This window comes from Ixodes scapularis, unplaced genomic scaffold (assembly GCF_016920785.2).
Source record: "Ixodes scapularis isolate PalLabHiFi unplaced genomic scaffold, ASM1692078v2 PGA_scaffold5__190_contigs__length_132052651, whole genome shotgun sequence".
NCBI lineage: Eukaryota > Metazoa > Arthropoda > Arachnida > Ixodida > Ixodidae > Ixodes > Ixodes scapularis.
Genome location: NW_024609880.1, coordinates 46840760 through 46958195, shown reverse-complemented (window position 1 = coordinate 46958195; position 117436 = coordinate 46840760). Strand labels below are relative to the sequence as shown.

Here is a 117436-nt window from a genome sequence, read left to right as displayed (position 1 = left end):
GCAAACAGGAACGCAACGAGAACATTGGGGCGGAGCTTCAAACTAGAGAGATTCTTGTTTGAGGCTCCGCACCAACGTTCGGGTTCACACACGCGGCCAGCTAGAATTTGACGATACCCAATACGTGGCGATGACGTGGCCACTAACGTTAGTGGCCACGGATTTGCTGCGCAGCAGAAATCCCCGCATTCAACTTTTCTTTTTGCTCTCTTTCTTCTTTTCCTTGGGCGTTAGAACGAGCGAATAACTGAGAAAAGGCTAACTTCCAAAGAATTAAAGGAAAACAATATATAAAATAGGAATTTAAAGATTATGACGTAAAGTAAATTGAATTAACATATCTCAAGTTGTTTTCTCGAAGTCTTTCGCTACGGTCCTTGAAACCAAACACGGTGAAAACTACGGAAACGACCTTGTTGCGTTTGTGCCCCGTTTGCGTCGTTGGTTTCCCTGTTTCTGCACGATACGGATGGCATTACGGGATGAAAATATCATGTCAAGGTACACCGCGACATCGATCATCCTTTGTGAAGCCGCCGCGAACAGAAGCTGCAAATGAAATGTTCTCTTTGGCTGTGAAGGAGATTCCGAATGGATAGCGCGCTGACGACGACCGGTTGTGAACACACTGTGGATGATGCAAGAAAGTTTCTTCGGACAGTTTTAATATTGCTTTGCTCCCCTTGGTCCAGGCACGTAGCCAGGGGGGGGGGGGGGGGGGGAGGGCATGGGACCGGTCCCCCCCCCCCCCCGAAATCTTCCGTTTTGCTGGGACCTCCTCTCTTCCCTCTCCCTCATATAGCATTTTGTCATAGGCGCCCCCCCCCCCCCCCCCCCCCCCCCCCCCCCGAAACAAAATCCTGCCTTGCTCGCTTCAGTGTTACGACGGTAGTCCCCATAAGCCATGTTCTTTTCTTCCGTCGCCAACGAAGTAAACGCGCCACCGCTTAATCTCGGGCACACTTTTTCTCTTGATGTTTTATTTGCACAAAACACTGCAGTGCGCGTGACAATTCGACGCTCTTTGCCATGGAAACGTTCGTGAAACTAGAAAGCCTCTCTTTGCCGGCAACAGTCGCTTTTCGAGTTCGGGTTGTGATGAGAGAATGACGTAAGAACAAGAATGCATGGGATTATTTGCATTTTTTAAACTCGTCAACCCTACCCTTGGCGAAATCAACTCGAAAGAACATGGCCGCGATGCTCGTCGGTTCGACAGCGGCTCAAGATTGACTTATGATCTGTAACTTGACCGCCGCGCACGCGAATGCTTTTGTGATCTTGAATGAGTCCATTCGGCGGCAGAACCAGGTCGAAGAGCACGGTTAGCTTGCGTTCAGCGTCGCCTGGGCGAGATGCAAGTCTCGTCTTCTATTTGTGCAGGTGTTATCAAGCTTAAAAGTGTTGTTGTTGTGGCTCGTAACGGCGGTCTTGCTGAGATTATGAAGACGGTAAGAGACATTCAGTCTGCATTGCCGTGTGTCAAGATTCGAAACCTCAACCTTTGCACCAAGCGACCAACGCTTCCGCGAGCACGGAGGCAACAGCCCACGGTCTGAGAAAGAATTGTGTCGCCGCCACGACCGGCACAAACGACAAGTTCATTGATGTTTGTGTAGCACTGACTGCTGATTCATCGGACGACAAATGTGAATGATGCAAACCGCAATGTAAGTTTGCCAGCATTTTGGCAAAATTAACGCATTTCGTTGAAAATTTCGTGTGTGGAATGTGCTAACGCCGTGAAAGTTTGACGGGGACTGCATTGTGAACGCAGCCTTCACACAAGTGTTTTCAGAAGTGTGTGTTTTGTCTGCATGCATGTAAAGCTACTGTAACACTGCGTATATGGTGTCCCAAATGAAATAATTTTCGCTTATTTCGACAATGTTGACTATAGGGGAATTTGCGGCCCGATTTGGTGAGGGGGAAAACGGAAACCCCATAAGCCCCCCCCCCCCCCCCCCCCCCCCCCCAGACGCTCGTGCCGTTGTTCATGACGCCGCACAAAGAATACTAATTTGTGCCTCTAATACAGTGGTTCTCAAATGGGGGACCGCGGAGCCTTCAAATCCGGCAATAAAAGTCGTCTTTTTTCAGATACAGAAGGCCTTTTTTTTTTCAATTTTCGGGCGAGTTTCTTTGTGTGTACGTCAATAAGAGAAGTTTACTTCACACTAGCCCTTAGTTATATCCATTTTTATATTATTATTATATTTAACTAGCTATACCTATTCTCTCCCCTCACCACGAATGGGGTCCTCTATCAACTCCGCCTATCCACGAGGGGTCCGCGAGACATCGATGGTTGAAAACCACTGCTCCAATACATATATGGCTTGCGCTGAGCGCGAACCAATTCGCACCTTTTGCACCACCGGATTTGATTTCCTCAACAAGAATAAATCGCAATGACCACTTTGATATCGTGCGATGACAACGACGCTCCACTACCCTGCAGCATGGCGGCAGGCGCTGGTTGCCGCTGGGTACGACAGATGGCACTGTTTTCTCTGAGGGGTCTATTCGCGACTCCAGCAAAACGGACGCCGCCAAGCGGGAAAACCGGGAACCAGCCGGTCCAGGTCGCTCCGCGCCCCTCCGCGTCTCTGGTGGCTTTCGCGGAGGCGTGTTGTCGGCGCGGTGGCGAACAATGTAATTTGACGAAGGTCCGAATATTTCTTAAGTTTGCCTGAGTGATCATTAGTGTGGTGAAGCCTCAATAGATTGTTTTCTTCTATTACGTGTTTGAAAGCCCGTTTATTCCACAGCACACGGTCGCGTGGTTTCGATTTCTTGGGTGAGGAGGAATCACGGAAAAACTTTTTGATTTCTTGTCGGTCTCGAACCACATTCAAAGTGACGACTGCTTGGTAACTGATACTGGAGGGAACATCAATGTTGCTGTCAAGTGAATGGGAAGGTTCGATAGCTGCTTTTCTTGAGTTTGGTTATGTTCGGTTAGCTTCAAGTTTGAGCCACCCACGCCGGTCGGTGCGTTGGCTATTCATCTTGGCTGCTTTTCGCCGAAAAAGCCTCTGGACCACACTGAAGGAATTGGGATGATTTCGCAGTTACTTGATTCAGGAAAACTTGCTCGCTGCAAATGATGAATGAGGGAAATTGTCTGTTTTCAAAAGGTGGGAGACAAGTCTCGCAACGTTAGATGCTATCAGGGCATTTTGACCTATCGCGCCTCCAATATTTATATTACGAGGACGTCGAAGCCAGCAGCTATATACATCTACATTGGTCAGGTTGACCGGCCACAAAAAATACTAATTTTCTCCGTTCAGGATTCGAAGCAAAGTTCAATGCAGAGAGGTTCTGCGTGGATCTTCAATGAAGACTCTCTTCATTGTCTCCGTGCAGCCGGCTATAGAACCATTTGGCTAAATTTAAGTAGTATGTCTCCGACTGTCAAATATACTTTTATTCAGCAGCTCACCTGATAGCTAGTCAACTAAGCTCATAATTCAACCCGAAGAATATACTAATATAGCTTTAGTATAGTACGTAATATAATACATAACCCGCTCGTCAAAATGACATCTCGATTGCTACTAAAACCTGAACTGAAATACGAGTATCAGCTGCTTAGTGGGGCGCCCGCGGGTTAACATGGTTTTTGGCTCAAGAAGCGGTTGCTTAATTTTCGTAATTTTCCTGCAGCCTGTGTTGTTGGCCGAGCAGACGACTGGAGCTGTTTCGTAAACGCGGATACGCACAAAAGCTCGATTCCGCGGACAGATAAGTCGCATGGTCGAGGCATGCGAGTTAGCTGAAAAGTTACTCTCTGTGGAACAATTCTATAGTCATCGCCGCTTTTCTTAGATGATCAAAACTGATTAGTATATTACCGTCTCTCCGGAGGCCATAGTTTCGGTTTTCAACGAAACCTCCGAAACGAAAGTTTGACACGAAAAGAACAAAAAAACATCGGCAAAACAAAACTATGCTTTGCAAGTTTATCTGCACCGGCTACACTTAACCGTCTCAGTTCGAATACCTATAAAATTGGGTATTAAACAAAAGAAAATTTGTTAAATTGAATGCGCCACCTGTTCAGGCTGCCCGGCCGAGCCGCCGCGACCTGGACTCAGCCGCCATGTTTGTTTGGTGGTGGCGCCCCCTATAGGTCGCTGGAGTCGCGAATATCGCGTGGTGTTCCATTGACGTGTTGCATTATTTTGTCTCCATGCAAAATGCAGCGCTTCGAAATACACGAACTAGGCAACTTTGACATCTTTACCCAATATTTGTGAGTTGTTATCTGGCAGTGTCTTCAAGATATAGCATTGAACTATTTCTGATATGCTCTTCCCAAGAAGGCCTATCACCTACATAAAAATCATTGCACTAACTAATAACTGGACAAATTTACACTGCGGCAAACAGATCCCAGGGCCCAACTCGGTCCCAAGCAATAACAAAAGTTACAAGCACAAAAAGAAAAACGATACTGACATTTTTAGAAGCTTTTATTTCTACGCCACATAGTTTTATTGCTTCCAGAGTTTGTGAGCTCAGGCTGAACTCAAGCAAGATTTACCAATGAACCACTCTAATGGCGCATTCACACTGGAAGCGGATCCGCGTTCGCGAAGCGGTCGCGGATGCGGTTCGCGAGCGACCCCGTTCAGACACACCGAGAGGCGGTTCGCGGTTTCTCGGCGATCACACGTGATCTTTTCAGACTTGCGTTTGGCAACCCTGATTTACAATCCAAAATCCACTTTAATTCCACGATCCAAAGCCGAACTTTTGCCGTTTTGCCACTCTGTGAAGATTTTCCTCCGGGATGTTCGCACGCATCACGACTCAGGAGTTCAGGCAGCGAAAAAAAGAAGCATGGTCCTGCCAAACTCGCCTGTGATTCCATCGACTTCGCCCACAAGCAAAGCCCAGCTAGGCGCGCCTTGCTGACTCAGAACAGGATGCCCCCGACCTTTTCTTTGAAGTGGGCCCTCCCGCATGAATAGCTGACCTTGTTTTCGGGATAGAGGGCCAGTTTTTCCCCCCTCGTTGTTCGCTCTTATCATTTTCGAAGTTGTGAGCGGTGCGGTGGACCGTGGTGCGGAGGAATGTGTTCGCGTGGCTTCGTTGGTGGCGGACTCTCCTCTCGTCACTCTCTCGTCGATCGAGTCTACTGTTTGTTTGACATTAAGCTCAAATAAACGCCGTATGGATTACCTCTGCATTGTCTGGTACGTACACTTTATTCCTTGAGTAGGTTCCCTTTATTTATTTAATTAGTAGTAAACGTTACAGGTCGAGCTGGCGCAGGTACCCTGCCCCCTCCGCGGTAGTGCGTTGGCTACGCAATCAAGCTCACGACGTCTCTATCGGCCTTCGTGGTGGTCATGCACGGTGTCGAAAGCTTTCAATAGTTCACGCGACTATCTTAATGGGTAGAAAGGCTGACGTTTCGGTCGATCAGGGGCGGGTTCCGACGTTCTACAGGCAGAGATCAAGGTAGCGAGCTTGGGCTGTGGCACCCGGAATAAACAAACCCTTACCCGAACCAAATCACCGGTGCAAAGCCCGTTAAAATTACGAGTCAATTCTTTTCGCGGCGGATTCAAGTGACGGATGGGAACATCAAGTTTCTCCGTAGAGTTGTCGAAAGCTCAGACTACAGCGCTAGGACTACATCGCCTTGGACGCCTCACCAGCGACAGGTGTCATCTTGTTTCGAAAGTCACTGACGTCACGTCAGCGTCGCGTTGTGATTGGTTGCCGCTTTGCGGTTCGTCAAAGCGGTTGGGAGAAATCGGTCCCGAAGCGGTTGGCAAAAACGCGCTCCAACCGCTCGATCCTAGCCGCTTTGCGGTTGAGAACGCGCGGATCCGCTTCGCGAACGCGGATCCGCTTCCAGTGTGAACGCGCCATAAGCGATCCATTATTCGCAAACACAAAGCAGCGTAGTCTGTTACGATCTGTTCTACCTTAAAATGGACCGCAGCGGACTCTACAAGTCATCGGAGGTAAATCAGTTCTGAGTGTGTGACACGTGACATGCGCTGAGTGTGGGGACACGCGGAGCACGAGCCCAAATGAAGCGCTCGCAGCGCTGCATTGGCTGGAACGACTTGCAGCGTCCGGTGTGGTCCATCCCTGGGTATACAGAACATAATCTTGAACCAAAGCAGTATGTCTTACTTCCCGGATTACCCCGAAGACATCTCCAAGCAGCTCACAAAAGTGTCATTGTATATTGTCAGAATGTCGAACCGGACAAAACCATTATGGCGCATTCACACTGGAAGCGGATCCGCGTTCGCGAAGCGGTTGCGGATGCGGTTCGCGAACGACCCCGTTCAGACACACCGAGAGGCGGTTGGCGGTTTCTCGGCGATCACGCGTGATCTTTTGAGACCTGCGTTTGGCAACCCTGTTTTACAATCCAAAATCCAGTTTAATTCAAGATCCAAAGCCAAACCTTTGCTATTTTGGCACTCGGAATATTTTTCTCCGGGATGTTCGCACGCATTACGAGTTCAGGCAGCAAAAAAAAAGAAGCATGGACCCGCCAAACTCGCCTGTGATTTCCTCGACTTCGCTCACAAGCAAAGCCCAGCTAGGCGCGCCTGGCTGACTCAGAACAGGATGCCCCCGACCTTTTCTTCGAAGTGGACCCTTCCCGCATGAATAGCTGACCTTGTTTTCGGGATAGAGGGCCAGTTTTCCCCCTCGTTGTTGTTCGCTCTTATCATTTTCGAAGTTGTGAGCTGTGGGGCGGACCGTGGTGCGGGGGAATGTGTTCGGTGCTAGCCGGTCGTGGCTTCGCTGGTGGCGGACTCTCCCCTCGTCACTCGCTCGTCGATCGAGTCTACTGTTTGTTTGACATTAAGCTCAAATAAACGCCGTATGGATTACCTCTGCATTGCCTGGTACGTACACTTTATTCCTTGAGTAGGTTCCTTTATTTATTTTATTAGTAGTAAACGTTACAAGTCGAGCTAGCGCAGGTACCCTGCCCCGTCCGCGGTAGTGCGTTGGCTACGCAATCAAGCTCACGACGTCTCTATCGGCCTTCGTGGTGGTCATGCACGGTGTCGAAAGCTTTCAATAGTTCACGCGACTATCTTAGTGGGTAGAAAAGCTGACATTTCGGTCGATCAGGGGCGGGTTCCGACGTGCTACAGGCAGAGATTAAGAAGGCAGCGAGCTTGGGCTGCAGCACTCGGAATAATAAAAAAAACTCTTACCCGAACCAAATCACCGGTGCGAAGCCCGTTAAAATTACGAGTCAATTGTTTTCGCGGCGGAGTCAAGTGACGGACGTGAACATCAAGTTTCTCCGTTGATTTGTCGAAAGCTAAGACTACAGCGCTAGGGCTACAGCGCCTCGGACGCCTCGCCAGCGACAGGTGCCATCTTGTTTCGAAAGTCACTGACGTCACGTCAGCGTCGCGTTGTGATTGGTTGCCGCTTTGCGGTTCCTGAAAGCGGTTGGGAGAAATCGGTCCCGAAGCGGTTGCCAAAAACGCGCTCCAACCGCTCGATCCTAGCCGCTTTGCGGTTGAGAACGCGCGGATCCGCGTTCGCGAAGCGGTCGCGGATGCGGTTCGCGAGCGACCCCGTTCAGACTCACCGAGAGCCGGTTGGCGGTTTCTCGGCGATCACGCGTGATCTTTCGAGACTTGCGTTTGGCAACCCTGTTTTACAATCCAGAATCCACTTTAATTCAACATCCAAAGCCAAAGTTTGGCTATTTTGGCACTCAGAATATTTCTCTCCGGGATGTTCGCGCGCATCACGAGTTCAGGCAGCGAAAAGGGAAGCATGGACCCGCCAAACCCGCCTGTAATTCCCTCCACTTCGCCCACAAGCAAAGCCCAGCTAGGCGCGCCTTGCTGACTCAGAACAGGATGCCCCCGACCTTTTCTTCGAAGTGTGCCCTTCCCTCATGAATAAATAGCTGGCCTTGTTTTCGGGATAGAGGGCCAGTTTTCCCCCTCGCTGTTGTTCGCTCTTATCATTTTCGAAGTTGTGAGCGGTGGGGTGGACCGTGGTGCGGGGAAATGTGTTCAGTGCTAGCCGGTCGTGGCTTCGTTGGTGGCGGACTCTCCTCTCGTCACTCGCTCGTCGATCGAGTCTACTGTTCGTTTGACATTAAGCTCAAATAAACGCCGTATGGATTACCTCTGCATTGTCTGGTACGTATACACTTTATTCCTTGAGTAGGTTTCCTCTATTTATGTTATTAGTAGTAAACGTTACAGGTCGGGCTAGCGCAGGTACCCTGCCCCCTCCGCGGTAGTGCGTTGGCTACGCAATCAAGCTCACGACGTCTCTATCGGCCTTCGTGGTGGTCATGCACGGTGTCGAAAGCTTTCAATAGTTCACGCGACTATCCTATGGGTAGAAAAGCTGACATTTCGGTCGATCAGGGGCGGGTTCCGACGTTCTACAGCAGAGATTAACAAGGCAGCGAGCTTGGGCTGTGGCACCCGGAATAATCAACAAACTCTTACCCGAACCAAATCACTGGTGCGAAGCCTGTTAAAATTACCGAGTCAATTCTTTTCGCGGCGGATTCAAGTGACGGACGTGAACATCAAGTTTCTCCGTTGATTTGTCGAAAGCTAAGACTACAGCGTTAGGCTACAGCGCCTTGGGCGCCTCACCAGCGACAGGTGCCATCTTGTTTCGAAAGTCACTGACGTCACGTCAGCGTCGCGTTGTGATTGGTTGCCGCTTTGCGGTTCGTGAAAGCGGTTGGGAGAAATCGGTCCCGAAGCGGTTGGCAAAAACGCGCTCCAACCGCTCGATCCTAGCCGCTTTGCGGTTGAGAACGCGCGGATCCGCTTCGCGAATGCGGATCCGCTTCCAGTGTGAACGCGCCATTAGGGAGTTTTCGTAGACCGCGTTGCCCCCTCCGCAAAGCGTTCCGCAACGAAGAAGTTGCTTCTGCGCCTGCGCGCCGATAGCCTTGACTGTGAAGTTCCCGCTATCGTAGCGGATTGCGGAGGGCCTTGCGGGACGGCGAAAACGATCTACGAAAACTCCCTATTATCACGGAGTACCTTCCGCAAAGGACAAGGCGAGGCGTTAAGTGCTCGTTCAACCGTTGTGAGAGCTGCAGTCCTCCGAACACAGGATATAAAGCTACGACCCTCGTGAGCCAATCGGGGCATCGGAGCAAAGCACTTGACGATGTACCATTGAAACACGATCCACGCGATCCTCCCACGGAGAGCTGTCTCGTGCGTCGCTCCCTTGCTCTGATTGGCCAACGGGGATCGTAGCATTTCGCCGTTTACCAAGTTATGGTGAAACGGAGATACACTCAGTCCGTGTAGCTTTTCTATCTGATCGTTTTTTCTGTTCCACATATTTTTAAAGTCTAATGTCACGGTTTGAGCAGAGAACGTAACGTGGCTTTTCGAAGCTACTGGAGAATCCAGTGTATGTCTGTTATCTGATTCAACGGTCGTTTACTTACAAAAGCAAGCCGGGTCTTCCTGACAGAATAAAGTGCTCCTCGCCGACATTTACGATTCTGCCTCATTCCATGATTAGTTTAAGAAATAATCCAAATCCGAAAGCCCCGTCTCCATACCCCTGCCGCAAACCCCCGCGTTCTGTCACGCATCTTCAAGATCTCCGGCTTTGAAAATCAACGCCCGCTTAACAATTCTCCAAGCTTCTCCCCTTATCTTGCTATCAACGCGTTTCTTCCTACGCATTGTATAGACCATTCCATTTAGCGCTCTCTGGGTGGCACCATTTTGTTCGACCGCACATCTCCACACATCCGGGAAGTTCAGCAGGTTCGGCGGGGTAAAACGAGAGAGAGGGCACGCGCCCGACTCCGCTAGCAAACGACAAACCGGGAGCTTGCCGTTCTCCATCTTTGGGCTGTATCGGCGGGCTCTACCAAACATCGAACTCTCGCTCGTGGCTGCCGTTGTGAAGTGGTTCGCGTTCTTAGAATAGTTGTGGCTACTCCAAAATCAGCCTATAGCTCTCTGTTGTTCTATTTTGCTAAATGATCAACTGGCATATCTTTTTTTTCGTTACTTAAATAGCAGTTGAGTCAGCCGGCGGTACTACCCTCAACTACTGCGTGTATTGCGGCAGGAGAGCACGTTTTATTTATTATTTCAGACTTCCACTCATGGTCGCTAAAGGCCTACACCAGTACGAACTTTGTGTAGTAAAAAAGGTAAAGCAACCGGATTTACTTTTCGCCAAAGAGACCGGCCAATCTGACAGTTTTCCCTATTTTTTTTTTATTATTTGCACGCAGGTAACAGCGCAATTGGACCCTGTGAGTCTTTTTATCTAGCATAATATTACACGACAACTGGCATACCAAAATCTGCGCATCTGCGCTTGAAAGTTCCAAGATGACGCGATTATAAACAGAGTTTGCCCGCCAGCCAGACGATAGCTACAGCCCACTCGGCGGAGCGGACGACATACGGGGTGAGAGGGGGAGTGCATTTGTTTCTCTTTTACCCTCTCTGCTATGAACCTAATGGAACGGTCTATACATGATTAAGCCAGGGATAGAGTTGACAACGCGACCACCATTACTACTTTTGTGTCTTTGTTTATCGAATGCGCTCTCGTGGCCCGAAGTCGTTACAGAGCGGAAGGTAAATACACTGCCGAAATAGTCTGTACATTTGTAACAAATAATTACTAATAATAAACAGAAACAAAAGAGCAGGTCACGGGCCACCGCAAAAACGTCACTGATGGCATTTATAATCAAGTTAGGTCATTGATATTAGCAACCAACCAAATGAGGTGGTTTTATCCGTGGACTGAACAAGGTAGGTTAGATGAACTCGTATTTCAAATTAATGCTGGTGATTGGGTCCGGACACTTCATCGAACGCCGTCTCACCGAAGCCATTTCATCGAACGCCATTGAATCAAACTCCATTTCATCAAAGCCGTTTAATTGCATGCTTTAATATAGTATTTGGAGATCGTTTCTCGTTTTCGGAAATAGTTCCTTTTGCATCGAAGGACAACTATATTCTATGTCATATTTTCAATTAAATGTCAGGACCAAGAAAAGAACTGCTTTTCGCCGGCAATATAATGGTAGCCACATGACGACAAGCGCGCGTACACTATGCAGTGCTGACTACCCCGCGACAACCAGAAAGTTTCTAACTTAGTGACTTGGTGTGCGCCGCCTTTTTGTGTCACACTTGTGCTACTAAGCTTGTCTAAAGTAGGGAACATCCAAGCTCACAATTGTTTTAAAGATGTCGATTACGCACGAGAAAACCAGAAAGTTTTAGATGAGGCGATGAGAAGGATAAAGAAAAAGGTACAAATATTTTCAGACATTTCATTATGCACATAGATCGTTGCTCAGGCTCAAATCAATCACGATTTGCCCAAGGAGCTGTCTGGTTTTCGAAGCTTACTCCCAAGCCTCCCCGTTATTTACAGACTTAGGCTTGAAACATTGAACCCAAACACAAGAGAGAACGCAGTGGAGCCTCCTCTCCCCCCCCCCCCTCCCCCTCCCCCTCGACCGCCTCGATACCACGAGACATCGGAGGTGACTCAGTGCTGGGAAAAGTGACACGTGGCTTTCGGATTTGGTGCAGCGATGCGCGCCAAGGAGCGAGAAGTCATATGAAACCCTCACAGCAGTGCATCGGCTGGAACAGCTTGTAGCGTCCGGATGTCCTACTTCCATCAAGCCCCCACCTCAGCGACCCCCGACCTCAGCGACCCGAAGGAATTCCCCAAGCAGGCTCTAAAGCGACATTGTGCGTTTCGAAAACCTTGAACGGGCAATAACATTATCACAGAGTTCCTGGTATACTGAACAAAGAAGTAAGATAAGTCGAGCAGAAAGAGAAGATGACCTTTTTGTATGAAGTTCGGGCAAACAATAATCGTAAAATGAGAACAAAAGCGACTATTTGCGTCGCTTTGTGTTCAACGACCATGCACCAAAAACTCCGCACAACGAATATTTCGAGAACCGAAATGTCCTAGACCCTTCAGACTGCTAGATGAAGCCTAAAACAAACCATTGTACTATACATGGGCTGCACCTACGCCACAGAAGGACGTCGCACGCCGGTGTCGACCATAATGGTGGTTGAGACGACCGCGATTTGCAAGGGAGCTCGCGCGACAAAAAAGGAGCGGAAACTACACGGCCGGCCTCTACCGTACCCCGGCGATCGCGACATCGGTGTGCACTGCGACGGAGATGCTGTCCAGAAAAGAAGGCACGAATGGCAGAGCCGTCTCAGGGCATACGTCGATGATGCGGCCGCTGATTATTGAGTTTGCGGGGCGCATTTATTTGTTAGCGGTGTGTGACGCACTTTCATAACGTGTTTGTGAATGCTGTCAGCGCCAATACGGCATCGACGCTCTAAAGTTAGTGGCCCCAGTGATGGTTTTCCACTGCACCACAAGTTTGTGTGGTAGAAAGAAACAGTCTAGTGAGGTGCACCTTGTGTTGTTGAGCAGCGCTTCGCAAACTTGGAACTCAGAAAATGTGGTTATGGTTGAGTAGGAAGTCACTCCTAATGTACACAACTTCACCATTCGACATAACATTCAATCTCGGCTCCTGCACCCAGCCGATCGTCAAGTGGTTCTGTGTGCTTTAAAGTGTTTGCGTACAATAAAGCTTCTTTTTCGGACAAGGTAATCAATCTCGTGACATGCGCTCTACTGGTCATGCGCTCTTGTGACGTGCACTCTAATGGCAAGCGCGCTCCTGTCGCAGCGCTCTCGAGTCGCGCGTTCTAACGTCGGCGCTCTAGTTACGGTGAACTAGAACATAGGGGCAGTGGAAAAAGTGTCGACGGCGTCCCATCGGCCGTGTGAAGCTAGAAGTGCAGATTGCCGCGAGTGGCGCTGTTGTCGAAATCCGGAGGACATGACTACTGTAACATGGGATATGGCGTCGCGTACGTTCTCAGATGGTTTATGCGGTGTCTATGGTCGTTTTCGCACTTTGTTTTTGTGAATGTCAAGCGCTTGGCATTGTGATTACATACAACATTGTAAAACCCGAGACGTAGGACAAAAGAAGAAGAAAAAAAAAAAAAAAAAGGGGGACAACACAGACTCAGGTCTGTGTCTGTGTTCTCCCCTTTTTTCTTCGCCTTTTGTCCTACATCTCGGGATTTACAATGTTGAAAGTTCACCAGCTCGCTTGCATCTTCTCTGTAATTTCTATACGTGATTGCGTAGTTTCGAGTTTTGTCGCTAAGCAATGAAAACGAAGAGAAAGAAGACGGATGCGCAGCGCTACGCGTCAGCATGCAAGACTGGTTACCCCGGTTTTCACTAAATTGTGGAAGTAAGCTTTAAACAATTAATTCATACACGTTGAAACACCCATGAAGCATACAAAGGCCGCACAAATGAACCGCTAAGATCGAAAACCGCTACGCTTGGCGCGAGCTTCGCTGGCAGCAGTGCTCCGGAATCGAACACCAGCGCTACCTGGTAGGTTCCACACGAAGCGCCTCACCTGAAAGCCGGACATTTTTCCACTACTCCTATTCTAGTTCACTGTACTCTAGAGTCGTGCGCTCAAAGGGCCTCCCCCGTCCGAGTCCAACTTTGGAGTGCGAAAACTAAAAAAAATACTGAACCGCTTCGAAAGCACTCGGGCCTATGCGTCATAGACCGAGAGGAGATTCATTTTAATGAATTATGGGCTGCTAGGTGTCGCCATTGATGGTACAATACACGGCGCGTATGCCCAAATTTGTGGGAAACGCCCCCTTTTTGGCCGATTTTGGCGTCTGAGGCAACCTTTGGAGAGCGATAACTAAATCAATTCTGGGCCGCTTCAAAAGCACTCGGGCATATGCGTCGTAGACCTAGAGGAGATTCTTTATAATTAATTATAGACTGCTGAGTGTCGCCATTGATGGTACAATTGGCGGCGCGTATGCCCAAATTTGTGAGAACGCCCCCTTTTTGGCTGATTTTGGCGTCTGAGGCAACCTTTGGAGAGCGATAACTATAAATTCTGGGCCGCTTCAAAAGCACTCGGGCATATGCGTCATAAACCTAGAGGAGATTCCTTATAATTAAATATAGACTGCTGAGTGTCGCCATTGATGGTACAATTGGCGGCACGTATGCCCAAATTTGTGGGAAACGCCCCCTTTTTGGCTGATTTTGGCGTCTGAGGCAACCTTTGGAGAGCGATAACTAAATAAATTCTGGGCTGCTTCAAAAGCACTCGGGCATATGCGTCATAGACCTAGAAGAGATTCCTTATAATTAATTATAGATTGCTGAGTGTCGCCAATGATGGTACAATTGGCGGCGCGTATGCCCAAATTTGCGGGAAATCCCCCTTTTTGGCTGATTTTGGCGCCTGACGCAACCTTTGGAGAGCGATAACTAAATAAATTCTGGGCCGCTTCAAAATCACTCGGGCATATGAGTCACAGACCTAGAGGAGATTCCTTATAATTAGTTATAGATTGCTGAGTGTCGCCATTGATGGTACAATTGGCGGCGCGTATGCCCAAATTTGTGGGAAACGCCCCCTTTTTGGCTGACTTTGGCGTCTGAGGCAACCTTTGGAGAGCGATAACTAACTAAATTCTGGGCCGCTTCAAAAGCACTCGGGCATATGCGTCATAGACTTAGAGGAGATTCCTTATAATTAATTATAGACTGCTGAGTGTCGCCATTGATGGTACAATTGGCGGCGCGTATGCCCAAATTTGTGGGAAACGCCCCCTTTTTGGTTGATTTTGGCGTCTGAGGCAACCTTTGGAGAGCGATAACTAAATAAATTCTGGGCCGTTTCAAAAGCACTCGGGCATATGCGTCATACACCTAGAGGAGATTCCTTATAATTAATTATAGATTGCTGAGTGTCGCCAATGATGGTACAATTGGCGGCGCGTATGCCGAAATTTCTGGGAAACGCCCCCTTTTTGGCTGATTTTGGCGTCTGAGGCAACCTTTGGAGAGCGATAACTAAATGAATTCTGGGCCGCTTCAAAAGCACTCGGGTATATGCGTCATAGACCTAGAGGAGATTCCTTATAATTAATTATAGATTGCTGAGTGTCGCCAATGATGGTACAATTGGCGGCGCGTATGCCCAAATTTGTGGGAACGCCCCCTTTTTGGCTGATTTTGGCGTCTGAGGCAACCTTTGGAGAGCGATAACTATATAAATTCTGGGCCGCTTCAAAAGCACTCGGGTATATGCGTCATAGACCTAGAGGAGATTCCTTATAATTAATTATAGATTGCTGAGTGTCGCCAATGATGGTACAATTGGCGGCGCGTATGCCGAAATTTGTGGGAAACGCCCCCTTTTTGGCTGATTTTGGCGTCTGAGGCAACCTTTGGAGAGCGATAACTAAATGAATTCTGGGCCGCTTCAAACGCACTCGGGTATATGCGTCATACACCTAGAGGAGATTCCTTATAATTAATTATAGATTGCTGAGTGCCGCCAATGATGGTACAATTGGCGGCGCGTATGCCCAAATTTGTGGGAACGCCCCCTTTTTGGCTGATTTTGGCGTCTGAGGCAACCTTTGGAGAGCGATAACTATATAAATTCTGGGCCGCTTCAAAAGCACTCGGGTATATGCGTCATAGACCTAGAGGAGATTCCTTGTAATTAATTATAGACTGCTGAGTGTCGCCATTGATGGTACATGGCGGCGCGTATGCCCAAATTTGTGGGAAACGCCCCCATTTTGGCTGATTTTGGCGTCTGAGGCAACCTTTGGAGAGCGATAACTAACTAAATTCTGGGCCGCTTCAAAAGCACTCGGGCATATGCGTCATAGACTTAGAGGAGATTCCTTATAATTAATTATAGACTGCTGAGTGTCGCCATTGATGGTACAATTGGCGGCGCGTATGCCCAAATTTGTGGGAAACGCCCCCTTTTTGGTTGATTTTGGCGTCTGAGGCAACCTTTGGAGAGCGATAACTAAATAAATTCTGGGCCGTTTCAAAAGCACTCGGGCATATGCGTCATACACCTAGAGGAGATTCCTTATAATTAATTATAGATTGCTGAGTGTCGCCAATGATGGTACAATTGGCGGCGCGTATGCCGAAATTTGTGGGAAACGCCCCCTTTTTGGCTGATTTTGGCGTCTGAGGCAACCTTTGGAGAGCGATAACTAAATGAATTCTGGGCCGCTTCAAAAGCACTCGGGTATATGCGTCATAGACCTAGAGGAGATTCCTTATAATTAATTATAGATTGCTGAGTGTCGCCATTGATGGTACAATTGGCGGCGCGTATGCCCAAATTTGTGGGAAACGCCCCCTTTTTGGCTGATTTTGGCGTCTGAGGCAACCTTTGGAGAGCGATAACTAACTGAATTCTGGGCCGCTTCAAAAGCTCTCGGGCATATGCGTCATAGACCTAGAGGAGATTCCTTTTAATTAATTATAGATTGCTGAGTGTCGCCATTGATGGTACAATTGGCGGCGCGTATGCCCAAATTTGTGGGAAACGCCCCCTTTTTGTCTGATTATGGCGTCTGAGGCAACCTTTGGAGAGCGATAACTAAATCAATTCTGGGCCGCTTTAAAAGCACTCGGGCATATGCGTCATAGACCTAGAGGAGATTCCTTATAATTAATTATAGACTGCTGAATGTCGCCATTGATGGTACAATTGGCGGCGCGTATGCCCAAATTTGTGGGAAACGCCCCCTCTTTGGCTGATTTTGGCGTCTGAGGCAACCTTTGGAGAGCGATAACTAAATAAATTCTGGGCCGCTTCAAAAGCACTCGGGCATATGCGTCATAGACCTAGAGGAGATTCCTTATAATTAATTATAGATTGCTGAGTGTCGCCAATGATGGTACAATTGGCGGCGCGTATGCTCAAATTTGTGGGAAACGCCCCCTTTTTGGCTGATTTTGGCGTCTGAGGCAACCTTTGGAGAGCGATAACTAAATAAATTCTGGGCCGCTTCCAAAGCACTCGGGCATATGCGTCATAGACCTAGAGGAGATCCCTTATAATTAATTATAGACTGCTGAGTGTCGCCATTGATGGTGCAATTGGCGGCGCGTATGCCCAAATTTGTAGGAAACGCCCCCTTTTTGGCTGATTTTGTCGTCTGAGGCAACATTTGGAGAGCGATAACTAAATAAATTATGGGCCGCTTCAAAAGCACTCGGGTATATGCGGCATAGACCTAGAGGAGATTCCTTATAATGAATTATAGACTGCTGAGTGTCGCCATTGATGGTACAATTGGCGGCGCGTATGCCCAAATTTGTGGGAAACGCCCCCTTTTTGGTTGATTTTGGCGTCTGAGGCAACCTTTGGAGAGCGATAACTAAATAAATTATGGGCTGCTTCAAAAGCACTCGGGCATATGCGTCATTGACCTAGAGGAGATTCCTTATAATTAATCATAGATTGCTGAGTGTCGCCATTGATGGTACAATTGGGGGGGCGTATGCCCAAATTTGTGGGAAACGCCCCCTTTTTGGCTGATTTTGGCGTCTGAGGCAACCTTTGGAGAGCGATAACTAAATGAATTCTGGGCCGCTTCAAAAGTACTCGGGTATATGCGTCATAGACTTAGAGGAGATTCCTTATAATGAATTATAGATTGCTGAGTGTCGCCATTGATGGTACAATTGGCGGCGCGTATGCCCAAATTTGTGGGAAACGCCCCCTTTTTGGCTGATTTTGGCGTCTGAGGCAACCTTTGGAGAGCTATAACTAAATAAAGTATGGGCCGCTTCCAAAGCACTCGGGCATATGCGTCATAGACCTAGAGGAGATTCCTTATAATTAATTATAGACTGCTGAGTGTCGCCATTAATGCTACAATTGGCGGCGCGTATGCCCAAATGTGTGGGAAACGCCCCCTTTTTGGCTGATTTTGGCGTCTGAGGCAACCTTTGGAGAGCTATAACTAAATAAATTCCGGGCCGCTTCAAAAGCACTCGGGCATATATGTCATAGACCTAGAGGAGATTCCTTATAATTAATTATAGATTGCTGAGTGTCGCCATTGATGGTACAATTGGCGGCGCGTATGCCCAAATTTGTGGGAAACGCCCCCTTTTTGGTTGATTTTGGCGTCTGAGGCAACCTTTGGAGAGCGATAACTAAATAAATTATGGGCTGCTTCAAAAGCACTCGGGCATATGCGTCATAGACCTAGAGGAGATTCCTTATAATTAATTATAGACTGCTGAGTGTCGCCATTGATGGTACAATTAACGGCGCGTATGCCCAAATTTGTGGGAAACGCCCCCTTTTTGGTTGATCTTGGCGTCTGAGGCAACCTTTGGAGAGCGATAACTAAATAAATTATGGGCCGCTTCCAAAGCACTCGGGCATATGCGTCATAGACCTAGAGGAGATTCCTTATAATGAATTATAGACTGCTGAGTGTCGCCATTGATGGTAAATTGGCGGCGCGTATGCCCAAATGTGTGGGAAACGCCCCCTTTTTGGTTGATTTTGGCGTCTGAGGCAACCTTTGGAGAGCGATAACTAAATAAATTATGGGCTGCTTCAAAAGCACTCGGGCATATGCGTCATAGACCAAGAGGAGATTCCTTATAATTAATTATAGATTGCTGAGTGTCGCCATTGATGGTACAATTGGCGGCGCGTATGCCCAAATTTGTGGGAAACGCCCCCTTTTTGGCTGATTTTGGCGTCTGAGGCAACCTTTGGAGAGCGATAACTAAATAAATTCTGGGCCGCTTCAAAAGTACTCGGGTATATGCGCCATAGACCTAGAGGAGATTCCTTATAATGAATTATAGATTGCTGAGTGTCGCCATTGATGGTACAATTGGCGGCGCGTGTGCCCAAACTTGTGGGAAACGCCCCCTTTTTGGCTGATTTTGGCGTCTGAGGCAACCTTTGGAGAGCTATAACTAAATAAATTATGGGCCGCTTCCAAAGCACTCGGGCATATGCGTCATAGACCTAGAGGAGATTCGTTATAATTAATTATAGATTGCTGAGTGTCGCCATTGATGGTACAATTGGCGGCGCGTATGCCCAAATTTGCGGGAAATCCCCCTTTTTGGCTGATTTTGGCGCCTGACGAAACCTTTGGAGAGCGATAACTAAATACATTCTGGGCCGCTTCAAAAGCACTCGGGCATATGCGTCATAGACCTAGCGGAGATTCCTTGTAATTAATTATAGACTGCTGAGTGTCGCCATTGATGGTACAATTGGCGGCGCGTATGCCCAAATTTGTGGGAAACGCCCCCTTTTTGGCTGTTTTGGCGTCTGAGGCAACCTTTGGAGAGCGATAACTAACTAAATTCTGGGCCGCTTCAAAAGCACTCGGGCATATGCGTCATAGACATAGAGGAGATTTCTTATAATTAATTATAGACTGCTGAGTGTCGCCATTGATGGTACAATTGGCGGCGCGTATGCCCAAATTTGTGAGAAACGCCCCCTTTTTGGTTGATTTTGGCGTCTGAGGCAACCTTTGGAGAGCGATAACTAAATAAATTCTGGGCCGCTTCAAAAGCACTCGGGCATATGCGTCATAGACCTAGAGGAGATTCCTTATAATTAATTATAGATTGCTGAGTGTCGCCATTGATGGTACAATTGGTGGCGCGTATGCCGAAATTTGTGGGAAACGCCCCCTTTTTGGCTGATTTTGGCGTCTGAGGCAACCTTTGGAGAGCGATAACTAAATAAATTCTGGGCCGCTTCAAAAGCACTCGGGCATATGCGTCATAGACCTAGAGGAGATTCCTTATAATTAATTATAGATTGCTGAGTGTCGCCAATGATGGTACAATTGGCGGCGCGTATGCTCGAATTTGTGGGAAACGCCCCCTTTTTGGCTGATTTTGGCGTCTGAGGCAACCTTTGGAGAGCGATAACTAAATAAATTCTGGGCCGCTTCCAAAGCACTCGGGCATATGCGTCATAGACCTAGAGGAGATCCCTTATAATTAATTATAGACTGCTGAGTGTCGCCATTGATGGTGCAATTGGCGGCGCGTATGCCCAAATTTGTTGGAAACGCCCCCTTTTTGGCTGATTTTGTCGTCTGAGGCAACATTTGGAGAGCGATAACTAAATAAATTATGGGCCGCTTCAAAAGCACTCGGGTATATGCGGCATAGACCTAGAGGAGATTCCTTATAATGAATTATAGACTGCTGAGTGTCGCCATTGATGGTACAATTGGCGGCGCGTATGCCCAAATTTGTGGGAAACGCCCCCTTTTTGGTTGATTTTGGCGTCTGAGGCAACCTTTGGAGAGCGATAACTAAATAAATTATGGGCTGCTTCAAAAGCACTCGGGCATATGCGTCATAGACCTAGAGGAGATTCCTTATAATTAATTATAGATTGCTGAGTGTTGCCATTGATGGTACAATTGGCGGCGCGTATGCCCAAATTTGTGGGAAACGCCCCCATTTTGGCTGATTTTGGCGTCTGAGGCAACCTTTGGAGAGCGATAACTAAATAGATTCTGGGTCGCTTCAAAAGTACTCGGGTATATGCGTCATAGACTTAGAGGAGATTCCTTATAATGAATTATAGATTGCTGAGTGTCGCCATTGATGGTACAATTGGCGGCGCGTATGCCCAAATTTGTGGGAAACGCCCCCTTTTTGGCTGATATTGGCGTCTGAGGCAACCTTTGGAGAGCTATAACTAAATAAATTATGGGCCGCTTCCAAAGCACTCGGGCATATGCGTCATAGACCTAGAGGAGATTCCTTATAATTAATTATAGACTGCTGAGTGTCGCCATTGATGCTACAATTGGCGGCGCGTATGCCCAAATGTGTGGGAAACGCCCCCTTTTTGGCTGATTTTGGCGTCTGAGGCAACCTTTGGAGAGCTATAACTAAATAAATTCCGGGCCGCTTCAAAAGCATTCGGGCATATATGTCATAGACCTAGAGGAGATTCCTTATAATTAATTATAGATTGCTGAGTGTTGCCATTGATGGTACAGTTGGCGGCGCGTATGCGCAAATTTGTGGGAAACGCCCCCTTTTTGGTTGATTTTGGCGTCTGAGGCAACCTTTGGAGAGCGATAACTAAATAAATTATGGGCTGCTTCAAAAGCACTCGGGCATATGCGTCATAGACCTAGAGGAGATTCCTTATAATTAATTATAGACTGCTGAGTGTCGCCATTGATGGTACAATTGGCGGCGCGTATGCCCAAATTTGTAGGAAACGGCCCCTTTTTGGTTGATTTTGGCGTCTGAGGCAACCTTTGGAGAGCGATAACTAAATAAATTATGGGCCGCTTCCAAAGCACTCGGGCATATGCGTCATAGACCTAGAGGAGATTCCTTATAATTAATTATAGATTGCTGAGTGTCGCCATTGATGGTACAATTGGCGGCGCGTATGCCCAAATTTGTGGGAAACGCCCCCTTTTTGGCTGATTTTGGCGTCTGAGGCAACATTTGGAGAGCGATAACTAAATAAATTCTGGGCCGCTTCAAAAGTACTCGGGTATATGCGCCATAGACCTAGAGGAGATTCCTTATAATGAATTATAGATTGCTGAGTGTCGCCATTGATGGTACAATTGGCGGCGCGTATGCCCAAATTTGTGGGAAACGCCCCCTTTTTGGCTGATTTTGGCGTCTGAGGCAACCTTTGGAGAGCTATAACTAAATAAATTATGGGCCGCTTCCAAAGCACTCGGGCATATGCGTCATAGACCTAGAGGAGATTCCTTATAATTAATTATAGACTGCTGAGTGTCGCCATTGATGGTACAATTGGCGGCGCGTATGCCTAAATTTGTGGGAAACGCCCCCTTTTTGGCTGATTTTGGCGTCTGAGGCAACCTTTGGAGAGCTATAACTAAATAAATTATGGGCTGCTTCAAAAGCACTCGGGTATATGCGGCATAGACCTAGAGGAGATTCCTGATAATGAATTATAGACTGCTGAGTGTCGCCATTGATGGTACAATTGGCGGCGCGTAGGCCCAAATTTGTGGGAAACGCCCCCTTTTTGGCTGATTTTGGCGTCTGAGGCAACATTGGGAGAGCGATAACTAAATAAATTCTGGGCCGCTTCAAAAGCACTCGGGCATAAGCGTCGTAGACTTTGAGGAGATTCTTTACAATTAATTATATATATAGATTGCTGAGTGTCGCCATTGATGCCACAGTTGGCGGCGCGTACGCCCAAATTTGTAAGAAACGCCCTTTTTTCGGCTTATTTTGGCGTCTGAGGCAACCTTTGGAGAGCGATAACTAAATATATTCCGGGCCGCTTCAAAAGCACTCGGGCATATGCGTCATAGACCTAGAGGAGATTCCTTATAATTAATTATAGACTGCTGAGTGTCGCCATTGATGGTACAATTGGCGGCGCGTATGCCCACATTTGTGGGACACGCCCCCTTTTTAGCTGATTTTTACGTCTGAGGTTGTGATAACTTAAGAGATACTGAGCCGTTTCAAAAGCTCTCGGGCGCACGCGTAGCAAACCTGCATAATATTGATTAATTAGGAGTAACAGCGTGCTAAACGTCGCCGTAAATGGTACTCTTCATGTCGCGTTTGCCAAAATATCTAGACCACGCCCGCTCATTTTGGCATTTTTATTTTTAATATCATCCTTGGAAGTGCAATAGCTGGTGAAATGAAATGCTGACCCTTTGTAAAAGATAGCTCGGATCAAAAAACGTTTGACTCCTTAAATATTCAGCACTTTAAGTATAATTTATTTGAGCTAATTACGCGATGAGAACAAAAAACCTGCATTCAGGCTCCGTGTTTATCAATTAAGAAAATATTCAGTGTAGTTGCCGTTTTGTTATACATTACATATGTTGCTGAAAAATGTATTTAGGAACGCAACAACGTCACGGAATCCTCGAGTCTCCTCACCAACTGCGGCTTCTTTTTGGTACTTAAAGTCCTAGGGAACCACTTTAAAATTCAGTGATTTGAAAATAAAAAGTGTTTCCATGGAGCTAGATACATTGGCTATATATACAGAAAAATGCAACTAAATTGATGGTGTGGTTCTCTTAGGGTTTGCATTGAATGTTGAAAAGACGTATGATTTTTCTGCGGTTCGCCATAGGAACCAATGAGTAAAAGTTTGGTTGCATTTTGGCCAGACTTAGTATAAACCCACGACCACGAAATGTCTCGTGCAGGTTGAGGACAACGTATTAAAACGTGACACAAAAGTGCAAAGCAATTGAGTGATTAGTTTTCTTTGTATAAAAAAAGATCGCTTATGTCCATTGAGTTACGGGCGCCGGCGCAACGGCGGCCGATAGATGGCGTAAGTAGTGGCGGCGCGCGCCTGTCCGAGAATCTTGGGGAAGTTTGGGAGAGCCTTAAATGAATTTATAATTTTGAAGCTAATTTAAGTAACTATCTGTTCCTGACACATATATAACTTCTTAAATATATAGAAGTCTGTTATTTCCTCTTTTGTGTAATGAACAGAACTTTTATGTGTCTGTCGGCTGGACAAACACAAAGTGCACAGGGGCGCGTGTAGGAACTTTGATGATTACGCACGCAAACAGTCAGACAGTGACCAATAAAGTAGGCGCCATTTCGAGTAGGGCATGAAATACTATTTTATTCTATCTAACAAAAATCATCAGTTGGCAGGAGTGATGCTTATTGGCAAATTAAATTGACCGACATCTTGCCAAGAACAAGCGTCAACAGCCACGCTATGCCAGTTTATCTCGTATAAAAAAATGGTCACTTCGGTAAGCGCTATCTTAGGTCAGAATTGAGCTGAGTACGAATGTGCTTATAGATTATAGTGAACAATTTCGATCACTCCATTCTGCATGATTCTTCGCCTGCATCACGGCCCATGACAACATGTTGTATGAGGGGGAGGGAGGGAGAGGAGGCCCGAGCAAAATGGAAGTTTTTTTTTGTGTGTGTGTGTGTGGGGGGGGGGGGGGGGAGGGTGGCCGCCGAGGCTTCTCGCTGATGACATCGGGAGTCCGTGGCGCATCGAGGAGAACAAAGAACCATCTTGAACATTCCATCACTTTACGCACTCAAATTAATGCCTTAGTTCAAGGGCAGAACCACGATTTAACTTGTAATACTGCGACGCAAAGTTGTACCAATCACGGGTATTCTAGGCGACCTACCACACTTCGCGACAACCTTTCGATTCAGGTAAAATATGTGATCCTGGTAAACAAAGGGATGTTGAGTTGTGCAAACACGACATTTTTATGTTAATCTACATTTTTTTTACTGTTGTGTCGAAATTAAATAACGGAATTTTATGCTTTTGGTACCTGAAAATAAAAATGGATCATATACGAACGACAGAAAAAACAACAACAATATAGTCAATTGTTTCACGGCGGAAATACTGCCGATTGCCAGAACAACGCGCAAAACATATTCTCGATTTCGCGGTTCAAACCGGTTTGAACCGTTATTTTTGCTCCCCAGAACTGAACCGGAACTGCACCAAATGCCGTCACCCAGAACCCGAACTGAACCGATAAAAATTTCGGTTCGACACTCTGGTCTTATTTGATAGTTTTAGGGAACCGTTTTTGCACGCCCAAAACTGTACGATGGGCCCTGCGGTACGAACTGCGCATGTGCGAGTCTCCTGCGCATGCGCAGATGGTACCGGAGGGCCCATCTTATCGTTTCGTATTCGCCACTCCAGCGACCTATTGGGGGCGCCACAACCAAACAAACATGGCGGCTGAGTCCAGGTCGCGTCGGCTCGGCCAGGCCGCCTGAGCAGGCGGCGCATTCAATTTAACAGATTTTCTTTTGTCTAATGCCCAATTTTATAAGTATTTGAACTGAGACGGTTGAAGTGTAGCCGGTGTACATAAACTTGCAGAGCATAGTTTTGTTTTCCCGATGCTTTTTGTTCTTTTCATGTCAAACTTTCGTTTCGGAGATTTCGTTCAAAACCGAAACTATGGGCTCCGAAGAGACGGTAATAGACTCTAATCAGTTTTGATCATCCAAGGAAAGCGGCGATGACTACAGAATTGTTCCACCGAGAGTAATTTTCAGCTAACTCGCATGCCTCGACCATGCGACCTATCTGTCCGCGAAATCCAGCTTTTGTGCGTATCCGCGTTTAAGAAACCGCTCCAGTCGTCTGCTCGGTCAACAACGCAGGCTGCAGAAAAATTACGAAAATTAAGCAAGCGTCTCTTGAGCCAAGGAGCATGTTAACCCGCCGGCGCCCCACTCAGCAGCTGATACTCGTATTTCAATTCAGGTTTTACTAGCAATCGAGAAGTCATTTTGACGAGCGGGTTATGTATTATATTACGTACTATATGTCCCACCGAAGCGATATTAGTATATTCTTCGGGTTGAAATATGAGCTTAGCTTACTGGCTGTTAGGTGAACTGGTGAATAAAAGTATATTTGACAGAGAGAGAGATACTACTTAAACTTAGCCAAATGGTTCTAGCCGGCAGCACGGAGAAAGACTGAAGACAGTCTTCATCGGAGATTCACGCAGAACCTCTCTGCATTGAACTTTGCTTAGAATCCTGATCGGAGAAAAGGAGTATTTTTTGTGGCCGGTCAACCTGAGCAATGTATATTGCTGCTGGCTTCGACGGGAGTATAATATAAACATTGGAGGCGCAATAGATCAAAACGCCGTGACCGCTTCTAACGTTCCGAGACGTGTCCCCCACTTTATAAAAACAGATAATTTCCCTCACTCATCATTTGCAGCGAGCAGGTTTTCCTGAATCAACAAATTGCGAAATCAGCCCCACTCCTTTAGTGTGGTCCAGAGGCTTTTTCGGCAAAAAGCAGCCAAGATGAATAGCCAACGCACCGACCGGCGTGGGTAACTAAACTTGAAGCTAATCGAACACAACCAAACTCAAGAAAAGCAGCTATCGAACCTTCCCATTCACTTGACTGCAACATTGGTCTTCCCTTCCATGAAACGCCTCGTCTGTCTTCCTCAGTCGACTGTTTTACATCCTTATAAAGAAACCACTTATCAGTTACCAAGCAGTCGTCACTTTGAATGTGATTTGAGACAGACAAGAAATGAAAACGTTTTTCCGTGATTCCTCTCCATCCAGGAAATCGAAAGGACGCGACCGTGTGTTGTGGAGTAAACGGGCTTTCAAACATGCGATGGAAGGAAGCAATCTACTGACGCTTCACCACACTGATGAACACTCAGGCAAACTTAAGAAATTTTCGGACCTTCGACAAATTAGATTGTTCGTCACCGCGCCGACAACACGTGTCCGCGAAAGCCACCAGAGACGCGGAGGGGCGCGGAGCGACCTGGTCCTTCTGGCTCCCGGTTTTCCCGCTTGGTGGCGTCCGTTTTGCTGGAGTCGCGAATATGCAAACACGGTTTCCTAAAACTCTCTATTATATCTTCTCTCTTGCGAATCGTGATTCGTTTTTCTCAGTTCTTATCGGGGGGCTCATGTAACAACCTTGTACTTTGCGGAGCGATAAGAAGACACTCGGGGGCTCGCCACGCCCTGCGTAGCCGTCAGTCATGCTAAAAACTAGGGCTGGGCACTTGCTCGATTAGCCTACCGATTAATCAATTAATGCTTTAATCGCGATGAATTTTTTTAACCGGCTATTCGGTACATTTTGCCTCACAAAACAAAAGGGAAAGCATTATTGTTTCCATGACGCAGACGTGGACCAGTATACACCTGTGTGAAAGATAAACAATAGGTGAACTTTTAGCCTAAAGTAAATTGTAGAGGCGGGACTCAAAACTCCAAACATGTGGAGATTATTAAACGCGTCTTAGCCAATTCAACGCCGTGCGAGCGTCCGTTTAGCGCAGTGGACACTGTTTTGAACAATCAAGGGAGTTCGCTATTGCCGGAGAATAGAGAGTTTTAGTAGATCGTTCCGATACCTCCGATAGCCCCGATAACGATACTATGCATGCGCAAGGGAGGCGGTGGCGGAGTATCGGGTATCGTTATCGGAGTCATGGGAACGATCTACTAAAACTCTCTAATATCAGTGAACCTTTTTGCTTCCGCGGCTGAAGCAATGATATGCGAGTGTTGGTGTCTTTTGACTGTTCTCAAATGCAGTTCAAGGTTGATCCAAAGTCCAAAATGGTACATCATGTCGTTCGTCACATATTTGGCGAAGGCAAAAACAAATTTGTTTAGAAGTTTTTTTAACTATATTCGTGGCAATGAATTAAACCGATTAATCGATTAAGTAATTGATTAAAGGGTGGCAATTAATCGGTTTAAAATTTTTAATCGACGCCCAGCCCTACAATACTGAGGCCATCTTTTCTTATCCCGTTGAGGAACGGCTGCTCTCTTTGACGCGTCGATCACGACGTTTGATTTCTTGGCTCAAGAATATCCAGCTTCTCCAGCAAGACTGCTTAGTCAATGGACGCTGCCAATTTTGCAGTGGTATGTGTGTACAGTGCGCGACGCACGATGTATTTGGATAAGATTCCTTTTTTTTTGCGTTAATTACATCCCGCTGTGTAGTACAGAATGTCTACACGGACGCACACACGCACACATACACACATGTACAGACACGCACATGCACACACACGCAGGCACACGCACGCACATCCGCACACACGTGTACAAATAGTTTTTTTTTGCAGGAAAAAATAATTAGGATATGCCGATCTCCCAGTTTCAGCCACACATGTAGCGCTAGCGGTCCTGACCAGAAACTAAAGTTTCAGAGCTTCCCGTTATCTGGTTCGAAAGCTACGTACAATTTTCCAAAAATTGAAAATTTCCGAAAATCATTTTTATAGCTTTATACCCGATAACGTCGACCTCTGAAACTTTCGCCTCTGGTCCCGACCGCTAGCGCTACATATAGGCGGAGAATGAGCGTTCAGCGACCCGTAGCTTAGTTTTGCGATTAAAAAAAAGACCACGAAATTTTTGTTGTCTGATGTTAAAGTCTCGCTAGGACGTGCCTGTGATTTCTATTGTCAGAATAGTCTGGATCACGGTTGCCCACAGAAAACGCTGGCATATATGATGGTAGGAGGAGGATGGGAGGGTACGGAGGAGGAGGGACATACCCTTCCCTCCTCCTCCTCCTCAAGAGCTATAGGCTCTAATATCGCGTTACAGAGATTTGTACTAAACGTCCTTCATTTTTTGCTACCTCATATAAAAAAATGTATTAAAAGCAAAAAAAAAAAAAAAAAAAAGGCATGACACCCCTATGACTGTTCTTCTCGGAAAGCACCCTGATACGTACTTCGTCCCTCTCGCCCTGTGCTGTGAGTCGGTGGCCAACGGGCTGCTGCCTGCAGCACTGCAGCCCACGTCCAAAAGCGGAAATTTCTGACTCGGAGACTGGCGCATCGTAAATGCAAATTCCACTCCCGTCGGTCTCGATAAATGAACTCGTTGTACCGACGCCCATGACCTTCGGACGCGGTTTCGTCGTCGTGAGGAGATGAAAATTTCGCGTGTAGCGTGGTTTACGATTGATGGCCAAGGAGCGAAAACGGGAACTGATCAAGCTCAAGCAAAATATGACAAACCTGGGGCGTTTGGGAGATGTAGCAGAAGGTTTATTCTTTCGCTTTTCAGCCCACATCTATCGTTCAGTTGTATTAAAATATAGGCATAAAAAAGAGGGAAAAGGGCAGACGCCGTGTATTGTGGAGTGGACATCAAAGCCACCCTGGCCATTCGATCCGGGCCACTGTAATTGTTTTTCGCGCTGGCCCAATATTGACACTCTCAGCCCGCGTGGCCTTATCGCCCGAAGGTTTGCGCGTGCCGCGAGTGTAACGCATAAAAAAGAAAGGCGCTTATCTCTGTGCTTCCGAAAACTCGGTCCCCGTACATTGATATTGAGGGAGTAAAGACACAAACAAAAATATACAAAAGACTTGCCTTAGTTATCGACCTTTGAGTTGCTCTCCCACACCGTCCATTTTTTTTTTTTTTTTCTAGATTGAGCGATTGGTTGGAATACATTTCGAGAGGCATCCAGAGAACAAGCACACATGTGGCCCTCGCTGCTGCCACGCAGTATAAGTATACGCCATATTTTTGTTTGCTTTATCTATTCAAACGATCTACATTTGGGTCGCCCTATGTAAACGGAATTTTTCCGTACAACGCATCGATCTCAGCGCCGCCGGCTGTATCATTCATTACTCCGCTGGACAAAGAACTCTGCCTGTAGCCATATGTAGACGTTCCAAAAACCATCTGCACCCCCCTCCTTTTTTTTCCTACATAAACAACAAGTGTTTAATGTCCGCTAGTCAACCGCGCTTTCAAGTTAACAACTCGTGACAGGGAGAAGTCGTTAGCGCGTAGACGAAAAATGTAAACGGAAAACGTGAAAAATAAAATTCACAAGACATGGCGGAGTTGAGGTACCCCTGCTGTAGTCTAAACCCCAAATAACCATTAGTAAAAAAAAAAACAAAAAAAAAACGACTCAGCATGTGACAAAAAGGGCGCGGTTAAGAATTTCAGCGAATTGCTTGGCGACCTGTTCAACGTTCCGTGTTTCGGACGCTATATTGTGAACATTTTATGCGGTCCCGAATAGAAGGCGAAGCTGCTTTGTTCGCTCCGTACAGTGTAACGGCTTCCTTCCAAAACAAAAAGTGGTGAGATCAAACGCTGATGCCTATATTGCCATACGCGTCTGCGAGCACGTGCGCCCGTCGCCGAATGGTTATCGTATACCTTGGCTCCCACGCAAAAAGGCCGAAGTTTGATACCTTGCTGCGGATGCGCCTTTTTGTTGTTTCTGAAAATGCCGCGTTCTGGTAAATTCGAGAACCCTGTTGCTCGTTCGAGGTCCGAATGGTCTACACGCCGAACCTTCTACGCCGATTGTTCCAGAAGCCCACGACATAAGGGGCTCCGCGTGGCGAGCCGCGCAGTCAGTCTCGCCACAGCGCTCGATGCTGCTGTTACGCCGCCATCGACGCCTGCGACGTTAACCTTATCTTAAAGGGATACTTCAACGAAATTTGAAATATTCCCGTCGTGCTCAAAAATAGGTTGAATATCAAAGTCAAAAGTCAAAAGTCTTTATTTTCTCTCCGTTTGGAGAGGGGAGGCAGAGAAAAAAGCAACTCAGTGTTGCTTGACGAGCCTCTGCCCCCCTCCCGAAGGAACCCGAGGTCTTTCGGGAGGACCTCAAGTTCCTTTGGGAGGACCTCGGGTTCCTTCGGCAGGACCTCGGGTTCCTTCGGGAGGACCTCGGAGGACCTCGGGTTCCTTCGGGAGGAGGAGGACCTCGGGTACCTTCGGTGACCCCGGGGAGGGGGGTCACGTGACACCTCCCCCAGGTCACGTGACCCCTCCCCCAAGTCACGTGACTCCCCCAGGTCACATGACCCCTCCCCCGAGCACACGTGACATCAGTACCCTCTCTCCTCCTCCTCCTCAAGAGCTGCGCTCTGATTCGGCGTTACAGGGAGTTGTAAACGGCTTTCATATTTTTGTTTCGGGCACAAGTTCGCCTTATTAATTGTTTAGTTTGTCCAGTTATTCGCCGCATCATCGTTTGTCATTCGTGACAATATGTTATCGCAACAAACGTTCGCGACAATCGGTGACTTTGATAGTGTTGAACGCAAGTTCTGAATCGGAAGATACATGATGCACTGTATGGATACATGTTGCACTGTATGAGTGTAACGTCTAGAGCAAAGGCGGGTTTATCCCAGCTATCAATGCTGGCAGAGTGGTCTAATTAACACGCTATGCGCGCTTCAGCGACATCCTCGCTACCGCAAACAGACATGTACCTCTCCGGTGTGATATTTCTGGTTAACTTAACCCTACTCGCTTTTCCAATTTGTTTGCGGAAGTGTAAGCAATCAAAGTACGCTCCTTTTAAAGTTTGTACTAAAATCTACTAGACAAGCCGAAATGTTTCGAATTTAATCAAAAGCTCATTTCACCTTTGGCGGACCGTCATTATATATAGGTCTCGAGCACGTCTCGGTAATCAAGGATCACGCTGCTTATTAAGGTAGGCTGGGGCCGTTGTAAACGAATGACTTTACGGCAAAGATTTTGCTTCGAAAACATACCCTAAAGTCACATGGGAAGCTCTTGAGCTCATTCCCATGGATCCAAGCACTGTTTATGCATGGTCTCCCTGTGCGAAGCATCAACAATATTCTGTTTGAAGGCCTATAAAAGCTACGAGTGGATGATGATAGTCCCAATTTATCATTTTAGACATTTAATAAAATGTTGTACGACTTTAAGCACGAAATGATACCTTCTAAGACTTATATAATCTACTAAAACTAGCAAAAAAAGAAAAACACAGGCATTTGTTTTGTGCGTTTGTTCGTTTTTTTCTTCTAAAATATTTTTTTCTAGTTTTTGGTGGAGTTTTGGAAGTAGGCCAATCGCAGCGCGACTGCTGCCATAAAAAAAAAAAAAATAAAGCGTAGCACAGCTATCGTTGTCTTTTGCTTGAGCTGAAACAGTTCCCGCTTTTTTTTTTTGGTATTTTTTTTGTCTCTTTGTCATCAATCGTCAGCCACGCTACACGCGGAATTTTCATCTCCTCACGACGACGAAACCGTGCCCGAAGGTCGTGGACGTCGGTACAACGAGCTCATTTATCGAGACCGACAGGAGTGGAATTTGCATTTACGATGAGCGAGTCTCCGAGTCGGAAACTTCCGCTCCTGGACGTGGGCTGCGGTGCTGCAAGCAGCAGCCCGTTGGCCACCGACTCCAAGCACAGGCCGGGAGGGACGAAGTACGTATCAGGGTGTGTTCCGAGAAGGGCAGTCACAGGGGTGATATGCCTATTTTTTTTTTTTTTTTTCAATGGATTTTTTTTTTTTGAAATAGCAGAAAAAAGAGTACAAAAATACTTACCTGTTATCGTAAAAAAAAGAAGAAAAAAAAGAAAATCGCGCACGAGAAAAGGTGGAAATGTTTTTCCCAATTGCGCGCAGACAGAACTTTGAGGGCCACAGGAATCAGAAAAAAATTATACGAAATATATATTTTTATTTATAAAGCACGCCAGCTGATCTACCTGAAGCAGGTACATTTAGTTTATATACGTTTATATTTCAAGTGACACGAAATGACAAACTTGGCCTCGTGCTCAACTCTTTTATATTTAGGCATATTTCGGAGACTTTTTAACACATCTTGGAATAAGTTTTTAGGCTGAAAACCTTTGTGCAGAGTATTTCGTGCTTTGTTTACTTTTGAAGAAAAAGTTAGCGCTAAGCTATTGTGTTTCTTGCATTTCGCCCGGGAGTTTTCGAAAAATAAAACAAATTCTAAATTGTGCAATTTTTTTTTGGTAATTAGATAATAATCATCCTCGATTTTTCCCAAAGCTTCCTCGATGAACCCTTCGAAACTGGTAACTCAAAATCCGCGAAAACATGTTGCATTGTTTTACTTTAAACTAGAAAAATAAGCATTCTGCAAGGTCTAAGTTGCTGTCAATTAAGGCTTTCTGTCTCAACGGGCACTGGAGCACCGTATCCAGAGTGGCCGCAGTTGGTCGCATTATCTCCCAGATATCATACAGCATTATAAAAGAAAATCTGCGAGTTTCTTTTTTCTTTAGTTAGTGATGTGGCTTATATTGCCTATGAGAACTGAACTTTGCGGTGCATTCGGTCCTCTGTTGTGTTTGCTTGATAGCACGTACTGTAATGCGCCACTTTTCCAGGGTAGTATTTTAATGCGGCTAGCCCGTTGACAACATTATTCGATTCATTTCTCTAGACATCACTATACTCCATTTATAATTACGATTGATTGTTGCGGAAGTTAAGAGCTATTTCAGCCAATGTTCCGTATCAAGTGACAACGCGTCACTCTGCCCCTCTCACAGGTTAAGTGACAATCACACGACATTGGCTTGACTTGTATACGATTCGTAGCGTCGTCTGTGGTCCACGTCTATCGTAAGGCGAAACGGAGCACGTGAACGGGAGACGTTAGGAATCTTAGGCTCCAACCGATGGCGGGCGTGGCGAGAACCAAACAATAGCAAATGGCGTAAAAAAAAAAGACAAAAAAAGACGACGAAGTGCAAAGTTAAGTAGCGTCGTTGAACCAGCAACAGGGGAGAGCGTCACGCGTTCCGAGGTTGACGGGTGATTGGTCCAGCAAAGACGGAGCTTCCATCCCAAGGTCAGGTTGAGCCTGGTTCTGACATTTGCGTTTTGAATACGACTGCCCGAGTTACGACCACTTATATGGCTGCTCACGGCGAGTTCCTGCAGATTGCTATGACAACAGATGTCCGCACAACACGTCGTAGTCGATCGCACTTAAACGCAAATGTAGGAACCAGCCTTTAGAGTTGCATGCAACGTAAGAGTTACGATAAGAACCACATCATCACGGATAAAACCTGTTCACATCGTGTTTGCTCCTGATGACCCGCGAGAACATAAAAAAAAAAGAACAAAGAAAGGACTGCTTGCCATCTTTTATTAAGAATTTATTGTCATTTTGTTGATGGATCGGTAGGTTAGCATCGGTTCTGTATGAAATAAAGAAAAAGTACAATCCAAGGTCGATTTCATGAGACACTCAATGCACGGAAAGGAACACCTATCGGGATATAGCTTGCGCTTTGTTTAAAATATTGGTGCAGACCCATTACAAACTACTTATTTTTACGTTAGATACCTCGAAAGGGGACACAAACACGTGCGAAATAAGAGAGGTTGACGTCCTAGTCTGTTTAAATAAATCTTTCCCTCTTTCCCCCTCTTGCAGTTCGCGTACCGAATACTGTTTTGCCATTTGTAGCCCTCATCCACAGTGGAAAGGGCAACATCACATCGGGTAAAGCGCTCGAGCGTATTGTTGTGGGTGGCGAAAACTGCGCTCGCGTTGCTTTATACGGATGGTGTTCGCTAGGGTTCTTGATATCACGCGGAGCGTCTGAATGTGATCAAGGTGACTGCACCTGTGCCTTGCTCGTGATTCCAATATAGATATTTATTTATTTATCTACTATCACGAACGTCCCGTAGCCAATACGGCGAAGGATAGATGGTGTCGCATTTAGTGATGGTGAGAAGAAATCTTGAGTGAGACCTTTGTGTTCTGTCTAGACGTTCCTCCAGGGTCTCTCACATTGCCATACAGGTAGTGCATCTCCCGTGAAACAGAAAGCCACTGATGGATCCATTCCCACTTTCTCAGCGTAAGCATTTGGGACTGCCCACGTCGTCTCGCGCTTGCTCCTTCGCCTCAAAGACTGAACCTCGCCGGTAACAAAGCAACAACAAGCCAACCGACAAACTTGGCGGATCCCGCAACGAGTTCCACCGGAAGCAAACCAGAAGGTCAAACACGCCCGCCACCACCAACACCAACAAGAGACGATCCACATTGAGAAGAGCCAACCACACAAACAACAACGACAAAAACAAAAACGCTGACTCATGATCAAGGAAACAGTTGGGAGTACACAGACGGGGCAAGCCCTCGACGCTCTCTTCTTTCACCCCTCCGTCGCGTTCCTCTGGCAGCGCCCACGGCGGATGACGTAGACTTCGTTTCACCTTACAATGGACCGTAGCAGACGCTACCAGCAACCCCAGCCAATCAAGCACTGAGAACGCATCACGTGACTACGCGTCCGGCGCGTCGCTGCGCTTTTCCCGCCTGTCACGTGACGCTCACGCAGCATTGGATAGGCTCTGATGGTTCATATCGTCGTTCTCTGCGGCCCGTCAGTACGTGAAACGGAGTTTAGTGAGTATCCGGCACGTGATCTGCAAGCTCCGTGGCTCCGTACGTGTCTGTTGTCCGATGGCCTCAGTCAAGGTCGCGACGCGGCGGAAGACGCCCCACCCGCAGCGGTGGGCGGAGGCGCTGCTGGCGCCCCGACGAGACGCGTGGTCGTTGAACCACCGGCGCGGCGTCGTCCTCCGCGCCGACGACTGACGCCGTCGAAGTCGCCGACGCCGACACTGCGAGCAAACCGTCGCGGGCGTTGCCGAGGCTTGTATGGTGAGCGCTGCGAGTGAAGCAAATTAATATATCAGTTACGGCGAAGACTCCCCGCGCAGCGGCGTAAACTCGAACTACGGTTAGTGTCCGGAAGGGCAGTTGCGCTACTTCTCGTGCCTCTTCCGCGACTCGTGCGGATGGGTCGGTGCCAACAACGTCACAGCTAGTTGACAATCTGAAGTCGCTCTTATTTCTTTCGATAGAAGTATCGAGGGCTTACCCGCCACAAAACGGTTAAATAAAAATGTACTAAAAAAATGACTCAAGTTGTTAGAGTGAACGTCTTGGGAATCGTAAAAGGCCGACATTAGAATGTGCATCATGTAGTCGTTACATGAACCCGTGCCGCTACGACGCTCATCTAGATTCAGGCGAGCAGAAGATCCACGGGTTACCCGCAGCGCAACCTTTCTTTTCATATGCCGCGAACTGCAAAGCATATACGCATACAAAAAAAAAAAAAAGTCTTGCAAGGTTGGGTTGAGCTAGTTTAATATAATGCGACTCATTTCGTTTTGACTAGGTTCGTATTCGGGGGCATCGGTGGCCGAGTGGTCTACCGCACACCAGCTCGGAACACTTGGAGCGAAAACTCGCACTGCAGAACCGAGGGAGCATCGTACCAGCGCGCGGTCGCCGGTTGGTGCACGTTAAAAGACCCGAGGCTACAGGTTGTTCTGCACTGGTTAAATTGCTCATCACAGCTATGAGACAAGTCGCCCGTTGAGGCAGACTAATGCCCGTGCCACACGGGCAACTCGAATGCCATTTACAACGAATGACATTTGTGTGATCGGCCAATCAGCTCGCAACCTGTCGCGCGTGGAATGCGCCACGCCCGAAGTGTCGCGCGCTGACTGGCCGTCCGCTCAAATATCATTCGTTGTAAATGGCATTCGAGTTGCCCGTGTGGCACGGGTATTTGTTCTAGACTGTGTAAACATACACATAATCCAACTTTTTTTTTTTAGGCTCGTATTCGTTTTAAGCGTTGTATTAAAAAAAAAAAAAAATTGGCTTTTTGCGGAAGCTCCGCCTTCAGAGCGAGCTTTCTGCCATTGCTAACAGAAGTGTGAACGCGCAGGAACGCGCAAGCGAAGCACTGGGGAAACCAGCGAGCTCGCACTGAAGGCTTCTACCCTCAGCTTAAGGAGTATAATCTTCCCCTTCCAGTGTTCAATTAAATAAATGTACGGGCATCTTAGATTAGATTCATATTATCTATCAAGACGTACACGTTTTGAAAACCAGAAGTGTCGTTTCTTCCTTCGACAACCAAATCTTCTAAGAACTACTTCGCGCAGCGCAAGGGTGATAAGCAAAACTTTTTTTCTTCTTGATACTCAATATTGTTACATATATTCACTGATTCTAGTTTTAACCAACCTTCCGGCTATAGGCCCCAAACAAGCTACGCCTCAGAGAAACGAAACTTGGGTCATCTCTGTGCCTAACATTATTCCTGAAACCGCAGGAGCCGCCTTCTTCTCCTCCAGAAACGCTAAAACAGCCCGCGACACGCGACAAAGCAAAACGATATTGCTTGAGCTTCCGACACTGCATGCGAGCTCAGACAATCGCATTTTGTTTAAATCATACCTACTTTCAATTGCGTCCGCTGTGCACTAAGCATTAAAATGGCGGAGCCCACAAGATAGTCGGGGAATATAGTGCCAATACTTTAGAAGCAGCGGTCATAAGCAGTCACAAAAGGCTTAAAATCGTTTTTTAACCTCTACTGCCGTAAGCAGTCGTAAGTGTTTAGTGGCTATAGTTCCGGCATTCCACGGAACGAAGTCGCCGTCTGAGCTGCCAGGGCGGCAGGAGATAGGCGCGACTTTGTCCCAAGTTCAGGCACATAGGAGCCTTGTCGCGAAGGAGGTGCGCCTTTTTTGCGCTACGATTTAAACAGGTTCCTGGCCCAGGGCTCGGGCACAAGGCCTTCCCTGCCATTAATTCGCGTATGAACACGACCCCTTCTCCGAACGCTTTGGCGGAGCCGATAGCATCATGCTCGGAAGAGTAAGACAAGAATACGGAAAAGACCCTAGCTGTGAGGGCCAAGATGGCGGTAGAAAAGCAAGGAAAACCAAAGGCGCCCTGGCAGCCCCGAAGGAAGGCGGCACGTGCAAGATGTGCAAGACACAAAACAAATAACAACACTCCCCCTCCCCCCCCCCCCCCCCCCCACACACACACACACACACACAGGGCGACGGCGCTGACCAGCCTCAACGACTGATTTAGACCCATCCCGAATACGAAGAATAGGTCGCCCCCTGCAGCCCGGACCAACACCAAAGAGCTGTCTTGGAATCGCCCCTGGGTTCCACTCGGGAATCGAAGACAAGACATCCAGCCTCACTCCATCATTCGCTTCCCTCATCCCTAGGCAAGACATCTCGCTCTGCCTCAGAGTCGAGGTAGCTCATGAAAATGAATGAATAAAGTCGTTCACTCTCTCTACGTCGTCTTGAGCAAGCCGGCCCATCAGCAATTTAATAAATAAATAAATGAATATATATTATAAATAAGTAAGTAAATAAATAAATAAAATGATAGATAGATAAATATAGAAGCGAGTGATAGAGAAAGATGTACGGAGAAAGAGATTGCTTACGAAGTAATTGTTGAAATAACTTTTGTGTGATCTGGTAGCTATACACGAGCGCACTGTTTATAAAGAAGCGTCGTGAATGTCAACAATGAGCATGCACACTCTGTGATTTTGGAACGGCGAGGCTACTACACGTTCTTAGAGTGCCCGAGCTCATTATACGCTACAAATGAGCACATTGCGTATATAGCGTATGGCAGGTTAAGAAAGGCAGGAAAAAATGCCCAGCGTTCGCTCCGCTAAAGTGGAAAGAGTGGAGCGTTTGTAGAAACAGCGTGTCCTGCTTTTCTTGATCTGCATCAGACTATTAGCCACGTGTGCGACCAAAATCGTCGCTGTGATCGAAGTTCGCGATTGACCAAACACTGTAGCTCCCTGTATTATGATAATGCGTACCCAATCGGCGGGTTCACAACGAGGCAAATCCTGCCGATCACGCGAGGCAAATCCTGTTCGTGACGTCACGAAAGGAAAACACAAAAGGGCGCCACCGAAACATCTCGGCGCTAATAGTCTGCAGTCATTTTCTCCACGAGATAGAACTAGAATTGCAATCGATAACCTTCTTTCGACGATGTGCACGAGGCCGACGTGTCCGGTGACGTACGCGGCTGGAGGAGACGGGGGCGACGGCGACCGCTGCCCCGGTGACCGCGGGTATGGGTAAGGACTGCAGATCGGCGATGGCGACGTAGGCGACGGGCAGAACGACGTGTAGGCCTGCGACGTCGCCAGACACCGGGGACTTACTTGGAGCTGGCCGGCGATCAGGTTCGTGGTCGCCTGTACGAAAGAAAGCAAATTATGACCAAACGTACTTTGTATTGAATATAGCCACAGTCGCTGGCGGGATTAGAACGGCAGAAAATACACTCAGTAGCCTTGTCTGTAGCGCGAGCTTCGTGTCTTCGATAACGCTTGGGCGTCTCGTGAGCCTCGAGAGTAACGCGCAGCCTAAGAACGACGGAAGGCAAAGATCGCGTGCTGGATCGAGGCATGGCATCCCACAAAAGACGCCTTACCATCTTCATCCTCTCAGGGACCATGGTCTGTTTTCTTGTTAAATTTTTGCCCTATACATATTGGTTTACATCACTGATTGTTAGACAAGCGTTGACTTGTCTAGCTTGTCTAGCACATAAGCTAGACAAGTTTGACGACGTGTGACAAGAAACGTGTTTTTTTTTTCTCGGGCTGTGCTGGTTGTAACTCTTCCGAAAGCACAACTGTACCAGGTTTCCCGTCAAAGTAAAATACGTGTAGGTAACTAAATGAATAAGCAAACACAGAGACGTTTCTGGAGAGCTCTTTGCGTTTGTGTCTTCTTTTAGAAATCCAAAGTCTCGGTATAAAATCACAATGTTTAATCTATACTATAGCTCGCTCGCGTCCTCATTTTTCGTTCGTTCACGCGATGCCCTGTGTTTTGTTCAGCAGAATGACGGGAGAACCATCTTATCACCTAAGCCCCTACTCGATAAATAGTCAAATTCTAAAAGAAACCACGAGTCGTGCGTTCCAAGCGACGCGATACATTCATCATCTTCCACGCAACGAATGATTTCCCACGATTGTTCCAGTGACCCTGTCACTGCTGTCATTCCAAGGCCAATTCACACCTCACTGCTTTATTACGTTTGACTACGCTACGTTGTGCTGCGACTGCAAAATTCCGGGACATCCGTACTTCGTATGCGGCGTGCCTATACAAAGTACAGGCGTCCCGTTGTTTGAGATCGACCTCGCATTTCTCTACGGACGACGAACAGTCACGAGCATCGAGTGGGGTGGCGTGCGGTTCAAACTCTTTGGGCACGCTTCACCTGGGTGGCCTGGTGACAGAAGAGCGTTACTCTCCGGCCTCTGTTCAAGTGGAAACGGACGTTACCGACTGAGTAATGCATACAGGGCTGCATTCCATGGAACGCCGGACTATACACGATCCTGAGCAGATGCACAGTGTGCTGCGTTTACACATCTTCTGCGAGGGAACGAATCACCTATTTGGCACATTTAATCATAAAAAAACCAAGGACCCAGTACCAAACCTGAGAAGAAATTTGTGACGTTCAGACACAGGTCGGACACAAGGTCAAAGGCTACACGTCACAGTCCAATGTGCTTAGACTAGCATCTCCGAAAAAAAGAAATAGATGTGGGTCAAATGAACAATTTTTGAAAAACCCGTGGACAGAGTCATTCCTCTAACTGGCACGCAACAGTGCAGGTACACTACTTCACTATCGACCCCTCCCGACAATCGCCAAGGAAAACGAGCATGAGGATTACATGCGCCCTCTGAAAATCCCCTGGCTTAGATATGTAATGTGACACGTGACAGAAAATTATGAATGTTTAAGGGACGTCTCTTCATGGATGCACCTCGTCTTTGGAGGCATTGCATCAATTTTTTAAAGCGCAGCTCCTAGGCGCGCGTTTCCGGCTTGAGCGGCGTCGGCGTAACCGCGTGGTGCACGTCCTGTAATGCAAAGCGCGGGTCTCATTGGTGGACCACGCGTTGTATTATGGTACGTTTCCCATAATGACGTCACACCTGACGCCATGAGTGATGTCACAAAGGTCTCGCGCGTTGCATTATGGGAAACGTCCCATGATGCAACGCGCGGGTCTCACTCGTGTCCCACGCGTTGCATTATGGCATATTTCCCATAATGACGTCACGAGGGTCCCGCGCGTTGCATTATGGGAAACGTCCCATGATTCTACGCGCGGGTCTCACTCGTGACCCGCGCGCTGCATAGTGGGACGTTTCCCATAGTGATGTCTCCGTGACGTCACGAGGGATCCGCGCGTTGCATTATGGGAAACGTCCCATGGTGCAGCACGCCCTCCTCCTCCTTCTTCTTCTCCCTTTTCCTCGTCCTCCTCCTCCTCCTCCTCTTCCTTCCTCGTCCTCCCGTCCTCATGCGCCGTCTCGGGGGAGCACGCTCAAGACTAATGCTGAGGAAATCAAAAACGCCGAGCAGTCTTCGACAGAGCCGAGAGCAAGTAGAATGACATCGAGAGTATCACGTGCTTCGTCAAAGTGTTGACTTTAACGCTGTCTCGTTCTCCCGCCTTGATCCTGCTGTCCCGTTTCCTGGCACCGGCACAACTTAGACAGAGTGGAGCTTCCAGGTGCGGGAACTACAGTTCCTTTCTCGGACAAGCGGTGAGCGAGAATACCAGAATATATATATTTTAAAATCTTTATCAGATTGTTGACCACAGTATGTCGCCAAATCGAAATATCTGAAGAGAGGAGCAGCAGGAGGAGGAAAGGAGGAGAGGGCACGGATGAGGAGAAGCATACCCTCCCCTTAGTACCCTCCCCGCCTCCCCCTCAAGAGCTGTACTCTAATTCGGCATTACAGGAAGTTGTAAACGTCTATAATTTTTTTTTCTGAACTGTCCCCGCGTTAGCAATCTTCCCATGAAATACCTACGCGACTACTAGATAACACGCAGTTCCTGCCGTATAACTACTTTGCAGCATTCTTGCACACATTAATCGGAAAAAGAAATTTAATCGATTACAATTACAATTACCCTCGGTTAAAAAGTATTCAATTAGATTACTTGATAACTCGAGACGAAAAGGAATTGTCCGTTACTTCAAAAAGTAACCTTTACTTTTACAATTACATTCGATTTTCAAAACGACAAATTTTCCGCCGGTTTGAAAACGGGTATTTTGTATTGACCGTCATTGAATTAAAATCACCGAATTATAAGCTACCAGTGCGGGTTCTTTGCTGGTCACCTTGCGCCGTCCGGATTGCCAGGTCCGGATGGGGTGACGAACTTCGTTGTGGGAAGTTGCGTGGGCCTTTGCGGAAACGAAGTAGCTTCCCTTGGCCGTCAACGACTAATTCAGTTGAACTTTCAGTTTTTTTTTATTGAAAATTCAGTTAAATTTTCAATAACCAATTTAAAAGTTTTGTAGCGAATGAAAATAGATAAACGAAACAATACTGCAAAAGGGTAACTTCCTCTGTACGGGGTTGGGAAGGAGGTGCTCGGGTGTTAGCTTATCCAAGCTCGACAGTTGGCTGGCTCGTAGGATAACGTCTCGATTACGAGGAGAAAGGTCGCTCGGACCCCAAGATCTGACTCGATTCCGGAGTGCCAGCTGTCGAACTCCAGCACAAACTGAACTCCCTTGATGCGTTTTCACTCAAAATCACTAGTTGATCCATTCCCTTTTAGTGGACCGGCAAATCCTCGACGGGTCGTCAGACAGGTGTTTCCCACAGGCCGAGAGACCACAACCAATCGGCTCCCTTTTTCACCTTGGGGCAATCGCCTACGTCCCCGCGTGAGACCCCGCGGTCTGCGTATATCTCACGGCTAAAGGTCACGCGATTTCGGCTGCAAGCAAACTATTTCTAGAACTCGCAAGGCGAATCAGACAGCCGACCCTGTGTGGATAGCGCCAACTAAGCCATCTCGTCACTCATACTGCCAGACACGGTCTGGCGTTGCCGTTCTATCGTACCCCCTAACACGCGGGCGAGAAAGATTACACCTATATAAACGGTGCCAGCCAGAGCCATCGCGTTCTCCCGGCCCGAAACGCACGCTCCAATTCTCTCGGCAGAAAACGCGCGTTCCGAACCTCGCGTCGTAAAGTACGCCGGTCTCTCGAGGTCGTACACCACGGGAAGTGTTTAGGCCACCGCATTCCTAGCAGCCAAGTCCCTCTGGTGCTAACGACCCACCCGCGGAGCCCTCATCGATCCTTACACTACCTATCTTCTTTGTTGGGACTGACAGCGCCGATAAGTCTGAAAGTTTATCATTTGATTTGTATGGGGAGACGTGCTAGTGTTCTTTTGTGGTGAAGGCTTTCGGTGGTATGGTTCAACCGAAATGGTACTCAAATGATTGTATTGTGGTGATTGTTTTTGATCTTCGGTTCTTTAATTTTGTTGTTTTATTGCTGTACCCTGCTGAAGCAGCCCGAAAGGGCTCTCAGTATTGTAAATAAATAAACTCAATAAACTTACCAATTTCGGTAAACCATTTTCCTAAAAAAAATTCAATTCGAGGATTTTTTTTTTTTTTTTTTTTGTGGCAAGCTTGTAGAAGCAAAGGGCGACACAAGAAAGGGGAGAGAAAAACAGTAACGGTTACACGTAATTTTAGTGCGTCCAAAAGTAATCAAACTACTTTTTGCGATTGCTATCTAATAAAAGTGACGAAACGGTTAGAAAATCACTCAAAAATGTAATCAACTACACGTAATTTGATAACTTGCAATGAGTATCGTACAAGTTTGCTTCGCAGCCCGCGCATAGAGAGGGGAGTGTCAGCGCACCGTAACCTCACCCCCTCCCCGATCCAGCGTGGCGCTACACCATTGGTCGAGCGCGCTATGACGTCAAACCATGGGAAAGAGAGAGAGAAGAGGGTCAGCCAGAAAAGAGCGTCGAATCACAGAAGAGATTGTCAGAAACCGACATGCACTACATTGATCGACACTTTTTCCTTGGCCTCGCTCGCTACGGCCTACGCGACCATCGAAACTATCGCTTAAAAAGAACGCAGTAAAGGTGACCATCCGAAGCAATACTCTCTTTCTAAAAAACGCAGACCAACGCGCAACTGCGTGATCGAGAGATAAACTTGTTACGCGAACGCAGCCCCGACGCCAACGTCTGGACCAGTTTCTTCTCGGCGAAGAAAATACTCTCTCACGAAACGTCCGGCTAATAATGTCTCCATTGTTATTCAACTTTCTCTTAACGACTTTAATAAATCGAAGAAAAATATTTTCGAGTACAATTCACATAATCATAGCCCGAGAGGCACGGTTGCGCGGTGGGTCCATGGCATCTCATTTTACCTCCACAAATATTCAACTTACAGCGATCAATAAAAAAAAAAAAAAAAAAAAAAGACAGAAATAATTAAGGAAGCAAAAAAAAAAAAAAAAAGCGCGAACATAATATGCCACACTGTGATTGGCTAAGCCGGCAGTGACTATATACGTGTAGAGAACCCGAAGAAGACGAGGAGATGAGAGCGTGCGGCAACGTCAGAGCGCCGCGAGCTCTGGTTGGATAGTATAGTGGGTAGACGCAAAGGCTAAACTGCCTTTGTCTCTGCCCAAGGCCTCCCTCCAATCAGAGCGAACAAGAGCGCTCGCTTTTGATCAGAGCTCAACGCCCCGACGTCTGCGCGCGTTTTCGTCTCATCATCTTGTTCAGTATCTCTCCGTATACAGTCCCTCGACGTCTCACCTGCGACAGTCCCGTGGCCAGATGCCTGGCGAATGCGACGGCGTTCATGGGCCTGCCCGCGCGCAGCGTCTCGCTCAGGGCCGCGATGTAGTTGCGGGCCAGTCGGAGGGTCTCGATCTTGGACAGCCGATGGTGGCTGCCGCCCCCGAGCCGGGCCTCGGCGACTCCGTTGCCCGGGACGGCCGCGCAGGCCACGGGCACGTGGCGTCGCAGGGTCTCCAGGGCGGCGTTGAGGCCGTGCATCCGCTGGCGCTCGCGGGCGTTGGCCTTGTGCCGGCGCTGCCGGAACTTGGCCAGACGGGGACCGCACGACGAGTCGCAGGGGTCCGCGCTGCCGCTGCTGCTGCTGTCGCCGCCGTTGGGGCTGGACAGGAGGCCTGGGGAGACCTTCATCGAGCTGAGTTTGTTTCTCGGTCTGCCCTGTGCGCAGTAGTGAAGCTCTGGAATAAAGTTTCCTTTAAAAAAAAAATAAAATAAAATTGGGGTCTTGAGTGTAAAGCCAACGGAGGGCATCAGGCACGCCCCAGTGGAGGACTGAGGATTCCTTTATAATACCTGAAGATTTTACGTGCAACAGCAACCTCGGTTACATGGCGCCTTCTCAGGAATAAGCCACCGTCAGGTTGTGGGCATCTCGGCCGGAACTCGAATCGGAGCCACCGAGGCGGCTTTCAGCGACGTCGGCGATGGTAGATACATTTTGCGCGGTATGCGAACGGTAGACAAACAGGCTGAGGAATACTTAATCTATGACCACAATGGAACTAACAGCGCGAATTAAGGCCCATGGGACTAATATGCTGAGAAAAATTACGAATTTTGCCCGGTGGCTTTTTCTCTGCACGTGGCATGAGCACAGTGGCTGCTGCGTCGCGCGCCAAACCAGCGTGCCGTCGGGCGAAGTTCGTCAGTTATTCGTCGTATAATTCGCTCCATGGAGTTTAGGCCTTAGAATCATTAAAGAATCGGCGAAAGGCTTTAGGTTCGTCAAGTTTAAGCAAAATACACGCAGAAACATTGCAACATAAAAAAAAAGAAAAAAAAAAAGACGGTGAGTGAGTGTGTCTTGTTACCGCTAAAAACATCATAAAAACATATCGAAATATAAGATTATCCGAAACTCTAATAAAACAAAACAGTTGTGAATGGATGCTTCCACGCCGACATCCACAGGATGTTGCCGTAATAAGCTGGTCGCACCTCTATTTAAGAGATGTTTTCGCTCGAGTAAAACAAAACACAAAAAATGAAGTACGTTGTATAAGAATCCAGAGTAAGACAAGGAAGTAAGAAGAGGAATGAACAAACGAGAGTTACATTTCGCGGAAGTATTCTTCACGTTTGCCAGTTCGAGCATGCTCGTCGACAGTTTCGCTGAAAAAGCCGATACCATTAAAATGCTTAAAAAATCCTGCAGCATACAATAGCCCACCTCTGCCTATTCGTCAACTTAAAAAAACAATGGAATTGCGTGCACCGTGCGCACGAACTGTGAATAATGGCACCCGTCAGATGCAGTGTATTGTAAACGTCTTTAGAACTTTTCAGAAGAGGGCCTCTGACCACTACCGTTGCGTATGTCGATGCACCTGCAGCCTCCTATGTTCGCTCGCTAAAGCGAACACTGCGAACACTTATCTCGCTCCTGGAAGGCTCTGATTCGGCGAAAGCGAATTTGTCAATATGGTGGTCCAATCTCGTAGCACTTAACAACAACCACGTCAACGAGACAGCAGGAAACCATATCTTGCTACTTAAGGCCTCGAAAAATGGGTAACAATGGTTATTCAAACTTCATAATTGGCTGTGGAAAGATATAAAACTAAATAGTGTCATCGATTTTTCTTTTGTTTTTCGAGAAAGGCGTTAAAACGATCAATCTATGCTTTCGCGAGCCCGTACTTAGACGTTAAGAAACCCGGAGCGTCTGCCATATCCCAAAGCAACTGGCACAACCAATCGCTGCAAACTACGGAGAGTGCTCGGCAAGAAACGAGTCGGAAAATATGCTTAAATTCACTCCCACAAAAAAAGAAAATGCGTTGTGGCACTGAGCAAGATGGTTCGCCATGCTCAGCGCTACAGCGCATACTCCTTTTCTAGGTCTTGCTTCGTGACTTGTCAAGTTTCCTCAAACGATTGCAACTATTGCCTGTCTCCATCTCTTCTGCTGCTTGGCGGGAAAATCGAGGCTCTGGATTTCTTAAAGCTTATAGACCTTCGCAAAAGTCGCCTTCTGGGCGCTGCCATCTTTGTCTGCTGGGCTGTGGCGCGCCCTCTGAGCATGTGCTGCTGTTCTGCTGCGCGGTATATCAGACGCTTCGCATGCGTCCACGGCTGAGTGACTCATCCTTTTTCTCCCGGGTGATAAGCGATGCAAAGGTCTATAATGCGTTTCACACTAAGTTCGAGCGGAGTCAATGCTACGATTCAAAGGCGCAAATCAAAGCAGCGACAAAAAATGCCTCGTCACGTCACTCGTCGTCTTTATGCGTTTGCAACCGTCGGCTAAACCAATCACACGCAAAAAGAAGGAAACAATACGCGGGATCACAAACCATTTACTGTGCATGATTGGTTTATCTGGTGATATAGCAAAACGCACAAAGTTGACAAATGCCGCCGCGGCGATGCATTTTTTCCGCCGCTTCGATTGGCTCGGTCGAATCATAGCGTCAACTGCGATCGGACTTGGCGCGAAACGAAGCGTACGGCCATCCCTCTGACACAGTACACGGGGTTACACTCACCCAGCGGTAGATTCGGCTTTCCCCAATTGCAAAATCAGCGGGAGGAGCGCCGATGCCGATGCTCAGAGTCGAAGCCACCACAAGACCGTCTAAGCTCCCGTGAGAGTCGGCTACACCCGCAAAAACAGGCGAGCCACACGCAGCTTATCGCGAACCGGATACCTCCGCCATGGTAACCATCACCCTTCTCCCTCATTTTCCCGACGGCGGTTACACGCACGTCCCACCAGCTCCCGTCGCCCGCGAATCTCGAAACAAAACAGCACCCTGTTGCCTCCTCGCATCCTCCAATGGGATAGGCGCATTCTTTTCCGAAGATAATGTACATAAATAAATATATAAAGGCAAGTTAGCGCGTAAAGAAAGTAATTACCGAGTCCCTAGCCCTCGGGAGGCCGACCGATACCTGGCATATGTACACCCAAAGTTTCGCGCTTTACCGCTGTTCTGATGGGGCTCAAACTCGGGCCTTCTTTTGCAGGCTGTCTTCTTCTTCTTATTAATATTATTCTACGCGGAGGGTTTATTTATCTTTACTTCTCTCCGGGAGAAAAAACAGAACAAAAAAGCGGCGCAATATGAAGCGGGAGAAAAGGGGGGGGGGGGGGGGGTCTGTTTACCTTCCCGCGTTTCGAATACACACCGGTTGGAGCCTCATCCTGTTGCTGTTTTCACATGCTTGGAAAAGAGGTCTAAGGGGAGGGGGGGGGGGGGGGGGGGGCGATGGAGTGATCTCTGTAGAGTTTAATGGGCCAGGATTGGTAATTGGAGGCGATGCACCGTAATAGCCGAGCGCTCCTGCGCGCTTTATCTGCAGGCGGCTCGTGTTAGGGTTGCGCGAAGCTCGTGGCAGCAGCGTTGCACGCTCTGCTGGGATCGATGTAGGTATAAAGTTCCGCGGCCGGCCCTCGGAAACCGTCCATCTCTCCGAGGCTGCGCAAGCCCTTTCTCGCGCGCGCGCGAGGTGTGTTGTGCGGAGCATCAGCTAGGATTAATCTCCGACAGAGCCTTTCTTTTTGCCAGTGCCGTCTTGCCCGAATAAAGATGTTCTGGGCTATGCAAATGTACGGTAGATCTGTAGCTTCTGTGTAATTTTTGAACATTTTGCGCGCTTTTTTTTGTTCGTGTTTTGATTGTGGGAGGGTTTCTAAGGCTCGATAGATTAATAAAACGTTTTAACGGACCATGGTTCTCGGCAGAACGATAGTTGTATCGGGAGCTCGCAATGCGTTTCAAACCTGCGAAAAAGGTATGTTCAGGCTTCCTAATAAAGAGTCTTCTCAAGGTGCCACCACAGGCTTCCGCGGCAACGGCAAGCGTGTTTTGAAGTGGCAGCACAAGCTCCCTGTAGCAATATCGCTCTGGGCGGTCGCCTTCAGTTAGCTAAACTAAAACTCTCTATTACGTCGTTGTTCTTTCCAATTATTACAACGTCGTTCTGTTAGACCGACACTTCCTATACGTCTTATCCTCCGTCGCATCGTAAACTTGGCAAAGGACGAACGCCATGGCCCGAGCGAGCCAATAGGAGCGACGCATATCAACGAAAAAAGTACCCTCTGGCAACAGGTTGTCAGGTGCTTTACTCCTACGCCCTGATTGGCTCACCGGGGTCGTAGCGTTTGCTGTTTGCCAAGTTGTGTGTTTGACACGGAGCGCAACAAACTTCTATTTTAAGCTTGGGGGCTGCCAACTGGCCCCTAAAAGAACAAGTTTTTGAGCACGGAATTTCGTGGCCTGTGGGTGGGAAGTCGGTTACCTTCAAGATGTGATAATTAAAATGGAACACAAAGAATATTCGACTATAATACTCAGAAAATAAACGCCCTCCTTGTTCGAGAATTATTTTTTTCTGATTTCCATTTTACTACAACTTAAAACCCTTGTTGCGTTTAAATATTTCAGTATTTTCCTTTAATTTCTTCTTTTGTCCTGTTCCGCATTTCGCGGGTCCGGGAATTAATCTAGTACCTTCTAGTGACACCACTAATGCAGCGTTTGGCAGTGGCTCGAACTCAGTCAGCGAGAAACCAAATCTCAGCCGAATACAGGCGCAGCAATATTGTCTAATCTGTGCCCCACGCTGGCCTCTTGTAGATGACGTGTGCCATCTAGTGCTACGGCCTTGCCATCTTGGAGCTGTTGCTTAATTCCCACAAAACGAGTACAAGTTTTTCTTCCTTTAACGGACAGGAAGGAGATGGACACCGAGCGCGGGTTTTCGTCCCGTACATGATACCCGGGCCTTCTCACGCCTAGTTTCTATCGCTCTGTTTTCCTTCTTTCTGCAGAAACAGAGAGGGCGCGCAGTGGGTGTGCTAATTCGCCGTGTTTACTAAAAAGAAACCCTCGACATCTTTTTCTCACCGGGAGACACTACACAACCGAGCGTCCAAAAGCTCCGAAACGGAAAGCGTGCTTCCCCTCAAGCTTTGTCATGTAGCGGAGAAGCACCTCCAAAAATCACGGAAGAAACTAAAACGCGTCAAAACGTCTCGTCTTGCGTCTCGGCAAAGGTCACTGTGGTCCGGCACTGGGTTCATGGTGTAATCTAGACGATGAGCGTGTGCCTTAAAAAGGCACTAATTTAATAACCTATCACCTAATCAATGATTTGTTTTTCGGTACGAGCTTCTTTTCGGAGAGTTTGATTGTTTGGACAGAGGAGGTAGTCAATATGATCTTAGAAAACAATGAACATTATAATAAATAATTTTTTTCACATTCAGGCATGCTCTTTACGGTGTTATAATGTGCATGCATCCGCCCTAGAGCAGAGACATCGGTTCATTTCGTCGCACGATGCTTGTTTTGTTTTTTCTTTTCATTTGCACGCGAAAGAGTGTCCCTCGTATCGAACTTTGTCTCGAGATCGTAGTTCTGGCCGGTGATCGTAACGCCCGCCTGCGCTCTACCATAAAGGTTCCGTTATACTACGGCGTTGAGCGTAGCAAAACGCGACGTAGCGCAGCGCACGCAGATATTGTCTGGTCACAGATATCGAGTTCTTGCTCGCCGGCCAATGAAAGGCGCACGTCCCGAGCTACGCTGCGTTCGCTGCGCTCAACGTCGGAGTATATATCAGAGCGTTAGAGCCGGGGTCAGACTGACCATACATCATACAAAAAACAGCCTGTAAACACGAGTCTCCGCAATATCTGTGGTTCAAATGCCGCGTGCCAACTTTATCCTTGAAATCATTGCCATGCGGCATTTAAAGCACGAATTTTGCATTGACTCTCGTTTCGAATTTGTATGCAGAGTGTCATTTGTATGATGTATAAGCAGTGTGACTCCGGCTTAAAGGGACACTGACAGGGTATTTATGCTCACCGAGGTTTTTATTTCTACATGACATATGAGAGCCCAGCTACCCAAAACACAATTTGCGGCTCAAAAAATTTTTTTCACGGGAAAACCGTTGATCGAGAACTGGCCGGTTCGAGTGATGCTCACTCTCTTCTTTGTGGTCACGTGCGGTTTAGACATAATCGCCAAATCCAATCAAAGTCATGGGTCATCGAAGACACACACTCATTATTACAAAAAAAAAAAAAAGATGAAACCTAATTTTTGTGGCTATAAAAAATAAATAAAAATACGTTGACTAAAAAAAAAAATTGCAGAGTGCCGGAAGCACATGCACTGCGTAATTCTCAACATGGCGTTGTATCGCGGGATCCCGGGAGCAGCTCGGGAGTCGCGGGCTGGGCGGCTGGACGAAGCCGACTAAGCGATGGCGGCGGACGACGGGCTTGGGACCTCTACATCAGAACCAGGGGTGCCGCGAACTTTTTCCGAACCGAAGTTTCGATGGTCGAATCAAGCGATTTGAAAGGTTCGAAAGATTTCAAATTTTCGAACTCTCCATATCGAGAAATTCGAGAAGAGTCGAATTTTCGAACTTATTAAATTAGGAAGTTCCACGCTTTTCGAATTTTCGACCTTATTACGCTGCAAAGTTCAAGGATTGTCGAACTTTCGAACTTGATAGACTAAAAAATTCGACGATTTTTGAACTTTCAAACCTCTTGCACTAAAAAGTTCGAAGCTTTTCGAACTTTCGAACTTCCTACGCTAAGAAATTCGATAATTTTCGAACTTTCGAATCTATTAATCTAAAAAATTCGAAAATTGTCGAACTCTCGATTCCTGAAAAGTCAAAAATTCGACGAACTTCGAACTTTTAGGGTAAAAGTTCGAAGCTCGTCGAACTTCGAAAGACCGGCGGGCGGTTTCATTTGTATTCAAGCAGTGAAGTACATTCGTAATTTTTTTTTTCGTAATTTTAGATGGGGTGACGCATTCCTTGCGAAAGACAATGCCGTTTATTTCAATCATCTGGCATGCTTGGTTTAAAAAAAAATAGATTCCCCAAGGAGCGAGGAAGGACGACGGGTTTTTGACAATTGTCGTTTGTGCCATATTTGAAGCGCGCTATAGCCGGAGCTATTTCTGATAGAGATGCTAAACTTTTTAAGAATGATCTATATATAGCCTAGGTGAGTGTCGTCTTAAGATATGATTATTGTTGTTCAAGACGAGTTTCGAATAAATATCCAAACACGCACCTACGGACAATGATGCCCTAAACTTGCAATTTTTTTCGCCTACATTGTTTGGGTATCGTATTTAAATTAACACCAGAGACAGTACATATCATTAACATCTGCAGAATACAAAATAATGTATTTATTATAATACAATTAAATGCAAAGGTGCAAGCGAGCTGGACAAGAATGACGAAAGTAATCCCTGGAGAAGGGGAACAAGAGGGCCAAAGGACAAACATAAATCTCCAAACACAGCTAGGTGACTGGTGAGCGACCGAAAAAATCCGCCTGGTCCGGGTATCGAACCCGGGACCTCTCCATTACAAGTGGAGCGCTCTACCAACTGAGCTAACCAGGGGTTAGACGTCAGTAGAGCAAACGGGTTTTATCAGCTGCCACCCGTCGAACACCAACAAGGGTGAAGCTTGCAATTTCAGGTTATAATTATAATGCAATTAAATGCAAAGGTGCAAGCGAGCTGGACAAGAATGACGAAAGTAATCCCTGGAGAAGGGGAACAAGAGGGACAAAGGACAAACATAAAGGAGATTTATGTTTGTCCTTTGTCCCTCTTGTTCCCCTTCTCCAGGGATTACTTTCGTCATTCTTGTCCAGCTCGCTTGCACCTTTGCATTTAGTTGCATTATAATTATAACCTGAAATTGCAAGCTTCACCCTTGTTGGTGTTCGACTGGTGGCAGCTGATAAAACCCGTTTGCTCTACTGACGTCTAACCCCTGGTTAGCTCATTTGGTAGAGCGCTCCACTTGTAATGGAGAGGTCCCGGGTTCGATACCCGGACCAATCACTTTCTGCGCTGTTTTAACCCATTCAATATGACCAATCACTTAGCTGTGTTTGGAGATTTATGTTTGTCCTTTGTCCCTGTTGTTCCCCTTCTCCAGGGATTACTTTCGTCGTGTATTTATTGTTTTTTTCACGTTGAGGAATAAATTAACTCATGGGGGAAGATTGCTAAAATTGTTCAAGCTCAGCGCGTCATAAAATTTTTTTTTCTTCTTATTTTACGCTTTTGGGACGTGTTTCTTTTGGCCTGTACACATTTTGTTTGGAGAAACTTGTTTCATAGTTCTGGGCCTCTGAATACGCAAGAATACAACACTTCCGGCGGGTTCTTGATAGTTTTTTTTTCTCTCCAGCTTTTTATTTTTGAATTTATTGTTACGTTTATTTATTGATTATTTTTTACCAATGGCACAGTTATTTAGGTCGAAAAGACATAGCTTTGAAGTTTCGAGACACCGAGCATGTGACGAGTAGTGCCTTCTGACAACGAGTTTCTAAAGACGTGTTCACACATGCAGCGGAGCGCAACAAGCATAGCGCTGACCTCGTGCTAAGCACGTGCCGACGGGATCGTTCACCAGCTTTGTATCGCACCGTCAAAACTGTTGCTCATGGCATACGATAAGTACCTGACGGCACGTGAGCAGCGTTACATCAGCGCTTCGCTGCATGTGAGAACCGGCCTTAACAATGACCATCTACGCGATCTTTTATGCAGTGAAGAGCGACAGTAGCTATACATATGCATAAATAATTTCAGATTAAAATAAGCTCGACCATGCCCCCTTTCCCCGTATTGTTTTCTTTAACAGTCCGATATATCTGGGAAAGGGGGGGGGGGGGGGGGGGGGGGGGGGAGACTGGAGCTCCCCCCCTCCTCCCCCGTTTTTCCTCTTCCGACGCCACTGGTATGGTAGAACGCTCCTCGACCTCACGTTGCGTCAGCTTCTGTGCGTTTTGCTCGGCGTTTCTTCCGCCGCAGAAAATAAACTTCCAAAGCAATTACAAACAAAAAAATTGTCAAGGTGCAGGCGAGCTGGTGTATGTTGATCATGATGCAAAATCCAGAGACTGGGAATGAAATTCGCAAGAAATAGTGTAAGAAAGAAAAAAGTGGACAGGACAACGTCTCAAACTCAGCTGAGTTGAGTTCGAGACGATGTCCTGGAGCTGAGTTTTCAGCTGAGTTGAGTTTGAGACGTTGTCCTGTCCCCTTTTTTCTGTCTTCTTAAACTTTTTCTTTCAAATTTCATTCCCAGTCTCAAGATTTTGCATCATGTACAAACTAAACTTACTATATGCCAGCGTCACTCGGGCGGCGTTCGATCGGATTACTACGAGCGTGCAAGGGGGTAGGGGGGCAGTTTGCCAGAACACTTCAAGGTTTTTCTGAACCTCAACCACCTGCCTGCCCCTGGCCGTTTAGAACTGGATGAATATCGTTAAACAGTGCGTCCGTAGGATCACTACTTTGTAATGCACGTTAATGACCACCCCGGGCTGGCGGACACAATTACTGATCCATTGTTACACGCCACTGCACTGGCAAATATTCCAGCACATGCGGGGCACTCGTCGTCTCATTTAATTGCCTGACCAACTTCGCGCAGTATCACACCCGAACTTTTCTAAACCTGATTTCGTGAAAACCAGTGAGGCGCGAAAACGTTATTTGAAACTGAAACTGGTGGCGGAACATGAAAACCGGACTTCGAACTTTGCACACTTGGACTTCAAAGAAATAAAAAAAACCTTCGAAGTTTTTTTGTTTTTTTTCTAATTTAGCATTAAAAGAGAATCGAAACCTTCGAACTTTTCGAACTTTATGTAGAAAGAAATTCGAAATATTCGAACTTATTGAACTTTATGTCTTTAAAAATTCGACACGCTCGATTTTTCGAATTTTAGATCCAAAGAAATTCGAAACATTCGATTCTCTCGAAGTTCAAATTAGGGAAGTTCGAAATCTTCGAATTTATCAAACCTCAAGTAAACAAATATTCGAAATAATCGAACCCGAACTTTTAGAAACCGTGAAGCCTTCGAACTTTTCGAATTCGAAACCCCACGATTTTGGAAAGTTGCGAATTTTTCGAATTCGAACCTCCCTACGGTGGAAAATATCGAAACTTTTCGAAATCGAACATCAGTTCGGTTCGAAAATATCGAAACCTTTCGAATTCGAACCTAGGGTGGTTCGCGGCATCCCTAATCAGAACTGTCGTTCGCAGTTCCCACGAATCTGTCTAGCTTCGAAATTGAAATGTTTTACCGATCAAAACAATTAGGATGTATTCCGTAAGACACGCCCCGACCGCCAAGCTGATTCGCACGGTGACGTCGCCGAGTCGTCGCCCCTTCTCCTGGTTGAAGAACCATCGCTCGTCTTACCAACACGAAATGGTAAGAGCTTGAAACACGCAAACTGCGTACTTCGAGTTGAATCTGCACGCGTACGATTTCTTTACAAGGTGCGAATGTGGCGAATATGTGGCGCTGCCCGACTTCGAGCCTGAGGAGTGCCTGTGCCAGTGGCGTGGCCAGGAAGTTCTTTCGGGGGGTGCGGGGAGGGGGGGGAGGGGGGCTGAGGTGGCAGGGATGTCTATGACTTGGTGTGCGCTGAGGGGGAAGTGGGTCAAAATGCATGTGTATATTATAGGGTCGGCTTGATTTCGGGGGGAGGGGGGGGGGGGGGCGGAAGCCCCATAAACTACGCCCTTGGCCTGTGCAGCAGGGAATTGGCAGCAAACTTTCTGATCTACAGTCGACTGGCAGCATTACTGCGAGCGAGGAGTTCCTCTTTGCGTGCTTGACCATTGCAATGTTAAAACTGTCGTCTGCTTCGCACAACGCAAAAAACGAAGGAAAAAAAAAAAAAAAAAAAACGAGGTCGGGTGTAGTCACGTGACTTCCGGCAACTCACTCCTCGTCTGTATTTCTCACTCCTCTCTAATAGACATGATCATTACTCCGTGCTCATGTTTCGGCTTCGAGCAGTTGCGTTTTTTTTTGGCTTTATTAAAATTATACGCGACTCTGTAGCAAAGTATTGATTGGGTAGTTTTTTGACACCATATTAAATGGCCTGAAAAACTAAATAAAAATATTTGGGGGTATTAGCATTACTTTAAATTGAAACAGAGTGTAGTTGGGTGCTGCTTGGGGAAAACAACTCTCTCTCCCCCCCCCCCCCCCCCCCCCCCCCCCCCCCCCCGGGCAGTTTCTTTTTTTTTTTTTTTATTTTAGCCATTTTTCGACTGCCTTTCGCGATCCTTTTTGTCTTCAACCCATCAACTCAGTCATTCAGTCATTCGAAACGGGTAGTTTGGAAATACGGTGCCTGCTGGTCAGTTGACCTCTACTTTGGTTCTCTTTCCGAGCGCCTGTATGACCGCGTAATTCACACGAAATGGTATTTGTGATAAAACGTCAATATCACCGAACAAAATGAAACGTACATTTTTTCTTCTGTCCCCGTTACCGCAACACGGCTCCTGATGGCTAGCGTTTTATTATACTTTTAAAGCGGATGACGCCAAGTTGAACACAAGCTGATGGGATCAATCAGGCATCAAAAAGCGCACCGTTACCAGACAGGCAAGAATTTTTTTTTTTATCATTTCACAACCGATGGCAGAAAATGTGCGGAGCGCAAGTTCGTCTGCTTTTTTTTTGTAGTGGTTGTGGTGATGTCAGAATGCCGAGCTCTGATTGGCTCTGATGGAAGGATAGTGGGTAGACCTTAGAGCAGCGAGAACTACCCACTATCCTTCAATCAGAGCCAATCAGAGCTCGGCGTTCTGACGTCACCACAACCTGTGCACAAAAAGCAGACGAACTAGCACTCCACATATTGAGGAAATTAGCGCAAATACAAGGAAGGAAGACCGGTGGCTTCGCTGTGTTTCCATAGGAGCTAAGCCTTTTTCTTTCTTTACTTTTCCCTCAGGTAAATTGGCTCTTTGCAAATTTTACAAAAAAAAAAAAAAAAAAATGCACCATTTGTGGACAACGCTGCACAAAGTGTAGCACGATAGGTTAAGAAACCGAATTTTGCGGTCGATTTAAAGTGCCTGGCCTCTCTCTGAATCACCCTGTAGAAAGGTGTAGTGGGATCAGGCGCCAACGAGCGGCGAGCGTAGAAAGGTCCCGGACGTACGCGGCGGCGCTGCGGTCGTACGGACTGGAGGATCCGGCCGGTTCCGAGCGTTCCCAAGGCCTTCGGCGAGCAGCTTTGGCTTGCGGTTTGGCCTTTTGGCGGTATGGCAGAGCGAAGTGGCTCCCGTTCTGAACTGATCATTACCTCGTGTTTGCTGTCGTTTGTGGTCAATGAAGTGTCATGCCGAATTAGTGTTAAATCGCGCAGCAAATGCAATGCGAGCCGCTCTGGCTGCCCGCTTTATACAGCCTATCCAGAACATGCTTTAGTGGCGCCCTCTCGAGCCGTCGACACGGAGTGCAGCAGCTGCGACCGCTATCTGGCATATCTTGTATGTTACCAAAAACATTGACCTTTAAAAAAGTAAGCTTTTATACAATGTATTAAAAAATGTGACCGGTAGCGCCACAAGCAGTGGCAGTGTGCGTGGCATGCGCGGTGACCCAGCGCAGTTCGCATCGGCACAGCAAAATATACGTGTCTTCCCCATTCTGTAATGTTGTTTTGGTGTGATGAAAACATGATACTCCATTTTGGTGTCCTGCTATTTGCCATAGCCGGACACTACAAAAACCGCAGGAAATGCGTGGGCGGCCACAGTCTAAGGTATAGTTATGAACCGGTTCGCGCTCGGTGGAACCGGTAACCGAACCGGCATTTCGCATGAATAACCGAAGCAGAACCGAACCTGAACAAAATACGAAGCTGATGACCCCGAACCGGAATAATGGGTTGGACACCCAGCTTTGAATGCCGTCAGTTTTCTGGGGTTGTCTTACGGTTCCAATTTTTTGCGGCTTTCGGTCTCGATTTACAGTTCTGAACCGCCTCTGAACCATACTTGGGTAATTACTTTTTTTGACTAATATGTATTTTATTGCTTTTGTCTAAAATAATTGTAATTGCTAGTTAATTCCCCTGTAATCCCTCGTTACTTTTCATCCCTAGTTCATTCCCTACAGCGTTAGTCAGTGCGGCCAAACTGTACCAGGTCTACCTCGCGTTGATTAAACGCCTGACGTGTAATTTGCTCCGCTTCGCTGCCGATTAACAACCTTTCAGTGTGCAACCCAGATAGTTGGGAAACCCGATTTGACTTGAGCCGAGTGCTTGGCACTGATCTGATCTCTCTGCTTGACCAGGAAAAGCCTGGCTAGGCGGTCTGTAGGTCTATTTGTTTTTCTTTTTGAACGTTGGGGGAAAACATTTTGCCAAATATCAAGTTAACAAAAACGATTTTCTAAGACAGAAGTGTAGGTAAGTCTACATAATTTTAAACTGAAATCAACATTGTATTGGGCCACTGGGACAGTCGAGTTTAGAAAAACAGGCAAGGCACCAGAAGAAAAATGACTCTGCCTTTGCTCCCCGTTCTCTCCTTTGTCCAGTCAAACGCCCCACAGAAACTTGTCCGTCCCCTTCACATTTGATTGGGGCAAGTATTTCCACCAACGTCTGCGGACGAGCAGCCGAATTCAAGGACCCTACTGATTTTCACCAAACAATATTGCTTTTTCTCCCCAATTTTTTCTGTCCTTGGAAGTTCATTGATTAGGGGAAAGGTTTTTCAGGTGAAACGGAGTATAATAGCATTGCACCACTGTCCAAATCAAGGAGAAAAAATTGTATCTGGGCAATTTAGATTTATATGAATTTTCCCTAAAATACTAGAAAATTATTTTTTGAAGATGACAAATTAATTATTCGTTTCAATACACCATTCCTCCTAAACCTGATCATGCAACCAACTACACCTCAGAGATATTCTTGGGAAACACTCTGTAGTTCAGCTTTGAAAGTGGGGGCAATCTCATTTGTGTTCTAAATGTCAGTGAGCACGCCTTATACATGCTTTCCACTGATGTCACGTCATCCATATCGCACCACCACGGAAGAGAGAGGGGGGAAGCTGCTTTTCTAGGAACTTTGTGTGACGGGTTAATCATCTACAATCTTCTACACTCTAGAGGGAGAATGGCGACATCTTGGACACGCAAAACAGGGTCCCGGTGAGAGGGGAGTTCCCCTTTCCCCTCTTCTCTGGTGGTGGCCAGAGAGCAGACTGGATGAACACATCAAAGTATATGCACTATCTCCTGTAGATAACTTTCATCTTACCTAGGTCTGAGGATAAACAGTGCACACAAATTTTCCCATACAGTCAGCTTCGTCATTAGGGTCAGCAACTCCCAAGGCAATGCCCCCCCCCCCCCCCCTCTTCTTTAGTGATGCCACTGCATAAAGCAGTGAATTTTTATCATGAAAAGCTGTGGTCTAGCAGAATCAGAGAAGTAAAAGTCTGATGTCGGTCAGAAAAATAAAATTATCCTAACTAAAAATCATGTATACACGGCAACCTAAAAGGCACCAAAGAGTGAAGTATTTACATCACTGAAGCGGCTTGGTGATGTGTTCTACTATTCTGCCTGCCGATTAGGCTGGAAACGAGACTAAGAGAAGGGGAGAGTCATGCGCTCATGATTCGTCAGCTTTTTCGCTTGTACTCAATTCCTAGTTCTCAATTACATAAAGCTATGAGAGCGAAGAAAAAAGGAAAAACAACACCCTGGTATCTTTTGACCTAAAAGGGATGCTTTTTTTTTTTTCACTCCACCCAGACAAATCTTTTTTGTATGATGATTCCTTGCTTGAATTAAAAAAAAAAGTATAGGCTCTCAACGTAAATACTGAGTAATGGAGATTTCAGATCTAAAAGCAAAAACAAAACAAGATTGGTTTTGAGGCTTCTTTTTAAAGAAAAAATAACTTAAATTACGATGGGAAAAGGCACGTGATTTAAATCATGACTTAGATCACAATTTATGTCACGACTTAAATCATCTTGATTTCTTTCTATGCACCTAGACTCAAACCAAAACAAAATTTCAAAGCTATCCCTGGAATAAAGGCAAAGACGGTTAAAAACAAGACAGCCTCTATTTAGATGCTGCAGTGTCCCAGCGTCTGTACCCACTTCGAGAGACAACCAATGGCTCCAGTGGCAGCTGAGAAAGTGCACGGGAAATGGTATAGATTAAGCACATTTAATCTGAAGAGTTGTAGTCCACTGTATCTCATACACAACATATGCTGCCCTGTCTGTTATCGTAATAAAATAAGACTCTGTTAATATTGATCACCCAGCCCCTGAGTTTGACTGACAGGATGCATGGAAGAACCTAAAAGGTTTGCGGCTATGTGCGCTTTTCAGTCAGGTGGTGTATCTTCTGGTGGTCCTCAAACTGTTCCAGGCTGTGCAAGTTGTCCCACCACTTGAAGAGGAAGTTCTCCACAACCAGCTTGAACCAGGGTGTGATCACCTGACCTTGAGCCTCTAGGGAAGCTGCAAGACAACCATATCCCTTGCACCAACAAACAAACAGCTTACCAGTACACAAAAAATAGCATGTTGTCCATATGCAGTGGTACATAGGATGGATCTACAGGGATTTGGGGGATGAGCAAAATGCTTCAGGTATACCATAGTCAGAAACTCTGATTAGCACTATTTGCCAACACAAATAAAAAATGTAGGCCAAATATTTTGAGAAATAGGCAGAAACAAAATTGATGTTGTAAATTAAGTTGAGTGTTTAGCATTCAGCTGAATTTGATCCCCCCTACCTTGTATCTGCTAGACCCCATTACACCTTATGATGGACCACAGAGGACGAGGCAAGCCGTTGGAGCCAATCCAATGCAGTGTGAGTGCCACGTGATATTTGGGAGGGCCACAGCGAGGTGCATGGTCACGTGATACGTTCACAGTGCTGGATTGGCTGGGGTGGCTCGTAGCACCCGCTGCGATCCATCGCAATATATGAAACGGAGTATAGTAACATGAGTACAGTCAAAGTGAATCTATATAGCAGTCACGGATGGGCAGTATTTCAAATACAAGTATTTGAAATACTTGAAATCCAATTATTTCAAATTTCAATTTGAAATCCAACAATAAAAATATCTCTAGCTAGTGCTGTGCGTCTTGGTCGTCTCTGTTCTTTGTTGGTCTATACTAAAATGTAATCAACAAAAAAAGCTGCTTGAAGCTCTGTACTTTTTTCACCTATTACGTCCAAGCTGATTACATTCTTATGTGATTATATTTCTATTGCGTTACTAGAGCCTCGCGCACTAACTCCTGAGTGTGCGATGCAAAATTAAAATGAGATACCCAGAAACTTGTTGCAAGTGCCCTGAAGTTGCTGAAGCAAATTTTGAGGAGTGTATTTGGAAAAGTATTTGGAGGAGACCAAATGCAATTGGTTGTATTTGTATCTTGTACATGAATGCTTTTTTGAAAATGTAATTAGATTTTTAATTTAATAGATTTTTGACGAAGTATTTTGTATTTGTATTCCGATACATATTTGCATGTATTTTGCCCATCCCTGATAGCACTTATGGCAGTGAGCAGTCTTTCTGAGGATTTGCAATCAGAAAGGTTCATGCAATGAAGCAATGCAAACCACAGAGCACAACTTGACTCAAACATGCAGTCACATGTGTTCTTGTTTTTCTCGCACAAATAAAAGGATGCCATCAAAATTACCAGTTTAGTGTAACATGCTCATCTACAGCATAGACTCGGTTGGTGTAGTTTGGTGTTCAACACTAGCCTCTGTGAGAAGACTGACATGGTACCAAAAAACTGCCTCTTCTAGGTGGGTGGAGGTACTTAATAGGATACCCCAGTAAGAGCACTTTGCACTAGATGCCAAAAATCACCAACAGAGGTCCTTCCCTAAAACAGGTTGAACATAGTTATTTTCAATTCTTAGATTTACTTTGTGTCCTTAGTGGGGCTATGCTTACATTGGATCATTTCTAAATTCCAACCGTGTCATTTTCCGCAACTCCAAGATAAGAGACAGTTTTGAAGCTCAGTGTTCTGGTGACTTGTTGAACCACAATTTGCCAGGAATTGACTTACGCAAAGTGTAAAAGATGCAAAGTGTCTAGCAAATTATTATTTGGAAATTCCCCGACTTTTCCAGGTTTTCCCTGACAATTTCAGGTGAAATTCCCTGACCACTGTAGAGGCGATAAAATATATGACCATTACAACACAAGGCATTGAGCATTGTGAAGATCATTTTGCACGGGCTTAACCCAACTTGCATATTACGAAATATTCAGGTTCGTCCAGTCCGGATTAAACGAGCACTTTCTTGCCACTGACATCGTCAGTGAAGAGGCCACTTAAGGAAACACAATGAAAACATGACACTCAACCACACATGTCAATAGAGACCTTCAGCAAACCGCTGCCGCGCTCCGCGTGCCGCACTACCGAAGCCTTTGGAGCTTGCTTTTAAGCGTGCGCCCCGCGGTCACGGTACCACCCGTGCGCGCACTTAAAAGCATGCTTCAAAGGCTCCGGCAGTGTGGTGCGCAAAGCAAGGCAACGGTTTGCTAAAGGTCCCTAATAACTAATGGCAGCATGGCCAGCATGGCTGGCAGATGCACTTTTGGATACTTTCGGCTTAAGACTTGGATTGGGGTCTGCGGCTTTCCCATATGTTACTAAATCTAACAGCTCTAACTAGATCTAGACTAGTGCCGCGCCCTCAATCCAACCCAATTTAATCCACGGCTAGGGTTGGATTTGACGGGTGTTCCCTCTGCATCGGGTGAGCAGAGCTTGCGCTCCGCTCTAAACAGAATTTCTACCCTATTTTTCATGCCCCAAATCATCAAGTCTTTGCTCAGGGCACTCGATGGCATTTCCGGCTCATTTTCCCTGACTCGGCCCGCTTTTTGACAATTTCCTGATTTTTCCCGGTAATTAAAATTTCCTTGACAATTCCCGGTTTTCCCGGTCGCTAGACACTCTGAGATGTGATGCACAGGGCCACATCTCTGCAGAAGAAGCGAAAATAATTATCGCAAGAAAAAACATTTTCAGAAGAACACGTTCAAAAGTTACTATTTCAAATAACCCGTGACCGAATGTCGACTTTTTTTTCGCCCTTCACAATCCAATAGACCGATCTCACCAGCCAGTTTCGTTGTGTTGTTTCTGTCACCACGCTTCATAGGAACTGTAACCTTTCTGCATGTGAGACAGCCCCACTGCAAGTCCAGCAGAGCCCGTGACTGCACAAGATATCAAGCACTGCCGCTTGCTTCTTGTGAACTAGTTATGGTGGCAACATACGAGCGTGGAACGCTTAATGGGATCGGTCTATTGGATTGAAAATATGTGGTGATTATATGAAGAAATCACACTTTTTAGGCACTTGGATGAATGCCAAAGATTGTGAAACAGAAAAGCGATAGGCCGAACCCTGACACTGTTTTCCAGCCAAGATGCATGGATGCCCTGAGCTACTCACTGATGAAAGGAAGCATGTCTTCTCTTGCAATGTACAAGGACTCCTTGACCTCGTTTGGGTTTGGCTTGACTCCAACATCCTTCTGTACAAAAAGGATGTAGTCCACCTCGTTTTCACCCCAGGTTGAATCTGAAGGTGCCTTGTACAAGATCCGTGTCAGGTAACGAATGCTCTCCAAGGGTACCTGATGATAAACATAGACGTGACAGGTCATGCAGGTGTTGCAGAGTGCCTACGAGCTGCGTGCCACAAACAGTTCACTGGACCTTATGCAAAATTAGCCAGGCACCAAGAGGAATGCTGGGAACATAGGTACTAGGTACAGATGCCCGTCTTATCTGTATGAACCAAAATAGGTAAGGCATGCACGTAAAAAGTGCCACTTTAGATTTTTGCTTTAGAATAGCTACTGCTCATACGTAACTACATTTGTAGCATGTTCTTTGGTGCTGGGTATTTTAGCAAAACGTCTCTCAGTAGGTACTTCTTGAAGGAAGTGCCACCAAGCTTTACAAAAAATGTAAGAAAGATAGATGAAGTGTGTGTGAGGGGGACCCATGTGGTTTATTATACAAGATCTTACTCCATTCCCAATGGTGGCTGTCTATACAACCCAGGGAAACCAAGATTTTATTTTGATAAATTCAAATCACAGGTGAAGTTAGAAATTGCATGAGATCAATTACTTTTCGCAATAAAGCAGCGAAGCTAGAGTGCAAACATAAAGCAATGGTGCTAAAAAGAAAACATAGCACAGGAGTGAGACACACAATAACATACAATTGAGTGCATTCCTCTTGATTAGCGCACTCATGTGGTCTGCCCCGTCACTCTAACTGGCCTACGGGGACGATGGCTCTCACCGCCTTGCAATTAAACAGGGTATAGGCAGCTGTGAGATCAGTCCCCTTCAATGTACAGCAACTGTCTTGTCTGCTGCTAGACGGATGACATCGATACAATGTTTAATAAGATATTTGAAATTTTTTATTCTTCATTCCCTGCCTGACTTTGCCTGGTGGCAGTCATTTTGTTTTACGTGTAAAAGCGTTCATTGGGAGAAAAACACAAATTACTCGCTTATATAATGGGAGGTTCCTCAGAAACCTCCACTAAAGAACATGGCTTCTGGGAGAATGCCTTAGTTCCACATACGATGAAACGCCAAGAGTGCCTCGCAATGGGCCCACCCTTGCCGTTGCACAGAGAGAAAAAGCTGTCACTCAATAGTTAAGCATATTGGCCATCAGCATGGAAAATAATGGATGGCACCTCTTTGGGATTGATGCCGAGCTCGATGAAGAGCCTTCGCTGGGCCGCCTTTTTGACGCCCGTAGCATCCGTTTCCTCAAGCTCATCGGCAACATAGAGAGGGTGGCTGCAGCAGGTGTTTGTGAACCTCCCTGAGGAATGAGGGAAGGAAAAGCCTCATTCACCAACAGCAAGAACCAGAGCCCTCCCTGAACTGAGCCTTAAAGGGATGGTGAACCGAAATTTGGATTTAAAAAAAACAATGCTGGAGATGTAGGCGGGACGCTACAATCCCTACAACACTACTAGTGAAGCAATATCTCAAATGGACGGCTGTATTTTTGGAAAAAAAAGTCGAGATTGAACCAGGCCGACAAGGCGCGTGACGTCAAGATATCTAGTTTCCTCCTCTCTTCACTTCGCTCCCTCAAGGCCGTGAGGCCCTTACCTCTCCTTCTCGAAGAAACATGACGTCAACATTCCTGCCAAACGCGCCTCTTTTTTTGAAAAATACTCTCATCCGTTCGAGATATCGCTGTATGGGTGATGTTTTGGTCGTTGTAGCATCCCGTTGCACGCTTTTGCCTCGTGTTTTGGGGAATCCAGATTTCGGTTCAGCATCCCTTTAAGACGACAAATACCTACTTTAACACTCTCTACAAAAATTTACCATCAAAATCCTTCACTTAGAACCACATTGTTATTATCTCCTACCTAATTTTTTTACAAGATTAGATAGCACTTGCAAAGTACAGCCCATTTTTGCATTCACTACTTCTTATGTGAACTCTTCAGCAGCCTAAAAATAATAGGACAAACAGTTTGCCAGACCACATAGTCACTGCTAATTACACTAATATATTTAAAGAGCTACTAGTAAGCAAATATTGGGAGGCTGTGCAGTGCTAATACAACTGAAGTAACAATGTGCTGCTCGTTTACTCAGTTTTGTGTACTGTAACTTTTGTTCATTTCAATGAATAACTATATCGTTTTGAGTGTGTCTGCTAGTCTGTTGCTTACTTATCGGAACTTGGGTGGATGGATGGATGAATGCTAATGGCTGTACCCTTTATAACGAGTGGTAGCTCGTGCCACCCAGCCTAGAAACCAAGACTATGATTGATCCCCTCGCCCTTCTAAGCCAATTTGCTCCCTTTCTGCAGTGTGGGATAATGTCAGGATGACCTTTGGGGGATCGAGCAAAAAAACTAAAAACACTACTTCCCACCTCTTCCTCTGGTGAGGGAGTCGCCAATTTTCCTCTGGTCAAACCTAGTCGGCATTACCCCAACACCGGGCCCAGTGGGAAACAGAGTTGAGACTTTGGGCTGGAATCACACGGGTGGGAGTCCTAATTTTCCTCTGTCCCGCCTGTCCCAAGCTGTGCTAGTTAGTTTTACTTCATTCAATTTTCTCTGGATAATAACCACCTTTTTGTGACTGTAGTCCTTTCTCCTCCGTTCTTCCATCTTTGCCAGCGAAACCTAGTGCTCCTGCCAGATCCATTACCCCCTCAGGGAGGGTAAGGCAAAGCCCCATGCACTTCAAATCCAAATGTTCTAACCTCTCACTCTTATTATAGCACACAGCACATCATGTGTCCATTTCTTGAAATTTCACCCTATACGTCTTTGTTTTTAAGAGGGGGCGCACCTCAGAGCCCCATAGAGAATACATGAGGTTTTTCACCAAATTAAAAAAATTCTCAGATAATAACGGCTGCGCGGATCTTCTTGAAAATTTCGGCTTTAAAGACATTGAGTCATTATCGAGACACTAAGCGCAACAAATGTTTCATCATAAATTTAATTATATTTTTTAAAAAAATCATGAAAATGGTCAAAATCGGCTAATTCGGCACTCTTGCGTTCTGAGCGAATTTACAAAATTATCTAAATTCAAACATAAGACGTATTGCGCTTAATGTCTTCTAAATTTATTACGGAATCGAATAATATTCAAATTATTCATGTAAGTCGATTTGTTCCGTAACTACAGCAAATATAAAGAACCAAGGTGTCGGTGCTTGTTTTCGTCGTTTTTAAGGTACCTCTCTCTCCCGTGCGGTGGCGCTCGCTGTCCACGAAATGCGAAATCGTCCGTTCGGAGATCGGCCGGATGGGCACTGTGCGAGGTGTTCTTCCGCGGCCGTATTCCGCGCCCGTGTCCTGTTTCATTCTGCACGCCGAGGCGTCAGTGTGCGTGTCTTGCTTTCCTGGTTCTCGCTGGGTAGGTCTCCGTGTTTTCGCAAGTGGCAAATTCACCTTGGAGCTATGGGTCGAAGACAACCATCCTGTGGCAAGCGGACCGCGAGGTGTTCCACAACCTCGCGGTCTGTCAACGCGTTGTGCTTGTTTCTACTTTTTTTTTTTCTTTTAAAAACGGGCTTTCTTTTTTTTTTTAACGCAAAGTTTTATTTTATTGTTATCCTTCACACAAACGTCCTTCGGCCTTGGGGTCGTGGAAATCGGGGATGAAGCGTTCACAGAGTAGATCGTTGTTTGCCTCCTTTTTATTTTTCACGGACGTCCTGTGACCTCCGTACGGTTCGTGGTCACCGCAATCTAACGCGGGGAAAAACGGGTCGCCTGCTCTGTAGTCAGGGTATTCCTAGGGGAGGGTGATAACTCGCTGTTCTTCTGGAAATTCACATATCACCCAAAAAGGTGACATGGGTAATGATTACGGTATGTTTTTTACGGTGTTTACTTTTGAGCGAAAATCGGTGCATGTTTTTCGGTGCTTATTTTTTAATCACCAGTGTATCATGGTTTGAACGTCTTGTGATGACGCTAAAAAGCGTTGATAACCAAAGAAAAATGTGATTGGACAAGAACATTTCAAATTTCCAATTCTATTCACATATCCATTACGCTCTTCTCGTGGGAGCATCTATCCTGACGAAAAATGCCGAAGTCATTGAGCTGTGAACGCATACTTAGTGTACAATCTTTCGGCCTAGAGAGGTATTGCGCACGCTCGAACGCGCTTCACAGCCCAGTAGACGAAGTTGGTGGCACCCAGAAGGCGGGTTTTTGAATGGGCTGTAGTAGGCAAAAGAAACAAATAACAATCAACGCATATCAGCTCTTCAAGCGAAGGGGCGCGTTTCTAAGGTCAGTGGTTCCGGACAGCACTAATGTTGTTGGCGTTGTCGTAAGATGACGTCAGTTCATACGAACTGACGTCATCTTACGTGATCACGTGACACAAACACGTCATCTTACATGATCTCGTTACACGAAATGACGTCATCTTACGTGATCACGCTGCACGAAATGACGCCATCTTACGTGACCACCTAACACGTCATCTTGTAAGTCAACCTCTCCCCACAGCAGCGCGCTCCGCGCTTTCCGGGCCCGTGCAGTGCTGTAGTCGAAATCAAGCTCCCTATGGCAAGCGAAAGCTTCTGAAGTCTCACATTGAGAATACTCGCAAGCGACCGTCTGTGGAAGCTTCGCACGTTGAGGTTTTTGTTGAGATCGAGCGATCGTGTTCCATTAACTATAGTTGAAGTTATCGTTCAATAAAGCCCTAAAAAATATGAATGTAGTTGGTGTAGACATCAAGATCTAATCAAAAATGCGGTTTGACGTCGTTTAATTAACGTCCATATACAAGTGTAAAAAAAAATGAGTTATTTTTGCACAGATGTTTTAAAAAGTGTTTATTATTCGACATAGGACTTTGGGAGAAGGATGTGTTCAGATTTTTCTTCATGAGCGCAAATATACCTGACGCAATAAATATTGACGATTTCATCGTCCCAGTGGTGAGCCGGTGATTTCTTGCTCGAAACAATTATGCCATTTCATAAACCAAGTTCTGTGACATATGCTTTTCCAATGTCTGGTCACTATTTTGTAAACCTTTCAGTCTAAACGAGTATACTTCTGTTTGTTTTTGTTAGCTTAGGAGGGGGTCACAGAGCCTATGTTTTTGTCTTCCTCTAGGACAGACGTACAGTTATACCGCAACACGCATCTGTGGAGCACACAGAGCTATCGCTCTCCTGTTGGCGGTACAGTAGCAGACGACACAATGCAGCTCCGTAGTCTATCGAGGGCATGGCTAGCCGCGGCCCGTGGCGCGACCGTTCAGACTAAGGAAATGGTTTTGAAGAACCGAGAAATGGTATCTTGTATACAATAATCACATGTCGTTAGTATATTCCACTTGCTAAGCCAAATAAATATTTGCAGCTTGTGAGAATATGTTTGCGTGACGATTTACCGTTCACTTTCCTGACGGATGTTAGCGAATCCTTCATGTTCGTGGCTCGCAGTTATCGGTACCCCCTCGGAGTGACTTCACCATATATATTTTTTTCTTGCTTGCAGGACATCATAAAAATCACAAACATGCGCGAAAAAAAAAAAAAAATCTTATGAGTACGCGTGATTTTGAGCTTCGCAGCTCTAAAGATGCCCGGTAAATGTCGTCCAGCTTGGGAAGAAACTAATCCTTTTTATTGGAGTTTGACTATCGTATGCTGGCAGCTCGTTTTCGGTCTGTTTTGTCTATACTCCGTTTCACCGTAATTTGGCAACCCTCAGTCAGAGCTGCTGTGAGGGAATCACAGTCGCGGAGCAAAGCACGTGACAGCTACTTTTAGGAGCAGTACTATGGCATCTGCAGCGCGTCTCCGACCGGTGTGTTTAGCGTCTTATGCTGGCCATACATCAAAAGTGGTCCCGAAGTGCAACAAATGACGTCACAGAAGACGGAGTGTCACGCTGTTGCATCTCGCGATCCTGGCAATTCATCGTAGAAATGCTGGCGAAAACCACGAGGGAACACGAGTGTCGCTGTCGTCATGGCGTCCCAACGAAAAGCAATCATACAATTTCGACGTTTTTGTAATTCGGTAATTTAAATTACTGTATACAATTTTTAAGAAATAAAGACATCATAACCAAATAGGAACTTCCGTGCTAAAACATGCAGTGCGAAGTGAAGACAACTACTGTCTTTTTTTTTTTTCTAGATGTCCACAAAAAAAAAGGCTATGCAGCATCGATCCTACCGTTTATTTTTTGTTTTTTTTTTTTTCGCACATTATGTGATGTCCTCTAACACGAAAGTACCGACGTAGAAGCGCTGCAGAGACGATATAAAAAAAAAAAAATTTCAGTGAATCGAGCTTTGTAGTGGAACGGAAAAAAATAAATAATGAATGACTTTTTACGGTAAACACTTCACCTCTAAGTAGAACTTCAAAAAAGTGACGGTTACGCGCTTTTCATGCCCATTTCAACAAAGTTGGGAGGACGATGTATTGCATCTTGTGAATAGACATGTGGAGCAGCATGTTTATGTTAGAGGCATTGTGTGTAATCGCTGCGCAGTACCTGCCAAAAGAAGATATTATTTGGGCACAGTCTCAACCGTTTCCGGCTGTGTGTGCTACGAATACAGCAACTCTTTTCGTAGAAGAAGTGATGAGGAAATGGCGTGCCCTTGATGATACGATTGTGATTATAAAATAAAATTTTTAATCAGCCAATAATTGCGACCTGTCCGGTCGCCTGGAACCCCGACAACAACTATCGTTCTCTGGAAAGTTCATTCTAATATTTACACGTTTTGTGGAGTTCATCGAGCGAATAAGAATGTTCCAACAATGAGCTAAACCTACACGAGTTCCCGAATCCAACACGGCGCTTTTGAATTTTAGCGCCGTAGATAGTTCTGCGAACAGTGTACACTTCTGTGGAAATATTCGTCTAACAGTTTTGCAACGTTGGAAAGCATCGGAATGATTCAGAATCACTGCGGAGTTGATACTCGGGAAGATAAGACGGGCACTTGGGAGAAACGGACCGTGGCATTTGAGACAGGGGCACAACCGGGGGACAAACGTGCTACAATCGCATACCCTTCCAAGGTCATCGCTTGGGCGACCGCGCGCGCGCCCAAAGAAACCTTTTTTTTCTTCTTTTTAGGGGTGGTGTGTGTGCGTGTGTGTGTGGGGGGGGGGGGAAGGGAGGGGAGTGGTGTAGGCGCTGATTGTCTTCCTTCTTTGTGGCTTTTGACAGACGCACAACGAGACTGGCAGAACAAGCGCATGATTCATTTCTTTCGATGGAGGCGTTCTGTCTGTGTATGCGAACATGATTTTTTCCCCTTTTAGTAGTTAGTTGTTCTTGCCTTGACTCGGGTCCCAGTGGGTGCGTTGTCGTTGTATGCCCACTATTTTTTTTTTTTTTTTTAGTTTATGGTAGTTTTTGCGCTGATGGGGTATTAAGGTAGACAAAAAGAAAAAAAAATGAAATAGTGCCTCGACAAAAAAAAAAAAAGTTGTTGCGATCAGGAACGTTTTTAAAGCGATTTTAGGAGCCTGCAGTGTTACCACAGGTGCAGGATTGAGAGCGTAACCCACGCACTTGAAGAGAAGGGGAAGCTCTCGTCTTATTGGAACTCTCTTTTATGGGTTTCCACGTCGCGATTGTCCTTCAAAATCAACTGTCATTTATTTCTCGCTCGTGGCTTCCAAGTACTGGAAGCCACGACTCGAGCCACAATAGTTTTGCGAAATCAAGGTTTCGCTGAAATGGATAACTCTCACGTACAGTTCGACGCGCAATACCTTTGCCGTATTGACTCGCGAGAGATGCCCCCAACACGGCTGAGTATGGCGGTGCTCCAGACCTAACATCTAAATTTTGTTGCCTTACCTGTTACTATTTCGCGCCCATTTTGAGCCATATCAAAATGAGAGCGCATGATGAAATAAAAATGACACTCGTTTTCCGCTCGATGGAAATTTCACGCCAGCTCGCTGTCTTTGCTGGTACCTTGAGCGTTTCCCAACGATGCGGAGAGTTAAAAAAAAAAAACACGTACGATGGCATCCTTTGCACACTCATTACTTCTATAACACTGAGCCACCTCGTATCCTTTCGTTTTTCTTTCATGGTACTAATTTCTTTCTGCGCATTACGGCTGTTACGACGGTAAGTCTGTCTGCCCTTCGAATTTGAACTTAGGCTCAGATCAGGGACGAACCAGTTTAAATCAGGAAAATGCAATTAACACTGTAGCAAAGTAAATCTATCATATCGATCGGAAATACGATTTGGCACATTCCATCTGAACACATATTGTGCACAGCGAATGCAATAGCGAGTCAGCATGCAAAACGCCGCCACACTGAGCTACCATAACATCTCAGCGATTTTTGCATAGCACCGAGCACGGAAAAGAGAAAACAGTTATTCATTCACATAAACGAAGCAAATTTATTTAAAGCCCGGACACTCTGTACGTCCAATCTAGCTAAGGTTATCAATAGACTCGACCATGTCATTTGTCGAAACAGATAAAAGACGTTGGCAAAAATGATTAGACTGAATAAGTGAATCTAACGCACGTATTTTACCAACCGACGGTCGCGCGCCTTCAATACCCTTTCCAATTGTCATTGCGCACCTTGGACACACTTTGGGGAGCAATGCATATTTACATCGCCGCCCGAGGTCTCCATTGAACGTGTAGTGCTGACCCATATGAAATGCTAACCTGACTCTCAATCGCTCACCGCAAAGGACGATTTCGAACAGGCGGTACTGTAGGTCACTTGAGATAAAAAAAAGAAAAACAAGCTATAGAAACGAGCGTCGTAAAAAAGGGGACCGGCATTTTTATTCCTACCTCCGAACAGAAACGAGCGCCACCCACTGCATCACACAGCGCAGAGGCCGGACTCGGCCACCGCGCATACGTACCAAGCGCGCGCGAGGGAGGGAGAAACTTCCTCCGCCGGGAGAACACGGCACATTTCGGGATCTATTTTACGCAGCGGATAACGCGGGCCTTTTCACACCTCGATACTGGCGCCATCTAGAAGTTGCGCGTTCAACCATGTTTCGAGCCGCGCGCCATCTGGTGGCTGAAACGGACGAATAAATAGAGGTACCGCGCCCTCTTAACATTCCCGTTTTCGCCTCGAACAGCAAAGGACTTCAATATGAATTATCCAACATTTTTTCCCTTTCCTATGTCCTGTTCTTGTGACCTGCACATTGTTTAAGCTAATTTTTCTTGCATTCTTTCCTCCCACATTTTTCTTTTCGCCTCTTTCGTCTTTCACTGAACTAGTCTGCTCAGCCCCATCACTAGTGTGCAGGTATTTAAATGTCAGCTTGTGGGCCCGGCTTGCCCATGTTGTTTTTAAACTTTTCATGCAGAGATACTTAGTAAATACTTTCGGTGCCAACTGGGTATCTTCCCTTTCAGTTAACCTATCTTCAAATTTTAATTAACTCATTGCATCTCTACTCTCAAAGGACGACCAGCCTATGATCCCCCGCACTCCTTCATTTGGTGTGTTCCCAGTGCTAACCTGCCCATGCTCGATCCTTTGTCTAATTTCCAATCCTGATTGAACCTCTGATTTCATGCACAGTACCCCATTGCCAAAAGGCAGTCCTGGTACAATTACACCTTTCCACTTTCAGCAGCCCATCTCTTGTGTAATGCCCTATGAGCGGATTTTAACTTTTCTTTTTAAACGATAATTCAATCTGTGTGCCCCAAGCATCTTAATATATAAAAACTTATAATCATGCAGGATGTTTTTCTCTATTATAAATGCAACTAAAATATAGCGAGCTTATTTTCTGAAATATATCTCAGTAAAAGGGGCATGTCACAATGTGTAGTTGCGATTTTATTAAAGACAAAGAGTGCACAATTGCGATTTTGGGCTTTCTAGAATGCTTATATGTATGTAAATTGAGTTTGAGCAAAGAAAGAAAGACTATCCCATAAACCTCCTTTAGTGCCCCTTTAACTCTCAGGCAGTTTGCATTACAGGTAGCTGGGCGGTTTCACTCAAACTCGAACTAACTTGTTGGGTGGCATCTCTAGAACTGCGTGTAGGAACCGTGTGCTCCCAACATGCACAAAGACAGGCAATGCATGCATCAAACCTTGTCCAAGCGCCTCACCTGGAAAAGTTATTTTGGCATCAGACCGCTGCTGAAGGAGCAGCTCATCTTTGGAGTTGAAAAGGAAGACACTGAAGGCTCTATGAAGAAGGCCTGTGAAAGAAAGTCACAAAAGAGAACATGTATGAACAATGCAGTGACTAGACTCAAATCCACAAGAGACTGTATGGTCTTCCTAGGTGACAGCACCTGGATATATTCCTTATGCAGCAATTTTCAATCCTAATAGTAGAAATGGGATTCCAGCTTAAAACAGCACTCAGTCAAGTAGAGGGAAGGAAGAACACCTCCCCTCAAGAGGCATTTGGCTTCACAGATGCTTCTTGACGATTCCTCCACGAAGAAATTCCTCGAGATTTTGTACTCGATTCCAGCATTCCCGGGAATATCTGGAGATGAGATTATACTAACGTGTTTCATCTAAAACATAGTTTTGGTTCATAATATGAATATGTGTGTTCATTATCTTTAAAAGAACCTGCTTTACAAAAGCATTTCTCTAGCCAGAGTGAAAGTTTTAGTTGTTTTATGATTAGAACAAACACAAGTGCTTTCCAGTCTAGCAACGGTGTGGGAAAAAGAACAGCTGTCAGTTTTTCCTTGCCCGAATTCGGTTGCTTCACACAACACCGTATAAGCCACGGAAACATTTGTGTTACGGATGTTGTGTGCAAGGTTATCTCGGTGACTTGCGCGTAAGCAGACGTAAGCTTTTGTACCATAACGCACCGTACGAAAACAAGGCTGTGTGGACCAGCCTTACATCAAGCCTTTTTGCAAACTGGTCTCTTCGAAAAGGTGTTCTGCTATGTGCTGATTTAAAGGGTCCCGATCCCAGCGCGCGCGCATCACGAGACGTAAATTTGAGGCTTTTGCACATTGCAAGGTCTGACGTTTTCGTCGCGGGATGCAAGTGCCACGGAGAAATCCCCAGGATTTCTCCGTTGTGTGAATACCCCTTTAACTGGAGGTTGCTAACTAGCTTAGTTCTCATCTTTGGCATCCTCCAAAATGCAGCCGCAACTTAAAAACATTGCAAGTACTGGTGCTCACTTGATGGATCGATGGATGGTAATGGCTATACCTTTGTAACGGGCGGCAATTTGTGCCACCTAGCCTAACATTTCGTCATCTCTTCTTTTTCTAGATTTGTATGAATTTTGTTATAACAGACCCCCCTTCCCCCCTTTTTTAAAGTGATTTTATTGCTTATTTTTATCTGTATTTTTTTATCCTTCCATAGATCTCTTCCACCAATCTTCTAATCTCCTTAGTTACCGCAATCCTTTCCCTATCCATTCATTCATCCATGTCCGGAAAACCCAGTGCCCCCTCCAAATTCATAGTCATGTCCCCCAAGAGGGTGGGACGAAGCCCTGTGCACCTTAAAATTATATGTTCTATAGTTTCCCTTTAACGGTTGCATACGTCACACAGAGTGTCTACTTCCTGGAATTCAGACCTGTACATTTTCGTTCTTAGCACCCCATTCTAGCTTCAAACAGCAAAGAGCTCCCCAGTGAATTATCATACAGCTGTTCCTTCTTTATTTCCTGCTTCTGTACCTTGTATGTTGTTAAAGCTGATTTCCCCTGCATTCTCTCTTCCCACAATTTCCTCTCAGTCCCCTTTGCTCCCTTTTCTACTGATATGCTCTGATTGGCTCCATCTCGTTGAATGTATTTAAATCTCAGGTTGCAGGTTCGGTTTGTCCACTCGGTGTTTAGACTTTTCATATATAGATACTTGTACACTTTCGCTGCCCACCGTGTAACCTCAATTTCAGCTAGTCTTTGTTCCAATTTTACTTTACTGATCGCTTCTCTACTCTCGAAAAATGCCCAACCCATATCTCCCTGTACTCCCTCATTTGGTGTATTCCCATGTGCCCCCAATGCCAACCTACCCACACTCCTTTGCTGTATCTCTAAACTTGCCTGGATTTCTGACCCCATACACAATACCGCATTCCCAAATGACAGTCCTGGCACCATGACTCCATTCCAAACAGCCCTAACGACTTCATATCTATTATACTTCCATAGTGCCCTGTGTTTCATGATAGCCGAATCTTGTTTCCCCTTCTTTATTACAATATCTTTGTGGTCTTTTAGATATCGCCTTCCTTCACTTAACCATACTCTCAGATATTTGTACTTTTCTACGTGTTCTATCAATGTGTCCTGTATCTCCAGGGGCTCCCCTTTCTCGTCGTTGAAATCTATTATAGCAGACTTGTCCCTACCAAATTTTAGTCCTAAATTGTCCTCTTCCCTGCTGCAAATCCTAATCAGTTCCTGTATTGTCTCACGACTTTCTGATATGAGTACAATGTCGTCTGCATACATCAACCCTGGCAATACTTGATTTAAGGATGAGGGCTAAAATATCTTATGTATTTATGTTGGTGTGAAACCACAGTCACCTGACACAAAGAGCGCAATCAATGTGCCAGTGGCAGTGAAACCCCCATGGCCAACATGACAATTTGTGTAAGCTTTAAATTTCATTTCAACACTTTGTACCTCTGTGCTCAAACAAAGACTATGCATGTCCACGAAATAGCTGCTGCTGATGTACATATTAATATTAAAACTGCTCAAGGATGTTTTCAATGTTTCATGTAAATACAAAGGCCCCCCCCCCCCCCCCCCCCCCCCAAAAAAAAAGGATAAGGCATCTGCACATAGTAGCCTTTGACTGTTTCCTTAACATTATCCGTTGAAACGACCACAAATCACTAGGACATTCATGTTTTGTACATCGCCTGCAGAGCTACTCCTTGAATTGGTTGCCATGCCTGACGCGCAAATGCCCCGGTGTCTTGCGATCGTAACTCGACGGGAGCTCTCGTAACGTTGATTGAAAATATGTTTATTAAAGGGATACTGAAGCGAAACTTGAAATACACCTATTATGGTCAGAAATAGGTTCAATATGATCAATGATATTCATAAATCATAATCGCGCGTTTGTATTTTGAACGGATGGCTATATTTCTCACCCTGATGGGCCCAATTGGGCGCGCGCTCAAAAATCGGCCATCGGAGAGCGCGATGCGTCTTGGGATATTGGGCGCATTCGTGACGTCACTTGTGCCGGTCGGGAAAGGCTACGGCGTGAATGTTGTGGTTACGAGCGTTGCCACTTGGTGGCGCGTCGACGACTTACGACCTGTGACAACGTGGCCGTTTGAGATGTGCAAGGGCTGCACGCACGCTGCACCACGGGACCAACGGGACCACGGCAAGTCGGCAACCACGGCAGCACTAACAAAACCAGCTCTGAGGCCGGATTCTCAAAGCGAATTCACGACGAAAAAAGTGCGCACGACAAATTTGAGAGAAACCCCGTGCTCTCGAAACGAAATTGTCGTAACCTTTGCGCAGGTTACGACAGAATCCTACGACAGCCCCGAAGCTGTCTTACGCACTTTTTACGATCAAATCAACAAGGCCGACAGCGTCGCTCAGTTACTTGGTATCGGCCACCAACGGACATTTATTTTTCTTCGTGCTCTTCTCGTGCGTCCCGACTTCAACCAGCAAGAAAAAAGGAAGGAGTACTTAAAACAGACCACGACGATCAAGAACGCAGGATCCACAAACACACGGGAAGAGCTACAACAGCCACGATTCTGCCGACCGAGCGAGCTCGGCAGAATATGGTAGGCCTAGCAGCAACATCGACTCGGCGCACCGTTGCTCCGGCGGTCCTTGGCCAAGACCAGATCAGTGGCCAAGACCGTCTGTCCATGACCGGCTGGCGTGCTGAATGGAATATGCCGGCGCGACCCTTGTTGACCCTTACCGGATGAGTAGTTTGATCCCTGAACTAAATTTCAGAGGTCAATATTTTCCCCTTGTCATCTCGATCTCCTTGTTTTCCGAGACAGCGGTGACGAACGCTGTTGTCGAAAAGGGACTTTCATTGATTCTATCTCCTTGTTTTGTGTGATATAGAGCTCAAATAAACGCCATACGGATTACCTTGGCAACTCGGTATGTACACTCTGTTATTAGTATGCCGTTTTTATTGACTAGACTCTACGTCAGTGTCGAGCTATAGCAGTTCGTGGGAGCTACGCGATGTCGGTCTAACCTTTCTTTGCCGAGTGTCATGTCAGTATCGAGTTGCAATCGTAAAAGATCGGTCCAGAAGCGCTTACCGAAACGCGGTCTAACAGAGCGAATCCAGCACTTCGATCAAACGCGCGTGTCCGCTCCGAGTGTGAACAGGTATTTGGCATTTGCGTGGCTCTGGCTGACACCCTCGTAGTTCAAACATATCCTTTTTAACGTCGGCTCGCAGCTCGCGACTCGCAGCAACTAATACCGGCCGTGCCAGAAGCATGCTCGGGCCGTGTCGTGCTAAGAGCCGCAACGAGAACGAGCTCACTGTGGCCAACTACGCTTTGGCTTTCTCCGCCAAGGCTTTGCGAACGCGTTCAGGCCTAGGCGAATTCTGCCGGCACGCCGTATTGCCGCAGAACGGCGCTGCTATTTTGGCACAAGTGATGTCACGAGAACTTCCCCCCATCCACCAGATGAGAATTTGAAATCGTTTAATTATGTTTAAAATTAGTTCTCCTGTGTTTTACAGCGCAATATTTATATTTCCGAGGTGGTGCCTGTCCCTAGCCCATATTTATGCAACAAGATCGGCGCTAAAATTTCGTTTCACTACCCCTTTAATGCAAGGCTGGTACGACCATCACTCTTGCCCAAACTAGTCTAGCGGTTGAATGCTACTGTGTGAATAGGCTTTTAGCATAAATGCAAATTCATTGCTTTGGCACCTTTCACGCACACAGTGTAGACCAAGAAATTTTCCTCTTAATATTGAGCCAATGAAAGTGTCAAGTCAAAACGTTCAAGTCTGCCGCGATCCCTGGGAACTCGACAAGACGGTGGCACAATGTGCTGGCTGCGAGCCACAACAATCATCCAATGACCCAGCACACTGTGGGTTGCAACTTATTTAGCAGGTTGCCAGTTACCATGCACCTGAATATCCCAGTGCCATAGAACTGTGGCACAATCAAGAGCTGGAGCTTTGGAGGGACCGGAAAACCACGACTGTTCTCACAATCCTCCACTGACAGGGATTTTAGGAGGCTGGTCATCGTTGCTTTCTTAAAGCATTAAAGAACAAAATTATCAGTCAGTGAACACTTTTTATATCGCTCAGCTGGTTCCTGAAACAACGCCGTGACACTGGAAGGCTCTCATCTTTGCTATGGTGCAGGAGTTCATCGGTTCTGAGGACAAATTTTATGAACTCTGTGAACAATCTGTCGGCCACCATAACACCCAAAAACCAACTGAAGTCTCGAGGAAAATCTTGAGGTAGCTCCTAAGCTATCTTGAGATTTTTGAGTATTTCCTCAGTCTAGTGGAGTTTCGAGGCGAGTTCGAGCTATATGAAGTGAAAAACAGTCCTCAAGAGGAGTTTCGAGTCGAATTCGAACTATGGAGCAAAAAAGCGTCCTCAAGTGGAGTTTCGAGTCGAGTTCAAACTATGAAGCGAAAAACCGTCCTCAAGTGAAGTTTCGAGTAGCGTCTACGAATTTGGCCGCCATTACGTTTACTCAGACTGCTGCCAGTTCAACAAGTGTCAGACCTTTGTTGATGTTGGTCATTAAATGACAGTCCTTCTTGCTGCCGGAGCCAAGGACACGGTCCTGCTCGTCCACCAGGATACACTGCTCCTCCAAGAGCTGCACCTGGGTTGGATCGAAGCTGTCCAGGTTGACGGCTGACTCGCTGGCTGCCGAGGTGGAGCGAGCTGCACTGCCGAGGAAACCGTCGCCCATGTGCTTTGCCCGTGTCAGTACTCTCCTGCAGAGACATTGTGAAAAAAAGGAGGGAAGGAAAACTGGACTTTACTAAGGCGGCAGTAATTTGGAGGGATAGAATTGCCCTTACTAAAAGACAAGTCGCTCACTTCTGATCTGCTCCTTCCAAGGAGTCAGAGCGGAAAATGAGGGAAGAGGACTGCCTTTGAAATGGCACATAATACAACCTCCCTAGGCAGTTGCCAAATGTCACTGGGCTGTCTATTTTTCACATTCAACCTAAAGGCGTGTCTGACAAATGACAGCAACCTCATAATATGGCTAGAGTGTGCTCATATAGTCGCACGTCTACATATGTCATTCTAATGTCTGAAAAACATTTGACAAAATGCAAAAGCTATAAGCCAGTAATCTGCATGTAAGTTGTGATTTTCAGACAAAGCAATCTAGCAAACACTTGAAATATACCACAAGATACACACTCACTGCTGTGTTGTGCAGAACACTTTAGGTGCGTCCGCTCCGAAGCGTAGTGCTGGCTGCACTAAATAATACACCCCCATCAAAGAAAGAAAGAAAGAAAGAAAGAAAAAAAAAAAGATGCATGTGCGGGAAGTTGCGAAGTTCAGTGACGTAAGTAGCACGTCCTTAGGGTCAACACGACTACGTTCCAACCTTTCCGCGTCGACTGCTTTTTCCTGCGGCTATTTCGCACACAAGGAAAGTCGGCTCAAGAATTCATGGACTATTTATTAAAATGAAGGACCTTCTTCTCGGCCCTCCACAACGAAGCCTGCACATTTCCATTTAGGAAATCCGCTGCTCAGCAGTTTCATGAGATCTATGAAGCTGAGTTAAGATTACGTGCACACTCACCAACTGGTTTTGTGTTACGATTATAGGCGCTGACGAGATCTGAGAAATTCAGGTACTGTATATACTTAATTGGCAGGTTCCTTTATGTAATTCCGTGAATATAAGATAACATGCGATATCAAGAATCATTCAGAAATCATCGCCACTTAGTTGCAAACGTTCAATCAGTTGCAGCTTACCTTGCGATATTGCCGATCATACCGTAGCCAACCGCAGTGCGCCTGCGACGGGTTTGGAGTGGAAGCGGTGGCTTCAGAACGTTACGTTCGAACCTGTTACACTTGCTAAAACCTCACCCGTTTAACTGCACAGCGAGACCTGCATCGCACTCACTTTCACATTACTTTCTCCCACCGAAACAGCTCGCCCGCCTGTGATGCTCTTTCTGCGCTCGAGAAGCTCAAGCGTAGGGTTCTTGTTTCGGCCGCCTCAAAACATGGCGTCATAATCGACATTGCCGCTAAGGCGGGCTGGGTGTCTCTCGTAGGTGATCTAGGACAAAACAGTTTATAAATTTCATTTTTATAACAAAATAAGTAAAAACATTTTTATAACAACAAAAAAGTCTTTTGGGACTTACAATATAATGCTAAAACAAACAATGTATGCGCGCTAGTGGCGACACCAGCTGTCAAACGTGTCGACGGAGAGAAGGAAAAGGCCGCCTGCAGGCTGCTCTCTGATTGTTGTGGTCGGTGCTATCGTTGTCATGCAAAAGTATGAAAAACTCGAAAAAATCGGCGAAGGTAGTGTATCACTTCAGATTACTCGCACGCAAGATTTACTAGAACTCATTTCGAGCTACCTTGTGGCTATTTCCGACTGTACCAAATCATGTTGCTGTTACAGGTGGACGCCAACAGAGAACAACAAATCGTTCTGACTCCAGATAATTATGGCAATATGTTGGTTCACTGGATTGTATAATCAAATTATCGTCACGCTCTTTGTCACTGAACATTCTAAACAAACCAATGTGCGTAATTTGTGGCGGAAGCGGCATCACTTCTAAAAGTTTCGAATGTGTGCTGCGCATTGCTTTAGATGCGATTGTCAGCCGAATAAACTGGAAAGAAAGCAAGAACAGTAAACTCAGTCGGTGTGACACTTACACGCTTCATCGTTCCAGGCACTTATGGCACTGTCTTCAAGGCTAAGAACCGAGAGACCCAGGAGATCGTGGCGCTCAAGCGTGTACGACTCGACGACGATGATGAGGTGGGTAGGAAGAGATTGTGGAAGGTTCTACAGCATCCATTGAGCTGACTGGCATGAAAAAGTTGAAAGGTTCAAACACCCTGGCTTGTTCCCGAGTGTGGCTGTTGTGGCTGGTCTCCACCACCTTGACAAACACCGATTTCTGTTCGCTGACAATGCAAAATTGGCTTTTTGTGGTGAACCATGCATTATTCTGTAGTACTGCTTCTGCAATATGTGCGCCCCCGGGATCTTCCCAGAAATTTATGATATGTGGACATGTGACAATTTTTAGTGTGTTAGGAAAAAAAAAAAAAAAAAAAAAAAGAGGCTGTTGCTGCAGTTTTTAAAGTTCTCAGCACTTTCTTTGCCACTCAGCAGTGATTTTGTTTGCGGGGATTATGCAGTTATGTTGCATCACAAGTCTGCCAAACACAACCATTTGGGGTGTCGTGCATTTTAAAAATCAGCATTGTCTTTTCTAGTGGAGTCGAAAGTATAGAAATGGGCTGGATGTAGTAGAAATGGGCAGTCAGCCAGGCTGGTGGGTGGCAAAACCACTGCCGCCCACTGTGGTGAGAACCCTATACTCTATCTCTAGTTGAATGCAGTACTGAGGAAGCTACGGGGGAGAGGAAGAGGAAAACCTCTTCTGCACAAATTCTGAGTGACAGGCTAGTCTCCAAGGGAGAGCAAAGTCAAATGGGGCACACAAGGGAGGGTCCGGGTAAGAAGGGATTTACTTCTTCCCCTCCTTTTCAACTGCTCGGGTTACGCTCTTGCCCCTGTACCTTTGGGAACGCTGCACCCAACTAGTGAGATAGAGTATAATCTGCCAACAAGGTGTGGCTGCAATGTTAAAGGATGAGGGCAGTAAGGAGCGTATCAACATCTGGAACTTGTGCAGCATGGGTTGAACCGTCTTCTGCAATGCACTGTCCCAGCCATCCTGACCTGTAAATAACTTCTGCCGTAATTAAATGTACATAAGAAATTTGGCGACGAGGATGGGATGTGACCAACTACTGGTGTCAATGGCCGTTGTTGCCTACGATGTCGACGAGCCTTTGCTCTTGACCGGCGACGCTTTACGTTAGTCTTTAAGTTGACCGCCACCGAACAAGGTTTACCGATAGCTTACAAGTCCAGAACCCCAAGCAAGGCTAAGCAAAAAATACTCGCAAGCTTATTATGAGCCGTGTCGATCATACGGGATGTCAAAACGTTCCGCCGATACATTTATTGTCCACCAAAGACCACAAGCCTCCACTGGGACAGTTGCAGCCGCACATGTGGCTACGAGGTCTTGGTGACAAAGACGGGCAACAACCATGAGCAACGAACCGGCCTTTGGAGTTCTTCCGCAGCACTTGAAACTCATTGAACTGTTAAAAATAAATTGGGTTGTGTGTGTGTTTATACAGCCTAGAACTTGGTCTGCCTCACAGGGGCGACGAGTCTCCCAGCTGTAGATGAGAAATTTAGCCAGTGCGGTACAGCCACTAGCCTGGGGTCTTTAACGTGCATCACGCAGTAGTGATACACGACCGCACGCCGGTACGATGCTCATCCAGATCGAAACGGGCAGGGGTGGGGCTCGAACCCAGGATCCCTGGGTTCTGCAGCGCGAGCTTTCGCTCCACGTGCTCCGAGCTGGTGTGCGCTAGACCACTCGGCCACCGATCCCCCCTCATTGAACTGTTCATCTATCATCTATTGTGGACTGTCCTGACCAGTGTCTAAGATAGGCAGGTTGGGAAACGAAAGCTGGTTGGGTGATCTGATTGTGTCCCTGCTTCAGGAAGGTTCGTGGCACTCCACATAGATGGTGCCACACAAAAAAGAAGTGAAAAACAAAATATTCTCATTAATTTTGTGTGCAATGAGACCCATTGGCAATTTATTTTGTAGACTGTATATGAACCATGCAAGTTTAATCGAGCAAATTAAAAATATATTTAATATATAGGTTCCGTTTTGCCCATTTACATTACAAGTAAAAAAAATTGAAGGGGCACTCAGCGCGACAAAATGAAGGTGAGCTGACAAGTCACTTGACGTGTGTCCTGAATGTGTCGATGACGTCGATTCCACTTTCTCTGCAGATGTGTTTGGCGATCTAGCTTAGAATTTTCCGCTATATCCGTGCAAGCAAGCTAAGTTTTAGTTTGACAGGATTTGAAGCCAGTGGTACGCCGTCACACTGCCCAGTATGATAGAGTCACCCAAACTCAACATTGCCCGCGTTAGGTATCCCCACTTTTTCTCCGGGCCGTAACCCGACCTACAGTTTGGGACACAACAGTAGCAGCCCATACCTCAAGAATCTTGGCTGCCCCCAGGGTCCAAAACACTGCGAGAAATGCCAAATTCGTCTGCTACAAGCACGTTTGTGAGCAAAGCAAACAAAATGAAAAGCATAGAGCACATGAGACGTTTCGCAGACGACATCAGATTGCCAGCCGCTCACATGGTTTGAAAAATGCATTCAAAGTTAAAGGAACCGTGCAACAATCTTCGCTTGTGATTTTTTTACTTTACACGAGCTTACTGGCACTACTCCCATGCAACGCCACTGACCAAGAAACTTCTGTGTTGCGGTGTAATTTCAAGGACAAAGGCGAGCATTGTTTTTCTTTTCAGCCTTTTCTTAGCAAAACTTGATGACGTAGCTGGGGGGTCGCAGCACCCCCAGTGACAATATTTGAATGCGGCTCATAGATTGGACCAGAGCATTGTGTGAGCACTCGATATGGGCTTGTAATAGTCAATAGCTCTGTAAGCATTCGGGTAGTGACCCGTGACCAATCGCTGCAATGACGACTCTAGCCGAATCATAACAATGTCTGGAACTCAGCGTGTGTCCTGTGCTTTTCCAACCTCAGTGCGTGGCTATGATCAATGTTGGCGGCAAATAATAGGCTCCAGATCACGTGGCCGCTTGTTCTGGCTGCGAGTTGAGGGAATAAATGCTGCTCGTTTTTCTTAATTTTTTTTCTGTGGCTTCTATTGCGTGTGATGAAAAATAAGCGCGTGTTTTGGGGGTCATTAATGTCAGGTATTCGTTCTAAGTGGTATTTGATCAAAGTACAAAAATCATCGCATCGGCCCTTTAAGGAAGATGTTGATAAATAATTGTGTAGTAATTTTATTTCACCAGGATTCAGTAAATTCTATTTTAAATTAAAGAATATTGCTGACACGGTGCATTCACTCGCAGAGTTTCATATAAACCTCGAGTCTATTGTCTTCCGTACGCCGCCGTGCCATCTATCATAAGGTGAAGGCACCTGCCGAGCGAAAGCTGCCAGGAGGACTCAATCTAGCCCCGCATATGCGGCAGGTTTTAGTGGTGGTTTTCTCACCTGCCCTATCTTACACGCTGGTACCAACCAACCTGACCTGTAAATAACTTCTGTTATAACCACATGTGCGTAGCAACATCCTAAGGCAGAGTAACTTCACAATGTGGAAGCATTTCTGGGTTTACATGTTTTAGTACATACTGAGAGTAAATCACAAAAGTTTGTCGGAGATCATCGTGGCAGCTTGTCTGAGGTTTCTGATGTAGGGCGTTGACATAAACTGTATACGATTCTTTACAGGGTGTTCCAAGCTCTGCGCTCCGAGAAATCTGTCTCCTGAAGGAGTTGAAACACAAAAACATTGTCAGGTGAGGCCACAAGATTTTATCATCGCACGTCTTTGGAACACCTTGCCTGTTTTAGTAACATCCCACGTCTAACTTGCAAGCAGTGCTAATGCAATGACTGGGTTGAATGGCTTATCAAATTCTGCATTGACTGCCTGGTTGAGAACACATAAAAATTGTTTAGTGCGAGATGCGGTCACGTTAGGGTCTTGTACTAAAGTGGAACTTTATCATCATGCATGGGTGTACAGGCTTCCTTACAGGCAGCGTGCATATCTAAAATATGACGGAACCCCAAACCTGCACAAAAGTGCACTTTTGTGAGCCAATTTAAACAATCAGTCATTAGTTTCTAAACAATTGTCTTAGCCAATGGACATTGAGGGGAACGTCTGTTTTGGAATTGCATCGCAATATTAAAAGGTAACTTCTGCTCATTCCTCATTTGAAGCTAGCCTCGAAATCAGAAACTATGGTGTGCATATAGTAATACCTTTAAGTGCTACTTAGATAGTATAAGTCAACCACAAATATAGATCAATGTTCTTATATTAAACTCGCCAAGAATAAAACAAACAAAAATTCAAATATAGACTAATCTTTCTTTTTTTTTTCTTAAGAACATAAGAAAGTTTGGGGAAAAGAAAGAAACAAATATTTATTTACAGCACTCCCAGCTAAATCACAGCGTGACACCAAAAAAAGTTTAATCATTGTCTGAACTTCCGGACATGTCATCGTTCTTGTCAGCTTCGTCGACATCCTCACAAATTAAGAACAAAACCTCTATGACACCGGTGCAAAATGACGACGAGAACCGAAAGAAGTTGGAGACAGGCCAAGCGACAAAAGATCACATACCAAGACGCGAGCAACGCCGCAAGCCGGTGCAAGCCAATCCGTCGTGAGCAACAAGAAGCGAAAGTAACCTCCGTATTTTGTTTTGTTGTGAGTCTGTGAGGGTAGAGGGGAGGAGGGGAGGGGAAGAGGCGTGTATTGGGAGAGTTTGATCATTCATTGGTTTGAATAGGCAAGAATCTCGTGGCCAATCACAGTCCGTGAAACAGCCCCTAGCGGTGGTTGGGAGCTCAAAAAATGTGACTTGACTAATTTAAGCCATTTTAGCATCGCTAGAGTAAAAAGGTATAACTCTTGGTGACTGAAAATTTGGCGCATTTGAGGTTTTTATTATGTCCATAATCAACGGTAGAATAAACGAGTGTGTGCTCCAAACCAGAGCAAACTGCATAGTTGCGATCATTGCTGCTGATTTGCTATTGACGCCATTGTCACCGAAAGGCCGAGATTGAGCGCTTCTATTTCACGCTTTAATTGTCATTTGCAATATTGTGGCGTCGCTGTTCGCTGATTGGTCGACTTTGCGTCATTACTTTTAGTTTACGCTCGAACCGCAGGGGGAATGTTCGGCGCTGGTGGTGGCCTTTTCTCCGCCCATTGGCCAAACTCTCCTAATATACGGCTCTGGGGAGGGGGCAAGGCAGTGGGGCAAGGTGTGTGGCGTGTCGTGTCGGTAAAAGTAAAGTCGGTGAGTTTATGCAAAACCTGACGCCCAAAGGATGGGCCCGAGCGGTAGCCACAGCAGGCCGCTGCTGCTGCTGTTATAGAGTGCAGCTCTTGGGCGCCTGTTTCCGGCTTGAGTGGCGTCGTCGTCGGCGTAACCGCGAGGTCACGTGACCCCCCAAGGTCATGTGACACCCAAGGTCACATGACTCCCCAAGTCACGTGACCCCCTTAGAGGTCATGTCACCCCCCCCCCCCCCCCGAAGTCACGTGACCCCCCCCCCCTCTCCCCGAGGTCAGGTGACCCCCGGAGCATATTCAAGAATGAGGGAAAGGAGGAGGAGGAGGGGTGGTCTAACATCCCCTCAGTACCCTTCCCTCCTCCTCCTCAAGAGCTGCGCTCTATTTCGGCGTTACAGGGAGTTGTAAACGGCTTTCACTTTTTTGGTTTTAGTGCACACCACAAGCCTTTTGAAAAAAGAAGCAGTGCGGCGGTATGGCTATATAGGCTTGGTAACTCGATAGCTCCATGCGTTCGGTAGGGTCCCGAAATTTGGTCACGAATGTAGGTCGAAATTTTCTGGTCACTATTATGAGTCGACCCTCAATTTTTGACAACATATGCGAAAAAAAAAAAGGTAGACTTATATTTGAACAAATACATACTGTGCTGACTGGTTGGAACCGCCAGTACAGCCTTTTCATCCTTGTTGCATGCCTTTAAAACCATAGATAGATAAGGGTTGAACGAAGGTCTTCAGAGCTTACAGTGGTGTTGTTCGCTGCTCATATCACCCCTGCTTTGGTCCAAGATTACAGCCAACAAATTTCTCAAATGTCAGCGGATGCGAATAGGTTCTTTCTGTCCAAGTTGCAAAAAAAGGTGTCATTCTATTGTTTTTTCAGCTCTTCATAGCAAATTTTTTTTTGTTTTTGCTTTCTAGGTTACATGACGTGCTTCACAGTGAGAAGAAGTTGACTCTTGTGTTTGAACACTGCGACCAAGATCTGAAGAAATACTTTGACAGCCTCAACGGAGAAATCGACCTCGAAGTTGTAAAAGTAAGAAGCTAAAAGCCTCCAGAGGAATTGTTGCCAAATGTCATGTTTGGGGACACTTCTGCCACTGATCTTACGGTAACTTGAAAGGTCAACATACATATCGAAGAAATGGGTTTGGTTTTGAGGTGCAACACATGTAAACAAAAGTGAGCTTTGTTAATCGCTTTGATTAGGGAGGCTGAATACAGTCAGTAAGTTTGTCTGCTTCTTGCGCAGACGGCCCTAATGTCACAGTGCCACAGTCTGATTGGAAAGCTGTAGTGGTTAGACACAAAGGCTGAACTTCTAGCACCTGAGCTTTGATCAGAGAATAATAGGGTGAGTAGGCACAAAGCTAGGCAAAAGTTCATCTGCTCTTTGCACAAAGGTTGTCGCGTCATCAGGGCGTCGAGCTGCCGATCTCTGGCGTCATCTGCAAGTCATAGCAATGGGTACAGTCACGGTCCATACAAAGCTAAACATGCAATCGTTGACCGCTTTGGGCAGTGTCGTGGAAGCCGGCTATGGCAGCTTCCGCGCTATGCCAAATGGGTTTGCGAAACACAACATGATGCATGCGTGGTACCGCCAATATGAAGCACTTGACGATTACGCGTTTGCCTTTGTACATTGTTTTGTTGACTAATAACTAGCGGACTAGCTGTAACGAACAAAGAACTCAAAGCCAAGATGTTGTCTGCTACTCACGGGAGAGGACAGAAGCCATGTTTAGTGATGCGACTGCTGCGCCAAATGCGCCAAGCTGCGCCAATGGGCTCGCCCCCTACATCTTGCTACAGTTCATCACAATGTGATGAGTTTGTGTCGACGCTGTGCCAAAAGCTAATTTTGATTCTTGACTGCCCTCTAATAATTCTGATCTCTGTACATTGCCGGGCTGTTACAGTAGGATGGTGCCTATTTTGGACGATTTGTAATATTGGTTTTGCATTACATACTATTTCGATTCAACCTTTGTATCATACACGACAGTTAAGATTGGGCGGCTTTGCTAGCTCCGGCGAGTGCGCTTCTCAATAGGCTTTGGTGCACTGTGGAGAAGCAACCATATTGGGGGCATGGTGATTCTGCATGCTGTGCTTCACTGCAATGCAGACATTATCTCGGAGAAAACAAAACTCTGGAATATGGCGCATGTTGATATGACGGTGGAACATATAAGCAAAGTTGTCAAAAGAAAATCACGGTTATTACGGACGACTGCATTGTCTTGAATAGCTGCGGACATTATTGTTCGGGCCGTGATTGTTTCTGCAGCTTCGAGATTTAAGAAGTAATATTTGAATATATGAGAGGGTTGACGCATATCCGTGTAGGTATAAGTACATATTATTTTAGGTTTACCTTTTGTGTGAGATCCCTCATTTTTTTTCTCACGTCCCTGTAGGGCTTTGACTCTGAAGTTGCAGTCAATAGATAAGTAGTTTAAAATAGAATTATACTAGCTTTGGCTTTGGACAAATGAAAGCTTGCCAGTAGACTTAACGAAATCTACTGAATTTCGTTTAATTAAACATGTTTATTTCCTATGCAGATTTTGAATAACCATAAAGCCGTCCAGAGGCAAAAAGTATGCTATAATTTTTAAAGCTTCGTTTAAAGTGTAATAAAAATCAAATTAATATTGCAACTTTTGGAATTTAAATAAGATGCAGCTGCTGCTAGAGGAAAAAAGCACACATGAATATTTTATTTTCGTGTCTGGTGCTTTTAAGCAGGGCTGAACTTCTAGTTCAGTGCTTTGGGAAAGTTACATTGCAAGAAGGCTATAGCGCAAGGAGGCTATGAGTAGTTGCATAGCAGTGTGACGGCAAAGAAGTCACTATTTTTATTTGATAGGCCAATACTCAACGTTTTTAACATGTTATTCCAGTAGATAGAATTCAAACGAAATTCACGGTTCTGCTCCAAAGGTTCTTTTTGCTGCTCCAAAATGAACTTTTGGCTGCTCCAAAAAGTGCTCCAAAATTTGCTCGATCTCTCTGTTAGGTGGAGGTGTTGTACCTTGGCATTTTGATACCTAAACATGTCCAGCTTTACTCTAGCTGTGTTTTCACAGGACATTCCCCGCCGGACTAACTCGAATCCATTTGAGTAAAATTCTGAACGCAGCCGGGGTCTGCGGGAGGGTAGCCTGGTCGAGAGACGCGTTTTGACTGACTTGCTGGCCGTATAGCTGCTTTTTGGGTGACTGGTTGTGATGTGTGGACTGCCCTGCTTGCTTCTATTTATCATTTTGTATTGTCATTGTTCCGCTGTGTTTCGTCTTTGCTTTTTAAGTTACATTCTGCACAGCCTCTTTTACTGAAGTCACAGCTTTGGTTTGGTCTGATCTTAAAAATGTGTTGGTCATGATTTTTTTTATTTGCAGCTATAGGCCTGTTTGGTTGCTGTAATCTGTATACCTTGTGTAAAAAAGGTTCCATTACTGTTACGCTTTCAGTCGTTCATGTTCCAGCTGCTGCGTGGGCTGGCATTCTGCCACAGCAATAACATCCTGCACCGGGATCTGAAGCCACAGAACTTGCTCATAAACAAGGTATGAGACAGGGAAAAGCACGCCATGCAATGCTTTTCTTTATGAGAGTTTTCATTTTGGGAACTATAAATGCATTTACCCTGAATTGTATGCCACATAACTATAGTCACAGGAGCGGATCCAGACCTCCATTTTAGGGGGGGCGGTTCCTCGGTGTAAAATGGCGGGGGGGGGGGGGGGGGATAGTTATCGTTTTTACTAAACTCTGATAACATAATATAGATCTGGAGAGCTTTTGTATCGGTTTACCTGTCGGGGATGAACTCTTTGAATTAAAACCTTTCGGGTGACCACGCTAGAGGTAAGTATCTCGAAAATTGTGGGGACACTATCCTTTCTGAAACTTGTGTTTCAGACCGACACTACGTGAGCAGTCGATTTAGGGCAGCTTAAAGACATTGCCTTGGCAGACATTCTGGTTGGAGCTAATGCTCAACTGCTGCGGCAACGGGAAGAGCGGCTTAAATCAGCGGAGCGAGTACGTTGCAAACAAGCGACAAAAATGGCCCGGCGGCTTCGACGCTGCTCGCGGCGTCAAAACACTGCTGACGCAGCGAGCGAAACGAACGTTGCCATGCAAGTTCGTCGGTTGTTCGCCGTGTATTTGGAATGTCCAGAGCGCAACACATGCGGCATTGCCAACCCAAACTCGTGTTTTCACGTGTTCTGGATGCAACTCGAAAGAACGAAAGCGAATAATTGTTAAATATTTTTGAAAGCATGTTGCAGTTCGGCAACTATAACTTTTGAACTTAGACAAGACCTTAAACCAGCAATGAATCCTTCCAAATTATATTCGATTGCACTTCGTCTGGATATTTTCTGTATCAAAGGAACACTTACTTGTTTCTGGGTAGTTAGCTCATTCGTCAGGGTCAAGAGGACAGGTGCAGAGATATGATAGGGCAGAGCGGTTGTAAGGTCGGCAAATCTCAACTGGGCTAAAGGCCGATCACGACTGCAGCATGGATGTTTGGGAGTCGGTGTTCACTCGAACGGGCACAGGCACTGTCTATTTAATTTATGTATAGCCGCATCTTTGAAAGGGCTCGTTTTCCCCAAGTCCGTTCGACACACATTTTCGCTCCTGCAAAGCCGCACGAAAGCTCTGCCGTCAATCCACAGAAGCCGGGTTTAACTGGAAAAGACGGCGCCAAGGGAAGACAAGGGGTAGCGGGCGCCTTTCCTAAAATATGTCCCGCCACCCTAAGTTGAAACGGCATTGTATACAAATAAATGCCTACGGCGTCGGCTTGAGGACCCCGTGTAAGCAGCCTCCAGCCTTTAGAGTGCTCGTACCGTTTTTCTTTCTTTTATTAGCTTCCCGCCACGAGAAGTTGTACCGCACGCGGTATGAAGCCCATTAGAGGAAACATCTCCCCCTTCTGGTGCTCGTCGGCTTCTTTCTGTATTCCGCGCTGCGGCGCTGATCCCCAGTGAGGGATGGAGGCGAGGACGAAAGCGGGCTTATGTTTAAGCCAAGGTCGTGGGGAAGTCCGGAGCATCTTCAGGAGAAGCTCAGACCCAGACTAGACTGTACCCAGAGCATTTGCTTCCTCTCTCAGTTGACTGGTTGTACAAGCTGCACCCCGCCCCCCCCCCCCCTGGAATGTCTCCTCCCGGTACGTCCCCTCTGCACTTCCCTTGGCAATGAGCACGCCGTGCCAATAAGATACCTTTAGTGAGCCCGTGGGCGACAGCATCTCAAAGCAAGCCAAAAAAGACATGCCAAAAGACAAGCCCAGAACCACGAAGAAACCATCAAACGAAAAGTGATGAAAAGGCAACCGCTAGAGAGGAAGGATAATCCGCTACCCTTGAGGAAGGCTGCTTGACGTCTGCGTTTGGGAGCTTTCAGGGCACAAATTTTTCGCAGACAACCCCCAAAGAGAGAGAGGGAGACAGAGAGAGAGAGAAAGGGGACTGGATAAGTTGAAGGTATTTTCCCCCCCGTGCTCGACGTGCTGGTCTTGTTTGGAAGTGTGCCTGCAGTCGAGGACCCTGATATTTGGTGCGCCTCCCCACTGTATCTCCACTTCAAAACTCCTGGCGCCGTCCCTGTCGGGAAGACGTACCGTGACCTTGATGGAGATAAACTCCACTTTCGAAGCGCCCAGCAGGCGCGTCCACCTACCGCTGTTTTAATCTTTTGTTTCTCGCGTCGATTGCTTATGTTTTTTCTTCGAGCTGACGAAGAACCCCGGGGGGGGGGGGGGGGGGGGGGGGGAAGTTGCCTGGCGAGGCGTTTGGGGGGGGGCGATCGCCCCCACCGCCCCCCCCTTGAATCCGCCACTGTAGTAAAGGTATCTGGTACATTTTGGTACATCCTACTGTGTGTGCCAGTTCAAACTTATGCCTCCAAGGTCACTGAACTGAATTTCTTCAAAGCTTAATATTGCGACTAAAATGAAGACCAGATGTGTTCGAGGTAGTGATGACCATAATGCGATGCCAGTTTAGGCTTATATGCCTACAAATTGATTGAACTATCAATTAACCATTGAAACTAATAGTATAGTGCTGCATAATGGGAGAAGATTAGGGACATTTCTGTGGTCCCCTGCCGCCCAAACTCGCATCTATAGACACCCTGCATTTCCTCTTTATCTCGGGTCCTGTCGCAGTCCAGGTCTCGGGTTAAGACCACGTGTTGTGTTTTGTCAAGAAACATTTGTGTGAAAATTCTTAAAACAATACCTAGAAAGTGACGGGGACAATTTTTCGGGCAAGTTTCTCAAGTGTGTTGTCATCTCTGATTGTTTCGTTGTTAGAATGGAGAGCTGAAGCTGGCAGATTTTGGCTTGGCAAGGGCGTTTGGGATTCCAGTCAGGTGCTACTCAGCCGAGGTACGTGGTACTATCTTCTTTCTCGGCTTGCCTTTCTGCATGATGTCTGGGTGGTCACTTCAATTGACCGCTCTGCCTTGTTTTTGCCGTTTGTCCCAGGTTGTGACGTTATGGTACCGACCCCCCGACGTCCTGTTTGGGGCCAAGCTGTACACCACATCCATAGACATGTGGTCTGCCGGATGCATATTTGCAGGTACAGTGTAGACCGCATATAACGTATGTCGTGGGAGTCGCGAAAATCCGCACTAGAAGCGGTACCGCGCTATAACCAAAACATCAATTTTTCAGGCCAAAATACATGCCATCAGACAACTTACCTTTGTAAAAGAATTTATTTTATGTTAGATGAAAAATAAAGCTTAGTTTGAGGAAAGTCTTTATTTCACCAGACTAGTACAGTTCTGTCTTAAGTGTGTCACACATTTTGAAAGAAATGAGCGGCTTTTGCCTGGCGCAGCCTAACGGCGTCGCAGGTTGTGGACGGACGTTGCGAGCGTTCAGGATTGCTAACCCTAATCACTTTTCTCCGGAGATGAAAACGCGTGAAAATTCGTGTCCTTCATACGGTACGCGCCAGTAATACCTTGAACTTGAGCACACGCATGAAATGCGCCAAATAAGAAATCCGGGCGATGTTCGAGGACACAAATGCTTAGAAATCACCACTGTAGTCGAAGTAAACAAACACAATGACACGGGCGTTTCTGCTGTCTTGAGAGCGCCGCCACGACATCGCCGCACGAGTAGGTGGATCTTCCCTTCTAGTACGTGTTAGGTTATCATAGCGACACGCAACGAAAATTCACAGTCAAGGATAGCGCTTTTACGCGGAACGATGAGATGAACGCCGTCTACGACGACAATCACAACTGACACCATGTTTGCAGATAGAAGCAGCCGGCCCGTGACCGGCATGCAACGCGCGCGAGCACTTCTCCTCGACCTGCGATTGGTCTGTCGTTATGGTTGTTTGTTTCCAGCGCAGCGGAGGGACGCACGCACGTGATTGACACATGCGTGCGTCCCTCCGTTGCTATGGCAACTGAAGCCTCTCTCCTCGCTTCTCCCCGCTTCTTCAAGCAACCTCCTTGCCTCGCGCCGTCAGCGCCGTTATCTAGTACCGCACAGGGAAGCGTGCTCGCTGCTCCGGACGTCGGCGCGGTCGGCGGGCTGTGCCAGAAACCGCACTATAACCGGTATTTCCCTTCGCGCGCCTGCATTTTAAGCGGTATGTAATTACATGGAGTTCTATGGGAGGCGAACCGGTGGGAGGTGAACCGGTGGTTTAAAAAAACCGCGTTATACCCGGTCCTGCACTATAAGCGGTTACGTTGTAAGTGGTCTATACTGTATTAGGAGGAAGGGTTCTTTATATTCTCTCAGATTTCCCCCCGAGAGCATTCAACAAGCGGAATGTGCATGTTGAACATGCAAATGTAGGCTAAATAATTGTCTAATACACACTATAAGCGGTACCATGCTATGACCAAAACATAAATTTTTCAAGTCAAAGTATGTCATGAAACAACTTACCTCTGTAAAACAATTTATTTCATGTTAGATGAACAATAAAGCTCAGTCTGAGGAAAGCTCTTATTTCACTAGACTAGTACACTTCTCTCTCAAGCGTGTTGCACATCTTCAAAGAAATTAGTTGCTCTTGCCTGGTGCTGCCTTTTAATGACGTTGTAGACGACCTGGTCTTTGATAACGCTAAGGCACTTGAACACTTCATCACCGAAGGAGTTCTACTCACAGTGAACCTTCAGTTTCTGTAAGAATTCCAGTGCGTCCTTACTTTAAACTTCCGGCCTGCTCTCTTCGTCTTAGAGCGACTCATCTTCGGGTGGACTTGCCCCAGAACCTCGCACTGCTGCAGCAATAGCTTCATTAGTGGTTGCTTCCTCACGGATAACAGAATTATCGTCATCGTCATCTACATAGTTTTGAAACATATCGTTTGCCGGAACGAAATGGTTTTCCATAAGGTAGGACCACATGTCGTTTGCGCCGATCGCCTCGTCAGTTGCATCACTGCGCTGATCGGTGTCCTTTAAATTCCTGGCATCGTGCACAAAACCTCTGTGTTACGGAAACACTTCTGGATGGTTGTGGCTTTTACTTGCCACCACGATGCGGTGATCATGTCGATGGCGCCCCTCAAGTCCACCTTGATGGCTTCCTCTCAATGCAATTTCAAGACGACTCTTTCGCATATGTCTTTCTTGTAGCGATGACGCCCTGATCGAGAGGCTGGCTCTTAGCAGCAGTGTTTGCCGGCAGGAACTTCAAACTGACTGCGCTTAATTGCGGCTGCACATTGTGAGCGCTGCAGCTGTCCAGGATAAGAACGACGCACCGTTTTTCTGCAATCATGACCTCATCAAAACTTTTCAGCCAACTAGCAAAGAACTCTTGGGTCATCCAGGCCTTTTCATTTGCTGTTTACAGACAGCATAGGCAAACATTCTCGCTTCTTGAAGCAACGGGGTCGTTTTGATTTCCTGACGATAAACAAGCGCCACTTGTTGGAGCCGCCCATGTTTACACAAAAACAAAACCGTGACACGTTTCTTTGAGACTTTGCGGCCGGAACAGGGCTCACCTCTCATCGCGTAAGTGTGTTCTGGAAGCGTGTTGTAGCATAGACCAGCTTCATTGACATTATAGATGTCTTTGTCCATGTACGCGGAAAGCTCCGTCTTGAGATTAATGCGAAACCATGCCTGATTGCTGGCTTTGTCAACTCCCCTACTTTCACCCGAGATAACTTTGCTGCTAATCCTGTGGCAGTCTTTAAACTGCTGGATCCATCCGTTGAGGGGGTTGAAACCTTCGTATTCGAACAGATGTCCAAAGGACCTAGCCTTCGCTTGTTGCATCGGGCCACTCACTGGGATATTCTTGGCTTGCACTTTGCGAAACCACCTAAACAAGGCTTCGTCGACGTCCCCATACTTTGGCGCACGAATCCTCTTCCTTGAGGACGATGCAGAATCTTGCTGTAGCTGCTTCCGTACCTGCCCCCGGTTCTTCCAGACAGTGGAAACCGTTGTATCAGCGACGCTGTACTTGGCCACAATGGAGGCTTTTTTCGTGCCACTTTCGACATCTTTGACAATGCCCTGTTTAGTTTCAAGAGACACTGCTTGTCGTTTCTTGGCCATCTTAGAGGGGGGATCGGTGGCCGAGTGGGCTGAAGCGCACACCCAGCTCGACGCGTGTGGAGCGAAAGCTCGCGCTGCAGAACCCAGGGATCCTGGGTTCAAGCCCCACCCCTGCCCGTTTCGATCTGGATGAGCATCGTACCGGCGTGCGGTCGGTAATCACTACTGCGTGGTGCACGTTAAAGACCCCAGGTTAGCGGTTGTACTGCACTGGCTAAATTGCTCATCTACAGCGTGTGACTCGTCGCAACTTTAAATGGCTGACCAACTACACGCTGTATAAATATCCCCACAACCCAATTATTTATTACTATTGGCCATCTTAGGCTTGGGAGGGAGAGACAGATCGGCGATGGACAATCGATTTCCGTACGCTATGCTTGACGCGGTTCAAACATCAGACGTGAGAACAAGTCGGCAAGCTGCAAAAAGCTAAACTAGAAACTATCCAGCTATCCAGCCTTTGTTTTATGCACGATGTAAGAAAGGAGGTTGGTTTTGTGTTACTTGAGTGAGGGGTGAAATCGAAAGGGCAAAAGGCTTGGGTGGCTCATTGGGGCTTTCAGAGTTGAGAGGTTGGGAACCGGGATTGGGCTTGGATGGCTCGTTGAGGCTTTTGGAGTTGAGCACACATGTGCATGTGTTGCACCTCGCGGCTTTGTCATTCGTTTCTCGCCTCTCTTTGCTTCTCCTTGCTTCTTTCGTGCAACCTTCTTGCCATCCTTGCCCCCACGAGTGCCACTTGCGCCATTATCTGGTGCCGCACAGAGAAGCGTGCTTGCTGCGCCGGTCGGTCGGCCAGCTGTTTTAGAAAGTGCACTATAATCGGCATTTCCCTTCACGCACCTGCATTTTAAGTGGTATGTAATCATATCAAGTTGTATGGGAGGCAGACTGGTGGTTGAAAAAATCTGCGTTATATCCGGTCCTGTAGTATAAGCGCTTACATTATAAGTGTTCTGTACTGCAGTTACTAAACTTCGTTTCATCTTGCGATAGACCGCAACAGACGCTACAAGCCATTGAAACCAATCCAACTTTGTGCGAGTGTCGCGTGATCTTTGGGAGGGGCACAGTGATGACAGGGAGGCATGCCGTAAAATACTGCTGAAGCACCCACTTCGCTCAAGCGCCCACTATTAACATATTCTAAACTTGGGAATTCTGCAGATTATACGTTAAGGGGAGACACTGCCCAGAAAAAAAAATTTCTGCAAACAAAGTTGATTTTGAAAAATGGCATCTTTACATCCACCAACATCCAGAGAGTATTCCCAAAAAGTTTCATTAATTATCACTGCATAGTTAATTTTTTATAAATTATTTTCTGTCCACCAAAGCTATAGAAAAGGTAGGGTTTGGAGCACTTTGAACACCTTTTTCTCCGTTCCACTTTTTGGTATAAATTCCATTTTAGTCAATCTATCGTTTGATAATGGCAAAACAAGAAAAGCTCATTCTTCCCTTTTCCTGTCTGAAATTTAATAAGGAGTGCGGCTATGGAACTTTTTTGTCACTTTACGGATGTCTTTTGTAAAAAATGTTGGCATTTTGTCGAAGGCACAGAAGACAAAAAAGTTGACCAATTTTGCAGAAGAGAAAATTTATAGAAATTAATTACTTTTTAGAAAAAACGTTCCATAGCCGCACCCTCTAGGCATTCTGCTACATATCTAGCAAATAAAAATCTTTAATATCGCAATAGTTTTCTGACGATAGATTAACTAAACAACGCAGGCGTGTTGCTGATAAAAGTTACTCTTATTTCCTTCTCTTTTAACCGACAGACCTGAAATTCTGTTATACACCCTCTAGCATGACCACCAGCCTACCCTGTAAATTTCATTAATTTTAAGGCAAGGGTACAAAAGTTGACCCCCCTAGGGGGTGTGCCCCCTTAAGCACCCGATTTGACCGGAGTAGCACCTACGTCAAAATTAATCCAGCTTTCAGTGAAATTGGGGTGGGTATTCCTTCGGTATTTTACGGTAGTCACGGGATAGGTCCACAGGGCTAGATTGGCTGGTTGACTTGCAGCGTCCGCTGCTGCCCATCGTAAGGTGAAACGGAGTATAAGTAAAAGCACATAAATGCCTCAAAACATCTATAGATGGGTCTGTAAACAAGCAGAAATAAGTAATGAATGGGGTAGTGACTGAAAAAATAGCTACACAAAATGGGTGCACAAAGCATAACACGTCTGTGAACTGCAACAACATAGGTTTTAGAGGAATAAGAGACATTCACAAGAAATATATGTTTGCCGAGATTTTTACAGAATCGCAACTTAAGGCCCGTTCACACTCTTGCGACTGCTTGCGACCTCCTAAACCTAGGTTCCTTAAAACTTGTTAAACCAGAAAACACACTGGCGCCATCTATTGGGAAGCAGTGTAAACTCGGCGGTCCGGCATATTTTTTTTTATTTCTCGAGCATTATCCTTTCTTTCTTGGCTCGAAAAACTTTTGACAATGTTATAAACGAGCCTTTCTATGGGTATTACGCACATTTGACCTTGAAAATCTTGCAAAACCTTCGCTCTTGTGAAATGCAGTTCCAGGGTCACCGCATAGATGGCGCCACAATGTCGGTGTGTTCCCTCATTCTAAAAACATTTAAGAAGTTGTAAGAGATCTCGTCTCTCTCAGTCGTACTCGGTCGCAAGAGTGTGAACGGGCCTTTATGAGGCTTCAACTACCCAGAAAAAAACAAAATATTTGACATCTCAAAATTCTTTATTCTTTTTTGCATGAAAAGTGCTGGGTGTTTAGAACTGCTCTTGCTCTTCTTGGCAGCATACGGCAGTAGCGTAAACCCAAAATATTCGGAAACTTCTAGGCCATCTGAAAGACGTTACTTCTATTACAAGTAATAGATTCCATGAAGCATACATAATTTTCGTGAAAACTGAAAGACCAAAAGTGCATTGATTTACAGAAACTTTAAAGGGATACTTCAACGAAATTTGAAATATTTCCGTCGTGTTCCAAAATAGGTTGATTATGATCCACAATATCCGTAAATGACAATCGCACGTTTGTATTTTGAGCCTGGTGGCTGTGTTTTTCGTTATAAACGGCCCACTCTGGCAAACGCTCGAAGAAGGCCCAGCGGAGACCACGTGACATCCAACGCAATCGTGACGTAGGTCGTCTCAAGACGAGCAAAGCTACGGCGAGGCTGTCGTCGAGAGGATGGCCTAGTCGTTCCAGCCACCGAAGCGGCTGCTTTTGTACGAATTTTGAGTGACGGGTTAATCTTCTGTAATCTTGTAGGGGGACAATAGCGACTTCTGCGACACACAAAAGGCATTCTCGGGAAGAGGGGAGTTCCTCCTGCCCCTCTTCTCTCGTCGTGGCCGGAGACGAGACAACCTCCGTCACTAGCTGTCAAGGTTCCTAGACGGGCATTACAAGCGAGGCGTTAGCGACATCCACCAGGTGCTCTTTGCTAATCGTTTAATTCGTTTTAAAATTCCTTTTCGTGACTTTTTTAACCAGATATTGGTATGTACGATGTGATGCTGCTTTTTTGAACACATATAGACCATAAAATAAGCGCCGAAATTTCGTTGTAGTATCCCTTTAAGGGCACCGAGCACCCACTGTTCGAGGCGGGGTTTAGGCCGCACGTCCGGAAGCTTCCTGGCTCGAGACGACATCCATTCCCCGAAGTGAAGAACCCAGGGGTTCAGTGGAGGTGGGAGACTTGGTAACGTAACGAACGGTTTAATTACATGGTAGCGATACAGTCGTCAAATCCGAGAGAACAACGGAGCAGCCTCGCGCTCCGCCTTATATAGGGTCCGTTTCTCCCTCACTCCCCGCCGGGGCAGCCAGTGCAATGCAGCAACCCGCCGTCAAGTGCGATGCAGCAAAGTCCGCCGTCCAGTGCGACGTAGCCAAAGTTCTCCGCAGTTAGGCCATGCATCTCTCCCTTTCCCGAGTGCACCAACCACCACGCACACACACACGTCCCGCCAACGTCACGGGCGCGTTGAGACTTGTTGCCGCAGGCCCCGTCACGCAGGCGACGGCCCCGGACTCGTCGGGACTCGTTTCGCGCAGGCCCCGACAAGCGGGCGATGGTCCCGGACTCGTCTTGACTCGTTTCCGCAGCGTTGAAACTCTGAAGAAGGTCGCCGAAGGTTCCATTCTTAACACCACCCATTCCACAATACGTGCCCCCCCCCCGCCCCCCCCCCCCTCAATTTTGTAACATTTGGAAGATACACAAAAGACACATCTTTACATATTGTTTATCTAAGAAGTGCCCATCTCCAAGTCTTACTGATTATCTCCAAATTTTGAGTGATTTTGCGGAAGGTAGTTAGATTGAGTGACGCCATTTGAATCCTGTACATGCTGATGTCAGTCAGATTAAGTGACTCCCTGTAATTCCTGTACACACTGATGTCCGAGTTTTCCTTGCTGGTCCTCTGGATTTTTCTATATTTTGCTTGACACTACTTGGTTATAAGTGCCTTGTAACTAAATTGCACAAAATATGATTAATTTTTTTTTATGGTGTCTGTGTCTCTTTAAATATCGAGGGGGTGCTACGGAGCAGTTGGGAAGGAGAAACATAAAAAAAAAGGAACTCGGGAAAAACAAACTAGGCTGGCCTTGAACATCCAGATTTTAAGCAAGGCTTTTCTTCTGGTCAGTACAGAAAAAAAAAAGCGGGAAAGTTTTAGTTGAAATGCTCATAATGAAGGCTTTAACAGTAGGGACTAGCAGCATTCTTTATGAATATCTCTGCCAAAAATTTCCCTCATCTTATGTTGTATAATCTGATGATTTGTGTTGACTTTGGAATTTCTTTACGTGAATCCTGTCTGTAAAATGGATAAGAGTGCCTAGAGGCCAGTGATCCAGGAGTTAGTGTCTTAATCTGGTGTTTCTAGGGGCCTACAAAAGATTGAAACAACATACATTTTTCGTTTTAGTCATTAGATATACATTGTTGCAGTTGAAAGATGCGTTAGGTTCCTCTACATCCATTTTGTGTACTGTGTTTTTTTAATGTGTCAGCATTAGAACGCTTGTTTTGACGAAAACCCGGCAGTGTCTTTCATTTGTCAGTGCTGGGGAGAAAGGAAAAAAAACAGAAGATGGGGACGCATGTGGCTCCCATCCGTCCGAAGCGTTGACGTCAGCACGCGTCAGCCTCTCCCTCCCCCCGACGCTGACAAACTGACAGACACCACCGGGTTTTCGTCAAAACGAGCCCTTTCGTTTTCGGCACAGCTGGCACAGAGTAGGAGGTGCCGTAGAACACCTCATAGATAACAAAGTGTAGTGCTGAATGAGATGGCATCATCGAAGAATGCCAACGCTGGGCACAGATTGAAAACGAGTGCTGTGTCAGCGCTCTGCTTCAAGTCAAGTTTGAGCCAAACGTTGTTTGAATCGTCGTGTCCACTCTGTGCCCAGCGTTGACCTTCTCTGATGACGCCATCTCATTCAGCACTACCGTTTTGTTATCTAGGAGGTGTCGCGCCGTGGCGTATTGCGGGTGTGCCCAGTTGCAGCTCTGCCGTCGCTAGTTGTTTTTCACTCTGGGTTTCTGCAGTAGCGGCGCGTGGGCTGTGATGCGTGCGTGCAGTTAAAACAATTGGTGCGTTTCCCTCCAAGAGTGATATGGTTTTTCTCTCCCCGAGTGATTTGGATGCGGTTCCTTCCACAAGTGGCATGGATGTGGTTATTTCCATGAGTGATATGGATGACCGTATCCAAGGGCGGCAACATACTCTGACAGGCAGAGTACAGAAAAGGGGGCGAAAAAAATTACAGGAAAACCCATTGGTGAATTCTTAGGGAGTCCATTAGCATGACCCTTGGGAAACGCCACACACGTCCGCCTTCGGGAAACACTAACACTGGCTCTGCAACAAGGTCAAGAAGAGGCAGTAAGAAATAGAGGAAGCATAAGGGAAAGCCAAAGAAGAAAAGTAGGGGGTCAGCGTTAGCATTTCCCAAAGGTAGTGTGTGGCATTTCCAAGGGTTATGCTAACGTATTCCCTGTAAATCCACCAATAAATCTTCCTGTAATTTTTTTTGAACATTTTTTAACATTTTAAAGAAATGGCTCTCTAGCACAGATGTTTCGGGGGTCCCTTGTGGATTGGCCGAAGTGATGGGGGACCCCATCTGCTGAGGGGCAGGGGTTGGTATTCAGCGATTGCAATTACAAAAGGGTAAATGAAGAAACTTTGCAGCCCTGAAACAGAATAGTCAACCCTACTTACTCAGTGCACATGGTTTTGTCTATTTAACTTTGTAAAACAACCAGTATCAATAAAAAAAAATTATAGTTCCGGCTTCATTGATGGTTTAAGCAGTGCTTAAAGTCTTCCGCTGGTGGCAGGTGGTCTCGGTTTTGGTCACCAGGGGGCGAATGTTAACGGGACACATTCTGACAAGCAGCTTACCTCTAAACTAATAACATGCGCATGCATCCAAACGCTCGCAGAGCGTCGAGCTGTCAGTATTTCACTCACAGCTGGATGCTGCATCAGAAACACGCTTAAATAATTCATGTTGTACCCATGGGGTTAGTTCTCAACTTCGCAGCTAGGGGTGCGACGAGTAGATCTATTCCCCAAAGGGGTCTGACCCTCCGTCGAAATCCGTGGGGGTTCTGAGATCCCCTGAGACCCACCTAACATTAAGCACTGAGTCTAAGGCTTCAGGGACTCCAAGAAGGCCTTCAAGGACATGAAAGGGTCCGCTGACCCCATTTGAGAATCACTGCCTTAAAGCATATTATTTACCAAATGTGCAGTGTAAATACCCTACCAAAATCTTACAGAATAGCTTTAAAATCAATAGTTATATAATTTTATGCACACATCGGCATATGAAATGGGGTCTTGATTAGTTGCAGTACTACTGGGCACCTTATTCTGGTCATTGCTGTGGAATATAAAGTATTGGTAGTATTAGATGAAAATGATCAGACTGCAATCATGACCTAGTTTTGATGAGATAAAAGTACTATAGTACCAACTTGTCGAGAAGAATTTGCAGGATTGTAACATTTCTTTTATCAGAACACAGGTGAAGTTGCTTGCGACGGTTCTCTATGCTTTCAGAACTAGCCAATGCGGGGAGGCCACTGTTTCCTGGAAGTGACGTGGACGACCAACTGAAGCGGATATTCAAATATCCTTCGTTGATTTGCTGTCTTCATTTTGTTTTCCCTACAGTATCTCATAGATCATGTTAGACTCAAAACGTAGGTGCCCTGGCAAGGCATACGGAGTGGGGTGCAGTGTGCATGAACGCACAATGGCCGGGTTTTTGTATTTCTACCTCGCGTCTAAAAGGCTGCCATCAGACATTCTGCTGTGCCAAAATACTATGGTCATGAGAATCAACAATTTTGGCTGTAAAAATCGGGGTCCATCACTAAACTCTATGTGCAAGGTGTATAAAAGCGTGGATGTCGCATTCGCATTATACTGTGCCACAGTGGCGTAGCCAAGAACTTTTCCTAGGAGTGGGGTAGAGGTGGCTGGGATGTCCGTGACTTGGGCTGTGGAGGGGAGTTCAAAATGCATGTGTATATTATAGGGCTGGCTGGGCTTCATGGTGTGGCTGAAACCCCAGAAGCAAGTATACACCAACTCATGTTTACTAACAAACCGGAGCACCCCTAGCGGACGCCACCGATGCCACGCATGCGCGATGGGGATGTGGGCAAGAAGCTCGACGTTGTTCATAAACGAACCATTGGAATGGGATGTTGTCGGCGTCGGTGTGAGTCCCCGCGCTTTTTTTCGTGTTGGAATTGTTGATTCTACGTCTTGCTGGCAATGTCTGACTACTTGAGCGGCCTCAGCGAAATTATTGAGGCTCGTTACACCGCAAAACTTGGCGTGAATAATGTAACATGCGGCGATTCATTTTGCGTGGACGCCGCAGAATGTACGCTAAAGCCTGATTCACGTGCTGAGGTTCTGCTCGCTATTTTCAGTCATGACGTCGGTTGGGCTGCATATGCCTGAACCATAGCTGAGATGTCGACACTAAAAATCGAAAGCAGAATCGGACTGAGTGAATGAGGCATAACGAGTCGGTGATGGCCACTGGTCACAATTATCAACATCTCCTTATATCTCCTGTTTACATTGAGCCTACTTACCCAAAGCAACCTTCAAACTTAAGCGTCTTTTGAGGTCTGCACTTCTTATCGCAATTACCGAGTCAACGTTTAATCTACCAGCCGCTGTCGTTTGAACGAGCAGACGACAAGCAGAAACGCTGGAGAAAGCAGACGACAGCTCGAACGATGAGGCGGCCGTTTGAACGTGATGACGCACTAAACATAGTCTGCAGGTGATCCGTGCAACTTGACGATTGTTCCGCGTTCATTTTGGAACAAAATAAATAAATCTTACGACCACGAATATCCGTGAATTCAATCCAAGGTGCTTTCCGCCCAAGCAATCGTCCGACGGCGTCTGTCTTTCCTTTTTAAGGGTCCCTGTTCACGTTCTCGGACGAACTGAGCAGGCAGAAAACGCATCAGAACTGACCTTCAAACCTTTCCCGACTTTTTTGGTAAAGCCCCAGTCGCGATGTTTTGACAAGAAGGCAGGTTTTTGTCCGGTTTCTTCCGAAGTAACGCAGGAATGCATGTGCCCCGTGGCGCCTTCTGCCCACAGCCCCAAACCGGAAGTGCGCCCGTCGCGCCATCATCGCACCGTGACATAACAGAGATGAGTTGGTGTATAGGAGCCAAAATCAGTGGAGCTTCTGTGGTGTGAAGTTAAGTTTTAACAAGACAAAGCATTCGCTAAGCAGTACCTTGATGCTTTATATGTCCAAAAACAAGCACAAAGTGTTTTTTTTAATTTTATTTCATGTATTGACTCTCAAACACCCCAACAGGGGCATTACATAAGGGTTAATAACTACATTCAAAGCATCATGTCGTGTGCCAAAAGTCCATTTTGTGATCCTGCTACATCAGTGCTCATATGTTGTCATTGGTGCACTAGTGGCCCAATTTTATATGCACTAGAACTATATTTTGGGTGTACCTGGGCACCCAAAGTTCTGTGGTAGATATGAATGTTACTGGATCGGCTCAGGTGACAAGCTCCCCATTAGCCACTCCTGGAAAAGCTGGCCCCCTCCATTCGCGTGGGCGTGGTGGTGCCGTCGCTGCAGCCCGCCCAGTTTGCAAGGCCGGCCAAGCTATGGGCAAGCTTAGGACGCTGGTTTTTCATTGCGAAATTTGGTGGTCGGCAACACGTCGGCGGCCCTTGCGCACTTCTTTTTAATAAATGGACTCTGCAAGTAGATTCAGCTGCAGCCGCATGATTGTAAAGATGCATGCTTACGATTTCTTCAATGTTTAGATGGTATAATGAAACGAATTGGAGCGTAGGGGCCCAGCTTTGGGTTGAGCTTCCGAGTGCGATTTTCTATTCATGTAATATTAAATCAGTATCCACAAGCGAGGGCTCGCATGCGCTGTCAGCGCCGTATCTAGTTCTCGATAAACACTCCCACATATTTGCCACAGGAAAACTAACAAATTAAGTTTTCTACCTTTTATTTGTTGCCTCAACAAATCTTTGGCAAGGCTAATATTGTAGATGGATACTGTGCATCATTTATTTCTTTTTCCATGAAAAAATACGGACCAGAGTGCAAAACACCAAGGCTGAAAATACCTGTAGTTGGCAATCACAGTAGTCAAACTTCCTTGCTTGCTACTGCGGTTGGTGTCTCTCGCAAAGAAGTGCATTCGCGTTACAACAAAGAAGCTTAGTAGTTGGGCAGTGAAGTTTTCACAGTGGTCTTTGCACCTCAGCCTTCCTATGTCTCATCCTCAGGGACTCGGTGAGGTAGCTAAAAATGTATTTATTTTGGCTTGAAATTGATCGCAGTAGCGTCATGAGATCAACAAAACAACATTATAATTAATTTATTTTAAGCACAACTGCAACATTAAGAAAAGAGTAGTTAAATGAAGTGAATTTAAATTAATGCGCTCATATAAACACGTCATGCATGTTGCTGTATCAGGCACTGGAGCATGCCTATATGCTTACACAAATGAACTCCTTTCACATACACAGCGAGACTGTCTCTATTCGTACTGTTGCCACAGAGCTGTAGCAGGTACTGTAAAATAACAACTCTAATATCTACTGCACCTTCACCTATAAATTTCCAAAGTAGAGACCAACACGCGGCCCTGACGTCACGCAGCTGCGGTGGCGCTGTCGACGGCACTGCGCACGCGCAGACGCTTAACTTCTCGCGAATTCGGCTTCTGCGCAGGCGCAGTGCCCACACCTGGTGTGGGCAAACGCGGGGTTGTTTGTAAACAGCGTGTTGGTCTATACACACACAAATCTGCACTGATCAGCTGATGAGAAATGATGTCTTGAAATTCTTAACCCTTTGTCACGTCTCTGAAATGGCATGCACACGCAAGGGACCGAGGTTGTCACATACATAATGCACTAGAGGAATAACTTGGCTATTTTCACCGCCTCAGATGTTCTAGCAGTAGGCCTCGACATAGAAAAACAGCCCGCTTCCTTCAAATGACGAAGGTGTCCTCAAATTGGCATTCTTTCCTGATGCAGCTGTGGAATGTTTGCAGCCGTTTATGCTTGAACTTCCTGACACAAACACAGAACACCAGAAGAGAGAAGTACACGGTATTTCAGTTCGCAAACGACCAAAACACAACGATCCATGTGCTGGAAACCACGATAGGAACAGCCATTTCTCCGAGTTGCTTGCCTGAGTGCCGAATGTCGACGACTGCCAAAACTATGAAGGCCCAGCGGGCGTGAATGCACCTCAAAAGTCTCAGGAAATGTTGTCTCAATCCGGACATTATCACACTGGCGGCAGTTGTTGGTAATACATTTTGTAAACCTACACAAAAACAATCTGTTTCGCGGCACATCCAAGGGTATCGAGGCCAGTCAGACTGAGCAGGTCGGGCGGGTTGCAACATGAGCGGCTGACAGTCATTTCTCCGAGTTGCTTGCCTGAGTGCCGAATGTCGGCGACTGCCAAAACTATGAAAGCCCAGCGGGCGTGAATTCACCTCAAAAGTCTCAGGAAATGTTGTCTCAATCTGGACATTATCACACTGGCGGCAGTTGTTAGTAATACACCTTGTAAACCTACACAAAAACAATCTGTTTCGCGGCACATCCAAGGGTATCGAGGCCAGTCAGACTGAGCAGGTCGGGCGGGTTGCAACACGAGCGGCTGACAGTGAGTGGCAGCACGTCACTTTTTCTCCGAGCTCAACAACTTAGCCAATCGAGTGACGTTGGCAGATGTCCCCTGTACATGCTCTCTGTGCATCATTCAGATTACTGATGTAGCTATGTGCGTCTGGTTGAACCTTGTTGGGAGCGTCATCTCGTGTAGCGCAAGTTGTCCTTGAACGTCTTGCTCACGCTTCTCGGGACGCCAACGGAAGACACGTGGTCCGGCATGACGCAGCTGCCCGACTACAAGGTTTGAGATTGCTTGACTTGTGCTCACCATGTGACAAGGTTGATGTCCAGAAGGGAAAATCGGATAAGTGCTGTACTACTCCCTTTCACTTTACGATGGACCGCAGCAGATGCTACGAGCCATCTCGACCAATCTGGTGCTGTGAGCACATCATGCAGTTAAATGTTTTATGTCTGTGCCCCCCTCGTAGGTCACGTGGTGCTCACATGGCATTGGAATGTCTTCGGCGGCTCGTAGCATCTTCTGTGATTCATCGTAGGGTAAAACAGTGTAAAGAGTCTTGAAACTCTAGATAGCAGCTCAGGTTTGTGTGATGCAATCTCTTATCATATCGGCTGTTTTGCCCTATTTGCATCTTGAAGGTGCCTCGCAAGAGCGGGCTAGCTTCAGACAATGTCCACTATTTCGTTTTTTTTTTCTTTTATTAAAAACAGGTGTTTATCGAAATATTGTACTTTCCATTCACAATGATATCTGTTTTTTTTATGCTACTATGTACCAAATGGTCAAAGGTGATTTTATTGGTTGTGTTCATGGTAGAAGCCTGGGACAGGCAATGTAAAGTAATTGCTTATTTAAAGGAGCCCTGGTAACAATTTTAAATCCTGTAATTTCTATTGAAATTGCACATAGTATGAGGAAGTAAGGGCATTTTTGAGACATGTAGACGAGCACTTTCTTATGAACAAAATTGTTTCTAAAATTTATGGTGGCGAGCAAAACAAAATGCTTTCACCCCATTCTCTTCATAATTTTTCTGAGTGACTGACTTTACAACATTGACTATTTCAGCACGGTGGAGTTATCATTGTTGAGTGCCCCCCAGCGGCAAAGAACGCAAGGGGGTGCATGCTTCCTCTGTGGCTATACGTGTTGTCAAAGCACTTCTCAAAGCTACAGGCTCATTGTGCCCCAGCTATCCTTTTTTATCTCAGATTTCAGCTCTGTTGACGCAACAGTTTCCATCTCCTTATTGTTAGGGGGCGGCACTGTATATACTTCCTGGGCCCGTTTAGCTCATTTTTATTGCTGTAGGCATGAAGTAGTGCTATCTGAATTTCTGCTTGACGGTGAATGTCAAACCAAGCACCACTGTTCTGTTATCTGCCGTCACTAGTTCCGATCGGTGCTGCGTCAGGGTTTAGGTTATTTGATGGCATGCGAGCCTATTTATTCTTGCACTTTCGTTTTGTATCTTGCGACATCGTCTTGCCTAGTTAGCAGTGACCTTCACTCCCTTTACTCCCGCATGAAGCTCGCGTCATGGAGCAGACATTAGGGAGTTTTAGAATACGTATGCAATTTTAGCGCACACTAATGTTCAATTTAGCATTTGAGTTAGCACATGCCACGCAAAAAAGTTTAAAATAGCGTTTCTCCACTGCGACGCAAAAGTCCAAGCATCTCGCGCTTGCAATGCCACCATGGTGCAGTAACAATTTTTCACACAAGAAATGCTGTAACTTGGGAAAAAAACAAGTTCTTTTTTTAGTTCAGAGTAACATTTTAGATTTGTTTAAATAGGAGAATGCGACGGGAGCGGTCGACCGGTCGTGTTTGCTTGCATCGCCTCGGCAAGAGAGCACTCGTGCACTGACCTTCGCACACTGTACCTTGCCAAGAAATGTTTGCGCTTTGCAAGCATCAAGTTGCCGGTGATCATGGCCAAACCGAGTGCAATGTTGTCCCGTATTGAAAATCGCAGTCGCGAGAATGCCGCCAACGTTGTGCTCACAACACTGCCAAAGCAACCGTTGTGAGCAGCTCCCAACCATGGTCCTGGAAGCCGCCATTTTTTAACTGTGCTCGTCTTGGCTTCAACAATCCTAGAATTGTCTAGGATTGTTGATCAACAATCCTAGACAATTCTGGAACACAATAAACAAAAAGACGCAGTCATCTATCACACTAAAAACCGCAAATGGTGATTGTATAGCCAGCGATGAGTGTTTAAAGTTATTAAATAGTACTTTTGCAAATTCATTCTCTACTGATAACATGCACGATTTCCCTTCGCTAGAGAGTGCCGATTACTTGCCCATGGATCCTCTTTTTCTTGATTACGTTGGCGTCGGTCGTATCATAGATAAACTCAAACTGTCATCTTCAGCAGGAGTGGACGGCATTAATTCCAAGTTTTTACAAAACACTAAACAATACTCCTCAATTATTTTAACAAAATTATTTGAACAATCTATACAAGATGCTGTTCTCCCATCAGACTGGAAGGTAGGGAAGGTGGTACCCATTCACAAGGCTGGAGATAAACATTCCCCTCTCAATTATCGTCCGATCTCAATAACCAGCATTCCTTGCAAACTTCTTGAACATATAATTTTTTCTCACCTTGTCAACTTCTTAGAATCTAACAACTTCTTCAACAACGCCCAACACGGTTTTCGAAAAACATTTTCATGTGAGACCCAACTGCTATCTTTCACGAATGACCTACATCACATTCTGGACCGAGGATCCCAGGCGGACTGCATTTTCCTGGATTTCGCCAAAGCATTTGACAAAGTTTCTCACAATCTTCTGCTTCTAAAACTTTCCAAACTTAACATAGACAATAACATTCTCGCATGGATACAGTCTTTTTTAACTCAACGGTCTCAATTTGTCACTGTGAATAACAATAACTCCTCTTTTGTCAAAGTTGCGTCAGGGGTTCCGCAAGGGACAGTCTTGGGGCCGTTGCTATTCTTAATTTATATTAACGACCTACCCACTAGTGTCTCTTCGTCCGTGTCTCTGTTCGCTGACGACTGTGTACTTTACCGTGAGATTCTCAATCATAATGACACCTGTATACTCCAATCAGACATTAATGCTATTTACCGTTGGTCTGACTCGTGGTCTATGAAGCTTAACACTAACAAATGCAAGGTCATGCGTGTGTCTCGCCAGTCTCAGGACTCTCCTAACTATTTTCTTGATAATGCTCATCTAGAACCGGTATCTTCGTACAAATATTTAGGCGTACATATAGCTTCTAACCTTTCATGGAAAACACATATTCAGCATATTTCAGCTAACGCTAACCGCATGTTAGGTTACATCAAGCGAAATTTTTCATTAGCCCCTGTCTCACTGAAATTAACTCTTTACAAAGTCTTAATTCGTCCCAAGTTAGAATATGCAGCTTCTGTCTGGGATCCCGGACTAGTCACTCTCGTATCTACATTGGAAGCCGTTCAGAACAGATCCGCTCGTTTCATCCTCACAAACTATCACCGCACCGCAAGCGTCACCTCTATGAAAACAACTATCTCATTACCACCTTTATCCCTACGTCGTAAAATTTCTCGTCTTTCCCTATTCCATAAAATTTATCACCATAATTCTTTCCTGCGCGACAAATTAATTGCTCGGCCTGTCTATGCTTCCTCCCGTCTTGATCATCAACATAAGGTGGGCATTCCTAACTCTATCACAACCACGTTTTATTCATCTTTCGTTCCCCGCACATCCCAGGAGTGGAACCACCTTCCCCGATCGATCGCCATTATCACGGACTCTGAGCTCTTTAAAAGTACAATAACTAATTACTTTATTACTGAGTGTGTCTAAATATGTGTTATGTTATTTGCATTAACCTTCTTGTTGCTCTCCCCCTCTGTAATGCCTTCGGGCCCTGAGGGTATAATAAATGAAATGAAATGAAACCAACCTCTCATCACGAATCCTCCTTGGAGGAATGCGAAGACTCTGCATACGCACGTAATTTGCGAGAAATAGCGTATGCTAAAATAGCACCCGCAAGGCACAAAACGTGGTTAGCGTTCGGCGCATGTGCAGTGGCGATGACGTTATTTTTTGTGTATGCAAAGCTTTAGTGTGTGCTATTCTAAAACTTCCTAATATGCTATTTTCTTGGCAGTGGAGAGACTTGAAAGGGGTGCATAGTGCTTGTGGATGGAGCTTCGCCCGGCTTTCTAACCATAGTTCCTGCTGGCACCCAATATGAAACTGCTCGCCAAGATGGCTCGGAATGCAATAAAAAATGTATGCTGTAGTACACAGCTTGTTTCGAATTTTGTAGTAGCTGGGGAATTCGAGCACCATGGGGCTGCTGCTTGCTTGTTCTTTTTAACAGGTTGAACCACTTTTTAAAGTTGGAGTATAAAGTTAGTAGACAAAATACTTCATATACTAAAGTGCCATCCGTGGGTGAATAAAAAAAGTTCTTGCAGTGGCGATAAATTGCAGGTAAGAAAAGTGTACCTCCTGGTTGTAGGTGTTGAAAACTTTGCATTGTGAAACAATTATGCTTTGTTGTGCCTTTTTTCTTACGTTGCTTCCTTGTTTTGTTTTGCTGATGCAGCCTTTTCCCATGTACCACCCAACCACGAGCTTTGCCCAGGTTGTGCCCAAGCTCAGCTGCAAAGGAAGAGATCTTCTCCAGGTTTGTAGAAGCTCAACTCAAAAGCTTTTCTAGTGGAGTTAGATATGTGCACTTTTCCAAGACACGAATACGGTTAACTCTTGGTAATTCAAAATTGAAGGGAACACCAAAATGCTTAAAAAACAAGTTAACTTTGAATTAAAAACAAAAAGCTCAAACAACACATTTTTTATTAAGTATTCATGATGTAAATTTGTTAGCTTTGGCTCGTTTCGGATGCGGTCTTCATCCATCAGTGGAACTCATTATGGAAAGTGACGCGATGGTTCCTAGGCCTAACCATTTGCACGATTTCACTGTCTGAAGGCAGACCGGACAGTGTGGTATGTTTGTTGGCATCAGTGTATTCAATGAATGCAAGATCTTTGAAATCTGGGCAATTTCTCAAGCACAGTTTTGTTGCCCGTGTGCACCGCACGGCCACTCTGTTGGCCGCTTCCATAGACATGGTAAGCAGGATCGGCGTCATAGCGCATATGGAGCACGCATGCTGCCATGCTTGGCTTGGCTCACTTGGCTGTTTAACCGTGCTTGTTCACTACAAGAGTGATGAAGTGTTCATGGTTGTATTGTAAGTCTGATTGGCATAATTACAAAGCTTTGTTATTCTCCCAAAGTTACTAAGCTTCTGGAGGGCACAAAAAGGAAATTCACCCAGAGAAAAAACTTTAAATTACCACTTTTTTTTTTATAGACTCTTATGTATAATTGTTTGGACTTCACTCATGTTCCGAACAAACCTAAAATTCCAATACAGCAACTTGCGAGTTATCGAAAGTCGGCCACAACAGCAAACGAATCTGCAGACTGTCACGTGGTGTCACAATGTTTTTTTTTATTTTTTTTTTTTCAATCCAAGACTGCTCTTTGTCGCTTCTCTAAAGTTGTATGTCTAAACCCCATTTTAGTATGTTACAAAAAGTTGCATTTCATATTACCGTAAAGTTCTGAGTGTGCGCTCACACCCAAAAGTTCCACCGGCCAGCTTTCACTGCAAGATATCTGTTTCAATAAAAAGGTCAACATGTCACCCACTCCCAACGAAGATTGCATCTTGTTTAATGCTCTAGGAAACTTGGGAGAGTCCCTCCGTTAAAAACTCCAGTGACTTGATTTCAAACAAAGGAGAAGATTTTTGTCTTAACCACACCTGATTTGGATGAAGGAGATAATGGCAGAAACCTTGGCCTTTTGTTTCCTGATGTCAAATCCGCTGAGAAACACGAGATTAAAGGCCCCACGTCACAGTCCAATGGGTCTGATAAAACCCACTTATAACGATCCCACATATTACGACCTATCGGTTATAACGACCAGCTTTTAGACAATATACGAATTCAAGGCCCTACACATTAAAATTGGCCCAGATGCTTGATGCCGTGGAATATGGTGCTCAGTTCTGCAGCACTGCAGCAGTCACCTTATCAGTGATGTGATTGCTGCGCCAATTGCGCCAAACTGCGCCAAGGGGCTAACCCTGCTACATCCTGCTACATTTTGCCAAAATATGGGTAATCTGCGCCAAGCCTGCACCAAAGGACCGATTTTAGTCGCCTTTCCAAACCGAAACTAAACTGAGTACCATAATTGAGCATGCATGAGTTACGTGGCGCAAGCGGCCGCCCGACACAAAGTACCGTGCATCAATGGTCCATTCGGTCTTGCATGGTTTTTCTCGCCGTCTCTCGTTTCTCGCGCTCGTCGTCTCGTAAGTCTTGTCTCGCGTCTTTTTAAAACATTTTAAAAGATAGACGCGGGCACGTGTGAATGCTCCGACGGTAGCGTACTGGGTACCAGGCCAGCCATGCCGTCATACTGTGAAACGAAACCGCGTTTTTGCGCAGGGGGAATTAAATTGTGAGCTGAAGCACTCGCTCCTGAAAACAACGGCTGTGGGAAAACTATATTTGGTGTTTGCCTGCCAGCTACCGTGGTCGCGCAGTGTCGGGTGTTGTCGTCCCCACGTCGCTGCAGATGTGGCGCTTTCTAAACCGAAATGTAAGGACTGCCGTATGTTCATCAACATTCCTGTTTTTGTTTAAATCATACGCTACTTCAACAATTCCTCTTTACCTCCGTTTGCTGTGCCAAAGTATTGATTTCCTAGGTTTCTCTCGGTAGGCTTTTTTTCTAGAGGGACCCGGTACGTGAAAAATCTCCCGCGAAAGAAAGTTGGTGAAGAGAAGTGATCTAAAACAAAGAAGGCAATGTATGCACGCTGAACCCGCACAACGCGCTTGTTTGTCTCGAGTTCAGTCGTTGCACAAAGCGCTCCAAGAACGTTTTGACCCTGGCTCGCGATGTCATGCTTCGATGCGCTCAGGTTCTGTTTTTTGTGTGTGTTTAGCATGTACCCTGTTTGCCCGCCTTGCAAGCACGTGCCGCTGGCCTTTTTTGTTGTGTACTGGACAGTTACATTTTGTTTATAGTTTTGGGAACCAGTTGGCAAAGGAGCGGAGTGACATGGTTTCGGTCGAACAGCCATCTCCACTCGCGCGACGAAGCATGTGCAACTGCGAGCCTGCCGAAGTTTCCCTCATGTGCATGCGAACGGGATTGCATGACAGAGCCACCAGCCGAAACACTTGCAATCCATTGCTTTACGTTTGCTTACTCTTGACGAAAAGCTGGCACGTCTGGAACCAGTAAAATGGTGGCAAGCGGTTTTTCGGGATTGCTCGGCAACGCCTATAGCACTGTACACCTCTGGGATGTCTCAATGTCTCTTCGGAGACATTGAAAGTTGGCATTCATTCCGAAGGCAAAACGAGGCTTGGAGCAGCCTTGCAGAAAGTTTCGGAAAGCGAAAAGAAAAGCACCTGCTAAGACTCGTAATGCACCTTTGCCTTGTGTACAAATTCGCACTGCTCTGCAGTAGTTACGCGTTTCATCAGTCGGAGACTGCTCCCATTATATTACATAACTAGTCATCCTACTGCTGTGATATTTACTACTAAGCTAATCATTTTCAAATAAATTTTTATATGTGCAGTTTTGTTCTTATTTATCTAAAGCGGGTACACCCGTGAGTGATATGAAGGTGAACAGCCCTCTTCTTGTTTTTGACGCTCCTGCAAGTTTTGGAACAAGCTCTGTTCCAGAAGAGGGCTAGAACGCAAAGTTTAGACCCCCAAGCCATGCACCATTTGAGACGTTAAGAGTTAATATAGCTTTAGGGAGCCATAAAACAGGCAAAAAACCAGGTAAAGTGTTAACCTTCATATTGCCGGCGGGTGTACATATATATGTATCATTTAACTGAAGCATTGCAAAATGTGTCATGTCATTGGCATTTCAGTTACATGTTGAAAGACTCCCAGGTGGTCTAGCTTGACCATAGTTCGTTTATTGCGGTGAGCAAAGTGCCCTTCGTTTGTCTACCACTTAAAACAAATATTTTTATTTTTATAAGAATATCTGCTCTAAAAGCCACTTTTGGTGCTCCGAAACACTGTTTTGGTTGCTCCAAAGGCCACTTTTGCTGCTCCAAAACACTGTTCTGGCTGCTCCAAAGGCCAATTTTGCTGCTCCAAAACACTGTTTTGGCTGCTCCGAAAGGTGCTCCAAAACGGCTTAGGCCAATCACATCACTGCCTTATCTTCTGCGCTAGAAGTCGCTGGAGTGAAGAACTTCGTGAGCTCAGCCAATTGTTTCGAGGCGAGGCTGTTCTGCTTATGTTTCTGCATTGACGCATGATGCTTGACAGCGCTGACGCCATCAAATTTCACCGTAAACGTGCTTGCGCATTAGGTATATCTTGCAGCTGTGGCATTGTCGTCCACGGGCAGAAGCCAATTCTTGTGCTCAAGTTGAGATCTCCAGTCTTTTTGGAACACGCACCTACGTAATTTCCCGTTTCGAAGGCGGAGAATTCGTGCCTATGATGCAAGCAAAGAAAACGCGTAATCACCGATTCAGATTTTTACTCTCCCAATGATCAGTATACTTGAAGGGACCTTGCTTCCACTATTTATGGGCACAACATAAAAAGTGGTTGACAAATAGCATGGAAGTTTTGGTGATTGACGTCGGGAACGCCTCTGTACAAACCAATCGCATCGCTGCGCACGGTACTGCCCTTCAAGACCCAATCTCCAATAGGACAGGCACATAGCCAGGGGGGAAGCCCATGGTGCCCGAGCCCCCCCCCCCCCCCTCCCCGAAATCTTCCATTTTGGTGGGGCCTCCTCTCCCCCCTCCCCCTCAAACAGCATTTTGCCATGGGCGGGCCCCCCTCGAAACAAAATCCTGGCTACGTGCCTGCAATAGGATATAGCAGAAAACGGATACCTTTGCCCTCGGTTTTGCCTCAAACCTCATCTGTGTTTAATGTTTCCCTTTGGAAAAAAGAAAGACACGTCTCTCGGCACGTAATTAATTTATGACAGCCATTTGGAAACAGAAAGCAAGCCTTAACATAGCAGCACGTACCGGTGCTCTGAAAGAGTGCCGAAAAAAGGACAGTGTCGGCGTCTTCCTTTGATCCTCTGCGATGGTTCCACTGGCAGTGCACGGTAGCACAGACAATGAGTCGGCACTCAGCGTGCGGTTCCTATTGCGCACATTCTCTGTCACTTTGGAACGCACGGAGGCCACCAAGTAACCCCAGCTGCGAGAGCCGCGCATCCCTTTCTAGACATCGTCGGTGCGTGTCTGGCTTGGCACTCAAGCAATTAACTTTGAATATCCCCTTATGCTCTCGCAGAGCTTTGCGAAGGGGAACGAATAGCGAGAACAAAAGAAAAACAACTATGGAGGTCTGAAGGGAAGGGAAGGTTAGTTTTGGGACACAGGCAGCCAACAAAGTGACAACAGCGGCAAGAGACACTCAGCTCTTCCTAGACATCTATGAAGATAAAACCGAATGTGGTACTCTCGGCGCACACCTCACTCCACGGTGCGAGTTGAGGGGCAGCCGAACCTTCCATTTGTTAAATTTTTTTAAATAAGAAAAAATCTAGCACATGCAAGGAAAAATGGTTGTCTGCTCTTCATTTCGTAGGTGACATAGACCATTGACCGCAATTATTTGGCCAAAGTCTGAAAGTTGTTGCACCGCCTCTTTAAGAGAAGAAATAGGGCTATTGGTGGCTCAAGCTCAAGGTTTGTAAATTTGAGAAGAGTCTTATTTAGTGTTTTCACAGAAATGCAGACTGCAGAAGTGGCGACTTCTCTATTTCTCTGTCATTAAAGTGGTGACTGTCCTTTCTTTCAGAAACTTCTAGTCTGCAATCCGGCCATCCGAGTGTCTGCGGACGAAGCCATGCAGCATCCATACTTCAGTGACCTCCCAACGTCCATTAGAAATGGGTGATTCTGTTTTCGGAGGTTTCTAGTCACCTTTACTGTTAAACTTCAATTCAGTGTTTTAAAATGTTTACTTTCATTCTATCTTTTTTTTTTTTATTTGAGAGGCTCTACAGTTTGCTTTAACAATGCTTTTCTTGTACACATAAAAAAAAAAGATGATGATTTATAGTTACTTTTTTTCTGAATGGAAAAAAGGGTTTATATTTTAGGGAATTGAGAACATTTTCTGGAAAATGACCAAGATATTTTTTTTTCTGTTGCTTCTATGTTTGTGACACTCGGGAACTCCTAGATGTTATACAAGTATTTTGATAGACCAAATAGTTCATGGAAAAATAAAAGTTTTTGTAACACTTTCTAAAATTTTGAGGGGTTTTAGTCAGGGCTATTGAAATCAAGGATGGCTGAGCTGAGAGATAAATGTGCTCTTACAATTCGTTGAACTTCTGTACCACGTAGGGGACCGGACAAAGGCGTGCATGCCATTTTGAGGTCTTCTCTAAATAATAGCCAAATGTAGGTGCCCTGGAACTGCAAAATATTTAAAAATAGCTTTGTTTATTCTCGCTTATAATAAAAGATTCACTTCAGAATTTTCATGCCTTCTCTCTTTTATGCATGCCCCTTTCTGAGGGTGTATGTGAGAAGTACAAATTTTAGTCAACAAGGTAGATTCCTCTTTGTATTCTTTTCTCGGACGTCCTTTAGTAAAGATGCCAAAGGGTTGCTTTCTTTTTTTTTTTTTAATAGCGCTGGGCTAGCATGCAAATCATGTCTATCTATGTTAGAGTCCCTCCTGAAATTAAGCTTCGTTTTGAAATAATAAAGTTCTGCAGCAGTGTTTCCGAGATTCTTTATTTTTAATGAAGTTTGCATACCTTAAAGTTCCGAAGGAACGCCCACCCAAAATGAAGAAGTAAATAGTGAA

General features: G+C 46.0%; 3 protein-coding genes across 5 annotated transcripts; 1 reads left to right on the top strand and 2 right to left on the bottom strand.

The window, feature by feature from the left end:
* Positions 1–34642: 34642 nt before the first annotated feature.
* On the bottom strand, positions 34643–44203 carry LOC115310215 (neurogenic differentiation factor 1-like). The gene is made up of 3 exons (XM_040207987.2): positions 43810–44203; positions 38127–38347; positions 34643–34954 (listed from the first exon to the last, which is right to left on the bottom strand). The coding sequence occupies exons 1-3, from the start codon at positions 44200–44202 to the stop codon at positions 34753–34755; spliced, it is 816 nt and encodes a 271-aa protein (XP_040063921.2). The 5' UTR covers position 44203; the 3' UTR covers positions 34643–34752.
* Positions 44204–59103: 14900 nt separating this feature from the next.
* LOC115316105 (isopentenyl-diphosphate Delta-isomerase 1) lies at positions 59104–79757 on the bottom strand. Of its 2 annotated transcripts, none has more exons than XM_029975401.2 (6): positions 79477–79757; positions 78247–78464; positions 72625–72717; positions 63689–63819; positions 62417–62600; positions 59104–59421 (listed from the first exon to the last, which is right to left on the bottom strand). In XM_029975401.2, exons 1-6 carry the CDS (start codon positions 79494–79496, stop codon positions 59273–59275), a joined length of 795 nt encoding a protein of 264 aa, XP_029831261.2. In that variant the 5' UTR covers positions 79497–79757; the 3' UTR covers positions 59104–59272. The 2 variants fall into 2 exon arrangements, with proteins under 2 accessions (XP_029831261.2, XP_029831262.2); XM_029975402.3 differs by lacking the exon at positions 79477–79757 and adding an exon at positions 79298–79467.
* A 172-nt stretch (positions 79758–79929) lies between these two features.
* On the top strand, positions 79930–117101 carry LOC8035933 (cyclin-dependent-like kinase 5). Of its 2 annotated transcripts, XM_040207989.3 has the most exons (11): positions 79930–80043; positions 80427–80515; positions 84100–84167; positions 86612–86729; positions 89173–89268; positions 92040–92114; positions 92214–92310; positions 102382–102451; positions 106732–106792; positions 111117–111197; positions 116414–117101. In XM_040207989.3, the coding sequence occupies exons 1-11, from the start codon at positions 80007–80009 to the stop codon at positions 116510–116512; spliced, it is 891 nt and encodes a 296-aa protein (XP_040063923.1). In that variant the 5' UTR covers positions 79930–80006; the 3' UTR covers positions 116513–117101. The 2 variants fall into 2 exon arrangements, with proteins under 2 accessions (XP_040063923.1, XP_040063924.2); XM_040207990.3 differs by lacking the exons at positions 102382–102451; positions 106732–106792 and having other exon boundaries at positions 79946–80043.
* The last annotated feature ends 335 nt before the right edge of the window (positions 117102–117436 follow it).

What these genes read in the sequence shown, in the direction of transcription:
- LOC115310215 (XM_040207987.2), bottom strand. Translation starts at nt 44,202, where the DNA reads ATGAAGGTCTCCCCAGGCCTCCTGTCCAGCCCCAACGGCGGCGACAGC. An exon ending in TGGCCACGGGACTGTCGCAG is followed by an intron (nt 38,348 to 43,809) that starts GTGAGACGTCGA and finishes TCTTTCGTACAG; the next exon opens with GCGACCACGAACCTGATCGC. An exon ending in GTGCACATCGTCGAAAGAAG is followed by an intron (nt 34,955 to 38,126) that starts GTTATCGATTGC and finishes CTTCACTCGCAG; the next exon opens with CGCTCACCATACAAGCCTCG.
- LOC115316105 (XM_029975401.2), bottom strand. Translation starts at nt 79,496, where the DNA reads ATGATCGGCAATATCGCAAG. An exon ending in AATGACCAACATCAACAAAG is followed by an intron (nt 72,718 to 78,246) that starts GTCTGACACTTG and finishes TTTCTTTCACAG; the next exon opens with GCCTTCTTCATAGAGCCTTC. An exon ending in TCGGCATCAATCCCAAAGAG is followed by an intron (nt 62,601 to 63,688) that starts GTGCCATCCATT and finishes GTTTATCATCAG; the next exon opens with GTACCCTTGGAGAGCATTCG.
- LOC8035933 (XM_040207989.3), top strand. Translation starts at nt 80,007, where the DNA reads ATGCAAAAGTATGAAAAACTCGAAAAAATCGGCGAAG. An exon ending in AAACACAAAAACATTGTCAG is followed by an intron (nt 84,168 to 86,611) that starts GTGAGGCCACAA and finishes TTTGCTTTCTAG; the next exon opens with GTTACATGACGTGCTTCACA. An exon ending in TCGACCTCGAAGTTGTAAAA is followed by an intron (nt 86,730 to 89,172) that starts GTAAGAAGCTAA and finishes TTACGCTTTCAG; the next exon opens with TCGTTCATGTTCCAGCTGCT.